This window comes from Rutidosis leptorrhynchoides, chromosome 2 (assembly GCF_046630445.1).
Source record: "Rutidosis leptorrhynchoides isolate AG116_Rl617_1_P2 chromosome 2, CSIRO_AGI_Rlap_v1, whole genome shotgun sequence".
NCBI classification, from domain to species: domain Eukaryota; kingdom Viridiplantae; phylum Streptophyta; class Magnoliopsida; order Asterales; family Asteraceae; genus Rutidosis; species Rutidosis leptorrhynchoides.
This window is the reverse complement of record NC_092334.1, coordinates 331,217,981-331,362,159: the sequence shown is the minus strand read 5'-3', so window position 1 is coordinate 331,362,159 and position 144,179 is coordinate 331,217,981.

Below are 144,179 nucleotides of genomic sequence, written 5' to 3'. Positions count from 1 at the left end.
TATTGTGTGCTATATTTCATGCTATATGTATAATAGCGGTATTGTAAGTTTGTAAAATATTGTATAATAGTTTGAACGCGAAATATTATTATAATTAGTTTTTCATATAGAATTGTAATAGTTGAATTGTATATTAGCTACTAAGTATGAACTTAACGGGTAGGTACTACCCGAATTAAAACTATAAAACGCTAATATGAAGAAAAAGCTTTTATAAATGAGTTCATACTATGCTACGAAATACTATTGACTACTCTTAATATTCTATATGATTAACTTAATTCTTTTGGGCTATTTTTGAAGAAAATGGCACCGACGACTCGTCAGAATTTGAACATGAGCGAGGAAGACTTCCGTGTTTTCTTTGAAGCAAACATAGTGGCAGTACATGCTGCAATGCAAAACAACAACAATAACTCTGAATCTAGCAATGCAAATAACGCCACAAGAAATCGTGTAGGATGTTCCTACAAAGAATTCATTGCTTGTAAACCTCTGGAATTCGATGGAATCGAGGGTCCAATTGGATTGAAATGGTGGACCGAAAAGGTTGAATCGGTGTTTGCCATAAGTAAGTGTACTGAAAAAGACAAAGTAAAGTACGCTACGCATACCTTCACAGGTACTGCGTTAACATGGTGGAATACCTATCTAGAATAAGTGGGACAAAATGCTACGTACGCACTACTGTGATCAGCATTCAAACATCTGATGACTTAGCAGTATCGTCCCAGAAACGAGGTCAATATGCTCAGAGTAAAGCTTAAGGGATTACGAACACAAGGATTTGATATTACCACATACGAACGACGATTCACGGAGTTATATTTAATGTGCCTAACAGCGTTCGAAGATGAAGAGGAGAAAATTGACGCATTTGTAAAAGGGTTACCAGAAAGGATCCAAGAAGATATAAGTTCACACGAGCCCGCCTCCATACAAAAGGCGTGTCGAATGGCTCATAAACTCATAAATCAAATTGAGGAAAGAATTAAATAGCTAGAGGCCGAAGAAGCCAACACGAATCAAATCAAGAGAAATTGGGAAGAAACCAGTGACAAGGGTCACAATTTTAACAATCAACACAACAATCACAACTTCAATCGCACCAAATTTTGCAACAACAACTGCAACAATAACCATCTCAACAACAATAACCATTACAACCACCGTCCCAACAATAATAACAATCGCAACAACAACCATTTCAATAACAACAAACAACAGAAACAACCATGCTTCAGGGGTGCAGAGTACCATCCGAATGTGTTCTGCACACAACATTTTGCACCAATTGTAAGAGAAGTGGTCATGGTGCGGCAAAATGTGAGGTTTACGGACCAAAGAACGACAAAAATAAAGAAACAAATAATATCGGAACAAATAATCCCGACGTAGTTTGTTATAAATGTGGAAAACCGGGCCACATTATTAGAAATTTCCCAAACCAAGGGAATACTAAAGGCAAGGCTGCGGAAGAGTTTTCAATATTAATGCAGCAGAAGCGCAGGAACACCCGGAGCTTGTTACGGGTACGTTTCTTATTGACAATACATCTGCTTATGTTTTATTTGATTCGGGTGCAGATAGAAGCTATATGAGTAGAGATTTTTGTGCTAAATTAAGTTGTCCACTGACGCCTTTGGGTAATAAATTTTTACTCGAGTTAGCAAACGGTAAATTAATTACAGCAGATAATATATGTCGGAATCGAGAAATTAAGTTGGTTAGTGAAACATTTAAGATTGATTTGATACCAGTAGAGTTAGGAATTTTTGATGTGATAATTGGCTTGGACTGGTTGAAAAGGGAGAGAGCAGAGATCGTATGTTACAAAAATGGAATTCGCATTGTACGGGAAAAAGGAAAACCCTTAACGGTGTACAGAGAAAACAGCAACGCGAAGCTAAATCTTATTAGTAATCTGAAGGCGCAAAAGCTAATAAGAAAAGGTTGCTATGCTGTTTTAGCACATGTCAAGAAAGTACAAACCGAAGAAAAGAACATCAATGATGTTCCCGTCGCAAAAGAATTTCCCATGTATTTTCGAAATAATTACCGGGACTACCACCTCACCGATCCGTTGAATTTCAAATAGATCTTGTACCAGGAGCTGCACCAATAGCTCGTGCTCCATACAGACTCGCACCCAGTGAAATGAAGGAACTCCAAAGCCAATTACAAGAACTTTTAGAGCGTGGTTTCATTCGGCTAAGCACATCACCATGGGAAGCTCCTGTTTTGTTTGTCAAAAAGAAGGATGGTACATTCAGGTTGTGTATCAACTACCGAGAGTTGAACAAACTTACCATCAAGAACCGTTATCCACTACCGAGAATCGAAGACTTATTTGATCAACTACAAGGCTCGTCGGTTTATTCAAAGATCGATTTACGTTCTGGATATCATCAAATGCGGGTGAAGGAGGATGATATTCCAAAAACAGCTTTTAGGACGCGTTACGGTCATTACGAGTTTATGGTTGTACCATTTGGTTTGACTAACGCACCAGCTGTGTTCATGGACCTTATGAACTGAGTGTATGGACCATATCTTGACAAGTTTGTCATTGTTTTCATCGATGACATACTTATCTACTCAAAGAATGATCAAGAGCACGAAGAACATTTGAGAAAAGTGCTAGAGTTGTTGAGGAAAGAAAAACTGTACGCTAAATTTTCAGAGTGTGCATTTTGGTTGGAAGAAGTTCAATTCCTCGTTCACATAGTGAACAAAAAAGGTATTCAGGTGGATCCGGCAAAGATTGAAACCGTTAAAAAATGAGAAACCCCAAAAACTTCGAAACACATACGCCAATTTTTAGGACTAGCTGGTTACTACAGAAGATTCATCCAAGATTTTTCCAAAATAGCACAACCCTTAACTGCATTAACGTAGAAAGGGAAGAAATTTGAATGGAAGGATGAACAAGAAAAAGCATTTCAATTGTTGAAGGAAAAGTTAACTACGGCACCTGTATTGTCATTGCCTGAAGGGAATGATGATTTTGTGATATATTGTGATGCCTCAAAGCAAGGTCTCGATTGTGTATTAATGCAACGAACGAAGGTAATTGCCTATGCGTCTAGACAATTGAAGATTCACGAGCAAAATTATACAACACACGATTTGGAACTAGGCGCTGTTGTTTTTGCATTAAAGACTTGGAGGCACTACTTATATGGGGTCAAAAGTATTATATATACCGACCACAAAAGTCTCCAACACATATTTAATCAGAAAAAACTGAACATGAGGCAGCGTAGGTGGATTGAGTTATTGAATGATTATGATTTCGAGATTCGTTACCACTCGAGGAAGGCGAATGTGGTAGCCGATGCCTTGAGTAGAAAGGACAGAGAACCTATACCGGTAAAAGCTATGAATATAATTATTCATACTAACCTTACTACTCACATAAAGGAGGCGCAACAGGGAGTTGTAAAAGAAGGGAATTTGAAGAATGAAATACCCAAAGGATCGGAGAAACACCTTAATATTCAAGAAGATGAAACCCGGTATAGAGTTGAAAGAATTTGGGTGCCAAAGTTTGGAGATTGGAGATAAATGGTACTTGGGGAAGCACATAAAACCAGATACTCGATACATCCTGGAGCGGGAAAGATGTACAAAGACCTCAAGAAATATTTTTGGTGGCCGGGTATGAAAGCCGATATTGCGAGATATGTAGGAGAATGTTTGACATATTCTAAGGCAAAGCTGAACATCAGAAACCATCAGGTCTACTTTAACAACTTGAAATCCCGGAATGGAAATGGGAAAACATTACCATGGATTTCATTACTAATTTGCTAAGGACTGCAAGTGATTATGATACTATTTGGTTAATAGTCGATCGTCTCACCAAATCAGCACATTTTCTGCCAATGAGAGAAGAAGTTGTCTCCAGACATGGAATACCAATCTCTATTACAGCAAGCATCAGGAACTCGTCTAGACATGAGTACTGCCTATCATCTACAGACTGATGGGCAGAGCGAAAGGACGATATAAATGCTTGAAGACATGCTACGAGAATATGTTATTGATTTTGGAAATAGTTGGGATCAACATCTACCATTAGCAGAATTTTCCTACAACAACAGTTACCACTCGATTATCGAAATGGCACCGTTCGAAGCACTTTATGGTAGAAAGTGCAGATTTCTGATTTGTTGGAATGAATTAGGGGATAGACAGATTACGGGTCCAGAGATAATCCAAGAAACTACCGAGAAAATCATCCAAATTCAACAACGGTTGAAAACCGCTCAGAGTCAACAAAAGAGCTACGCGGACCTTAAAAGGAAAGATATAGAATTTGAATTTGGAGAGATGGTCATGCTTAAGGTTTCGCCTTGGAAAGGCGTTGTTCGATTTGGTAAACTGGGAAAACTAAATCCAAGATACATTGGACCATTCAAGATTTTAGATAGTGTCGGACCAGTAGCATACCGACTTAAATTACCTCAATAACTCGCCAATGTACATAATACCTTTCACGTCCCGAATATGAAGAAATGCTTAGCTAAAGAAGATCTCACTATTCCTTTAGACGAAATTAAAATCAACAAAAAATTACAATTCGTTGAAGAAACCGTCGAGATAATGGATTGTGAGGTTAAAAGGCTCAAGAAAAATAAGATACCGATCGTCAAAGTTCGATGGAATGCTCGTAGGGGACCCGAGTTCACCTGGGAGCGTGAAGATCAAATGAAGCTGAAATACCCGTACCTATTTCCAGAAGATTCGTCAACACCTTCAATAGCTTAAAATTTCGAAACGAAATTTATTTAACAGGTAGGTATTGTAGTAACCCAAACTTTTCCATGATTATATATTAAATGAAAACTATATTCGCATGATTAAATGTTTCCAACATGTTAAGCAATCAAACTTGTTAAGACTTAATTTATTGAAATGAGTTTCATGTAGACAATTGACCACCCAAGTTGACCGGCGATTCACGAACGTTAAAACTTGTAAAAACAACATGATATATATATATATATATATATATATATATATATATATATATATATATATATATATATATATATATATATATATATATATATATATATATATATATATAACATGATATTATGATGAGTTAGTATCTCACCAAGTACATTAACAATGAGTTATATACATAAAATGAAAGTAGTGAATTAAGAAACGTGAAACGATATATATAACGGCTATCGTTACAACAACGTCTTACTAAATACATATGTATCATGTTAAGATATTAATACACTATGTTTAACATCATGAAATGATAATTACATATATCATTAATCGTATTAAAAATGAACTACACGAGTAAGATGAGACTACTAACTTAAGGATTTCGAAACAATACATATATGTAACGATTATCGTTGTAATAGTATTTTACACATACTTATATGATATTAAGATATATTAATACACCATGTTAACATGTTAACATAACAATTTAACATCTCATTTAAGTGTAATAACAATGGATCAATTACATTAAACAGATCGTTAACTTAAAGGTTCCGAAACAACACTTACAAATAACGACTAACGATGACCTAACGACTCAGTTAAATGTATAGACTTGTAGTGTATTAAGATGTATTAATACACTTTTGGAAGACTTCATGATATATATCAAAGTACTTCTACCTAACAAAAATGCTTACAATTACATCCTCATTCATTTTCATCAACAATTCTACTCGTATGCACCCGTATTCGTACTCGTACAATACACAGCTTCTAAGAAGTATATACTATTGGTATATACACTCAATCATCAGCTCCTTAGTAGCCCATGTAAGTCATTAAACATGTGGGAACCATGATTTGGCAATTAGCATGAAATATCTCACAAAATTATAAAAAATATTATAAATCATTCATGAATTATTTACATGAAAACAAACTTACACATCCTTTATATCTAATCCATATACTAATGACCAAAAACACCTACAAACACTTTCATTCTTAAATTTTATTCATCTAATTGATCCCTCTCAAGTTCTATCTTCATGTTCTAAGTGTTCTTCATAAATTCTATAAGTTCTAGTTTCATAAAATCAAGAATACTATCAAGTTTGCAAGATTACTTCCAAACTTTCTAATCCAATCCAAGTAATCATCTAAGCTCAAGAAAACTTTCTTATTTACAGTAAGATATCTTTTTAATAAAAGGTAATACTCATATTTAAACTTTGATTCAATTTCTATAACTATAACTATCTTATTTCGAGTGGAAATCTTACTTGAACTTGTTTTCGTGTCATGATTCTACTTCAAGAACTTTCAAGCCATCCAAGAATCCTTTGAAGCTAGATCAATTTTTGTCACTTCCAGTAGGTTTACCTACTAAACTTGAGGTAGTAATTGAAAGGACCCGTTCATATACATTATAAACGATTCACAATAGTTGATTACATTGCGAGGTATTTGACCTCTATATGATACATTTTACAAACATTGCATTCGTTTTTAAAAGACAATCTTTCTTTACATAAAAAATTGACAGGCATGCATACCATTTCATAATATCCACTATCCAACTATAAATTGATTTAATAATAATCTTTGATGAACTCAATGACTCGAATGCAACGTTCTTCGAAATATGCTATGAAAGACTCCAAGTAATATCTTTAAAATGAGCAAATGTACAGCGGAAGATTTCTTTAACACCTGAGAATAAACATGCTTTAAAGTGTCAACCAAAAGGTTGGTGAGTTCATTAGTTTATCATAATCATTTATTTCCATCATTTTAATAGACCACAAGAATTTCATTTCCAGTACTCATAAATATACGTCCCATGCATAGAGACAAAAAAATAATCATTCATATGGTGAACACCTGGTAACCGACAATAACTAGATACATATAAGAATATCCTCTATCATTCCGGGATCCTCCTTCGGACATGATATAATTTCGAAGTACTAAAGCATCCGGTACTTTGGATGGGGTTTGTTAGGCCCAATAGATCTATCTTTAGGATTCGCGTCAATTAGGGTGTCTGTTCCCTAATTCTTAGATTACCAGACTTTAATAAAAAGGGGCATATTCTATTTCGATAATTCAACCATAGAATGTAGTTTCAATTACTTGTGTCTATTTCGTCAAACATTTATAAAGGCGCATGTATTCTCAGTCCCAAAAATATAAAGGGTAAAAAGGTAAATGAAACTCACCATACTGTATTTCATAGTAAAAATACATATAACGTCATTGAACAAGTGCAAGGTTGGCCTCGGATTCACGAACCTAAATAAATTATATATATTTATGTGTTGGTCAATATTTGTCTAACAAATTAGGTCAAGTCATAGTGTACCACAATCCTAATGCTCGAGACTAATATGCAAAAGTCAACAAAAGTAAATTTGACTCAAAATAATTTCCAAAAATCTATACATGATTAATATATAGTTTAAATATCGTCGTTTTATATTTTTAAATATTTTTAAAAGATTTATTAGAGTAAATAATATTATTTATTTATTAATAAATAAAATTTTATATTATATTTATATAATAAAATATACTTTTATATATATTAAGTAATAAAATTTATAGGGTTCATTTAATATTATAAAGATAATATGATACGTATTATTAAAGTAAGTTATTACACGTAGTAAAATATGTTTGTATCAAATATTTATTTGATAAAATAATATCTATAATGATAGTAAGTAAAAGTTGTATTATTTTGTAATAATAATTATTATTATAAAAATATCAATATTTATAATTACTAAGATGACATTATGATAAAACGATAATTCTAATTATGATAACTTTAATATTTACGATAATTTTTAATATTATCTTTAAAATAATAATTCTATTTAAAATAATAATAATAATAATAATAATATTTTATAGTAACAATGACATTTCTATTAAAATGATAATTTTTGTTAAAATGATAGTTTTAATACTAACGATAATTTTAATAATAATAGTAATGATAAAAATAATAAGAACGATAATTTTATCTAAATCAATATCTTATAATATTTTAATTTCATCATGATACTCTTACCCATTATTTCCTAATCGTTTCGTTTAATAGCTTTTAATCGTCTTTTATATCGTGTTCGTAATAATGATAATAATAGTAATCAAAATAATTAGGTGTTACAAATATTTGTTTTAATTACACTAATATTAATAATGATAGTTACTATAACATTATTAACGATAATACTAATAATTATCTTAATGATAATATAGTAATAATAATAATAACAATAACAATAACCATTTTTAAATAATGATATATATATTAATAATGATAATAATAATAATAATACCAATAATAATAATAATAATAATAATAATAATTGGATAATAATAATAATACTAATTATAACTTTAACGATAATAAAGATAGTAATAATAAAAAAAATAACAATTTTTAATGATAAATCCTTTTATTGATAAAGATAATAATAATAATAATAAGATAAAACTAGAACGACGATAATAACGACGATAATAATAATCATTTTTAATAATAATACAAAAATTCGATGGACTATAACTTCAAATCCGTTCATCGAAATCATTCGGTATCTAAATGAAAAGTTCTTAATTTTTCGCTAGCTTTCCAACGACATGCATATCTTATACCTTATCTCAGTTGCATATATAACTAATTCAAGATTCAACATAACCTAACTAAAGGCAATATCAAAAGTACAAACATGCATAATCCTATATACCCGAGCACTAGTCAGGGATACACTATTAGTATGTAAAAGTTAAATTATGAGTACTCACGTATCAATATTGAGATTCAATATTGCAGGAAAGGTACGTAGACGCAACGGAGATGATAAACACTATATTGATCTCACGAGCATACCTATGAACCATACCCAATCACCTCCATAGCTATAACCCATAATTTCCTTAATCCAATCCCACTCGAAAAACAATTTCGAAATCGCTAGGACAGCACTCTGACGTAATATTTTATGTATACTAATAATATCTTGAAATAATACGGAGTAAATATATATATGTAAATCGATTGAGAGAGTTTAGAGAAAAATATTTTCAAGTTTCTAATGAAATAATAAAACCTATTGAATTCTATTTATAATAGATTTTTAAATTATTAAAGTAAATTATTAAAGTATTAATTATTAAAGTGAATTATTAAAGTATGAATTATTAAAGTATGAATTATTAAAGTATGAATTATTAAAGTGAATTATTAAAGTATGAATTATTAAAGTGAATTATTAAAGTATGAATTATTAAAGTGAATTATTAAAGTAAAAGTAAAAATAAAGTAAAGGTAAAGTTTAAGTATAGTAAAAGTATAAAACTATATACGTATAATACGCGTATAAATATATATAATATTAATTTAAATCGTTATATATATTTAATAAAATAAAATATAAATATCGTTATCTTTATCATACTGGTTAAGTAATGAGTTGTCAAAAGTGGTTCTAGATATTTATAAAAGTTATATACGTTTTAATAATAAAGTTCTTTTTAAACTGAAAACGTTTTTGTACGTTTGAAACTAAATCAAATAAATATAATAATTTTGTTTTCCAAAACCAAATATATTTTTAAGAATCATTTTGTTTAAAGGTTAAAATAATGGAAATCGTTATATCATAAAATGTTTTAGAAAAGTAGAATCATAAATATTCATAATAGGTTACAAGTTTTTAAATTACAGTTTGTTGGTTAAGCATGGGATAAAGTTCAAAGGTTAAATAAACGTATGAAATCATCTTAATGAAAAATGTCGAGTTACATAACTTGTCGATATCCAACATCTAAGTTATTTACACTTCACGTTCTTACTTATAAATCACTTTACCATTTTCCGAATGTTGTCAAAAAGAATAGATTTCTTAAATCACAGTGGACCTCATAACATACACCCGTAATCATATCATAATGTATCTGATAAATCAATCATTTGATATTATCTTCTAATTCCATCGATAAACAAATTGAAACAAATACGTTCATGTAAAGTATTATACGTTTAATACTTTATTAATATTCTCAAGTTATAATATATATACATATATATACATATTTATTTATATATAACGGTTCGTGAATCGTCGGAATTTGGTCGAGGTTATAATGAATATATGAACATAATTTAAAATTCTTGAGATTTAACTTAACAAACTTTGTTTATCGTGTCGGAATAATATAAAGATAAAGTTTAAATTTGGTTGGAAATTTCCGGGTTGTCACAGTACCTACCCGTTAAAAAAATTTCGTCCCGAAATTTGAGTGGAAAGGTCGCGAATGATAATAAGTATGTTTTCATGATGCATACAGGCTGAAAATTAGAGTTATATCATCAGCGAATAATTTGGATAAACAATCCATTTATATGAAGAGTACGAATGAAGCTAACATAGAAGAGTGAAATGAGTAAGTGTAGATTCATCTTATCAGTTGACGTAGATATGATTGATTTCCAGATTTCAAGGGATTTGAAGAAAATCTTTGTAATAAGATTTGATTCTCCGGTAACAAAAGGAATTAGGATCCGCTTTAAATGCGATCGTCCATTTTAATTCTTCTGTCGGAGATTTTCTTATAAATTCACCTCCTTCATTTTCTTACAACTCACACCTTCTGTTGATGCATTTTACGCAAGTCCCTAGACATCTACCCACGTCCATTACAGGTACAACAGTTTATAGGCTACCATGATCGTTCGTTATTATCCTATCCGTGTTTGTATGTGGTTACAGCAACTGCAGGAACGAGATTTGGATGTTTGACTATGTTAGACTTAGTCAGACGTCCGAGTGAAGCCTCACTCGTACGGCTGACAGGCTCATACGCACGGTTGATGCTGAGCTAAGTCACAATTACAACCTAAATGAGAAGACACGAGTGAGTGATCACCCATATGGCTGATGAAGCCAACTCGTATGTGTGATGGATGAATCGTACGGGTGAGTCAATAGCAGGGGTATATAAAGTCTTATGTTCTTCATTTTAGGTTAAGCCTCTCATTTATTACACACACTCAGATCTGGTGAGCTCCTCCGATTCTCTCTCAACCCAAATCACCCAGGTGGTGAATAATAGCTCGAGGTGTTGATCTAATCACACTTGATTTAGTTGTGGTATGACTAAATTAATCCCAAAAAGCTTAACCTATTCACTAGAGGGTTTGATTTACTTATTCTGTCATTGTGTGTGTTAAATCTGTTGATTTCTAAGTTCCTAGTCATGTTTCATCACCTTCTATTCTTTTCCCCTCAACTCATATTTTAAAGTATTCATCAATATGCTCCATCCAGTTCTGATTCTCAATATACTTATAACTTTCATATCGTTCATTCTTCTTTTTCATCTACCGCCGGAAGAATCTATTTACTTCTACTATACTCTTGGGTTTATAGTGTTTCTAGTTCTCCCGTGTCTTTATATTGCTATATGCATCGATATATATGGTTTATAATTTTTGGTTTGTCGTTGGGCTTTATATCTTCCCTTATATTTCAAAGTCTCTGTTTCTATCTTCTATAATCATTGTCATCCACAGTTAATGCTCTCTTTTATTTGCTGCAATTTATACCCCAATTTCTATTTCAGAGTTTTGTCCTTTCGTTTCTTCTTCTTGCGATTAAGCACCGCTTGTAATGGTCCAGAATTCACAGATATGAATTTCGGAATGAACATTGTTAATGTTCTAGGAAGGAAATTGTGATGGCACGATCTTGACTTGTCAAATTACTAGAATACCTTGTAAAAGGCCGAATCATCAAGAAATATTTTCTTGATATTTTAGAGGTTAAATAGAATACAAGAGTCGTATAACATGGCACATGATGATGTTATGATCTGTGAATCATCACGTTCCATTTAGAAACTCAGCATGAATTACTGTAATATAATCACGTTGATCAAATGTCATTATATTATACTAACTCATGCTTCAGTTTCCAACACTACTTCAAAAACATTCATATTTTAAACTCAAAGGTTTACAGAGTATAGGAACTAAACAGTTTCCTCTTTGATGTAATACAGATAGCGCAAAGAGATAAATGATTCCAGATAAGAATAGTTATGGAAATATCTTCAGAAATATGGAGGATATTTATAATGAAAGATACGATGATATCTTAGAATTTCTAATATCAGAGGATGATGAAGAATATTGTCTGTAAGGGTTTAGTGTCAGGAGCAAGGTATTCGTTAATGACTTCAGCAGACACTGAATCATTTGGATTCTTTGAAGGCAGGTTTAGTCTTTGTGATTTGTCCACAACCTCCTTCATACTTTGCTCAATCCGTTTTCCAGTTCCAAAACTTCTCTATTTCTGAGCTTTGTTAATACACTAATCTTTATCATCAAACTTTTTACTGCTAAGGTCGTTTACAGTTTTTGTTGCTTCATCGGCATTTCGAGAACTAGTTCGCGGTTCAGAGTGTTTTTCAGAAACTTCACATTCGAAGTATGTAAGCCTTGGAAATAGACGTTATGTATAATTGTTGGCGTCAACATGCTGTGAGATTTCAAAATACTGATTGCTAATTCCCAATGATTCGTATGGCAATTCTCGTTACAAGAGGCAGATGAGTAAATGATGAGGTTTCGATAAATTTAAAGATTCTTCGGAATGCCCAAGATCAGTGAAGTTGTTGGTAACTTTATTGCTAATGTGGTGGAATATGAAAGGTTCTCCGGTAACAAAAGGGTAATCACATATATCAAAATTATGATAAGGCTACTCCGAATGAAAAAATCGAAGTTGTCTTGCTGGAGCTATGATATAATTTGCTACTTTGCAAAGGAATTGCAAGGTTATTTTGGCTAATAAATGCCAAAAGATCTGACACAGATATGTGTTGAATTATGACTTTGGTTTCGAGAGCTTTTTAAGTACATAACTGTGGGTAATATGTGGTTGGATCATCATCTCGATTGCTCATTATTTGAAGTGTCTTCAGAGATTTTCGAAGGGTTTGAACACAGATTGTAATCGTTTGTATACATTTGATGTTCTAACACACTTTTGAAGTCAAAGTATAGCTTTGAAAGATGTAGGAATCTAAAAGTGATGGTACCGGTTATATCTCGAATTGAATTCTGAGATTTTAAAATCAGAATATGTAATTGGGTTTGAATGAGTATGGTTGTTTTGATTTCTATGAAAGAATGTATATTATTGTGAAAGTAGGAAGTATAATTGATAATTTGCTTAATCTGATTCGAAGAATGTAACATATTAATTGTGAATTTATATATCTCTCTCGGGTATTACCTACCCATTAAAAAATTTTCACAATTAATATTTTGTACATAAGAATTTTATTACAGTCTTTATGAAAATATATATGTATATATTCTCCTCAGATGTAACATAGATTTTAATGAGTTAATACTAAATTAAACTCATTCGATTTACGGTTGGAACTAGAATTGAATAATTCCTTGAAGGCTTTAGAGGTTAAATAAGTATTTCTTCAATAATATTGAAATTATGAATCAATACTTCGTTATTTGTTGAGATGTGATGTTGGTTTTCGTTAAATTCTTGTAAACTTCGTAAAGTACGAATGATGTTATCTGAAAAGTTTTTACATCAATGATGAAGTGTAAAATCAAATATATACTTCATTTATTAGGAATTGGAACTTGTTGAATTGAGACAGAGATTGTAGTTAACGATGGTTAAGTTGCGGTCGAGGGACGTACATTATTGCATATTTGTAATATGAATTAACCGAGTAGTTAAGATTCACACACAATAGCTTAGCACGGAAAGATTTATTTTTTATTTCAAAAGATATATATATATATATATATATATATATATATATATATATATATATATATATATATATATATATATATATATATATATATATATATATATATATATATATAATATATATATATAATTTCTTCAGAGGGAATGAGTTAATTCTTCATAACTTGTTGATACAATATACGCGTTATTGATTCGTAATGATGTCCACATTGATTCTTGAACTGACGGAGTTTGTGATGTTATAGGTGTTGTTGATTCTGATGTTGACTGTACTGATGATGCTGGTGACGTTGTCGGTACTGTTGATGCTGTTGGTAAAACAATTTTAACTTGTTAATCACACACCATTTTTGTCAGGGTTTCTACTCTTCCTTCTATCATTTTGGTTCACTTAACTAATTTATGGTTAGGGCTAGATTAGATAATCTCTAAGACTTTAGAGATTATATAATCACTGCGGAATGTTTCTCCAATGAAGTTATGAATTAATACTTCGTCAGTTATTGTTGTTGGTACTCCATGGTATCTATGGTACGTATGACGTTGATGCTCGTAGGACAGATTGTGAAGTTGAGGTTTACAACGCGGTTGTGGTTGGAGGTGGTAATGGTACTGTTGGCGTTGATGATGGTGGTACTGGTTATGCTGCTGGTGCTGCTGCTGGTGTTTGTAATCTCTGCACCATATTCTCCAAAGCCACTACCCGAGCGCGAAGTTCGTTGACTTCTTCTATTATTCCAGGATGATTGTCGGTCGGAACGAGCGGATAAATAAAATCTAGAATTTGATGTAGTATATAATCATGACGAGATACCCTGGAAATAAGAGAGAAAATGGTGTCTCGAACAGGTTCGCCGGTAAGTGCTTAAGGTTCTTCGCCAAGAGGGAAATGTGGTGGATGGAAAGGATCGCCTTCTTCTTGTTTCCAATGATTGAGGAGGCTACGAACCCATCCCCAATTCATCCAGAATAGGTGATGACGGATTGGTTGATCCATTTCGGTCACACTGCTTTCGGAGCTTGAGTGAGATTCCATTTCGGAATCCGAGTGACTTGAACTGATGACAAATTCCATTTCGTACGATTGGATAAAGGATTTTCGATATAAAATGATTTTTCGGCTATCGGGTGGTATTCTATTTACATAGGATATCTATATATAGAGATCAAAAGATTTCATAGATTACGGATGAATTTGCGGGATATGTCAGGCAAAGTTTAAGTAACAGATACGATAAGATATGATTTAGCAGATACGCTAAGATATGAATTTTGTCTATACACTACTCATGCAATTAATGTAGCAAGATGTGTCTAGACTAATAATGATAAGCAGGTAATTTCCTATGGATGATAAGCAGATGATTTCCGACTAGAAATGATAAGCAAAACTTTTGACATGCAGACACGGTCGAAGTCCAGACTCACTAATGCATCCTAACGACTTATCAGTTAGACACACTAATGCAGAACTGGTTCGCTAAGACCACCGCTCTGATACCAACTGAAAGGACCCGTTCATATACATTATAAACGATTCACAATAGTGGATTACATTGCGAGGTATTTGACCTCTATATGATACATTTTACAAACATTGCATTCGTTTTTAAAAGACAATCTTTCTTTACATCAAAAATTGACAGGCATGCATACCATTTCATAATATCCACTATCCAACTATAAATTGATTTAATAATAATCTTTGATGAACTCAATGACTCGAATGCAACGTTCTTCGAAATATGCTATGAAAGACTCTAAGTAATATCTTTAAAATGAGCAAATGCACAGCGGAAGATTTCTTTAACACCTGAGAATAAACATGCTTTAAAGTGTCAACCAAAAGGTTGGTGAGTTCATTAGTTTATCATAATCATTTATTTCCATCATTTTAATAGACCACAAGAATTTCATTTCCAGTTCTCATAAATATACGTCCCGTGCATAGAGACAAAAAAATAATCATCATATGGTGAACACCTGGTAACCGACATTAACTAGATACATATAAGAATATCCTCTATCATTCCGGGATCCTCCTTTGGACATGATATAATTTCGAAGTACTAAAGCATCCGGTACTTTGGATGGGGTTTGTTAGGCCCAATAGATCTATCTTTAGGATTCGCGTCAATTAGGGTGTCTGTTCCCTAATTCTTAGATTACCAGACTTTAATAAAAAGGAGCATATTCGATTTCGATAATTCAACCATAGAATGTAGTTTCAATTACTTGTGTCTATTTCGTCAAACATTTATAAAAGCGCATGTATTCTCAGTCCCAAAAATATAAAGGGTAAAAAGGTAAATGAAACTCACCATACTGTATTTCGTAGTAAAAATACATATAACGTCATTGAACAAGTGCAAGGTTGGCCTCGGATTCACGAACCTAAATTAATTATATATATTTATGTGTTGGTCAATATTTGTCTAACAAATTAGGTCAAGTCATAGTGTACCACAATCCTAATGCTCGAGACTAATATGCAAAAGTCAACAAAAGTAAATTTGACTCAAAATAATTTCCAAAAATCTATACATGATTAATATATAGTTTAAATATCGTCGTTTTATATTTTTAAATATTTTTAAAAGATTTATTAGAGTAAATAATATAATTTATTTATTAATAAATAAAATATTATATTATATTTATATAATAAAATATACTTTTATATATATTAAGTAATAAAATTTATAGGGTTTATTTAATATTATAAAGATAATATGATAGGTATTATTAAAGTAAGTTATTACACGTAGTAAAATATGTTTGTATCAAATATTTATTTGATAAAATAATATCTATAATGATAGTAAGTAAAAGTTGCATTATTTTGTAATAATAATTATTATTATAAAAATATCAATATTTATAATTACTAAGATGACATTATGATAAAACGATAATTCTAATTATGATAACTTTAATATTTACGATAATTTTTAATATTATCTTTAAAATAATAATTCTATTTAAAATAATAATAATAATAATGATATTTTATAGTAACAATAACATTTCTATTAAAATGATAATTTTTGTTAAAATGATAGTTTTAATACTAACGATAATTTTAATAATAATAGTAATGATAAAAATAATAAGAACGATAATTTTATCTAAATCAATATCTTATAATATTTTAATTTCATCATGATACTCTTACCCATTATTTCCTAATCATTTCATTTAATAGCTTTTAATCGTCTTTTATATCGTGTTCGTAATAATGATAATAATAGTAATCAAAATAATTAGGTGTTACAAATATTTGTTTTAATTACACTAATATTAATAATGATAGTTACTATAACATTATTAACGATAATACTAATAATTATCTTAATGATAATGTAGTAATAATAATAATAACAATAACAATAACCATTTTTAAATAATGATATATATATTAATAATGATAATAATAATAATAATAATACCAATAATAATAATAATAATAATAATTGGATAATAATAATAATACTAATTATAACTTTAACGATAATAACGATAGTAATAATAAAAAAAATAACAATTTTTAATGATAAATCCTTTTATTGATAAAGATAATAATAATAATAATAATAATAAGATAAAACTAGAATGACGATAATAACGACGATAATAATAATCATTTTTAATAATAATACAAAAATTTAATGGACTATAACTTCAAATCCGTTCATCGAAATCATTCGATATCTAAATGAAAAGTTCTTAATTTTTCGCTAGCTTTCCAACGACATGCATATCTTATACCTTATCTCAGTTGCATATATAACTAATTCAAGATTCAACATAACCTAACTAAAGGCAATATCAAAAGTACAAACATGCATAATCCTATATACTCGAGCACTAGTCAGGGATACACTATTAGTATGTAAAAGTTAAATTATGAGTACTCACGTATCAATATTGAGATTCAATATTGCAGGAAAGGTACGTAGACGCAACGGAGATGATAAACACTATATTGATCTCACGAGCATACCCATGAAACATACCCAATCACCTCCATAGCTATAACCCATAATTTCCTTAATCCAATCCCACTCGAAAAACAATTTCGAAATCACTAGGACAGCACTCTGACGTAATATTTTATGTATAATAATAATATCTTGAAATAATACGGAGTAAATATATATATGTAAATCAATTGAGAGAGTTTAGAGAAAAATATTTTCAAGTTTCTTATGAAATAATGAAACCTATTGAATTCTATTTATAATAGATTTTTAAATTATTAAAGTGAATTATTAAAGTATGAATTATTAAAGTGAATTATTAAAGTATGAATTATTAAAGTATATGAATTATTAAAGTGAATTATTAAAGTATGAATTATTAAAGTATGAATTATTAAAGTGAATTATTAAAGTAAAAGTAAAAATAAAGTAAAGGTAAAGTTTAAGTATAGTAAAAGTATAAAACTATGTATGTATAATACGCGTATAAATATATATAATATTAATTTAAATCATTATATATATTTAATAAAATAAAATATAAATATCGTTATCTTTATCATACTGGTTAAGTAATGAGTTGTCAAAAGTGGTTCTAGATATTTATAAAAGTTATATACGTTTTAATAATAAAGTTCTTTTTAAACTGAAAACGTTTTTGTACGTTTGAAACTAAATCAAATAAATATAATAATTTTGTTTTCCAAAACCAAATATATTTTTAAGAATCATTTTGTTTAAAGGTTAAAATAATGGAAATCGTTATATCATAAAATGTTTTAGAAAAGTAGAATCATATATATTCATAATAGGTTTCAAGTTTTTAAATTACAGTTTGTTGGTGAAGCATGGGATAAAGTTCAAAGGTTAAATAAACGTATGAAATCATCTTAATAAAAAATGTCGAGTTACATAACTTGTCGATATCCAACATCTAAGTTATTTACACTTCACGTTCTTACTTATAAATCACTTTACCATTTTCCGAATGTTGTCAAAAAGAATAGATTTCTTAAATCACAGTGGACCTCATAACATAGACCCGTAATCATATCATAATGTATTTGATAAATCAATCATTTGATATTATCTTCTAATTCCATCGATAAACATATTGAAACAAATACGTTCATGTAAAGTATTATACGTTTAATACTTTATTAATATTCTCAAGTTATAATATATATATACATATATATACATATTTATTTATATATAACGGTTCGTGAATCGTCGGAATTTGGTCGAGGTTATAATGAATGTATGAACACAATTTAAAATTCTTGAGATTTAACTTAACAAACTTTGCTTATCGTGTCGGAATAATATAAAGATAAAGTTTAAATTTGGTTGGAAATTTCCGGGTTGTCACAGTAATGATGTTCATAACATCATTCGATTCATATATATAAAACTATCTTATTCAAAGATTTGAACATGTAATCACTAGAACATAGTTTAGTTAATTCTAAACTTGTTCGCAAACAAAGTTAATCCTTCTAACTTGACTTTTAAAATCAACTAAACACATGTTCTATATCTATATGATATTCTAACTTAATGATTTAAAACCTGGAAACACGAAGAACACCGTAAAATCGGACATACGCCGTCGTAGTGAAATCGAGGGCTGTTTTGGGTTAAAAAAATAAAAAGTATCTTAATCTTTGAATTGGAAGTTTGTTTTCTGGAAATATGATATTACATATGAACATGATACTATATCTAAAAATCATGGTTAAGCACAAAGTGGAAGTATATTTTTCAAAATGGTCATCAAGATGTCGTTTTTTCGACGGAAATGACTACCTCTTTAAAAAATGACTTGTAACCTGTATTTCTGACTATAAACTTATAATTTTTCTATTTAGTTTCATAAATTTCAGTTCATTATGAAACCATAGCAACTTGAATCACTCAAAACGAATTTGAAACGAAGAAATGATGGGTAAAACAAAATTGGATAAACTTGCTAGTTTTAGCTACGAAAATTTTGTAACAAATCTAGACTAAACATATCCTAACTAATTTATATTGTATTATACATATTATGTAATCTTGGGATACCATAGACACGTATACAATGTTTTGACATATCATATCGACCCATCTATATATATTATTTGGAACAACCATAGACACTCTATATGCAGTAATGTTTGAGTTAGCTATACAGAGTTGAGGTTGATTCCAAAAATATATATACCTTGAGTTGTGATCTAGCATGAGACGTGTATAAACTGGGTCGTGGATTGATTCAAGATATATATATATATATATATATATATATATATATATATATATATATATATATATATATATATATATATATATATATATATATATATTAGCTGTGGACAACTAGTTGTAGGTTACTAACGAGGACTGCTAACTTAACAAACTTAAATCATAAAAACGTAATGAATACATGCAGTTTTATAAATGTTTTACAAAATAGACACAAGTACGTGAAACTATATTCTATGGTTGAATTATTAAACCGAATATGCCCTTTTTCGTCTGGTAATCTAAGAATTAGGGAACAGACACCCTAATTAACGCGAATCCTAAAGATAGATCTATTGAGCCCAACAAGCCCCATCCAAAGTACCAGATGCTTTAGTACTTCGAATTTATCATGTCCGAAGGGAGTTTCGGAATGATAGGGGATATTCTATATGTATCTTGTTAAGGTCGGTTACCAGGTGTTCACCATATGAATGATTTTTATCTCTATGCAGTTTGCGAAATGCCTGATACGAGATGTGTATTTATGAGAAATGAAATCTTGTGGTCTATTATTACAATTTGATAAATATATAGGTTAAACCTATAACTCACCAACAATTTTTGTTGACGTTTTATGCATGTTTATTCTCAGGTGATTGTTAAGAGCTTCTGCTGTTGCATACTAAATTAAGGACAAGATTTGGAGTCCATGCTTGTATAATATTGTTTAAAAACTGTATTCGAAGGCATATATTGATGTGTAATATTATTGTAAACCATTATGTAATGGTCGTGTGAAAACGCTATATTTTAGATTATCATTATTTGATAATCGTCGTAATATTTTAAAAGTTATGGTTTGTTTTAAAATCGAATGCATCCTTTGAAAAATGTCTCTTATAGAGGTCAAAACCTCGCAACAAAATCAATTAATATGGAACGTTTATAATCAATATGAACGAGACATTTCAGCTTATAAGAATCCTCTAGGAACTACGCCCTACCGCATAATCTATGGAAAAGCATGTCACCTTCCGCTGGAACTAGAGTATAAAGCTCTCTGGGTGTTGAAAACATGTAACCTTGATCCTTCAGTAACCGCTAGGAATCAGAAGATGCAGACGAATAAACTCACTGAATTAAGCGACCAAGCTACGAGACATCATATATCTACAAGGAACGGACAAATCTAACACACGATGCAAAACTGAAACCTACAAAGTTCGCTCCTGGAGATAAAGTTATACTCTTTAATTCTCGATTCAAGAAATTCACTGGCAAGTTTAGATCAAGATGGAGTGGGCCATACAAAGTAATACATACTTTTCCTCACGAAGCTATAGAATTAGAAGGACCTACTGGCAACTTTAAAGTCAACGACCACCGATTGAAAGCTTATCTAGAGACCACGACAAGGAGGAGCATCTTTTCTACTTTGATCCATTCTGAAGACATAACAGGAGAAGTTGAGATGTAAAGACTTGATAAACAAAGCGCTTTTGGGAGGCACCCCTTGCTTATCCTTTTTATTTTTTCTTATTTTTTATTTCTTATTATTTTCAATCTACAAAAATATTCTTTACTGTGTACTAACCCTAAGCACCGTACTTGCGCTTAGTACTTACCAGTTTGTTGAATAGATTCAGGAAAAATGCCAAGTTCAGGAGATTCCTATTGCATTCCAGTTCACGGGAGGAGGACTCCCAGAGTTTACCTATCGGAGAGCAGTACAGATCAGCACATGCCTTCAACGGGACAGTTAGGTCCGAGGCGTTTGATCCTTGTGAGTGTTGACGAGGATATCAGTATGGGATCGCCAGCTCCTCCAGTACGACGCTCTAGGCATATAGCTTCGAGACCCACTGAGCATCCAGAGCCACTAGAGACACGTGATCCACAGAATGTGATTCATTATGGAGCCACCTTGAATGACCCAAATGTTACGTGGGCATTACTTAGAGACCAGCAGAGACTCTATCGAGCTCTCAGAGCATAACTTCAGCGCGAAGGAATGCCCCAGAGTACTCTAGGCCCTTCGTCATTCAGACTAGCATGCCGTGTTCTAGACGCTACACTCCGGTCTCTATTTATTCAGTAGCCTCAGTCACCACTCAAGTTCATGCTACTCCTGTCACACCGCCTGTCTTAGATATTTCGCCTACTCCGGTCATTAAGACAGTCCGTGTTCGTGAGCTACCTGAGGGCTGCGACTTAGTCACAGTACCTATCTCAGTAGAGCCACCCACGGCCCAGGTTTTTGAGATTACCGGGAACATCCCTGATTAGGAGCCATTCCTGAGCCTATCACACCCGAAGTTGCCTTCAGACCTTTTTATAGACACACTTTTGGGCCCTGAGTTGGATGCAGGAGAGGCGCTTGAGTATTTGCCAAGACTTGAGGATGATGATGATATCTTCGGACCTGATGGATACTTCGCAAACACCGCTCTACAAACTGGCCAGGAGGCTATTCCGTAGACTACTTTATTTTAATTTTATCTTTTAAAAGCATTGTATAAAAAGTTATATAGTGGAAATGCTACTCTCTTTTTGTTCTTCATGCAGAAATTTTATCAAAGATACTCGTCCTTTCCAGCATTAGGTGACTGGCCGTAGGAAAGCCTATCACTAGGAGAGTAACCTGACCATAGGAAAGTAATCTTTCCTCAAACCTCTTTCAATTATTACACACTAAAATCTCTAAGTATGGGGTCATCCCTGCAACCAACTTAGAAATTCTAGAAGATATTGTCCTTAATTTATAAAGTATTAAAATATTTTATTTCAGAGAACATTAGGGACAATGTTCTTCTAAGTGTGGGGTATTGGGTAAAGGTTTAAGGACAAGTAACAGTAAAACGCTAAATTTTGAAAAATTCTTTGTCTAAAACGTGATTAGCAAAAAATATTTAGGTAATTTCAAAAAATTCTTACCTCGTTTTACCCAAAAGATTCTATAAAATTGCTAGAAATCAGTTTTCGGAATATTCACTAGAACGGAACGATTAAGCTAAAACTCATGATTTGTGTCAAAATATTACTTTCGAAAAAAATATGTAAAAGGCTAAGCATGACCAAGCATGAACCCTACTCCCAAAAAGTGAGGACTCTTGGACCCAAAGTTTTTGTATGACCCATCAAATCTACAGTACTTTGTCAAATTCAATTGATGAGCGTGCCGATGTACGGTTTAAGTTAGAACTTTCTTTTGATATACGTTTCAAGGCCAATGGTTAGTAAGCGCCATACGTGGTGCAGGTGCGATACCCCTTCCAAAATCATTCTGAATAGAGAAGACAAAAAACCATCCGTTTCCATTTCCACTTCAAGCATTTAAACCGACCAACTCACACAAAGAGTTGATGAATCAGAAAATACTTACCCCAAATTCACTGAAAAAAATACACTACCCATTCATATTCATTCCTTTTCCGCTTATCAAAAAGATCAAGAGATCAATAAAGAGACATATCGATTAAATTCCCTTCAAAAGCATTTGTTGAAAGATTCCGAACCCCCGATTGTTTTTGATAGGTTAAAGACCAATTTTCGGTGAATTATCACTTCCTCTCTGGGCACCAGGAACAAAGGACAAAAGTTATGAAGAAAGGTTATACTGAAAAAAAATAATAAAAAAAAAGCCTAGAAAGATTGATTATAAAAGAGCAAAGTCTCTAATAAAGGCAAGAGAAACCCGAGAAGTTTCCTAAAGAAGGATTGCCGGAAGAGCCAAGAAAAATTCTAGACAAAAGTCTTAGCAAAAATCCGCATCTTCTGAAGAAACTTTTGACGGAATTTAAGCCATTTTCTCTCCAAAATGGATACTCTGAAGAATCAAAATCTATCATGTAACATCTCGTTTTTCATCATACATGTCCGAGGTACGTGATTGATCTATAGAATGTTCATTTTTGATTTTATAATAGTATAAAGATGATTGTACGATGAGTGTATAAAGTGTACCAAGCGCGTACGTGTTGCTTGTTCGTATGTCGAAGAAAACTGGATGTCGTTTGAGTTACAAGGTGCGTACGTACCTTTTCGACCCCAAATAAAGTCTGAGTTGATGTTTCAAAACCTTACCATTAGAAAGGAAATCTTATTACATTTTCAATGATATTTGATTCATCGAAAACGGAGTTACGGTCAAAAAGTTATGGCCAAAACAAGTTGTTGAAGTGCGGATGAAATAGGCTATTGTCACGGCGCAACCAGAATGGCCATGGCGCGACAATTGCCTATTTTGAGGGCCAGAAAGCTTAAAAAAGTGATCTAAAATCACCGATTGGGCCACGGCGCGGAGGATTTGCTCCGCGGCGCTACAATAGGCACGATCTGATGCTTTTCAGTCTTTTAATGAGTTAAATGAAGGGCAAAGTTGGTAGTTTACATGTGGACAGGCTTTTGGCCATAAAATTGATCCCAATCTTATCCAAACCTCATTTCCTTCTCATTTCTTCCCTCCCACTCACACACCAAACCCTAGAGAGAGTGAGTAAAGGGTTTAGAGAGAGAAAGCTCGAATTGGGGAAGAAGAAAAGTGATTCGAGTCGGGTCTCAAGAGTTAAAGTTGTTCTCCTCGTTCACGGTTACGTTGTGGTAGTGATGGTAAGTTCTAACTCCGAAATTCATCTTTATGTTTTGATATTCAAGTTAGGGTTTTGAGCTTTTTAGTTGTAAAACCCATTTAGATGATGAAGTGGGTTTATGGAAACTAGTTATTTTGATACATGGAAGGTTTTGGGTTGATTGACGTTTTGGCCATGATTAGGCTTTGGTTTTGGGTGTAATCACTTAGTTTAGTGATTTTGGTAGTGTTGGAACCCTTTTGGGTGTATTTGGGTTGACTAATTTTGAAATGGGTTAAAATTAAGTTTATGTGTCAAATCGGGTGAGCTAAGTGTTTAACACTTGTGATTTGGTTTAATTGGTGTATTAGGGCCATTTTCACTTGTGTTAGCAATTATTGGTTAGTTTGGACATTTTTATGACTTTGGTCAAAATGGGTAAATTGAATTGGGTCAAACTTGATGATGACACTAGTTTTGGTCAAACGATTATTTAAACACTAGTGTTAAGTGTTAAAGGATGTGTTTGGATGTGAGTTAATCGTTGAAAATGAATTTGGGTTGAAATTTGGTGTTTTGGCAATCAAGTCAAACTTGGTCAACCATGGAATGGGTTTTTGTGTAAAATGCAAACTATTATACATTTAGAGGTTGAAGTTGATGTATTTGGGTATTTTGGGAACGCGGGAACTAGTCTCGTTAGTTTTAGACCTTCGGGTAACGTTAAAAGTGTAAAAGGGTGTAAGACCCAAATATTTATTGTACATAATGTATTTATGGTGTATGATGCGTGTATGAAGTGTACGTGTTGCTTGCTCGAACGCCGAAGGAAACTGGACGTTGTCTGAAGTGGCAAGGTGTGTACGTATCTTTTCAACCCCAAATAAAGTTTTTGTTGATGTTTCAAATCCTTACCATTGGAAATGAAATCTTATTACGTTTCCAACGATATTTGATTCATCGAAAACGGAGCTACGGTCAAAAAGTTATGGCCAAAACAAGTTTCTGAAAACTGACCTGTAGGTTGGAGCGGCGCACCACCTTTCGGCGCGGCGCGCCGAACCCGTCTGATGTAATTTTCAGCCTTTTTAAAAGGCTTAAGTGAGGGGTACTTTGGTCTTTTCATTTAGGGTCGGTTTAGGGTCACCAAAACTGATCTAGAACTCCTTTGGAGCTCATTTCTCACCCACACAAACACTCTCTTCAAACCCTAGTGAGAGAAACCCACTTTTAGTGAGAGAGAGCTTGATTTGGAGAAGAAGGAGTTGGATTCTCACCAAAGCTCGGGTTTTAAAGTTGTTCTACTCGTCAACGGCATCGTTTTGGTGGTATTGAAAAGTTCAAACTCCGAATTACATTTGTTAGATTTGATATTCAAGTTAGGGTTTGAGTTTGATTTGTAGTGAAACCCTCTTAGATGATGAAATGGGTTTATGGTGACTAGTTATTCTTGTCACTTGGCGGGTTTTGGGTTGGTTGACGATTTGGCCTTGATTAGGCTTTAATTTTAAGTTTAATCACTAGGTTTAGTGATTATGAAAGTGTTGGAATCACTTTAGGTGAATTTGGGTTGACTAATTTTGACTTGAGTCAAAATTAGGGTTTGTTGATGATTATGACTCAATTGCCGATTTAATAAGGTTTATAACTTAAAATGGATTAAGTTGAAGTATAAAACCAAGTTAAATATGTTTTGTTGTCAAAACTCGCTAATGGCGCGATGTTGACTTCTTATGGGTCAAATTAGGGTTTAAGTGCCATTTTGGGCAAGATAGGTGTTTAACACCTATGATTGGGTCTAATTGGCGTATTAGGACCATTCTCACTTGTGTTAGTGATTATTGGTTAGTTTGGGCACGGTTTGTGCTTGGAAGTGCATTTGGGTCGAAATTGCACTAGTTGTCAATTTGGGTTGATTTGTAAATCCACCCTAATTGTGTTGTTGTGTTTGTGATAATGGAATAGGTACATTCCATCGATGTGTTGCGGATTATTCGGTGGCATTTCTTCAAGGCGACAAGGTGAGTGGAATATTTATACATGTATGTATGTGGTTTATTTACTCGTACGCGATGTGGGCCTTTGGTGCCACATCGTGAGTATTGGGCGATATGTCACAAGATGGTGACTTATTGAGGTTAAGGGTGAAGAGAACTATGGGTTGGTAGTGTCTCGTTAGGTGCCTCACGAGTCGGTGACACCTCATGGTGGTTCACAAGGCGGTGACCCCTTTGGTAATTGGTTGATGGTTCACAAGTCGGTGATACCATAAGTTGGGGAAGTGATTCACAAGTCGGTGACACTTTGTAGTGTTCACGAGTCGGTGACACTAGATGGTGATTCACAAGTCGGTGACACTTTATGATGAGTCACAAGTCGGTGACATTTCTTAGTGTTCACAAGTCGGTGACACTAGGTGGGGCTTCACAAGTCGGTGATGCCACATGGTGATTCACAAGTCGGTGACACCTTATGATGAGTCACAATTCGGTGACATCATACGAGTGAGACTCCACGTTAATGGTCGTCTACAAGTCGGTAGTGCCATAGCGGGGAACGGTTTGTTATATTTATGCATTATTGTGATTTAGTATATTATTGTGGCGATTTATATACTAACGTTGATGCTAGTCGTATGTTTGGTGTTGCTAGCTCGTTTATGCATTTTGTTTGCATGGTATTGTAAGTGGATGCGTGTAGGTAAATTACATATGTATATGTATAAGTATTGCATTCACTAAGCGTTAGCTTACCCTCTCGTTGTTGACTTTTTTCTAGATTGCATGGATGCGGAGGCTCGGGTAAGCGGGGACTAGTGGACTTGCGTAGTTGCTTTAGAAGGCTTGCTTTTGGATTGATTAGGATTGGGTAGCGTATCCCCAATCGTCATGCTCGGCCTTTATTTTGTATTACAAATCATGTGGTTAAAAACTTGTATTTTCGTACGAAAGACGTAAAACGGCCGATGTGGGCCCGGTCTCGTAAAATGGCCGATGTGGGCCCGGTCTCGTAAAACTTATTTTATGAATGGAACATGTTAGTTTTTCATATATGAATATGTTGTGAATAGCGTCTTGTCTAAATACGTCGGGAAGTGGTCAAACATTTTAGCATTTCAAGACTTTTTAGACAGGCCACTTTGGTGCGCCGCGCAAGGTTATGGCGCGCCGCGCCACCTGCTGAACAAAGAAATTTTTTTTTATTTCGGTAAATTTCACGTGGTCGATTGTATATCGGGTTGGGTTGTTACAAGTGGTATCAGAGCATGGTCTAAGGGATTTAGGTGACTTGAGATAGGTGCCTAGACTTACACTTTTGTGTGTGCTAAATTTGTTGCGGGACTTGTAGGATTACGGGTCGGAATGGGTTTAGTTAGTGCCTTGTTTATAGGTTGACTAACATTTATATTAGTAATGCGGATATTATTAATATGCTATTGTGTCGTGATAATGATTCTTGTGTTATGTTTTGTTTGTGTTTGCGGTTGCATATATCATCAAGAGAGGCGGTCGTTGTACTAACGAGTCGATACGATGTGTATGCGTAATAAGGACTTGCAAACCTTATTACGGGTGCAAATCGTGTCTAGCAAGTGATGTACGACGAGTGTTTAGCAAGATGGGGTGGTATTGTGTGTGTGCTTTATACGTTCGTGATCTAATCGCTTTGCATTCCTTAGAATGGAGACGGGAAATGGGATCGAGACGAACGACGCTGAGTTTAATGCTAGAGTTACACGTATGTTAGGCGATTGTAGTAGTGTTCGGATGTTAGAGCGTGTTCGCTTTCGTGTTGAAGTTGATGATCCATGAGGTTCGTCGGGTAGATGAAACCCCTGAGATCAAGTGTTTGATCTAGATGAATGTTGGTAATGGAGTCTACGGGACGCAACGTTAGGTTCCTCTTTCATACCTACTAGCGTGGTATTCGACTTCGATGGTGTTACGGTTACATTGAGCATAGGGTACCGGCAAGAAAACCCTTAGGTGTTTGAGTGGCGGTGTGGAAGTTACAAGCGATAGCAACTCGATGATTGCTAGAGTAATACCCGTACAGTTCGGTAAGTGCTTCGGTTGAAGTAGCAAAGGATAATCTGAAATCCTTCGTATGCTCAAGGTTGGAGCAAGGTTTGTTGACGTGCATATTAAGAGATGCAAGATGGGTGAACCTTGTCTTTCTTTTAGGAGTTATGATAATGCGATTGGGGCATTAGTTGTCGGATTAGTGGTCACTCTTTCCGTGAGAGTGAGCATGTGTTTATCTTCGGGAGCTATTGTTGGAGACGAATTCGTGAGAATTCGAGGATTATGACCAATGAGGATATTGGTTGTGTATGTTGGTGAGTGGCCATTCCATGGGATGCTATTATTTCGACGATGTGTTTACGGAACGGAGTTCTAGGTGGGTTAACCAAGTGAGTTTGACTAACCGGGCCGGGTTAATCAATTAGATGATAGGCATTGACCGAGTCGGGTTGACCTAGGGTATTTGACTAACTGAGTCGGGTTAATCAATTTGATGTTAGGTATTGACCGAATACATTTGACTAACCAAGTTTGGTTAATCATTTGTCGTTAGAGGTTTGACCGAGGCGGGTTAACCAAGTGAGTTTGACTAACTAAGTCTGGTTAATCAATTAGATGTTAGGTGTTGACCGAGGCGGGTTAACCAAGTGAGTTTGACTAACCGAGTCGGGTTAATCAATTTGATGTTAGGTGTTGACCGAGGTGGGTTAACCAAGTGAGTTTGACTAACCGGGTCGGGTTAATCAATTAGATGTTAGGTGTTGACCGAGGCGGGTTAACCAAGCGAGTTTGACTAACCAAGTCGGGTTAATCAATTAGATGATAGGCATTGACCGAGTTGGGTTGACCTAGGGTGACTAACCGAGTCGGGTTAACCAATTTGATTTTAGGTATTGACCGAATGCGTTTGACTAACCAAGTTGGGTTAATCATTTGTCATTAGAGGTTTGACCAAGTCGGGTTGACCAAGTAAGTTTGACTTAACCAAGTCGGGTTAATCAATTAGGTGATAGGTGTTGATCGAGGCGGGTTGACCAAGCGTGTTTGACTAACCAGTTCGGGTGAATTGTTTTGGTGTGGAGGCTTAACCAAGTCGAGTGTAACCATGAGGTGATTAGAGGGTTACTTGTATTGTTCTCCATAATGGTTAGCGTAGAAATGGTATGCCGTTCGAGAGGCGTTTACGTTGACCAAGTATGTGTGCAAGAAGAGTCACGGATGTTGATTATCTTTAAAGTGTGTAGTTTTCGGCCAGTCTTCATGATTGTTGGATGTGTGATCTATTGGTGGTTTTATACGCCGAGAGTGGGGTCGTGAGGACCACGTCGTGGGATTAGTGAGGCGATAGCCGTGTTTCGCTCACATGTTGTTACGGGTGTGATAATAGTCGGTTTTGTACACCTTAGGTTTAGCGTAGCCATAGTCATTTTGGGCGCTTTTGGTTTTAGCCGTTGCTTATGATGTTAGGATAGTGGCGTATTGGTTGTATTGCGCACTACAAAGGATGTTTAGTGGTAAGTGTAATCCGTAAGGATTCATGTGGTTCGATCTTCAACGTTCGGATCGTTGACTTTAGGTTGAGACTTGGTCGCTTTTAGCGTTGTCCTTGGTAAAGGTACGCTAAGGAATTGATATCTCGGTACGAGATTGGTTGAGTTTTTTTCCGATATGGGGAGAAGAGCAGGTTTTAGTGCTCGGATGGTGGTTTTGATAAATCGCGGGTGACGATTTTAGTTGTTAAAGGTGATTCATTGGGAAGAATTGTCTAGGAAAGTTCGGATTGGAACTTAGGATTGAGGGCCGTTGAGTAGTTCCAGATTGGTTAAGTGGAGAAGATCACGAGGACGTGATCGAGTTTAAGTGCGGGAGAGTTGTAAGACCCAAATATTTATTGTACATAATGTATTTATGGTGTATGATGCGTGTATGAAGTGTACGTGTTGCTTGCTCGAACGCCGAAGGAAACTGGACGTTGTCTGAAGTGGCAAGGTGTGTACGTATCTTTTCAACCCCAAATAAAGTTTGTGTTGATGTTTCAAAGCCTTACCATTGGAAAGGAAATCTTATTACGTTTCCAACGATATTTGATTCATCGAAAACAGAGCTACGGTCAAAAAGTTATGGCCAAAACAAGTTTCTGAAAACTGACATGTAGGTTGGAGCGGCGCTCCACCTTTCGGCGCAGTGCGCCGAACCCTTCTGATGCAATTTTCATCCTTTTTAAAAGGCTTAAGTGAGGGGTACTTTGGTCTTTTCATTTAGGGTCGGTTTAGGGTCAGCAAAACTGATCTAGAACTCCTTTGGAGCTCATTTCTCACCCACACAAACACTCTCTTCAAACCCTAGTGAGAGAAACCCACTTTTAGTAAGAGAGAGCTTGATTTGGAGAAGAAGGAGTTGGATTCTCACCAAAGCTCGGGTTTTAAAGTTGTTCTACTCGTCAACGGCATCGTTTTGGTGGTATTGGTAAGTTCAAACTCCGAATTACATTTGTTAGATTTGATATTCAAGTTAGGGTTTGAGTTTGATTTGTAGTGAAACCCTCTTAGATGATAAAATGGGTTTATGGTGACTAGTTATTCTTGTCACTTGGCGGGTTTTGGGTTGGTTGACGATTTGGCCTTGATTAGGCTTTAATTTTGAGTTTAATCACTAGGTTTAGTGATTATGGAAGTGTTGGAATCACTTTAGGTGAATTTGGGTTGACTAATTTTGACTTGAGTCAAAATTAGGGTTTGTTGATGATTATGACTCAATTGTCGATTTAATAAGGTTTATAAACTTAAAATGGATTAAGTTGAAGTATAAAACCAAGTTAAATATGTTTTGGTGTCAAAACTCGCTAATGGCGCGATGTTGACTTCTTATGGGTCAAATTAGGGTTTAAGTGCCATTTTGGGCAAGATAGGTGTTTAACACCTATGATTGGGTCTAATTGGCGTATTAGGACCATTCTCACTTGTGTTAGTGATTATTGGTTAGTTTGGGCACGGTTTGTGCTTGGAAGTGCATTTGGGTCGAAATTGCACTAGTTATCAATTTGGGTTGATTTGTAAATCCACCCTAATTGTATTGTTGTGTTTGTGATAATGGAATAGGTACATTCCATCGGTGTGTTACGGATTATTCGGTGGCATTTCTTCAAGGCGACAAGGTGAGTGGAATATTTATACATGTATGTATGTGGTTTATTTACTCGTACGCGATGTGGGCCTTTGGTGCCACATCGTGAGTATTGGGCGTTATGTCACAAGATGGTGACTTATTGAGGTTATGGATGAAGAGAACTACGGGTTGGTAGTGTCTCGTTAGGTGCCTCACAAGTCGGTGACACCTCATGGTGGTTTACGAGGCGGTGACCCCTTTGGTAATTGGTTGATGGTTCACAAGTCGGTGATACCATAAGTTGGGGAAGTGATTCACAAGTCGGTGACACTTCGTAGTGTTCACGAGTCGGTGACACTAGATGGTGATTCACAAGTTGGTGACACCTTATGATGAGTCACAAGTCGGTGACATTTCTTAGTGTTCACAAGTCGGTGACACTAGGTGGGGCTTCACAAGTCGGTGATGCCACATGGTGATTCACAAGTCGGTGACACCTTATGATGAGTCACAAGTCGGTGACATCATACGAGTGAGACTCGACGTTAATGGTCGTCTACAAGTCGGTAGTGCCATAGCGGGGAACGGTTTGTTATATTTATGCATTATTGTGATTTAGTATATTATTGTGGCGATTTATATACTAACGTTGTTGCTAGTCGTATGTTTGGTGTTGCTAGCTCGTTTATGCATTTTGTTTGCATGGTATTGTAAGTGGATGCGTGTAGGTAAATTACATATGTATATGTATAAGTATTGCATTCACTAAGCGTTAGCTTACCCTCTCGTTGTTGACTTTTTTCTAGATTGCATGGATGCGGAGGCTCGGGTAAGCGGGGACTAGTGGACTTGCGTAGTTGCTTTAGAAGGCTTGCTTTTGGATTGATTTAGATTGGGTAGCGTATCCCCAATCGTCATGCTCGGCCTTTATTTTGTATTACAAATCATGTGGTTAAAAACTTGTATTTTCGTACGAAAGTTGTAAAACGGCCGATGTGGGCCCGGTCTCGTAAAACGGCCGATGTGGGCCCGGTCTCGTAAAACTTATTTTATGAATGGAACATGTTAGTTTTTCATATATGAATATGTTGTGAATAGCGTCTTGTCTAAATACGTCGGGAAGTGGTCAAACATTTTAGCATTTCAAGACTTTTTGGACAGGCCACTTTGGCGCGCCGCGCAAGGTTATGGCGCGCCGCGCCACCTGCTGAAAAAAGAAATTTTTTTTTTATTTCGGTAAATTTCACGTGGTCGATTGTATATCGGGTTGGGTTGTTACAAAGGGTGTATTTTGCACTTATGGTTCATTTGGGTGGGTCAAGAGTCCAACTGAGGTTGTATGTTGATTATGTGTATACCTATATGCGTATTATAGGTAAAGTCTTGCTCGGTTGCGTGTGGTGGATATTTCGCGCATGGTTTGTAATGATCGAGTTCATAAGGTGAGTGAAATAATTATATATGTATGTATATGACTTATTTACTTGTGGGGTATGGTTTAAAGTTCGATGTTGACGATACCATATCCTCGTGCGAGTTGCTATTTAATGTATGGATTTAAAGTTCGATGTTGACAATGCCATACCATTATTGTTTGTTTGATGAGGGTTTGAAGTTCGGTGTTGACGATACCTCATGTATGGAGTTAAAGTTTGATGTTGACGATGTCATACCACTATTGTAGTGATTTTGATGAGGGCTTAAAGTTCGATGTTGACGATACCTCATATGTGGGTTTTAAGTTCGATGTTGACGATAACACATTAAATGGGGCGAATGGGGTTTAAGTTCGATGTTGACGATACCATTCGCGGGGCTAGCCTAAAATACTAATGGATGTTGTGAACATCAATGTTATTTGTGTTGTAATGTAGCATATTATATTGTTTGAGTTATATGCTATTGTTTGTGCTAGCTTGCGTATTGGAGATTTAGCGTTATACTTTGCGATGGTATGCTAATTATATTGCTAGTGTGTATGCGGTAATTGTGTAAGGGATTGCAAGTAAGTAGGTTATATATGTATGTGTATAATTATTGCATTCACTAAGCTTCAAGCTTACTCCTCTCGTTGTTTACCTTTTTACAGTTATTATGATTGTGAAGCTAGCTAGTTGATAGACTAGATGCGTAGGAGTGCTTGGGCTCGATGGGGTAGCTTTTGGATAAACGGACGCGGATCAAGGATGTGGTAGTCCCCGGGATTATGCTCTTGGTATCGGGTTGGGTTATTGAGTATTAACCCGTATTTCGTGTGATTGAGTCATTATTACAAATGCTTTTGTAATGTGTTAATTGTGTACCAAGGGTCGTTATAATTTGTTAAACGTATCGATATGATATCATGTTTTTGGTTAAAACAGAGTTGGAAATGTGCTTCGTTTTTGGTTAAAACAGAGTTGGGACCTAACAAAAAAAATGTGCTTCGTTTTTGGTAAACGGATTTGGGGTTGTTTCAAGTGGTATCAGAGCATAGTCTAAGGGAATTAGGTGACCTTGGAATAGGTGCCTAGTCTTAGACTTATTGACGGTTGTGCGTTATTTGCGGGGCTTGTAGGAATACGGGTCGGTTTGATATTTGTTAGTGCCTTAGAGTAGGTGACTAACTAGGACTTGTGATTGTCCAAAGCGTGATTATGTGGGACCTTATTTCGTGTGTAAATTAGTGCCTTAGATTTCTAGTGCCTAATGTAAGTAGGCAAACTTTGACGTTGTTTTAGTGATAGTCACCTAGGTTGTAGGTTGACTTGTTGTTGCAGTGTACTTGTGTATATTTATTATTATATTGTATATATGTGTATATATACAGGTATCTATTGGTGCGATGTCCTAGAGACGAATCTATTGGAAAGATTCAAATATTTGGCGGTTTTGAGTAATCAAGTTCGCGGTAAGGACTTTAGTCATTCGGGTACTAGGAGTTATCGCGCGTTATCTTGTGTGAATGTTGCGTCAGTCCGGGTAAAGTACTTTGCGTGACCATGTGAAAATGGTAAGGTACGCATTTGTAATAGTGATTGATCATCATTATTACGAAAGTGTTTCTTGACACCAAGCATGACATGACAATTACCGAACGAAGGAAACGTGGTATGGCTGGGGTAGAACGGGACGAATTAGGAATCTTTTATTGGTTCCTAGGATATAGTGGTCTCGAGTGATGTGCTTGTTGTCCCATCGAGTTCTTTGCGAGTTGGGAAGTTTTATGGTGGATTCGTTTAGTTAAGTAAGTGAGCCAACTCACGAGTTTGGTGCATGCTTAGTCACACTAAGTAGTGGGTGCATTTTGAGATTGTCATTCATTGTAGTTACTCATCGTAACTAGGATGACCGATTTGTGAGTGTGTGTGTGATGAAGACTTAAATTCCGAAATGGAATACGACAAGTCTAAAGATTGTAGTTTGGGGTTACACTCGGTAGAGTGTGTGATTAGAGAATCGTGTCATGATTCTATTTGTGAGGCGCCTTTGAATTGGCGAATCGGGGAGTCTTGGGGTCATTAAACTCATGGGAGTGGGACCCGTATGACGATGATTGCGTTCGTGTGTTAGCGTGTTATGGATTATAGGGTAACATTGCTAACAGAATATCCCTTGTTGTGGTGGTCGTGCCGATGTGCGGAAGGGTGTAAGACTTGGTATTTCCAAGCATCTCTTTAGTGTTAGATGAAAGTGTTCATGAGGCTACATCATTTTTGTAACGACCCAACCCGTTAACCAACCAAAAATGCGGGAAAAAAAATTAAAACTGATCTGGAGGGTGCGCGGCGCGCACCACTGCCTATGCGCGGCGCGCACAAGGCCTGAGACAGTTCTGATCAAAATGTCCATTTTTCGGGAAAAGATCTTCGACTTCCCGACACTTTTAGACCATACGCTTTTCACAACAAACTTATATATGTAAAACTAACACGAATCAAACATAAAAATGACGGTTTACAAGCGGGGCCCACACGACCCAAAATACAAGTTTAATACAAGTTTAGAGTTTCGACCACCAAAAAGGTTAAGTTCCAAACTACACAATGAGCATAGCGTTTGGGATTAAACTACCCAACTACCGGTCAAACTCCAAGAGCTACTAAAGCCAAAAGCGTCCCCTAGTATCAAGCGGGATCTCTAGTCCAATACGATGCCCTTACCCTTGTCCAAAACCGAACCTATAAAATGGTAAACAACGAGAGGGTAAGCAAAGCTTAGTGAATGCAATAATTATATAAATACATATATAATTATACCTACTTGCATACACTTACACCAACCGCAAACATGCTAGCAACACAATTAGCTTATTGTCACATTAACTAGCTATAAACTCCAATACCACAAGCTAGCAACAACCGCATAATAATATAACTCGAAATGATATAATATGCTTACAACACAAGTAACCATGGTCGACCAATAGTACAAGGGAACGGCGCTCGCGAAAACGCCATCGGTGTTCATAACATCCATTAGGGCACTTAACACCTCGCACCACTAACCCCTAGGGTGGCACCTTAACACCTCGGCACATCACCCCGAGTGGCATCTTAACACCTCGATGCAACACTCATTATTTTACGGAGTGGTGTCTTAACACCTCGACACTACACTCCTAGGTGGCATCTTAACACCTCGATGCTACACCCGAGTGGCATCTTAACACCTCGATGCTACACCCTTCACGTGAAACGTGGTGTCTTAACACCTCGACACTACACATTTCATGCTACAACAAATAGATACATTATATACCTACACATATAATTATTCCACTCACCTTAACAATTAGATGACGATTTCAACCTCCACAAGCTTCAAAGCAAAGTACCTAATATAGTAAGTACTTGATCAACACACAAGCTAAGTGGACTCAATACTAACATTTACACATGAGCATTTAATGACTTAATGTATTAAATCGCTCATTTATACCAAAACCGCCCAATTAAAGTCAAGACCACCACTAATCACTTTAAAGCTAGTGATTAAGGTCCAACAACACCAACTAATACATAATTAGGGTAATTCATACCCATCTTTCCAAACTAGGTCAATTTATTACCCAAATAACCATTTTAAGATGACACACCCATTTCGGGTCATCCACTAACTAACCAACACCCATTTACTAAATAACTAGGTGTGTTAGCAATTAACTCACCAATTAGGGTTCATAAACATCATTTAATACTTTGAAACCCTAGACTAGTCACCAATTAGTATTCAAGACTCAATTTTACCCAAGAACACCCAAAATCACCAATAATGGGTTTTGTGTTCATCATTTACTCAAACCCTAACCCTTACACTAAATCAAAGTAAGGAAAATAAAATTAGAACATACCACAACTACCACAACGAAGCTAGAGATAAGATGAACGACTTTAATGCTTGAACTTTAACCCAAAACAAGCTCCTTCCTCTTGGATTTAAGCTTTCTCACACTTGAATCACACTCTCTCACTAGGATTTAAGTGGATGAAGTTTGGTGGTTAGAAATGGAGTAATGAGGCTCAACCAAACTGATCTAGGGCCTTTAATTCATCCATAAGTGAATTTACCAAAATGCCCATCAAAATATCTGATTTAAAAAGCTGGAACCCGGCTACAGTAAGGGGTGCGCGGCGCGCTCCCTTTAGTGTGCGCGGCGCGCACTAGGCTCAGCTCACTCAGTGACTTCTGTTTAACAGCACAACATCACCCACACTCTATGTAACATATTTACACTGCTGTACAAATTGATTAGGGTCTTACAACTCTCCCCCACTTATTCGGATTGCGTCCTCGCAATCCAAGCCGCATGACAAGAGGGAAGATAAACCAACACGAATTCTTCGAGCTCCCAAGTAAACTCTTAACCCTTACTATGACGCCATTGAACTTTAAAAGTCCTAACCTCTTTATGCCTCAACCTTTTGACCTTCTCATCGAGTATGGCAATCGGCTCCTCAATATACTCTAACTTATTGTTTAGCTCAATTTCGTCTAACGGCACCCATGATGAATCATCCGCAAGACACTTACGGAGATAGGAAACATGAAATGTATTATGAATCCCCGCAAGCTCTTCGGGTAATTTCAAACGATACGCGACTTCACCAACACGAGCTAAAACTTTAAAGGGACCAATAAACCGAGGAGCTAACTTTCCCCGTTTTCGAAATCGAATAATACCCTTCCATGGCGAAACCTTAAGCATCACCATATCGCCTTCTTGAAATTCGATCGTTCGTCTACGTTTGTCAGCATACGACTTTTGTCTATCTTGAGCCTTTCTCAAATGTTCCCGAATAATATCAATCTTGTTATTCGTCTCTAAAACCAAATCGGTACTCCCGATTTCTCTTTGACCCACTTCTCCCCAACAAATGGGAGTTCGACACCTCCGCCCATATAGCATCTCATAATGTGGCATCCCGATACTAGTGTGATAACTATTATTGTACGAGAATTCCACCAAAGGCAAATGCTCGTCCCAACTACCACCGAAATCAATAATGCACGCCCGTAACATATCTTCCAAAGTTTGATTCGTACGTTCGGTTTGACCGTCCGTTTGAGGATGATACGCCGTGCTCAAATTCAATTGTGTACCCATATCCTCATGAAACTTTTCCCAAAATCGAGATGTAAAACGGGTATCTCGATCTGAAATAATAGATATAGGAACCCCATGTCGAGCGACCACTTCCTTGATAAACAACTTAGCCAAAGTCTCCGATGATATCGCTTCTTTAATGGGAAGAAACAAAGCACTTTTCGTCAACCGGTCAACTATCACCCAAATCGTATCAAATTGGGTTCTCGCCGTCTTAGGTAACTTTGTTATGAAATCCATGGTAATGTGCTCCCATTTCCATTTCGGAATTTCTAACGGTTGCAATTTACCATACGGCTTTTGGTGTTCGGCTTTTACTTGCAAACACGTGACGCATTGCTCAACATACTTCACAACATCATGCTTCATGCCCGGTCACCAATAATCTTTCTTCAAGTCAAGATACATTTTCGTCGCGCCCGGATGAATGGAATTTTTTGACTTATGTGCTTCATCAAGTAGCACTCGTCGGTAATCACCCATCTTAGGCACCCACACCCTTCCTTGGAAAGACAACAAACCACGCGGGCCCATAGTAATAAACTCCGATTGGCCCACGATTCGCTCCGTATGCTTGTTGTGAACATAAACCTCTATTTGAATCTCACCAATCTTTTCAAGAAAATCGTTGGTAATAATCAAACGTAACGATCCAACTCGTATCACCGGATGTTGACTCTTTCGACTTAACGCATCCGCGACCACATTCGCCTTACCCGGATGATAAAGTATTTCACAATCATAGTCTTTCACCACATCCATCCACCTACGTTGGCGATAATTCAAATCTCGTTGATTAAAGAGATGTTTCAAACTCTTATGATCCGAATAAATCGTACACTTGACACCATACAAGTAATGGCGCCAAATTTTCAACGCATGCACAATCGCCGCCAACTCAAGATCATGAGTCGGATACCTCGTTTCATGTTCCTTTAATTGTCGAGAGGCATAAGCGATGACTTTACCTCTTTGCATTAGAACACACCCGAGACCATTTAAGGAAGCATCACAATAAACCACCATGTCTTCAACACCTTCCGGTAACACTAACACCGGAGCTTGACACAACTTCTCTTTTAACAATTGAAAAGCAATTTCTTGCTCGTTCTCCCAAACAAACCTCGCATTCTTCCTTGTCAATTTCGTCAACGAAGAAGCGATCTTAGAAAAATCTTGGATAAACCGACGATAATAACCGGCCAATCCGAGAAAACTTCGGATTTCCGTAGGCATAGTCGGTCGTCCCCAACTCTTCACCGTTTCGATCTTCCCCGGATCTACTTGAATACCGTTTTCGTTCACAATATGACCAAGGAATTGAACTTCCCTTAGCCAAAATTCACATTTGGAGAACTTTGCATACAACTTCTCCTTTCGTAGCGTCTTCAATACTTCACGCAAATGATGTTCATGTTCGTTCATACTTTTCGAGTAGACTAGTATGTCGTCAATGAACACTATTACCGACTTGTCCAACATAGGTTGGCACACTCGGTTCATAAGATCCATGAATGCCTCCGGTGCATTCGTAAGACCAAAGGGCATTGAAATGTCCCGTTCTTATTGATTAAAAACGTTCCATATTAATTGATTTCGTTGCGAGGTTTTGACCTCTATATGAGACGTTTTTCAAAGACTGCATTCATTTTTAAACAAACCATAACCTTTATTTCATCAATAAAGGTTTAAAAAGCTTTATGTAGATTATCAAATAATGATAATCTAAAATATCCTGTTTACACACGACCATTACATAATGGTTTACAATACAAATATGTTACAACAAAATAAGTTTCTTGAATGCAGTTTTTACATATTATCATACAAGCATGGACTCCAAATATTGTCCTTATTTAAGTATGCGACAGCGGAAGCTCTTAATAATCACCTGAGAATAAACATGCTTAAAACGTCAACAAAAATGTTGGTGAGTTATAGGTTTAACCTATATATATCAAATCGTAACAATAGACCACAAGATTTCATATTTCAATACACATCCCATACATAGAGATAAAAAATCATTCATATGGTGAACACCTGGTAACCGACAATAACAAGATGCATATATAAGAATATCCCCATCATTCCGGGACACCCTTCGGATATGATATAAATTTCGAAGTACTAAAGCATCCGGTACTTTGGATGGGGTTTGTTAGGCCCAATAGATCTATCTTTAGGATTCGCGTCAATTAGGGTGTCTGTTCCCTAATTCTTAGATTACCAGACTTAATAAAAAGGGGCATATTCGATTTCGATAATTCAACCATAGAATGTAGTTTCACGTACTTGTGTCTATTTTGTAAATCATTTATAAAACCTGCATGTATTCTCATCCCAAAAATATTAGATTTTAAAAGTGGGACTATAACTCACTTTCACAGATTTTTACTTCGTCGGGAAGTAAGACTTGGCCACTGGTTGATTCACGAACCTATAACAATATATACATATATATCAAAGTATGTTCAAAATATATTTACAACACTTTTAATATATTTTGATGTTTTAAGTTTATTAAGTCAGCTGTCCTCGTTAGTAACCTACAACTAGTTGTCCACAGTTAGATGTACAGAAATAAATCGATAAATATTATCTTGAATCAATCCACGACCCAGTGTATACGTATCTCAGTATTGATCACAACTCAAACTATATATATTTTGGAATCAACCTCAACCCTGTATAGCTAACTCCAACATTCACATATAGAGTGTCTATGGTTGTTCCGAAATATATATAGATGTGTCGACATGATAGGTCGAAATATTGTATACGTGTCTATGGTATCTCAAGATTACATAATATATAATACAAGTTGATTAAGTTATGGTTGGAATAGATTTGTTACCAATTTTCACGTAGCTAAAATGAGAAAAATTATCCAATCTTGTTTTACCCATAACTTCTTCATTTTAAATCCGTTTTGAGTGAATCAAATTGCTATGGTTTCATATTGAACTCTATTTTATGAATCTAAACAAAAAAATTATAGGTTTCTAGTCGGAAAAATAAGTTACAAGTCGTTTTTGTAAAGGTAGTCATTTCAGTCGAAAGAACGACGTCTAGATGACCATTTTAGAAAACATACTTCCACTTTGAGTTTAACCATAATTTTTGGATATAGTTTCATGTTCATAATAAAAATCATTTTCTCAGAATAACAACTTTTAAATCAAAGTTTATCATAGTTTTTAATTAACTAACCCAAAACAGCCCGCGGTGTTACTACGACGGCGTAAATCCGGTTTTACGGTGTTTTTCGTGTTTCCAGGTTTTAAATCATTAAGTTAGCATATCATATAGATATAGAACATGTGTTTAGTTGATTTTAAAAGTCAAGTTAGAAGGATTAACTTTTGTTTGCGAACAAGTTTAGAATTAACTAAACTATGTTCTAGTGATTACAAGTTTAAACCTTCGAATAAGATAGCTTTATATGTATGAATCGAATGATGTTATGAACATCATTACTACCTTAAGTTCCTTGGATGAACCTACTGGAAAAGAGAAAAATGGATCTAGCTTCAATGGATCCTTGGATGGCTCAAAGTTCTTGAAGCAAAATCATGACACGAAAACAAGTTCAAGTAAGATCATCACTTGAAATAAGATTGTTATAGTTATAGAAATTGAACCAAAGTTTGAATATGATTATTACCTTGTATTAGAATGATAACCTACTGTAAGAAACAAAGATTTCTTGAGGTTGGATGATCACCTTACAAGATTGGAAGTGAGCTAGCAAACTTGAAAGTATTCTTGATTTTATGAAACTAGAACTTTTGGAATTTATGAAGAACACTTAGAACTTGAAGATAGAACTTGAGAGAGTTCAATTAGATGAAGAAAATTGAAGAATGAAAGTGTTTGTAGGTGTTTTTGGTCGTTGGTGTATGGATTAGATATAAAGGATATGTAATTTTGTTTTCATGTAAATAAGTCATGAATGATTACTCATATTTTTGTAATCTTATGAGATATTTCATGCTAGTTGCCAAATGATGGTTCCCACATGTGTTAGGTGACTCACATGGGCTGCTAAGAGCTGATCATTGGAGTGTATATACCAATAGTACATACATCTAAAAGCTGTGTATTGTACGAGTACGAATACGGGTGCATACGAGTAGAATTGTTGATGAAACTGAACGAGAATGTAATTGTAAGCATTTTTGTTAAGTAGAAGTATTTTGATAAGTGTATTGAAGTCTTTCAAAAGTGTATAAATACATATTAAAACACTACATGTATATACATTTTAACTGAGTCGTTAAGTCATCGTTAGTCGTTACATGTAAGTGTTGTTTTGAAACCTTTAGGTTAATGATCTTGTTAAATGTTGTTAACCCAATGTTTATAATATCAAAAGAGATTTTAAATTATTATATTATCATGATATTATGATGTACGAATATCTCTTAATATGATATATATACATTAAATGTCGTTACAACGATAAACGTTACATATATGTCTCGTTTCAAAATCATTAAGTTAGTAGTCTTGTTTTTACATATGTAGTTCATTGTTAATATAATTAATGATATGTTTAATTATCATAATATCATGTTAACTATATATATAACCATATATATGTCATCATATAGTTTTTTTTTTTTACAAGTTTTAACGTTCGTGAATCACCGGTCAACTTGGGTGGTCAATTGTCTATATGAAACCTATTTCAATTAATCAAGTCTTAACAAGTTTGATTGCTTAACATGTTGGAAACATTTAATCATGTAAACATCAATCTCAATTAATATATATAAACATGGAAAAGTTCGGGTCACTACAGTACCTACCCGTTAAATAAATTTCGTCCCGAAATTTTAAGCTGTTGAAGGTGTTGACGAATCTTCTGGAAATAGATGCGGGTATTTCTTCTTCATCTGATCTTCACGCTCCCAGGTGAACTCGGGTCCTCTACGAGCATTCCATCGAACCTTAACAATTGGTATCTTGTTTTGCTTAAGTCTTTTAACCTCACGATCCATTATTTCGACGGGTTCTTCGATGAATTGGAGTTTTTCGTTGATTTGGATTTCATCTAACGGAATAGTGAGATCTTCCTTAGCAAAACATTTCTTCAAATTCGAGACGTGGAAAGTGTTATGTACAGCCGCGAGTTGTTGAGGTAACTCAAGTCGGTAAGCTACTGGTCCGACACGATCAATAATCTTGAATGGTCCAATATACCTTGGATTTAATTTCCCTCGTTTACCAAATCGAACAACGCCTTTCCAAGGTGAAACTTTAAGCATGACCATCTCTCCAATTTCAAATTCTATATCTTTTCTTTTAATGTCAGCGTAGCTCTTTTGTCGACTTTGGGCGGTTTTCAACCGTTGTTGAATTTGGATGATCTTCTCGGTAGTTTCTTGTATAATCTCCGGACCCGTAATCTGTCTATCCCCCACCTCACTCCAACAAATCGGAGACCTGCACTTTCTACCATAAAGTGCTTCAAACGGCGCCATCTCAATGCTTGAATGGTAGCTATTGTTGTAGGAAAATTCTGCTAACGGTAGATGTCGACCCCAACTGTTTCCGAAATCAATAACACATGCTCGTAGCATGTCTTCAAGCGTTTGTATCGTCCTTTCGCTCTGCCCATCAGTTTGTGGATGATAGGCAGTACTCATGTCTAGACGAGTTCCTAATGCTTGCTGTAATGTCTGCCAGAATCTTGAAATAAATCTGCCATCCCTATCAGAGATAATAGAGATTGGTATTCCATGTCTGGAGACGACTTCCTTCAAATACAGTCGTGCTAACTTCTCCATCTTGTCATCTTCTCTTATTGGTAGGAAGTGTGCTGATTTGGTGAGACGATCAACTATTACCCAAATAGTATCAAAACCACTTGCAGTCCTTGGCAATTTAGTGATGAAATCCATGGTAATGTTTTCCCATTTCCATTCTGGGATTTCGGGTTGTTGAAGTAGACCTGATGGTTTCTGATGCTCAGCTTTGACCTTAGAACACGTCAAACATTCTCCTACGTATTTAGCAACATCGGCTTTCATACCCGGCCACCAAAAATGTTTCTTGAGATCCTTGTACATCTTCCCCGTTCCAGGATGTATTGAGTATCTGGTTTTATGAGCTTCTCTAAGTACCATTTCTCTCATATCTCCAAATTTTGGTACCTAAATCCTTTCAGCCCTATACCGGGTTCCGTCTTCCCGAATATTAAGATGCTTCTCCGATCCTTTGGGTATTTCATCCTTTAAATTTCCCTCTTTTAAAACTCCTTGTTGCGCCTCCTTTATTTGAGTAGTAATGTTATTATGAATCATTATATTCATAGATTTTACTCGAATGGGTTCTCTATCCTTCCTGCTCAAGGCATCGGCTACCACATTTGCCTTCCCCGGGTGGTAACGAATCTCAAAATCGTAATCATTCAATAATTCAATCCACCTACGCTGCCTCATATTCAGTTGTTTCTGATTAAATATGTGTTGAAGACTTTTGTGGTCGGTATATATAATACTTTTGACCCCATATAAGTAGTGCCTCCAAGTCTTTAATGCAAAAACAACCGCGCCTAATTCCAAATCATGCGTCGTATAATTTTGTTCGTGAATCTTCAATTGTCTAGACGCATAAGCAATCACCTTCGTTCGTTGCATTAATACACAACCGAGACCTTGCTTTGATGCATCACAATAAATTACAAAATCATCATTCCCTTCAGGCAATGACAATATAGGTGCCGTAGTTAGCTTTTTCTTCAATAACTGAAACGCTTTCTCTTGTTCATCATTCCATTCAAATTTCTTCCCTTTATGCGTTAATGCAGTCAAGGATTTTGCTATTCTGGAAAAGTCTTGGATGAACCTTCTGTAGTAACCAGCTAGTCCTAAAAACTGGCGTATGTGTTTCGGAGTTTTCGGGGTTTCCCACTTTTCAACAGTTTCTATCTTTGCCGGATCCACCTTAATACCTTCTTTGTTCACTATGTGACCGAGGAATTGAACTTCTTCCAACCAAAATGCACACTTTGAAAACTTAGCGTACAATTCTTCCTTCCTCAATACTTCTAACACCTTTCTCAAATGTTCACCGTGTTCTTGGTCATTCTTTGAGTAAATAAGTATGTCATCAATGAAAACAATGACAAACTTGTCAAGGTATGGTCCACACACTCGGTTCATAAGGTCCATGAACACAGCTGGTGCATTAGTTTAACCAAACGGCATGACCATAAACTCGTAATGACCGTAACGTGTTCTGAAAGCAGTCTTTGGAATATCATCTTCTTTCACCCGCATTTGATGATACCCGGAACGTAAGTCAATCTTTGAATAAACAGATGAGCCTTGTAGTTGATCAAATAAGTCATCGATTCTCGGTAGTGGGTAGCGGTTCTTGATGGTAAGTTTGTTCAACTCTCGGTAGTCGATACACAACCTGAATGTACCATCTTTCTTCTTGACAAACAAAACAGGAGCTCCCCATGGTGATGTGCTTGGTCGAATGAAACCACGCTCTAAAAGTTCTTGTAATTGGCTTTGCAGTTCTTTCATCTCGCTGGGTGCGAGTCTGTAAGGAGCACGAGCTATTGGTGCAGCTCCTGGTACAAGATCTATTTGAAATTCAACGGATCGATGTGGGGGTAATCCCGGTAATTCTTTCGGAAATACATCGGGAAATTCTTTTGCAATGGGAACATCATTGATGCTCTTTTCTTCAGTTTGTACTTTCTCGACGTGTGCTAGAACAGCATAGCAACCTTTTCTTATTAGTTTTTGTGCCTTCAAATTACTAATAAGATGTAGCTTCGTGTTGCCCTTTTCTCCGTACACCATTAAGGGTTTTCCTTTTTCTCGTATAATGCGAATTGCATTTTTGTAACAAACGATCTCCGCTTTCACTTCTTTCAACCAGTTCATACCGATTATCACATCAAAACTCCCTAACTCTACTGGTATCAAATCAATCTTAAATGTTTCGCTAACCAGTTTAATTTCTCGATTCCGACATATATTATCTGCTGAAATTAATTTACCATTTGCTAATTCGAGTAAAAATTTACTATCCAAAGGCGTCAATGGACAACTTAATTTAGCACAAAAATCTCTACTCATATAGCTTCTATCCGCACCCGAATCAAATAAAACGTAAGCAGGTTTATTGTCAATAAGAAACGTACCCGTAACAAGCTCCGGGTCTTCCTGTGCCTCTACCGCATTAATATTGAAAACTCTTCCACGGCCTTGTCCATTCGTGTTCTCCTGGTTCGGGCAATTTCTAATAATGTGGCCTGGTTTTCCACATTTATAACAAACTACATTGGTATAACTTGCTCCGACACTACTTGCTCCGCCATTACTCGTTCCGACACCATTTTTTCCTTTCGTTCTATTAACCCCTGGTCCGTAGACCTCACACTTCGCCGCGCTATGACCATTTCTTTTACACTTGTTGCAAAATTTGGTGCAGAACCCCGAGTGATTCTTTTCACACCTTTGGCATAGTTGCTTCTGATTGTTGTTGTTGTTGCGGTTATTATTGTTGTTGGGATGATTGTTGTAGTTGCTGTTGTTGTTGTTGTTGTTGTTGGGCCGTTTGTTGTAGTTGCGATTGATGTTGCGATTGTTGGGATAATTGTTGCGATTATTGTTGTAATTGCTGTTGTTGTTGTATTGGTGATTCTTATCACCGTTTTCCTCCCACTTTCTTTTGACTTGCTTCACATTGGCCTCTTCAGCAGTCTGTTCTTTAATTCTTTCTTCAATCTGGTTCACTAGTTTGTGAGCCATTCTACATGCCTGTTGTATGGAGGCGGGCTCGTGTGAACTTATATCTTCTTGGATTCTTTCCGGTAATCCTTTCACAAACGCGTCGATCTTCTCTTCCTCATCTTCGAATGCTCCCGGACACAATAGGCACAATTCTGTGAATCGTCTTTCGTACGTGGTAATATCAAATCCTTGGGTTCGTAACCCTCTAAGTTCTGTCTTGAGCTTATTGACCTCGGTTCTGGGACGGTACTTCTCGTTCATCAAGTGCTTGAATGCTGACCACGGTAGTGCGTACGCATCATCTTGTCCCACTTGCTCTAGATAGGTATTCCACCATGTTAACGCAGAACCTGTGAAGGTATGCGTAGCGTACTTCACTTTGTCCTCTTCAGTACACTTACTTATGGCAAACACCGATTCAACCTTCTCGGTCCACCGTTTCAATCCGATCGGTCCTTCGGTTCCATCAAATTCCAAAGGTTTGCAGGCAGTGAATTCTTTGTAGGTGCATCCTATACGATTTCCTGTACTGCTAGATCCAAGGTTATTGTTGGTATGTAGCGCAGCCTGTACTGCGGCTATGTTTGAAGCTAGAAAAGTACGGAATTCCTCTTCATTCATATTCACGGTGTGTCGAGTAGTCGGTGCCATTTCCTTCAAAATAGTTAAATGGAACAAGTTAATCATACAGAATATTAAGAGTAGTTAATAGTATTTCGTAGCATAATATGAACTCATTTATAAAAGCTTTTTCTTCATATTAGCGTTTTATAAGTTTAAATTCGGGTAGTACCTACCCGTTAAGTTCATACTTAGTAGCTAATATACAATTCAACTACTACAATTCTATATGAAAAACTGATTATAATAATATTTCGCGTTCAAACTTTTATACAATATTTTACAAACTTACAATACCGCTTATTTTACATAAAGCATGAAATATAGCACACAATAACTTTGATACAAGATAGTTGTGAAGACAATTCTAGCTAGTACACAAGTCGTTCAGTAAAGGCAATAAAGACACGTAATTCATACGTCCAGAAACAAGTCATGCATTCTGGTTTTACTAGGACTACTTCCCATCCTTGGTCTTGTGCAACATAACCGTTATGGCCGTTGATAAGACAGCGTGTTGTAACGTCATCAAAGGGACGAGGGTTACGTAATGTCCAACAGTCCCGTAATAATCTAAAAACCTCATTTCTTACCCCAATTACCGACTCCGTCACTTGTGGAAACGTTTTGTTTAATAGTTGTAGCCCGATGTTCTTGTTCTCACTTTGGTGAGAAGCGAACATTACTAATCCGTAAGCATAACATGCTTCTTTATGTTGCATGTTAGCCGCTTTTTCTAAATCACGAAGTCCAATATTCGGATATATTGAGTCAAAATAATTTCTTAACCCGTTGCGTAAAATAGCATTTGGGTTCCCCGCAATATATGCGTCAAAGTAAACACATCGTAACTTATGGGTTTCCCAATGTGATATCCCCCATCTTTCAAACGAAAGTCTCTTATAAACCAAGACATTCTTGGAACGTTCTTCGAATGTCTTACAAACTGATCTCGCCTTAAATAGTTGTGCCGAAGAATTCTGGCCGACTCTAGACAAGATTTCATCAATCATGTCTCCGGGTAGGTCTCTTAAAATATTGGGTTGTCTATCCATTTTGTGTTTTTAAACTGTAAAATAGACAAGAGTTAGATTCATAAAAAAAATACTTATTAATACAAGCAATTTTTACATATATCATAAAGCATAAGAACACTATATTCCATATATTACACCACACGAATACAACTATCTTATTCCGACTCGCTCGTTTCTTCTTCTTCGGTTTTGGTTCGTTTTGCCAAGTTTCTAGGGATATATGATGTTCCCCTAATACGAGCCGTCGTTGTCCACATTGGTTTAGAAAAGCCTGGTGGTTTAGAGGTTCCCGGGTCATTGTTACAACTTAAGGACTTCGGGGGTTGACGATACATATAAAGTTCATCGGGGTTGGAATTAGATTTCTCTATTTTTATGCCCTTTCCCTTATTATTTTCTTTTGCCTTTTTAAATTCAGTTGGGGTAATTTCTATAACATCATCGGAATTCTCGTCGGAATCCGATTCATCGGAGAATTGGTAATCCTCCCAATATTTTGCTTCCTTGGCGGAAACACCATTGACCATAATTAACTTTGGTCGGTTGGTTGAGGATTTTCTTTTACTTAACCGTTTTATTATTTCCCCCACCGGTTCTATTTCTTCATCCGGTTCCGATTCTTCTTCCGGTTCCGATTCTTCTTCCGGTTCCGACTCTTCTTCCGGTTCCTCTTCGGGAACTTGTGAATCAGTCCACAAATCATTCCAATTTACATTTGACTCTTCATTATTATTAGGTGAGTCAATGGGACTTGTTCTAGAGGTAGACATTTATCACATAATATCAAACACGTTAAGAGATTAATATATCACATAATATTCATATGTTAAAAATATATAGTTTCCAACAAAAATGTTAAGCAATCATTTTTAAAGAAAACACGGTCGAAGTCCAGACTCACTAATGCATCCTAACAAACTCAATAAGACACACTAATGCAAATTTTCTGGTTCTCTAAGACCAACGCTCGGATACCAACTGAAATGTCCCGTTCTTATTGATTAAAAACGTTCCATATTAATTGATTTCGTTGCGAGGTTTTGACCTCTATATGAGACGTTTTTCAAAGACTGCATTCATTTTTAAACAAACCATAACCTTTATTTCATCAATAAAGGTTTAAAAAGCTTTATGTAGATTATCAAATAATGATAATCTAAAATATCCTGTTTACACACGACCATTACATAATGGTTTACAATATAAATATGTTACAACAAAATAAGTTTCTTGAATGCAGTTTTTACATATTATCATACAAGCATGGACTCCAAATCTTGTCCTTATTTAAGTATGCGACAGCGGAAGCTCTTAATAATCACCTGAGAATAAACATGCTTAAAACGTCAACAAAAATGTTGGTGAGTTATAGGTTTAACCTATATATATCAAATCGTAACAATAGACCACAAGATTTCATATTTCAATACACATCCCATACATAGAGATAAAAAATCATTCATATGGTGAACACCTGGTAACCGACAATAACAAGATGCATATATAAGAATATCCCCATCATTCCGGGACACCCTTCGGATATGATATAAATTTCGAAGTACTAAAGCATCCGGTACTTTGGATGGGGTTTGTTAGGCCCAATAGATCTATCTTTAGGATTCGCGTCAATTAGGGTGTCTGTTCCCTAATTCTTAGATTACCAGACTTAATAAAAAGGGGCATATTCGATTTCGATAATTCAACCATAGAATGTAGTTTCACGTACTTGTGTCTATTTTGTAAATCATTTATAAAACCTGCATGTATTCTCATCCCAAAAATATTAGATTTTAAAAGTGGGACTATAACTCACTTTCACAGATTTTTACTTCGTCGGGAAGTAAGACTTGGCCACTGGTTGATTCACGAACCTATAACAATATATACATATATATCAAAGTATGTTCAAAATATATTTACAACACTTTTAATATATTTTGATGTTTTAAGTTTATTAAGTCAGCTGTCCTCGTTAGTAACCTACAACTAGTTGTCCACAGTTAGATGTACAGAAATAAATCGATAAATATTATCTTGAATCAATCCACGACCCAGTGTATACGTATCTCAGTATTGATCACAACTCAAACTATATATATTTTGGAATCAACCTCAACCCTGTATAGCTAACTCCAACATTCACATATAGAGTGTCTATGGTTGTTCCGAAATATATATAGATGTGTCGACATGATAGGTCGAAATATTGTATACGTGTCTATGGTATCTCAAGATTACATAATATATAATACAAGTTGATTAAGTTATGGTTGGAATAGATTTGTTACCAATTTTCACGTAGCTAAAATGAGAAAAATTATCCAATCTTGTTTTACCCATAACTTCTTCATTTTAAATCCGTTTTGAGTGAATCAAATTGCTATGGTTTCATATTGAACTCTATTTTATGAATCTAAACCAAAAAATTATAGGTTTCTAGTCGGAAAAATAAGTTACAAGTCGTTTTTGTAAAGGTAGTCATTTCAGTCGAAAGAACGACGTCTAGATGACCATTTTAGAAAACATACTTCCACTTTGAGTTTAACCATAATTTTTGGATATAGTTTCATGTTCATAATAAAAATCATTTTCTCAGAATAACAACTTTTAAATCAAAGTTTATCATAGTTTTTAATTAACTAACCCAAAACAGCCCGCGGTGTTACTACGACGGCGTAAATCCGGTTTTACGGTGTTTTTCGTGTTTCCAGGTTTTAAATCATTAAGTTAGCATATCATATAGATATAGAACATGTGTTTAGTTGATTTTAAAAGTCAAGTTAGAAGGATTAACTTTTGTTTGCGAACAAGTTTAGAATTAACTAAACTATGTTCTAGTGATTACAAGTTTAAACCTTCGAATAAGATAGCTTTATATGTATGAATCGAATGATGTTATGAACATAATTACTATTTTAAGTTCCTTGGATGAACCTACTGGAAAAGAGAAAAATGGATCTAGCTTCAATGGATCCTTGGATGGCTCAAAGTTCTTGAAGCAAAATCATGACACGAAAACAAGTTCAAGTAAGATCATCACTTGAAATGAGATTGTTATAGTTATAGAAATTGAACCAAAGTTTGAATATGATTATTACCTTGTATTAGAATGATAACCTACTGTAAGAAACAAAGATTTCTTGAGGTTGGATGATCACCTTACAAGATTGGAAGTGAGCTAGCAAACTTGAAAGTATTCTTGATTTTATGAAACTAGAACTTTTGGAATTTATGAAGAACACTTAGAACTTGAAGATAGAACTTGAGAGAGTTCAATTAGATGAAGAAAATTGAAGAATGAAAGTGTTTGTAGGTGTTTTTGGTCGTTGGTGTATGGATTAGATATAAAGGATATGTAATTTTGTTTTCATGTAAATAAGTCATGAATGATTACTCATATTTTTGTAATCTTATGAGATATTTCATGCTAGTTGCCAAATGATGGTTCCCACATGTGTTAGGTGACTCACATGGGCTGCTAAGAGCTGATCATTGGAGTGTATATACCAATAGTACATACTTCTAAAAGCTGTGTATTGTACGAGTACGAATACGGGTGCATACGAGTAGAATTGTTGATGAAACTGAACGAGAATGTAATTGTAAGCATTTTTGTTAAGTAGAAGTATTTTGATAAGTGTATTGAAGTCTTTCAAAAGTGTATAAATACATATTAAAACACTACATGTATATACATTTTAACTGAGTCGTTAAGTCATCGTTAGTCGTTACATGTAAGTGTTGTTTTGAAACCTTTAGGTTAATGATCTTGTTAAATGTTGTTAACCCAATGTTTATAATATCAAAAGAGATTTTAAATTATTATATTATCATGATATTATGATGTACGAATATCTCTTAATATGATATATATACATTAAATGTCGTTACAACGATAAACGTTACATATATGTCTCGTTTCAAAATCATTAAGTTAGTAGTCTTGTTTTTACATATGTAGTTCATTGTTAATATAATTAATGATATGTTTACTTATCATAATATCATGTTAACTATATATATAACCATATATATGTCATCATATAGTTTTTTTTTTTTTACAAGTTTTAACGTTCGTGAATCACCGGTCAACTTGGGTGGTCAATTGTCTATATGAAACCTATTTCAATTAATCAAGTCTTAACAAGTTTGATTGCTTAACATGTTGGAAACATTTAATCATGTAAACATCAATCTCAATTAATATATATAAACATGGAAAAGTTCGGGTCACTACAGGCATAACTACAAACTCATAATGCCCGGAACGCGTTCGAAAAGCCGTTTTCTCTATGTCTTCCTCACGGACCCGCATTTGGTGATAGCCGGACCGTAGGTCGATCTTAGAGAAATACGTTGCACCTTGAAGTTGATCAAATAAATCGTCAATCCTAGGTAATGGATAACGATTCTTGATCGTCACTTTATTCAACTCACGGTAATCAATCCACATACGCATACTACCATCTTTCTTCTTCACAAATAACACCGGAGCGCCCCATGGCGAAGCACTCGGTCGAATAAAACCCTTCTCGAGCAACTCTTGGGTTTGATTTAACAACTCTTGCATTTCCGTTGGTGCTAAACGATAAGGAGTTTTAGCAATGGGAGTAGCTCCCGAAACCAACTCAATACGAAACTCAACTTGTCTTTCCGCCGGAACACCCGGTAATTCGTCCGGAAAAACGTCTTCGAATTCACTAACAACTGGAATTTCACGAATAGGTGGTGGCTCATTGCGAGTACAACAACATGAGCAAGGAAAGCCATGCCACCGGTAACAACAAAACGACGTGCCCGTGCAAAAGTGCATATCGGCACCGGTCTCCTTCACTTATCACCATGAATAATTAACTCTCCCCCACTTAGGGTCTTCACACTGATAAACTTATCATGGCATGCAATATTGGCTCTATAACAATTGAGCCAATCCATACCAACGACAATATCAAAGTCGCCCAAGGTCATTGGAATAAGATCAATTTTAAAGGTTTCGGCACCAAAAACAACATCACAATTTTCACACACATCAACCACTAGCACCGTCTTGCCGTCCGCTATTTCGACTTCTATCGGACGACTTAACTTAGCTAACGGTCTATTAAGTTTAGGCACAAATTTAGGAGACACAAACGACAAATTTGCACCGCTATCGAAAAGAATCCTTGCCGGATTAGAATTAACCATGTATGTACCTGAGACCACTTCGTGCGATTGTTTGGCTTCATCATTGGTCATCAAATAGTTGCGACCCCTAGCTGTACCCGCCGCCTTCTCTAACCGCTTCACATTGTCGTTTCGCAAGTCGGGACACTCCGACTTCTTATGCCCTTCTTTGCCGCAATTAAAACAAGTGACTTTGTTTCCGGAAGATGGTTTCGGACACTCACGAGCCATATGACCCGGTTGCCCACAATTGTAGCACGTATAAGAAAACCCACCGGTAGTGCCCTTCTTTGCACTATTGACACTTTCGGCCCCCCTCTTGCTCTTGCTCTTCTTGCTTGAGGCGTTAGAGTAACTAAAACCTTCAAACTTTCTTTTGGAAAACATGAAATCACTCTTTCTTGGAACCTCCGGCTCAAAACCTCGAGCCAACTCAAACAATTCATCAAAAGTCTTAGCCATACCCCGACTAATCTTCCCCTTGTACTCATCATTCAAAGTACGGTAGAAATCCTTCATGAGTTTATGATCATCACCAACATATTCCGGGCAAAAACGAGTCTTTGCCAAGAATGTAGACTTGAGGGTAACCAAATCCATGGAACCTTGTTGCAAATGGTGCAACTCGTCCCGGATTCTATCGAGGTCGGAAGAAGTTCGGTATTCTTTGAAAAACTCTTTCTTGAAGTCTTCCTAAGTCAAACCCATACATTGTTCTTCACCATACAAGTTGATTTTATCGTTCCACCACAACTTAGCTTCTTCGCGCAACATGCTAGAACCATACCTCGTCTTCTTTTCGGGAGGACATTCCGCGGTACGGAAAGCTCCCTCAATATCGGAGATCCAACATGTACTTTTCAAGGGATCTCGCACCCCATTAAACATCGGGGGTTGAGCATCCTTGAAGTTCTTGTAGTGGAAGTCCCGCCTTCCTTCGCCTCCTTCACCGCGAGGATAGATATTCCTAGCGTCAAGGGCCTCTTCGATAGTGGCCTTCATTCGTTCATTTATCAAATCGGTCACCTGTCCATCGACCGAATCTTGAAAGAGCTTTCGGACGTCCGTAAGAAAATCCGCTTTTAACTTTTTAAAGACGGCCTCAACCTTGGCCGAAAACTCGGCGTCCTCGCTTGTACTTCCGTTATCATGATCGGGACCGTTTCTCGTCTTCATTCTATAAAACGAAATAGGTTAAACCACAAAAATGAAAGGACAATTACATGTGTATATACATATATTCCACACTACTCCATCTCGCTCAACAATCGTCGTACATTGCTTGTTTAAACGATTTGCGCCCGTAACAATGGTAGCTAATCATTGTTACGCGAGCACGTTGCATTAACTTGCTAGTACAACGTCCATCTCGCTCGATGCCCGCTAAACATACATAATAAATAGCGCATGATTAGTTTACATAAACCTATGCACAAAGTAATCCCGATCCGACCCAAAGTCCTACAAGTCCTGCATAACGCACACACAAAAAGTCTAAGTCTAGGCGCCTATCTCAAGTCACATAAATCCCTTAGACCATGCTCTGATACCACTTGTAACGACCCAACCCGTTAACCAATCAAAAACGCGGAAAAAAAAATTTAAAACTGATCTGGAGGGTGCGCGGCGCGCACCACTGCCTATGCGCGGCGCGCACAAAGCCTGAGACAGTTCTGATCAAAATGTCCATTTTTCGCGAAAAGATCTTCGACTTCCCGACACTTTTAGACCATACGCTTTTCACAACAAACTTATATATGTAAAACTAACACGAATCAAACATAAAAATGACGGTTTACAAGCGGGGCCCACACGACCCAAAATACAAGTTTAATACAAGTTTAGAGTTTCGACCACCAAAAAGTTTAAGTTCCAAACTACACATTGAGCATGGCGTTTGGGATTAAACTACCCAACTACCGGTCAAACTCCAAGAGCTACTAAAGCCAAAAGCGTCCCCTAGTATCAAGCGGGATCTCTAGTCCAATACGATGCCCTTACCCTTGTCCAAAACTGAACCTATAAAATGGTAAACAATGAGAGGGTAAGCAAAGCTTAGTGAATGCAATAATTATACAAATACATATATAATTATACCTACTTGCATACACTTACACCAACCGCAAACATGCTAGCAACACAATTAGCTTATCGTCACATTAACAAGCTATAAACTCCAATACCACAAGCTAGCAACAACCGCATAATAATATAACTCAAAATGATATAATATGCTTACAACACAAGTAACCATGGTCGACCAATAGTACAAGGGAACGGCGCTCGCGAAAACGCCATCGGTGTTCATAACATCCATTAGGGCACTTAACACCTCGCACCACTAACCCCTAGGGTGGCACCTTAACACCTCGGCTCATCACCCCGAGTGGCATCTTAACACCTCGATGCAACCCTCATTATTTTACGGAGTGGTGTCTTAACACCTCGACACTACACTCCTAGGTGGCATCTTAACACCTCGATGCTACACCCGAGTGGCATCTTAACACCTCGATGCTACACCCTTCACGTGAAACGTGATGTCTTAACACCTCGACACTACACAGTTCATGCTACAACAAATAGATAAATTATATACCTACGCATATAATTATTCCACTCACCTTAACAATTAGATGACGATTTCAACCTCCACAAGCTTCAAAGCAAAGTACCTAATATAATAAGTACTTGATCAACACACAAGCTAAGTGGACTCAATACTAACACTTACACATGAGCATTTAATGACTTAATGTATTAAATCGCTCATTTATACCAAAACCGCCCAATTAAAGTCAAGACCACCACTAATCACTTTAAAGCTTGTGATTAAGGTCCAACAACACCAACTAATACATAATTAGGGTAATTCATACCCATCTTTCCAAACTAGGTCAATTTATTACCCAAATAACCATTTTAAGACGACACACCTATTTCGGGTCATCCACTAACTAACCAACACCCATTTACTAAATAACTAGGTGTGTTAGCAATTAACTCACCAATTAGGGTTCATAAACATCATTTAATACTTTGAAACCCTAGACTAGTCACCAATTAGTATTCAAGACTCAATTTTACCCAAGAACACCCAAAATCACCAATAATGGGTTTTGTGTTCATCATTTACTCAAACCCTAACCCTTACACTAAATCAAAGTAAGGAAAATAAAATTAGAACATACCACAACTACCACAACGAAGCTAGAGATAAGATGAACAACTTTAATGCTTGAACTTTAACCCAAAACAAGCTCCTTCCTCTTGGATTTATGCTTTCTCACACTTTAATCACACTCTCTCACTAGGATTTAAGTGGATGAAGTTGGGTGGTTAGAAATGGAGTAATGAGGCTCAACCAAACTGATCTAGGGCCTTTAATTCGTCCATAAGTGAATTTACCAAAATGCCCATCAAAATATCTGATTTAAAAAGCTGGAACCCGGCTACAGTAAGGGGTGCGCGACGCGCTCCCTTTAGTGTGCGCGGCGCGCACTAGGCTCAGCTCACTCAGTGACTTCTGTTTAACAGCACAACATCACCCACACTCTATGTAACATATTTACACTGCTGTACAAACTGATTAGGGTCTTACAATTTTGGCCTTGTGGAAATTGTGGCTAGCGTGTGATCGCTAGGAACTTTTGAGAAGACAATAAACCGTAAGGTTTGTCTGGTAGGTATGACTTCGGGTCATTATTGTGGAGAAGTTGGTGACATCAGGTGTATGAAACCCAAAGATCGAGTTTTTAAATTTCGATAGATTGTGGTGGGAGTCTGCATGACACTGCGTCAGGTGCCTCTTTATACCTACTAGTGTAATGCCATACTCCGGTAGTGGTGTGATCAGTTTGTGCTTAGGGTTCCCGTGAGATACCCTTGGAAGCAGCGGAGATTAAAATAGTGATCGATGGGTGATAGTAATTCGGTGGTTACGAAAGTCGAAGTTAGAGAGCATTGCGGTAAACACTTCTAATGAAGTGATGGATGAGCGAATCTGGTTGCTCTTGTGATAGACGGGTGAAGATGACCGACGAGCTGGTGACAGACTTAATGTTCGGTTGAGACCGAAGGTTATGATGAAGTGTTGATATTACGGCTGATGCAATTATTGTGTCGGATTGGTCACTCTTCTCCATGAGAGTGAGAAATTGTTGGTAAAGGTTCGTTGAGTGGAAGGTCGGGTGATCTCGACAGAGATGCACGACTGATTTATTGGAGTGACGTATGCTTAGGCATAGAGACGTATGTGGGACTTTGGCGGAGTTCGCTTTGCGAACGATTATGGCAGATGATTGTGATTTGTGGTATGAAGGTGCGAAGTCGTCACGTGTACGGCATCTGTGGTAATTTTTGTATGACGGCTCTGAGAGACTAAAGTGAAATTTGCAGTGATTCGTTGTTTGCGATCAATGATGAGAATGATCACGTGTGTTGCAAAATGGTAATTCCGCGGGGTGTTATCATCTTGGCGGTGAGAATGTTAAGATGAATCCTAAATGGGGGAGTTTCTACTGCCACCCGAGGAAGATCCGGTGGTGTATTGTATACTGAAGTCTCCAAGTGTACCGTGCTAGACCTCAATAGGGATTCATAGACCCTAACGAGGAAGAGTGATGGGTTGTTGATGTTGACTCGAGATCGTGCATTACGATTGTGAGTTACAATTTCGGAATGTTATGTGTAGAGTTATGATGATGGGATCGAATGAAGTGTAATTCTTTTTAAGCAAGGTGGTCGTGTAGTACTAGAGTGCGGCCTGAGACTAAATGTAAAGCTTGAGATCTCGGAGTGAGAGAATGAAGTTGTCGTTGCGGGTGCTCTCATAATGAAAATCTGGGTTGCTATGAAACTCGGATGGTACTAGTGAGAAGGTACATGTTAGTATTGTGGTGTTTGCTGTATTTTCCCTGTCGGGAAACGTGATTGTGAGGATCTTCAGTGGATTATTTAACTTTGTGGATGATTCTGAGGTGGGGAGGGTTCTGATTGTCTCACGTCGAGACACGTGGATGTTGTTGTTTGCAAGGGTGTGTACCTTAGTGATGTGACCCGTTAGTTTTATTTAAATGTCGAGGCCATCCTTAACGGACGGTTCAAGAAGGAGGATTCACCCTGCATAGGTGAATATAATTGTGGGTAGTGTGGCAAATCGCTAATTGTTATGATGATAATTCGTTGTTGATGGGATTCTAGTACACGAATAGTTTCCATGCTATTACTAAGAAGCCGTAATGTATGATGTGTTGTAGGGTTTAAGGGAGAAACCCTGTGTCGAGTGTTGATGTTTTTCCTAGTTCGTGGTGTATTATTGTCATCCTAGATTAATCCAGAGACTGGTGGTCGTGAGCGAATCTATCGATGGGAAAGTTTGTGTTCCCTAGAGTGATTATTTTGGTGATACCGAAATTTCTTCGTTGAAGGAATAATCCGGTTGCGGAAATGAGGGAGGTTGGTTCTTGAAATAGAGAACATACTCAATTGACCGGTTGAGTGGTGCATTATGGACTGTTAAAGTACAGAGTTTTAATGGGGCAGTTTGAACGTTGAGCGCGTGAAATATCGCCTGTTGCGGTAATGCACGCTAGTGATTATTAGCGTGTGGTGAAAACTTCGGATTAATGGAAATTGTTATTGGAATTGTTGCGGACAAAGAGTTTGGATGTGTGTCGGAGGACTATAGAGTGTAGGTTCGGATTGGTTAAGTGACTAGGATCACGAGGACGTGATCGAAATAAGTGGGGGAGAGTTGTAACATCCCTTTTTTCATCATACATGTCCGAGGTACGTGATTGATCTTTAGAATGTTCATTTTTGGTTGTAGAATAGTATAAAGATGATTGTATGATGAGTGTATGAAGTGTACCAAGCGTGTACGTGTTGCTTGTTTGTATGTTGAAGAAAACTGGACGTCGTTTGAGTTACAAGGTGTGTACGTACCTTTTCGACCCCAAATAAAGTTTTAGTTGATGTTTCAAAACCTTACCATTAGAAAGTAAATCTTATTACGTTTCCAATGATATTTGATTCATCGAGAACGAAGTTACGGATAAAAAGTTATGGCCAAACCAAGTTGTTGAAGTGCGGATGAAATAGGCTATTGTCACGGCGCGAACAGAATGGCCACGGCGTGACAATTGCCTATTTTGAGGGCCAGAAAGCTTAAAAAAGTGATCTAAAATCACCCTTTGGGCCACGGCGCGCAGGATTTTCTCCGCACCGCGACAATAGGCACGATCTGATGCTTTTCAGCCTTTTAATGAGTTAAATAAAGGGCAAAGTTGGTATTTCACAAGTGGACGGGTTTTTGGCCATAAAACTGATCCCAATCTTATCTAAACCTCATTTCCTTCTCATTTCTTCCCTCCCACTCACACACCAAACCCTAGAGAGAGAGAGTAAAGGGTTTAGAGAGAGAAAGCTCGAATTGAGGAAGAAGAAGAGTGATTAGGGTCGGGTCTCAAGAGTTAAAGTTGTTCTCCTCGTTCACGGGTACGTTGTGGTAGTGATGGTAAGTTCTAACTCCGAAATTCGTCTTTATGTTTTGATATTCAAGTTAGGGTTTTGAGCTTTTTAGTTGTAAACCCATTTAGATGATGAAGTGGGTTTACGGAAACTAGTTATTTTTGATACATGGCGGGTTTTGGGTTGATTGATGTTTTGGCCATGATTAGGCTTTGGTTTTGGGTGTAATCACTTAGTTTAGTGATTTTGGTAGTGTTGGAACCCTTTTGGGTGTATTTGGGTTGACTAATTTTGAAATGGGTCAAAATTAGGTTTTATGTGTCAAATCGGGTGAGCTAAGTGTTTAACACTTGTGATTTGGTTTAATTGGTGTATTAGGGCCATTTTCACTTGTGTTAGTGATTATTGGTTAGTTTGGGCATTTTTATGACTTTGGTCAAAATGGGTAAATTGAATTGGGTCAAACTTGATGATGTCACTAGTTTTGGTCAAACGATTATTTAAACACTAGTGTTAAGTGTAAAAGGACGTGTTTGGATGTGAGTTAATCGTTGAAAATGATGTATTTGGGTATTTTGGGAACGCGGGAACTAGTCTCTTTAGTTTTAGACCTTCGGGTAGCGTTAAAAGTTCAAAAGGGTGTGTTTTGCACTTATGGTTCATTTGGGTGGGTCAAGAGTTATAATGCCCCGTCTTAATCTATTTGTACGAATACATTACATTTGGTTACATCGCGAGGTACTTGACCTCTATATGATACATTTTACAATCATTGCATTCGTTTTTAAAAGACAAACTTTCATTACATCGAAAGTTTACGGCATGCATACCATTTCATAATATATCCAACTATAATTGACTAAATAATAATCTTGATGAACTCAATGACTCGAATGCAACGTCTTTTGAAATATGTCATGAATGACTCCAAGTAACATCTCTAAAATGAGCAAATGCACAGCGGAAGATTTCTTTCATACATGAGAATAAACATGCTTTAAAGTGTCAACCAAAAGGTTGGTGAGTTCATTAGTTTAACATAAATAATCATTTCCATCATTTTAATAGACCACAAGATTTTCATTTTCATTTCTCATAAATATACGTCCCATACATAGAGACAAAAATCATTCATATGGATTGAACACCTGGTAATCGACCTTAACAAATTGCATATAGAATATCCTCATCATTCCGGGACAACTTCGGACATGATAAATTTTCCATCATTTCGGGAAAACTTCGGACATGATAAATTCGCCATCATTTCGGGAAAACTACTTCTGACATGATAAATTCGCCATCATTCCAGGAAAATATCGGACATGATAAATTCGCCATCATTCCGGGAAAACATCGGACATGATAAAAAGGGCACATTCGATTTCGATAATTCAACCATAGAATGTAGTTTCGATTACTTGTGTCTGTTTCGTAAAACAGTTATAAAAGTATTTCATGTATTCGCAGTTCAAAATATATTTCAAAAGCATTTAACAAAACAGTTGTAAGACAGCGCATGTATTCTCATTCCCAAAAATGTAAAGAGTAACAGGGAATCAAATGAACTCACCATACTGTATTTTGTAGTAAAAATACATATGACGACATTGAACAAGTATAGGGTTGGCATCGGATTCACGAACCTATATCATTTATATATATATTAACACATATAATGGTAATCGATCAAATTTACATATTATTATTGATATAGTTGTTATTTTAATAAATTATATGTTCCATTAATAACTTAATTAGATATATTTATTTTTATATACATTAAATAGATAACTAGTGTTTATTACAAAAATCTCAATATAGTTATGTTTTATGTTAATAATATATTTTAATATAGAAAAATCTTTATTTGATATATTAGTAATACTAATAGTAATAATGATAAAAATAATACTAATTATGATAATAATCATGATAAATTAAGATAATTTTGATAAGAATGTTAGTTTTAATAATAGTACTAATTTTAATAAAAATACTTTTGTTAATACTAATAATTTTAAAAATGATAATTTTAATGATAATACTAATAATAATATTAATAATAATAATAATAATAGTAATCATAATCCTAATACTCATTTTAGTGATAATAGTAATAATAATAATAATAATAATAATAATAATAATAATAATAATAATAATAATAATAATAATACTAATTATAATATTTATATTAGTATAGTAATAATAATAATAATAATAATAATAATAATAATAATAATAATATTAAATAGAAATAAAAATACTACCTTATAGGATAAGCTCCCAAAAAAATAATGGCACTGATTGGGCTCGAACCCGCAAACTCTCGTTCCCAGAACAAACACCTAACCGTCCTTCTAATTCTGTATTTCTGTTTTAAATTCCTATATTATTTTTATATAATTCTTTTTCTATTTTCTCATTATATGTGTATCATCATTCTAACTCTTACGATCATCATCATAATCATAACGACAATCATCATTATAATTCTTCTTTCCATCATCACGGTCATCATCAAATATACGTCTTACTTAATTACAATCATAATCATCACGATCCTAATTATCATTCTAATGAATCATTATGCTCATCATCTAATATTATTTTGTTATCTTTTATGATTATAATCATCATCTATATCTTTCTCTCTTTAACATCAAATCCATATTCATCTTATCTTCATCATTATTATGTGTGTGTTTTGTTTTCCAATGAACAAGGATCAAAACAGAATCGTTGGTTTTTTTTTAGTGAGGAGTGGCCCAATAACTAAAAGGAAGTTCACGGCCCAATCATGTTAACATAGTCCAATTAATTTCACCAGCTCATAAAGACTCACTAAAATTCGTTCCTATATCCTGACCCACAATCAACTTTACATCCTACTACTTCTAATCTAAGTTAATATCATCCATCTACATCAACTTTAAATGATTAGAAGCCCACGACTTTGTAACCCCAGCTGTAAACATGAAGATAGTCACACAGTTGTAGGATTTAAGAGAAAATATACGTACGTAGCAGTATGTTGATGATGGTGGTTCTTGAACACTTCGACAGTAATAAATGAGATGGTCATGGTAGTGTTTTGGTGTTAGAATAACTGAGGCAGGAAACAGGAATAGGAAGGTGTTGTGTTGATGTTGTTTATTAAATGAAGGCAGAAACAATTCGGGCAATAATATAGTAATAGTCGAGTGGTGGTGTCGAGATGATGAAGATGATGTTTGTACGTTCGAATAACATAAAACCCAAGTGGGTTTCGATTTAGTTTGCACAAAAGAAGCCGATTAGAATAATTCAAGTAGCAGCCTAGTAGAGTCACTTGTGGGTAGATAACGTTTGAACTAGTCTGTCATCACAGAAAGTCGAGCAGGAAGTAGAAGGCAGTCGTAGAATTGATGTTAGTGATGTGGAGTTCTAGTTAACAGTAGAAACAAAAGAAAATTTATATAGAGGGGATGGAAGTTTGTTGTATAATATAAAAGCAGAAAGAAAATATAGAAAGTGGTGATTGTACTTGCAAGTGGGTGGTGATTGTACTTGCAAGTGGGTGGTGATTGTGGTGTTACGGTGGTGGTTAGCATAGATGAGTAGGTGACGGTTTTGGACAGAAAAGAACAGCGACAGCAGCAACAATAGCAGTAGTAAAATTATTTAGGTGTCGAATTCAAACAGGACGAAAAATGGAAACGGGATAATAGCAGCTGAAATAATATTTTGCAAAGGGTTCAAGGATGGTTTGGGTCTTGGCCCATCAAGTATAAAGAACTATACAGCCCAATATTCACAAGTCTACTAGATTAGATTTATAGAATTTGGTGTTTTTTAAAAAAATGTAACAAGAAAGGGAAAAGCAAGTTGTAGTCCCCATACAGCTGGTTACCAATTACATATCTCTTTTTCAAATCTTCCTAAGATCCCTAACTAATAAAGTAATAAAACTCAACAGCCATCATGTCAGCCACCTTTTGCCTTTTCTAATATTTCATCAAATATAAACACTTGTAGTAGTAGCTTAAAAACACGACATGATGATGATGTGGTGGTCGTCAACAGTGGAGTTAGGGTAGTCATGGTGGTACCAGTTATTATGATGGTCGTGGAAAGTGAAAATAAATAGAAAAGTTAACTTACAGTAGTAATAGTTTCGATGGTGTGGATGCATTTTTGGTAGTGATGAGTGGAAACAGAAACATGTTGCTCAAACAAGAAGTGATGTAGCAATAGTCCTTATATGTGTCGTTGGGGTTGTGGTGGTGATGAATGGTTTGTTTACTATGATGGTTGAAGGTTGACGATGATGTGGGTGAAGACCGAAGGTTATGAAGGTGGTGGTTTGTGTGATTCACGAAAAGAATTGAGAGGGAGAAGGGAGAAGAGTGGCGTTTGATACTTGTAAAAGAAATATAAGACAAGTAGTATGTGGTGATTGAATGCATAATTGTTATGTGTATATAATAAATATATATCTTATATAAATATAATATTAATAATTTATAATAATATAATTATAATATCTATAGAGATATTATCGTGCGTGTAGGTGAATGAATGAAACTTTAAGAATAGTAAACTACAGTAAAGAAGCCTATTACTTGTCATTTAACTACCGACGCTTTCACCCGGATATTAAATCGTAGTTCATTGCTAAACGGTAAAAATATAAAGGTGTTCCTAAAAATCCCAAATTTTTAAATTAAATGTATTTATTTATTTTGGTCATTATGGTATAAAATTCAGTCATTAATTTAATAAATAACAATTACATCAACTGTCATTTATGGGTAAAATATAAAAGGTGTTAAAATTAAATAGTTAGATCTAAATATACTTTTAATATACCTATAACTTATATAACTCATTTTCGGATCACCTTTTATTTTAAAATCATATAAGTTCGTTTTTAACTTGATTAATAATCATCAAGATGATAAACGAGTGCTACGAGCGTTTATTAAATAAATTCTAAATTATATATATTCAATGTACTTTTCATATATAGATATATTTATAGTAATGTCATGTATTATTTTATTTACACAAATAAACTAACTCATATAAGTTTTTATTTCAAATTAATATATAAATATATATATATATATGTATATATATATATATATATATATATATATATATATATATATATATATATATATATATATTTACATATAGTGGTTCGTGAATCGTCGAAAATAGTCGAAGGTCAAATGAGTCCATATAAACAGTTCAAAAATTCTTGAGACTCAACTTTACAAACTTCGCTTATCGTATCGAATTCGTATAAAGATTAAGTTTAAATTTAGTCAAAATTTTCCGGGTCATCACAAGAGTCCAAATGAGGTTGTATGTTGATTATGTGTATACCTATATGTGTATTATAGGTAAAGTCTTGCTCAGTTGCGTGTGGTGGAGATTTCACGCATGGTTTGTAATGCTCGAGTTCACAAGGTGAGTGGAATAATTATATATGTATGTATATGATTTATTTACTTGTGGGGTATGGGTTTAAAGTTCAATGTTGACAATACCATATCCTCGTGCGAGTTGCTATTTAATGTATGGATTTAAAGTTCGATGTTGACGATGCCATATCATTATTGTTTGTTTGATGAGGGTTTGAAGTTCGGTGTTGACGATACCTCATGTATGGAGTTAAAGTTCGATGTTGACGATGCCATACCACTATTGTAGTGATTTTGATGAGGGATTAAAGTTCGATGTTGACGATACCTCATATGTGGGTTTTAAGTTCAATGTTGACGATACCACATTAAATGGGGTGAATGGGGTTTAAGTTCGATGTTGACGATACCATTCGCAGGGCTAGCCTTGAATACTAATGGATGTTGTGAACATCAATGTTATTTGTGTTGTAATGTAGCATATTATATTGTTCGAGTTATATGCTATTGTTTGTGCTAGCTTGCGTATTGGAGATTTAGCATTATACTTTACGATGATATGCTAATTATATTGCTAGCGTGTATGCGGTAATTGTGTAAGTGATTGCAACTAAGTAGGTTATATATGTATATGTATAATTATTGCATTCGCTAATCTTCAAGCTTACCCCTCTCGTTGTTTACCTTTTTACAGGTATTGTGATTGTGAAGCTAGCTAGTTGATAGACTAGATGCGTAGGAGCGCTTGGGCTCGATGGAGTAGCTTTTGGATAAACGGACGCGGATCGGGGATGTGGTAGTCCTCGGGATTATGCTCTTGGTATAGGGTTGGGTTATTGAGTATTAACCCGTATTTCGTGTTATTGAGTCATTATTACAAATGCTTTTGTAATGCGTTAATTGTATACCAAGGGTCGTTATAATTTGTTAATCGTATCGATATGATATTATGTTTTTGGTTAAAACAGAGTTGGAAATTTAATGTATTAATGGGACCTAACAAAAAAAAATTTGTGCTTCATTTTTGGTAAACGAATTTGGGGTTGTTTCATATCAATTCTCCTTAAAAATCAAAAGATCTGGATACCTTTCACCCTCTCAAAAATTTCTCAACCAATCCTACAACCCATCTTCCTTATGAAAGAATGCCTAAGAAGAAGATCAGTGCCGTCCTTACTTAACCGGTGGAGATATCGATGCTTTACCAAGCCTATGATGAGAACTGTTACACGACTAGCTTCTGAGCGATAATACAACTAGATTAGGGCACCCTAAACACTTGAGTGATATGATTGATTCACTAGTGAGAAGTCTGGTCATGTATACTCTACATCTGAGAGTTGGAAAGTACTTCCTTTTTCACTATGGACATGATTGAAATCTAGCGACTAAAATCATCGAAGTTCGAAACTTTTTCTACTACTTTAAAAAGATGTGACGACTTCTGATGAAGGCATAATAAATGGATCCAAGGGTGGGTGAGAAAGGATCTATTAGAAAGAACCTTATATTCCCGGTTTTTACTTGAGGACATGCAAAGCTAAGTGTGGGATATTTGATATCGGTCAAAAAGTCACGTTTTTACCCCCGATATAGAGCACTAAATCCATAAAGTTCCAAAATTTGTCAGAAAAATTATCACTTTGTCGGTTGATTTTGTAGATTAAGTAATTATAAAGGCGATGCAAAAAAGAATCAAGTAAAACGGAGCTAAAACGAAGAATCTAGAGCGAAAATAGTGAAAGACAAGTTACGACCAAGGAAATCAAGTTATGATCCAGGAAACAAGCTGAACAGGGCAGGACATACGGCTTGCCATACAGCCTGCCATAAGGGAAAATGGCCTGCTATCCGGCCTGGGCAAACAGCCTTGGAAAACGGCTGACCAGAGCAAACGGCTTGCCAGCCGTATGGCGGCTGAAACTTTGCCTATTTAAGGGGCCTCTTCCACTCATTTTTATGCACACTCAAATTGTACTTAACTTTATATTTTCAAGCTTTTCAGTTAGTTTTTAGTGGTAGATAGCTTAGCTTTTATTTTCCGGAGGATATCCCGGTGAGTCCCTGCGATCTCGGGCAAATTTCTTCAGCCTTTTCAGATTTTTATCCGAAACTCTTGTCTTTTGTATTAAACATATTTTGTTACCATTTATGTTTAATAATGCATTCCGACCATGTTAGCTTAATTAATCTGTATGCTGTCATGATAGAAGTTTGGGTTAGCGTAGTTATGTTAAATTAGTACGTTTACTGTTGTTATGCTGACTTGTGAGTCTAATAGATTTGTATGCTAGCATCTTAAGGATTGACCAACCTAGGTTGTGGTCAGGACTTGTCCACCTATATGAACTTAGCTACTCAATAGGATTAAGACCCCTGGTTATACTATATCTAAAGATTCTATGAACTCGATATGGCCGGAGTTCCCGAGAGACATGAATGACCTAGTATGCTTATTGACTATTCCAAAGAGAACTCTTAGGAGCTGTTAAGATCTAGCTAGTGCCTTGGCTATATGACCCAAACCTATTGCATGTTCTTGTTTGATTGTTGCCTTGGGATTAAGTGATATCAACTGTTTAGGTATCTGTTAGGTTTCTATCTGCTTTACTTTCAGTATATCAACTGTACTGCTGTATAATGTTTGGATTGGTATGATCTCATTAGTATGATGAATGGTCAACTTAATCCGACAGACTCCTTCCGTTTGTGATCAGTGTTAAATCAATACGACACGTTCTTATTCAGTTAACTAAACTGATATCTGATAACGAGGGTTAGGATTAGAGCTCAACTCACTAATAAACCTAGTGCTTTACTGAGGATAACCTTCGTGGTATAGTTACCTTTCAATTATACAACCAAGTGACATACTTTTTACTACTCAACGAGAACTCCGAGAGTCTAGAGATAAGTAGGCATGTGTAATTGGCTCATCGAACCAGATCTACACCATTCCAATATTAGCTTTAACATAAACATAATTACCTTTCCCTAGCCGAAACCCATATCTTGGTCAACATTTCCATGATCTGCATACTCCGGATATCCTTCCACTTTCGTTACTTTTCCGCAATTAGGACTATTAGCCCAAAACCAACTACTATCCTTTACCCAGGTAATTAAAACAAAGACAATTATCCACTTGATCTTTAATTCGTTAAATTATTCAAAAGTACGACCCTTGGTTAACTTACACCTTTTACCATTAGAAAGTTAAAGTAAATTTAGGCCCCATAAAATATAAATAATAAACCATTATTCGCTACCCTGATCAGCTGATTTTGACACCTTGCGACCTAATGACTCCGCACGAATAAAATCGTCCGTTTCGGCCATATCAATCATCATGAATGGAATAGTGGTGAAACAACTTCATGATCTGCTCCACTCTCCGCACTTAATAATCAAACGGAGGCCATCAAATCCATCACGGACAAGATGGAGTCTCTTGCCAAACAACTCGGAGAATTGAAGACGCAACCGCAGTAGGTTAACCAGGTTCAGTCCTGTATCAATTGTACCAACCCGCAGCATACTTTAGAATATCAAGTTGAGTACGAGAATCCTGACGGTTCAGTCTGTTACGTTCAATACCCAGCTCGTCAATCAAATCCCGAATTCAATCAACAACCTAGGGTTAACCAATTTCAAAGAAACAACCAGCCTTTCCGCTATCGTTATCCACCTTATCCACCCCAACAATCTCAATTGACCTACGATAAAAAACTTCCACTCACTGGACCACCAGCTGAGGAAAATTCTCCAAACACCCAAATTATGAAAGTAACCAACCCTGCTCTCGAGACTGATGATCAGTTGACTCAGTTCATTCAAGGACAATAACAGTTAAATCAGAGAACCGCATCTAGACATGACTAGACAGAGATACTCATGCGAAACCAATTGGCTCTGCTCAAAAGTTTAGAAATGCAGCTCGAACAGTTATCACAACGCCTTGAAACCCGACCACAAGGAAGATTACCTAGTAATACTATCCAAAATCCCTACATGGACGAAGTTAAGCAAATGGATTCTATAATCCCAAAAGAAGAACCACAGAGGAGGTCAGCTAGGCTCAAGAACAAATCGGCAAATACTCAGAAGTTGCCCGTTCGAACTCCAGTTCGTGAACCTTATTCCGGAAGGCTATTGGAAGAACCATCCAAGCTTGATACATAGAAACTTGACAGAAGATTCCTGGACACCATGTCCAAAGTTCCCAACCAGAAGAGATACATACGAAGGCTTCTCTCTACAAAGGAAAGGATACCAGATTCCAACAAAATTCCACTGAGTGAAGAATATTCGGCATTGCTCAGAAACTCTCTACCGAAGAAACTAGGAGATACGAGCCGAATCATTTTTCCATGTTCAATCTACCAATCTAGAATCATTCATGTGCTAGCAGATTTAGGAGCAAGTATCAACTTATTTCTCTATTCTCTCTACAAGAGATTAGAGCTAGGAGACTTGTCGCAAAAAAATGACAATCTAGCTTGTCGATCACACAATTCGATATCCTAAGGGCATAGTTAAGAACGTCTTAGTGAAAGTCAAAAAATTATTGTATCCTACAGATTTCATAGTAATGAATATTAAGGAAGACCTATATACGCCAATAGGATTAGGAAAAACTTTGATGAACAAGGCTGGGACTGTCATTGATGTGTACAATCAAACCTTGAGCTTGCGATCACATGGGGATAGCGTTACCTTCAAAATTGACCGACTTATCGATCTTTCTGGACAGGCAGAGATGTTTGCTATTTCCACCAGACGTATCACTTCCAATGATGAGTCCCCACCACCAGCTGATGATATCGAAATGGGTGTCGAATCACAGTCTGCTGACGAACCATAAATAGAAGTAGAGGTTCCCAGCGAAGAAATAGAAGAAGAGGAAGAATCTGAGGATGAAGAAGAAATGGGAGACATAGAGAGCGATAATACCCTCTCTAAGCTCCGAAGCAAATCGCATCGTCACGAAGAATTAATGAGGCTAGTAACGGAGGATCACAGTTTGATTATTCGATTCAAAAAGAAAATTGCTAAGGCTGAAGTCAAAGATATAGAGATTGACCCTGCAAGTATCGAAGTGAAGCACCAGAAAACAGAAGAAGCCCATTCATCAGAAGAATCTACAAATGAAAGCTATACCGATGATGATGAGGAAGAAGAGCAAAATGAGGAGATTCTGGATGATTCATATTATCCCCCGCACAGATCAAGAGGAGCCGGACTCTCCTTCATATCACACAGAGATACAGGTCATATCTAACCACAATGACATGATAACCTTCATCAATGATACAGATGAATTTGAAGATATTCTCGAAGCCATCCGTAAATCAACAATTATTTTCACACCTCGTTTAAAGGAGCGGATCAAGGTTATCGAAGATGAATACAACCTCTATCTACTAAGAGAAGATGATAATGTTGAAATCTTAGAAGAGTGATTTCAAGACTTTATCATTACTCTTCACGATCATATCTATCATGAAGAAAGGCAACGAGAGCACAATTCAGTGGTTTGCACTATTCTCGAGATAAGATTATGTCGAGATCAGAAGATCATTTACTCTAAGGTTTAGAACACCTTAGCCGGATCTGCATTTCTGTTCTCAGCAAACCAACGAGCACTACTGACTCTCATCCAAAAGCATATAGATCTTTCCACCAGACGCTCAACTTATCACTCTGACTCACAAATGATCGAAGATATTCACAGTCTCTTCGTCCTTTTGGAGAAAGAAAATTTTAAAAGCACACCAGACAGACTAGTGATTTACATAACAATTGATCACCACACTGATCTGATTATCAAGGAATTACGAGAGGTAGTAGCAGAAGAAGGAAGACGCCACAATCTGTTCTCACATCTGGAACCAGATCGAGTCAACATTGCCACCTTTGTTACGAAGCAATTAGCACGTATCGTCCACGAATCCACGGATCCTAGATTCATATTCAAAGCTGGATCTCGAGAGATATATTCCAAGACGGTGACATTAATGCTTGGTTTAGGATTGCTTTTCACTACTTTTCAGCTTCGCCTCTTAACAAATTTGTGTAAAGCTACAGACTCCTACGGTGGAGATCATGAGATACTGAAGATAAAATTTTTGACACTATTTGAAGACCTCCGAAATGAACATCCCTTCAGAGAAACAATCACCAAAAGTATAGCCTCGATGATTGACATACATGGATCAATCAGCAGAACCATAGACCATGTTCTCATCGGAATTCAAGATTTGTCACGAGCTGAAACCGCACATTGTCTCTCCTTCAGAAGATCTTCAAGAGAAATACCGGATCTTTTACCACTCTTGGTCCGGCATTTTTTCCGAATCTATCCACCAAGACTCACATTCCCTCAATAAAACCACGATTACAACCACCATAGGGGAATGTCTATTTTTTAGGCATCATTATGGTCGAGCCAATGACCTTAAACAAAAACGCTTCTCGGGAGGCAACCCGTGCAATAAAGTAGAGTAGAACAATAAAGGATGACAAATGAGCCTATCGATAAAGGGCGTAACTTCCAAGATTGATGAAACAACCTTCCTTCACAAGCCATCCAGTTTCTTCACAAGCAATCACGACAATCCGTTGGGGAGTACTTGTTCCTTTCAACTCGTTACTAGCTCAAATTTAAATTATGCCAAATCCTAGCTTATCACTAAGTGTGGGATTCCAACCCAAATAAACACTAGACAAATATTTCCAAAAAGCTTTTACTAAAACTCCTAAGTGTGGGATACACTAGGAACATTAGGGATAATGTTCGTCTAAGTGTGGGATATTGGTATAATCCTTTTTATGATATATATTAAAATAACCCAATTACAAAGATTCCTAGTTCTTAAGCCAAATTTCAAAAATTTTAACAAAAGAAAGCCTTTCCGAAAAAGTACATTCGAAAATCAAAATCGGTCGTAAATAAAAAAAGGCTTAAGGTAGAAATCTTGTTGGTACAAACTGAATCTCTAATAGAGCATTGCATTACTAGGCATTATCGACCTAAAATTGATTATGGTGAGGCACACAAATAAAACCATATAAGCATTCATCTTTAATGCTTCATTATTTTCCGTTGAGAGTGCCGATGTCTGTACTCAGAATCAGAACTTGCTCTAGATCTGCATTTCCGAGTAATGAAATTTGATACATGTATAATTAGAAGAGCTAGTCATTTGTCAAAAGAAACCCCTTCACACCTTCCACCACATCAAACATCATCCACATCATCTTTACTATCACCCGAAAAACCCAGAAAATGAGATTCCTTTCAAAAATCCCATGTTATAAAATTCTCAAGTATCACGGCAAAGGTCTTGTAAAAGTTTACTCTCAGAAAGTTTCTCGAGATAAAATCTCTAAAACTTTTTTTCAAAGTTATGAGAAAAGGAACAGAACTTACAAAGAGAAATGCCGAAAACTAACTTGACCGAAGAACGCCTATCCAGGAGAGAAGTTCAAAAGTGCTTCTCAAAAATATCAGCACTCATATCTATCTTTCACTTTCGAAATTCTGAATAAAAATCTTTAAAAAGACTATTTTATCCTTTCACACCCCTTTAAAACAACTTCACGACCACTCCAAAATTCCTTCTCATCCTTCCAAACTGACAAATGACCTAGAAGCTATGGTTATTGAGACAACCCGTACTAATCCATAAGGACGAATACAAAAACATATGATTTCATTGCGAGGTATTTAACCTCTATATGATGCATTTTACGAATATTGCATTCATTTTTAAAAGACAACCTTTCATAACATCAAAAGTTGATATGCATGTATACCATTTCATAATATCCAACCTATACATGACCGAATCTGTCATTTACTTAATAATAATCTCTATTGAACTCAACGACTTGAATGCAACGTCTTTTGAAATATACCATGAATGATTCCAAGTAATATCTTTAAAATGAGCAAATGCACAGCGGAAGATTTCCTTAATACCTGAGAATAACCATGCTTTAAAGTGTCCAAAAGGTTGGTGAATTCATTAGTTTATCGAAATCAATCATTTCCATAATTTTAATAGACCACAAGATTTCCTTTATTCAATAATCATACACTTGCAAGTGTTTAAAAATCATTCATATGGATTGAACACCTGGTAACCAACATTAACATAATGCATATAGAATATCCACAAACAGAAACTCGTCTGTATAATATAAACTCGAAGTACTAAAGCATACCATTTTCCAGTATGGGGGAGTTAGTGCCCGTAGATCTACTTTTAGGATTCGCGTCAATTAGGGTGTCTGTTCCCTAATTCTTAGGCTACCAAGCTAAAAGGGTGATATTCGATTCGATAATCCAACCATAGAATGTAATTTTCGAGTAATTGTGTCTATTTCGTCAAACATTTATAAAAGCAACGCATGTATTCTCAGTCCCAAAAATATATATTGCAAAAACATTTAAAAAGGGAGTAATTAAACTCACTATACTGTATTTTGTAGTAAAAATACATATGACGGCATTGAACAAATGCAAGGTTGGCCTCAGATTCACGAACCTATATCATTTATATATATATTAACACATGTACTGGTAATCGAACAAATTTATATATTATTAGTGATTTAATTGTTATTTAAATTATGTATTTTATTGATAACCTAATAAATTACATTTATTAATAAAAATATTAATATAGTTATGTTATATGTATTAAATATGGTTTTATATAACTAATAGTGATTTGATAAAATAATATTAATAATAATAAATACAAAGTTGTTTCATCCTATAATAATAATAATAATAGTTATAATAATAAAAATGATAACTTTTATAAAAATGTTACTTTTAATAATAATAATGAATACTAATAATAATAACTATAAAAATAATGATTTTACTCATAATAATAATACTAATTTATATTAATAACTATAATGATAATAATACTACTAATAATAATACTAATGCTTATGATAATCATAATCATAATACTAATACTTCATATTAATAATAATAATATATATTTTAGTAATAATAATAATAATGATAATAATATTAATTATACTAATAATCTAATTTTTAATATTATTAAAAATAATTACTTAATAACAATCAATAATAAATAATAATAACAATAACAATAATAATAATAATGAAATAATAATAATAAAAGTATTAGTAATAACTACCTCAAAGAAGTAGCCCTTAAAAAAATGCCAAAGTCCGGGTTTGAACCCGCGAAGTCCCGCTAACCCGATAACATCCTTAACCATTACGCTATGTGTTTTAATTCTGAAATAATTCACCACTTAAATCTATATAAACCGTTTTCGCCTGTTTCCCTTTCTTCTACACTTAAAACCCACGTATCATCATTCGTTAACATTTCTATTTGCAAATTTCAAATTTACAACAGAATCATGAATTGTGTTGCCATTTAAATCGTACAGCAAACTTTTCATTTTCATTATTTATTTCATCATCATCAAAATCATATAATCATCATCAACTTTGTCCTAACCATCATCATAATCCATAATCTATCATCAAACAAGCCCATGACCAATTAATCTAAGCAATCATGGCCCAACAGAATTATCATCCCAAATTCGAATTGAATCATTGCCCAACAAACAAGTTTTCGGCCTATGCTTGCTTCTCTTGATGATTAAAAAAAAAATTTATAGTGGCCTGGGTTCGAACCCACGACCTTTTGCTTAAACCAACACACGTTAAACCATTTATCTGCCTGTCCATTTTTGAAATAACCCCTAGCTTAAATATTTTAACATCTTGATAGTTCAAAGCAAAAACCCATTTAAATTATTTCGGTTCACCATCAAAATTCTGTGTCAACTTCTATAATATAAACACATCATCAACATCATTCGAATAATCAACTTTATGATAACCATCTCATTATCCTCGCAATCATTGATCATCATACTAACATCATCGTTAGAAATCATCATCATTTACAGCTTATTACCACCTTCATCGTCTTTACTGTTCATCATCACTTTCAATATCATCACCGTCATCGTAACAGTAATAAGAAGTGGGTTTATGTTAGTAAGTTAAATAGGAATAGAATACATCGAGCAGAAATAGTGGTTGTATTTGGTGATGGTAGTTAACTGTTCAAATAGAAATAAAAAAAATAGCTGTAGCAGTAGAAACAAATCACAGCAGCAGTAGGGCAGCAGTGGTAATGATTTGATGGTGGTTTAAAGATGATAGCTTGGTGAAGGTTTTGGGCTGAACAAAACAGAAAGATGCAGTAGTGTTCATGGTTGTTTTGGGTTCACGACTCCAACGGAAGAAAGAAGAAAGAAAGTGAAGAGAGAGAGAAGTGAGGTTGTGATGGCTATACGTTTTAGAAAGACATGAAACAGTCGAGTAGTTTTAAAGGAAAATAAAGGGTTGTTCATGGTGGTCCGATGGTTATAGTTTGAGAGTGAAGGTGTTGTTTTAACGAATAAGGAAGAGAGAGAGAGATAGAGAAAGAGTGAGGGAAAAGTGGCCGATTGATGGTGGTCGATGTTGAGTTGATCATCGAAACAGGTTACCGAAATAGTTATCATCATATGTGGGTTTCGTGGGTTGTGATCAACGGTTAGTGGCAAGAAACTATGATGATTCGGTTTGTGGTTCTCGAATGAGAGTATTAGCAGCAAACAACATCCGGTGGTGTTGATTGGGTTTAAAGTGATGATCAAATGGGGTTGTGGTGACCAAGTGAGAAGAACCAAAATATATATATATATATATATATATATATATATATATATATATATATATATATATATATATATATATATATATATAAAGGTATGTTTGTAATGGTTCTTCATGGGTGTAGTGTTTGGGTTGGTAAATGAGAAAAAGAAACAGAAATTAAGATGAGTTGGTGATGTATATGCATATGATATTTTAATGCATATATATTACACCGTAACAATTAGATTGTTTTAAAACAAAAACAAAAACAGTAATATAGCATAATATATATAATAATAAAACGTGAGAATTAAATTAAACAATTTAGCAGCCTCGATTAAATCTGCCGACAGTTTATAAAATGTATATTTCGTACCCCGTTATTAAACAGTGACGGATAAAAGTCTTTAGAAAAATCCCATATTTTTGAATTAACTATATTTATTTATTTTGGTCATTATGGTATAAAATTTGATCCTTAATTTGTTAATTAAAAATTACATCAATTGTCCCTCTCATTTCTGGGTAAAATATAAAAAGTGTTAAAACTTAACAAATAGTTCCTAAATACATTTTTAATAAGCCTAAAATTTATAGAACTCATTTTCGTATCACCGTTTGTTTTAAAATTACATAAGTTTGAGTTTAACCTGCTTAATATCAATCAAAACATCAAACGAGTATTGCAATCATTTAATATTTATACTTTATTTATATATAGAGATATATTTTAAATAATAATTATTATAATATCCTATTTTTATTTTATTTATTTTTTACTAACAACAACATATAATACATCAAATTATATTTTGAATTATTATTTATATATACATACACACATATCTATTTACAATTAATTGTTCGTGAATCGTTGAGCATAGTCAAAAGGTAATTGATTATATGAACATAGTTCCACAATTTTCGAGACTCAACATTACAGGCTTTGCTTATCGTGTCGAAATCAATTAAAGATCAAGTTTAAATTTGGTTGAAACTTCTGGGTCGTCACAGTACGTACCCGTTAAAGAAATTTCATCTCGAAATTTGAATGTGGTCGTCATGGTTAACAACAGGAATGTTTTCATGACCAATATGAGTTGATAAATAGAATTTTATCATTATTGATTAATATAGACAAAATGAATCGATTATGTGAAGCGTACAAGTGAAGCTGTCACAAAAGATTGAGATAGAGATTTAACTTTTGACGTAGTCACAGTTGAATTCTGGAATTCAAGGAATCTAAAAAAAATCTTTGTAATCTAAAAGATTTGATTCTTCGGCGAATAAGGAAATTTAGATCTCTATAATTAAATACGGTGATCCGCCTCGATTACTCTGTCTGATATTTTCATTATAAATTAAACTTTTTCCGTTCCATTATTTTCACCATTCCTATATTTTCTTTCTTAGTTCATGCATCCAAAAGATTGTGAAAGTGCTTAATCCAGTTCTAATCCTTGATATTTTCCTAATTATCATTTCATTTATCCTTCTTTTCAATCTTCCACCAAAAAATTCTGTTTACATCTACTATTACCTTGGGGTGATACTATTCTTAATTCTATCATGTCTTTATATTTCTATTCGTATTAATATCCACGGTTTGTAACCTCCGTGTTGTTATTGGGCTTTATATTTTCTCTTATATTTTGGAGCTCTTTACCTTTTTATTCTCTTCTCAAACTCTAGTAAAGTGAGTAATGGTCCAGAATTCGTAGGTATGAAGTTTCGAATGAACCTGACTAATGTTCTAAGAGAGAGATTGTAATAGCACGATTTTGATTAGTTAACTTACCAGAATTCAAGAGAAAAGATAGAACTATTAGAAAGATATATTCTTGATATGTTGGGAGATTAGGTAGAATGTAAGAGTCGTGTAACATGGCACATGATGATGTTATGATCTGTGAATCATCACGTTCCATTAGAAACTTAGCATGACTTACTGTAATATAATCACGTTGATCAAGTGCATTATATTATACTAACTCATGCATCAATTTCCAACACTACTTCAAAATCATTCATAATTCAAACTCTAATTTTTCAGAGATTTAGAAACTAAAGAAAAAAAAATTTATGATATAATACAGATAACGCGGAGAGATAATTAATATCGGACAAGAATATTTATAAAGATATCTTCAAAAATATTGAGGATATTAATAATGAAAGATACGAAGATATCTTAGAATTTCTAATATCGATGGATGATGATGAAGATTGTTCGTAAAAGTGTAGAGTCAGGAGTAAGGTATTCGATAATAACTTCAGCAAGTACCGAATCATTTGGATTCTTTGAAGGCAGATTTAGCGTTTGTGATTTGTCCACGGCCTCTTTCATGATTTGCTCAATCCGTTTTCCAGTACAAATTTTCCATTGAGAGTTTTCAACACTCCATTCTTTATCATCAAACTTTTGACTGTTAAGGCAGTCTTCAGTTTTTACTGCTTCATCAGTTTTTTTTTTTTTTTCAAAACTCTGAAAACTGATTCATAGGCTAAAGCACTTTTCAGAAATTCAGAATTGAAGTTCGTAAATCCAGGAGATAGAAGTTTTATATATATATATATATATATATATATATATATATATATATATATATATATATATATATATATATATATATATATATATATATATATATATATATATATATATATAATTGTTGTCGTAGAATCTCTGAGAAATTCGAGATTATCGATGTAACGACCCGCACTTTTCCGATCGTTCTATACTTATGAGATTAATATTTACATAAATTAAACCTTACCAACATGATAAGCAATCCAAATTGTTGAGACTTATGTTTTTGAAAAGAGTTTTACACAACGTTTGACCGTCTAGTTTGACCGATGATATCACGAACTATACAATATATGATAATTATACATACATATTTAACATGATCTAAGGATGTTTTAATATCTCATTTTGTATTAATAACAAAAATTCATAAGTATATTTTGAAACTACTAACTTAAGTTTTCAAAACAATAACCTACGTAACGTTATTTGACATAAATACTGATGATTTATAATGTTTATACATATATCGTATAAGTAATGTATTTAATCATTTTTAAAGGGCTTTTATACATAAAACAATATAAGTATATTTACAAAAGATAGTTATATTTGAATTCTCGTTCCGTTTCCTCAATAATCCTATACGTATATCTAGGGTACTATACACAGCTTCTAGAAGTATTTACTATTGGTATATACCAATAGAAATCTTCAATTATTGGAATAATATGTCATTCATGACATAATAAATTTTAACTTATCTTAGATATTTTCACTAAAAACCAAATTTTCAAGCCTATAAATAAGCACCATTTCTAACTCATTTTTACACATTCATTTTCCAAATTTTACTTCCAATTTTCACACACACTTGCAAGAACTCTCTCAACTTTTATTTTACTACTTCTTTCTAGCAACTTTACATTTTAAACTTGAGGTAAAAACTCTACTTCAACTCTTTTTCAATTCATATATTTAAAGCTATATATATAAGAGTTTATAAACTAGAACATAGTTTGAATGATTTCAAACTTGTTCGCAAACTAAATAGATCCTTCTAACTTAACTTTTAAAATACTTCAAGACCTGTAACATATCTTAATTATATGCTAACTTAACAAGGTATAACTTGGTTTTTCAAAGAACACCTTAAAAACTGAATTTACGACGTCGGAGTGCAACCGGGGGCTGTTTTGGGTTGGATAATTAAAAACCATCTTAAACTTTGAATTGGAGGTTTATTTTCTGGAAAAATGATTTTTACTATGAATATGATAACACATAAAAATTTCATGATTTAACTCAAAGTATAAGTATTTTTAGAAAAATAATCATTTGAGGTTGTTTACATGATGGAAAATGATTAACTTCATAAGTTTCACTAAAGTTTGACCTATGCCGTGTGATTTTGAATATAAACTAAGGTATTTACAGTTCATAGTCTTAAAGAGGGACTCGATCCAAGGAGATGGCAAGTTGAATCAATGAAAACGGAGTTGTAACGAAGAAACTATGACCGAAACAAAATCGGATATCCAAGACTAGTTTAGCCACGAAAATAATTGGGAAAAAATTTAAATAAATCACATCTTTTTAAGTTAACATGATATTTTATATATATGTACTTATAATTCAATTTTATATGGTTCAGGATCACCCGTAAACAACACGAGAAGATTAATCATAAGATCCCATGATTGTACGCAACACGTCATTTGACAACACCGGTACTTTATGTACGCAACACGTCATTTGACAACACCAGTACCATGGGTCAAGATTAATCTCGACCAATACATATACGATGGGGTTTTATTTATTTCGTTGGGGGTTTTATTTATTTCATTGCGGGTATATTAAACATCTAAAAATGAACCATTAAAATTGAATTACTAACAACGAACTGCTAACTACGGACTAAGGAATTATTCAAAGTATTAAAAGTATAACAAGTATATATATGTGACGTTTGTTTAAAAAGAAAAGGTATTGATATATTATATATGGATAGGTTCGTGATATCAACCGGAGACCAAGTCAAATTATATATATATCTTCAAGACGAAAGTGAGTATATAGTCCCACTTTTAAACTCTAAATATTTCGGGATGAGAATACATGTATTTTATGTTTTACGTTATGGACACAAGTAACTGAAAAATATATTCTACGTTGAGTTGTACCACTGGCATACTTCCCTGTAGCTTGGTAACTGTTATTTACAGCGGTATTGTAAACGCGAATCCTGTTGATAGATCTATCGGGCCTGACAACCCCAACCGGACTGGACGACCAGTATTCAACGGTTGCACAGTACTTCGTTTCGTGACTACACTTGGTACGGTGTAGTAAGATTTCATAATAAAGGGAATATGCGACGTGATTAAATGTTAAGTATGGTTACCAAGTGCTCAACCACTTAGAATATTTTTATTAAACTGTTTATATACGAAATCTTGTGGTCTATATATATATATATTGCTGCCGGCATTAAACCTATATCTCACCAACTTTATGTTGACCTTTTAAAACATGTCTATTCTCAGGTGATTACTAAAGCTTCCGCTGCATTATGTTGAATTTGAGCAGGATCTTGCGTACGCATATTTGTGTCAAAAATAAAACTGCATACCCAAGGATTTGTGTTGTAAAATATGCTCGAAATCGTGTTGTTATCATTATATGTAAAGTTTGTAAGTCGAAGATTATCGCTAAACGATAATCATCTTTTTATTGTCTAAAGCTTGTAACAAAAATAATGGTTATGGTTTGTAATGTATAATATATGCAGTTTCTCTTTTAAAAATGTCGCATATAGAGGTCAATACCTCGCAATGAAATCATACGTTATCTAACACGTTCTTATGGTTAAGGACGGGTTATGACATGTGGTATCAGAGCGGTGGTCTTAGCGAACCAGGTTTGCATTAGTGTGTCTAACCGATAAGTCGTTAGGATACATTAGTAAGTCTGGACTTTGACCAGGTCTGATTTAAAAACCATTGCTTATCATTGTTGGTTAAAATTTATATGTAAATATTATGTAGTACTAATGGGTTAGTTGTTGTATGATAGATGTCGGGCTCAAAACTTGTTATCACATTCAGCGACTCTGAACCAGAATCTTCAGATGGTGTTCCAGTCATTAACCTATCCGATGACGAAAATAATATCTTTGGGGAAGACTCACAAATTCCGGATGAACCGACTATAGAGAACCCGGAAAGTGAACCCGAGGAGGAAAGTGAACCCGAGGAGGAAAGTGAACCCGAGGAGGAAAGTGAACCCGAGGAGGAAAGTGAACCCGAGGAAGAAATACAGGAAATTACAAAAGACGAGTTCGAACTAGGAAAGAAACGAAAGGCTAATGAATTAGAAAATTCAAATCCCGAGTTTAGTAAGGATGATGTGGCACCAACTCCACTAGACACTACCACCCCTATTCCCGCTATTCCTATTCGTGCTGTCCCGGCATCCAGTTCTTCAACCCCACAGCCAAAATATAGGCAGACAGCTAGGATAAGCGTTAGGCCATTCCTTGAACCTAAACGTCCTAGAAAATAGACCAAACGATGCGCTGCCGTATTAAACCATGGGATCATATAATGTTTTGTATAATATTATTAGTGTGGTTTGCTTAATGTTCGATATAAGATAAGCATATGTAAAATACTGAAGTGTGAAATGCAATAATTTTCCATGGTTAAGTATTATTTAGATGGTAGTAATTGATTCTGTACTAAGCTATTAAGTATGGACATTAACGGGTAGGTACTACCCTAGATATAATTATAAAACGCTAATAAGAAGAAAAGGCTTTTATAATAATACCTGGTTCATATTATTAATAAGCTATAATGTACTGTAAATATACACTACATCTATAATATTCCATGTGAATAATTATTTTCTTTTCATTCTTATAGAAGAATATGGCGAGACTGAACCGAATGACGGAACAAGAAATCCAGGAACTCATCAATCAACGAGTGAACGACAGAATGTTATGGGTCGAGGCTGCAAGAGGTGCTGCAGTTAACCCAAATCCTCGTGTGGGGTGCACTTACAAAACTTTTCAAGCTTGCAAGCCCTCATCATTCAGTGGAACAGAAGGACCAATCGGTTTAACCCGGTGGATAGAAAAGATGGAGACTGTGTTTAAAATCAGTGGTTGTGTTGAAAAGGACATGACCAAGTATGCATCGTGCACTTTACAAGATAGTGCACTCACGTGGTGGAAAAATTATGTGAAGGCTGTAGGAGGAGATGTAGCTTATGATACTCCGTGGGAAGAATTCAAAACAATGTTAATCAACGAATATTGTCCAAGGAACGAGGTTAGGAAGTTGGAAGATGAGTTACGAAGTCTGAAGGTTATTGGTACTGAAATCACCAACTACAATCAGCGATTCATGGAATTAGTTTTGCTATGTCCTGAATTGGTTCCAACCGAAGAACGGAAGATTGAAATGTACAAAGATGGTTTGCCCAAAAAGGTCAAGGCAAACGTTACAGTATCGAAACCTAAGACAATTCATGAAGCTATAACCATGGCAAACGAGCTAATGGATCAGGTCATCATGGATAAGAAAGCATCCAATACTGATGTGAAGGTATCAGGTAACAAAAGAAAGTGGAATGGAAATTATGATCGAGGTAACCAACAACAATCTTTTAAGAAACAAGAAACCATACAAGGTGCAGGTGGTGGTTCAAGCTTTGGTTACAAAGGACAAAATCCTTTATGCAACCGATGCCACAAACATCACTCTGGCTACTGTAATGTGGTATGCAACAAATGTAATCGAAAGGGTCATCTTGCTGAAGATTGTAGGGCTCTCGTTACAAATACAAATGGTACCAAGACTCCTGCCACCAATGCAAATAGAACTGCTTTGGCTACCATTACTTGTTATGGGTGTGGAAAACAAGGTCACTATAAGAGCCAGTGTCCGAATCCAGAGAAGAATAATGGATCTGCACGTGGAAGAGCATTTATTATTAATGCTAGAGAGGCGTGTGAAGACCCAGAGCTTGTTACGGGTACGTTTACCATTAATAACTTATCCGCATCTATTATATTTGATACTGGTGCCGATAGAAGTTACGTGAGTAGAGGCTTTTACGCTAAATTGAATTGTTCATCATTACCTCTAGATGCTAAGTACATGATTGAGTTAGCTAATGGTAAACTAATTAAAGCCGATAAAATTTGCCGTGATTGTAAAATAAATTTAGCCGGAGAAACATTTAAAATTGACTTAATACCCGTAGAATTAGGAAGTTTTGATGTAATAGTCGGCATGGACTGGATGTCCAAAGTAGGAGCTGAAGTTGTGTGTGCCAAGAAGGCAATTCGCATTCCTTGTAAGGATAGAATGCCGGTGATGATTTATGGAGAGAAGGGTAACTCAAAGCTAAAACTCATTAGTTATTTGAAAGCTCAAAAGTGCTTGAAGAAAGGGTGCTATGCTATCTTAGCACATGTTAATAAAGTCGAAAAGAAAGAAAAAGAGAAGTGCATCAACGACGTGCCTGTGGCAAGAGATTTTCCTGAAGTTTTTCCGGAAGAGTTGCCGGGATTACCTCCATTTAGATCTGTAGAATTTCAAATAGATTTAGTACCAGGAGCCGCACCAGTGGCTCGTGCTCCATATAGACTTGCACCGTCCGAGTTAAAAGAACTTCAGAGTCAGTTAAAAGAATTACTGGATCATGGATTCATACGACCAAGTACTTCACCGTGGGGAGCTCCGATTCTATTTGTTAAAAAGAAAGATGGATCTTTTAGGATGTGTATAGATTATCGTGAATTAAATAAGTTAACTATCAAAAATCGGTATCCACTACCAAGAATTGACGACTTATTTGATCAACTCCAGGGATCATGTGTTTATTCGAAAATCGACCTAAGATCGGGCTATCATCAACTACGTGTCAAAGAAGAGGACATTCCGAAAACTGCTTTTCGGACACGTTATGGTCATTACGAATTTTTGGTCATGCCGTTTGGATTGACGAATGCGCCAGCTGTATTCATGGACCTCATGAATCGAGTTTGTAGTCCGTATTTAGATAAGTTTGTTATCGTTTTCATTGATGACATTCTTATCTATTCCAAGAGTGAGCAAGAGCATGAGCAGCATTTAAGGTTGATATTAGAGTTGTTGAGAAAAGAACAGCTATACGCTAAATTTTCTAAGTGTGCTTTCTGGTTGAAAGAAGTGCAATTTCTTGGCCACGTTGTTAGTAGCAAAGGAATTCAGGTTGATCCAGCAAAAATTGAAGCTATTGAAAAATGGGAGACTCCTAAAACACCAATGCAGATACGCCAATTTTTGGGTTTAGCCGGTTATTATAGAAGGTTTATTCAAGATTTTTACCGAATAGCTAAGCCGTTGACAGCATCAACGCAAAAAGGGAAGAAATACGAATGGACCTCGGAGCAGGAGAACGCATTTCAATTACTGAAGAAGAAGTTAACTACGGCGCCTATTTTATCGTTACCTGAAGGGAACGATGATTTTGAAATATATTGTGACGCTTCGCGACAAGGTTTTGGTTGTGTTCTTATGCAACGAAAGAAAGTTATTGCATACGCATCTCGACAATTGAAGATTCACGAGCGGAATTATACGACGCATGATCTAGAACTGGGAGCAGTCGTGTTTGCGTTAAAGATATGGAGACACTACTTATATGGGGTTAGATGCACTGTGTTTACTGATCATAAAAGTCTTCAACATATTTTTGATCAGAAACAGCTGAACATGAGGCAACGTAGGTGGGTCGAGTTAATAAACGACTATGATTTTGAAATTCGTTATCATCCCGGGAAAGCGAATGTGGTGGCTGACGCACTAAGCAGAAAGGAACGAGAACCAATTCGAGTACGAGCGATGAACATAAAAATTCGCATGAATCTCAACTCACAAATCAAAGAAGTTCAACGAGAAGCACTTACTAAAGAAAATATAGGAAATGAAATAATGAAGAAGTATGAGAAGCAACTCGTTATACGGGAAGATGGAATTCGATATTTTGCAAACCGTATTTGGGTACCGAAGTTGGGTGGATTAAGGAAGTTGATATTGAACGAGGCACATAAGACAAGATACTCGATACATCCTGGAGTTGGAAAGATGTATCAAGATCTTAAGACACATTATTGGTGGCCTAACTTAAAGACAGACGTTGCAACATATGTTGGGGAGTGTTTAACTTGTTCCAAGGTCAAGGCAGAACACCAGAAACCATCAGGGTTACTTCAACAACCAGAAATCCCAGAATGGAAATGGGATGGTATTACCATGGATTTCATCACGAAGTTACCAAAGACTGCCTGGGGATACGACACCATTTGGGTGATTGTTGATCGTCTTACCAAATCTGCCCATTTCTTGCCTATAAAGGAAACGGATAGAATGGAGAAACTATTACGATTGTATATAAAGGAAATTATTTCAAGGCATGGAATACCTATTTCCATTATATCCGATCGTGATAGTAGATTTACCTCAAAGTTCTGGCAATCACTGCAGGAGGCACTAGGAACTCGTTTAGATATGAGTACCGCATATCATCCGCAAACCGACGGGCAGAGTGAAAGAACGATTCAGACTCTTGAAGACATGCTCAGGGCATGTGTGATCGATTTTGGAAACGGATGGGATAAGTATCTACCGTTAGCAGAATTTTCGTATAATAATAGTTATCATGCAAGCATTAAAGCTGCACCATTCGAAGCATTGTATGGAAGGAAGTGTAGATCTCCTATCTGTTGGAATGAAGTAGGAGATCGACAATTAACTGGTCCCGAGATCATACACGAAACGACTGAGAAGATAGTACAAATCAAGGAGAGATTGAAAACAGCCCGAAGTCGCCAAAAGAGCTACGCCGATGTCCGAAGGAAACCATTAGAGTTTCAGATTGGGGACATGGTTATGCTAAAGGTGTCACCTTGGAAAGGTGTAATACGTTTCGGTAAAAGAGGTAAACTGAACCCAAGATATGTAGGCCCGTTCAAGATCATCGAACGCATTGGACCGGTAGCTTATCGACTCGAGTTACCGCAACAACTCGCCGGAGTACACAATACCTTTCACGTCTCAAACCTTAAGAAGTGTCTTGCAAAGGAAGACCTCACCATTCCTCTTGAAGAAATCCATGTCGATGAGAAACTACAATTCATCGAAGAACCAATCGAAATCATGGATCGTGAAGTTAAACAGCTCAAGCAGAGCAACATACCAATCGTTAAGGTTCGTTGGAATGCTCGAAGAGGTCCTGAGTTTACTTGGGAACGAGAGGATCAGATGAAACAAAAGTATCCACACTTGTTTCTCGATGACGCAAAATAGGTACAATTTTAAAATTTCGGGACGAAATTTATTTAACGGGTAGGTACTGTAACGACCCGCACTTTTCCGATCGTTCTATACTTATGAGATTAATATTTACATAAATTAAACCTTACCAACATGATAAGCAATCCAAATTGTTGAGACTTATGTTTTTGAAAAGAGTTTTACACAACGTTTGACCGTCTAGTTTGACCGATGATATCACGAACTATACAATATATGATAATTATACATACATATTTAACATGATCTAAGGATGTTTTAATATCTCATTTTGTATTAATAACAAAAAGTCATAAGTATATTTTGAAACTACTAACTTAAGTTTTCAAAACAATAACCTACGTAACGTTATTTGACATAAATACTGATGATTTATAATGTTTATACATATATCGTATAAGTAATGTATTTAATCATTTTTAAAGGGCTTTTATACATAAAACAATATAAGTATATTTACAAAAGATAGTTATATTTGAATTCTCGTTCCGTTTCCTCAATAATCCTATACGTATATCTAGGGTACTATACACAGCTTCTAGAAGTATTTACTATTGGTATATACCAATAGAAATCTTCAATTATTGGAATAATATGTCATTCATGACATAATAAATTTTAACTTATCTTAGATATTTTCACTAAAAACCAAATTTTCAAGCCTATAAATAAGCACCATTTCTAACTCATTTTTACACATTCATTTTCCAAATTTTACTTCCAATTTTCACACACACTTGCAAGAACTCTCTCAACTTTTATTTTACTACTTCTTTCCAGCAACTTTATATTTTAAACTTGAGGTAAAAACTCTACTTCAACTCTTTTTCAATTCATATATTTAAAGCTATATATATAAGAGTTTATAAACTAGAACATAGTTTGAATGATTTCAAACTTGTTCGCAAACTAAATAGATCCTTCTAACTTAACTTTTAAAATACTTCAAGACCTGTAACATATCTTAATTATATGCTAACTTAACAAGGTATAACTTGGTTTTTCAAAGAACACCTTAAAAACTGAATTTACGACGTCGGAGTGCAACCGGGGGCTGTTTTGGGTTGGATAATTAAAAACCATCTTAAACTTTGAATTGGAGGTTTATTTTCTGGAAAAATGATTTTTACTATGAATATTATAACACATAAAAATTTCATGATTTAACTCAAAGTATAAGTATTTTTAGAAAAATAATCATTTGAGGTTGTTTACATGATGGAAAATGATTAACTTCATAAGTTTCACTAAAGTTTGACCTATGCCGTGTGATTTTGAATATAAACTAAGGTATTTACAGTTCATAGTCTTAAAGAGGGACTCGATCCAAGGAGATGGCAAGTTGAATCAACGAAAACGGAGTTGTAACGAAGAAACTATGACCGAAACAAAATCGGATATCCAAGACTAGTTTAGCCACGAAAATAATTGGGAAAAAATTTAAATAAATCACATCTTTTTAAGTTAACATGATATTTTATATATATGCACTTATAATTCAATTTTATATGGTTCAGGATCACCCGTAAACAACACGAGAAGATTAATCATAAGATCCCATGATTGTACGCAACACGTCATTTGACAACACCGGTACTTTATGTACGCAACACGTCATTTGACAACACCGGTACCATGGGTCAAGATTAATCTCGACCAATACATATACGATGGGGTTTTATTTATTTCGTTGGGGGTTTTATTTATTTCATTGCGGGTATATTAAACATCTAAAAATGAACCATTAAAATTGAATTACTAACAACGAACTGCTAACTACGGACTAAGGAATTATTCAAAGTATTAAAAGTATAACAAGTATATATATGTGACATTTGTTTAAAAAGAAAAGGTATTGATATATTATATATGGATAGGTTCGTGATATCAACCGGAGACCAAGTCAAATTATATATATATCTTCAAGACGAAAGTGAGTATATAGTCCCACTTTTAAACTCTAAATATTTCGGGATGAGAATACATGTATTTTATGTTTTACGTTATGGACACAAGTAACTGAAAAATATATTCTACGTTGAGTTGTACCACTGGCATACTTCCCTGTAGCTTGGTAACTGTTATTTACAGCGGTATTGTAAACGCGAATCCTGTTGATAGATCTATCGGGCCTGACAACCCCAACCGGACTGGACGACCAGTATTCAACGGTTGCACAGTACTTCGTTTCGTGACTACACTTGGTACGGTGTAGTAAGATTTCATAATAAAGGGAATATGCGACGTGATTAAATGTTAAGTATGGTTACCAAGTGCTCAACCACTTAGAATATTTTTATTAAACTGTTTATATACGAAATCTTGTGGTCTATATATATATATATATTGCTGCCGGCATTAAACCTATATCTCACCAACTTTATGTTGACCTTTTAAAACATGTCTATTCTCAGGTGATTACTAAAGCTTCCGCTGCATTATGTTGAATTTGAGCAGGATCTTGCGTACGCATATTTGTGTCAAAAATAAAACTGCATACCCAAGGATTTGTGTTGTAAAATATGCTCGAAATCGTGTTGTTATCATTATATGTAAAGTTTGTAAGTCGAAGATTATCGCTCAACGATAATCATCTTTTTATTGTCTAAAGCTTGTAACAAAAATAATGGTTATGGTTTGTAATGTATAATATATGCAGTTTCTCTTTTAAAAATGTCGCATATAGAGGTCAATACCTCGCAATGAAATCATACGTTATCTAACACGTTCTTATGGTTAAGGACGGGTTATGAAAATCGATTGATGCCTCCCGGTATTTGGTATGGTAATTATCGTTACAAGATACCGACGAGTTCATGATAAGACTTCAATCGATAAATATAGTGATTTGTTTGAGAGATTTAAACTGAAGAGCAACGAGGTTGCTGGTACGTCTGCTGGTAATATGGTGGAATATAAAAAGGTTCTCCGGTAACAATAAAAGAGAAAACACAGATATCAAGGTTATAATAAGGTTAATTCGAAATGAACAATCGAAGTTGATTTGCTGGAGCTGTGACAAAATTAGCTAATTTGAAAAAGAATTGCAATATTATTTACGGTAATAATAATGCCGAATGAGCTAGCACAGATAGGTGTTAAAAGTTTACTCAGGTTCCGAGTGTTTTCAGGTGCATAACTATATTCATCAATCTTTTCTTCCGTAGATGAAGTGCGGTTGGTTCATCTTCTCGATTGAGGTGTTTTCAAGAATTATGAAAGGTTTGAACGCAGATTGTAATCGTCAAGATACAAATGAGGTTTAAGATGAAATCAAGTAGCAAACTTGAAAAAATGTTTAGTTTCATATGTTATAATCAATATTTTAATTCATTTTAATTGTCCAATGTTGGTAGTCCACAGTTAATAGTCCACAGTTAGTAGTTCCATAATTCATATGTAGTTTAATATATAATATTCAAATTAATTAATACGTATCGTGACCCATTGTATACATGTCTCAGACTCGATCACAACTCAAAGTATATATATTATTTTAGAATCAACCTCAACCCTGTATATCTAACTCTATCATTACCGCATATAGAGTGTCTATGTTTATTCCAAATAATATATATAGATGCGTCGATATGATATGTCAAAACCTTGTATACGTGTCCCGATATTTAAAATGCGTAAATAATAGTTTTAAATGACGATAAATAAAGTGCGTAAAATAAATAACAGAAATTAAATGACGATAAATAAAATGGCGAGAATTAAAATTGCGATAAATAAATTGCGATAATTAAATGTAATAAGGAATTAACAGTTAGCTAGGAACAATTAGCTAGGATTTTGTTAGCGTGGTTTCTTAACAAAATTTCTCATAGTTAATTTGTTTGTTTCTAACAAATTTTATTTTGTCCAATGTTTTCTTCATTATGCCACTTGTTGGATTCTGATAAGTCAAAATCCAAATATTAAATTGAATAAAAATGGTTATTCTGTGGTGAACGGATTCGTATATCTGTGGATGTAAGTAAAATAGTAAATGACTGTTGAATCAGATTCGAAGAATGCACAATGTAACTTATTAATGTAAAATTTAAATATTCCTCGGGTATTACCTACCCGTTAAAATATTTTCACCATTAACAGTTTGTACAAAAAAAAATTTAATTACCATCTTTAAGAAAACATATATTCATATATATTTTCTTCAGATGTAACCATGGATTTAATAAGTTAATATAATATTAAGCTCATTTGATTTATCGTTAGAACTAGAATACATAATCTCTAAAACATTTGAGATTACATAATCGTCATGTCGAACGAAGATAAATGATGTAGAACGTCATGTAGAACGATGATTATACTCGAGGTACAGAATGAGATGTTGAGGCATGGATTGTTGATGGTACTGGTGTTGTTTATTGATGGTACTGTTGGTGCCGGTGATGTTGTTGAAGCTAGTAAATTTTGCACCATATTCTCCAAATTAATTACTCGAGCGCGAAATTCGTCGACTTCTTCCTTTATTCCGGGATGATTTTCGGTCGGAACGAGCGAATGAATAAGGTTTAGAATTTTAGATAGAATATAATCGTGGCGAGATACTCTGGAAATGAGTGTGAAAATGGTGTTTTGAATGGGTTCGCCGGTAAGTGCTTTAGGTTCTTTGCCAAAAGGTGAATTCGATTGGTAGAAGGAATCTCCTTTTTCTTGTCTCCATTGATTAAGTCGACTACGAACCCATTCCCAATTTCTCTAGATTTTGTGATGACTGATTGGTTGATCCATTCCGGTCACACTGCTTTCGGAGCTCGAGTGAGACTCCATATCGGAATTCGAGGGACTTGAACTTGTGGCGAGTTCCATTTCGTAAGATTGAATAAAGGATTTTTCAATATGAACTGATTTTCGGCTATCGGATGGTATTCTAATTACATAGAATATCTATATATATATAGAACAAAAGATTTCGTAGATTACGGAAGAATTTACGAAATATGCCAGGAAAAGTTTACAGTAACAGATACGCTAAGATATGAATTAGCAGATACGCTAAGTTATGAATTTTGTCTATACACTATTCATGCAGTCAATGCAGTAAGATGTGTCTAGACTAAGAATGATAAGCAAGTAATTCCCTAAGAATGATAAGCAGGTAAATTTTCGACACGAAATGATAAGCAAAACTTTTGACATGCAGACACATTCGAAGTCCAGACTCACTAATGCATCTAAACAACTATCAGTTAGACACACTAATGCAAGACCTGGTTCGCTAAGACCACCGCTCTGATACCACATGAGACGACCCGTCATAATCCATAAGGACGAATACAAAAACATATGATTTCATCGCGAGGTATTTGACCTCTATATGATACATTTTACAAATATTGCATTCATTTTTTAAAGACAACCTTTCATAACATCGAAAGTTGACATGCACGTATACCATTTCATAATATCCAACCTATAAATGACCTAATCTATCATTTACTTAACAATAATCTCTATTGAACTCAACGACTTGAATGCAACGTCTTTTGAAATATACCATGAATGATTCCAAGTAATATCTTTAAAATGAGCAAATGCACAGCGGAAGATTTCCTTAATACCTGAGAATAAACATGCTTTAAAGTGTCAACCAAAAGGTTGGTGAGTTCATTAGTTTATCGAAATCAATCATTTCTATAATTTTAATAGACCACAAGATTTCCTTTATTCAATAATCATACACTCGCAAGTGTTTAAAAATCATTCATATGGATTGAACAACTGGTAACCGACATTAACATAATGCATATAGAATATCCCCAAACAGAAACTCGTCTGTATAATATAAACTCGAAGTACTAAAGTAAACCATTTTCCAGTATGGAGGGAGTTAGTGCCCGTAGATCTACCTTTAGGATTCGCGTCAATTACGGTGTCTGTTGCCTAATTCTTAGGCTACCAAGCTAAAAGGGTGATATTCGATTCGATAATCCAACCATAGAATGTAATTTTCGAGTACTTGTGTATATTTTGTCAAACATTTATAAAAAGCAGCGCATGTATTCCCAGTTCCAAAAATATATATTGCAAAAGCATTTAATAAGGGAGTAATGAAACTCACTATACTGTATTTCGTAGTAAAATACATATGACGGCATTGAACAAATGGAAGGTTGGCCTTGGATTCACGAACATATATCATTTATATATATATATATATATATATATATATATATATATATATATATACACATGTATATATATATGTGTGTGTGTGTGTATATATATATATATATATATATATATATATATATGTATATATATATATATATATGTGTGTGTGTATATATATATATATGTATATATATATATATATATATATATATATATATATATATATATATATATATTAACACATATAATGGTAATCGAACAAATTTATATATTATTAGTGATTTAATTGTTATTTTAATTATGTATTTTATTAATAACCTAATAAATTACATTTATTAATAAAAATATTAATATAGTTATGTTATATGTATTAAATATGGTTTTATATAACTAATAGTGATTTGATAAAATAATATTAATAAAAATAAATAAAAAGTTTTTTCATCCTATAATAATAATAATAATAATAATAATAATAATAATAATAATAATAATAATAATAATAATAATAATAATAATAATAATAATAATAATAATAATAATAATAATAATAATAATAATAATAATAGTTATAATAATAAAAATGATAACTTTTATAAAAATGTTACTTTTAATAATAATAATGAATACTAATAATAATAACTATAAAAATAATGATTTTACTAATAATAATAATACTAATTTATATTAATAACTATAATGATAATAATACTACTAATAATAATACTAATGCTTATGATAATCATAATACTAATACTTCATATTAATAATAATAATAATAATAATATATATTTTAGTAATAATAATAATAATAATGATAATAATATTAATTATACTAATAATCTAATTTTTAATATTATTAAAAATAATTACTTAATAACAATCAATAATAAATAATGATAATAATAACAATGATAATAATAATGAAATAATAATAATAAAAGTATTAGTAATAACTACATCAAAGAAGTAGCCCTCAAAAAAATGCACAAGTCCGGGTTTGAACCTGCGACGTCCCGCTAACCCGATAACATCCTTAACCATCACGCTATGTGTTTCAATTATGAAATAATTCACCACTTAAATCTATATAAACCGTTTTCACCTGTTTCCCTTTCTTCTACACTTAAAACCCACTTATCATCATTCGTTAACATTTCTATTTGCAAATTTCAAATTTACAACTGAATCATGAATTGTGTTGCCATTTAAATCATACAGCAAAATTTTCATTTTCATTTTTATTTCATCATCATCAAGATCATATAATCATCATCATCTTTGTCCTAACCATCATCATAATCCATAATCTATAATCAAACAAGCCCATGAATAATTAATCTAAGGAATCATGGCCCAACAGAATTATCGACCCAAATTCGAATTGAATCATGGCCCAACAAACAAGTTTTCGGCCCATGCTTGCTTCTCTTAATAATTAAAAAAAATTTGTAGTGGCCTGGGTTCAAACCCACGACCCTTTTCTTAAACCAACACACGTCAAGCCATTTATCTACCCGTCCATTTTTGAAATAACCCCTAGCTTAAATATTTTAACATCTTGATAGTTCAAAGCAAAAACCCATTTAAATTATTTCGGTTTACCATCAAAATTCTGTGTCATCTTCTTCAATATAAACACAGCATCATCATCATTCGAATAATCATCTTTATGATAACCATCTCATTATCCTCGCCATCATTGATCATCATACTAACATCATCGTTAGAAATCATCATCATTTACACCTTATTACCACCTTCATCGTCTTTACTGTTCATCATCACTTTCATTATCATCACCTTCTTCGTAACAGTAATAAGAAGTGGGTTTATGTTAGTAAGTTAAACAGGAATAGAATACATCAAGCAGCAATAGTGGTTGTATTTGGTGATGGTGGTTGACTGTTCAAATAGAAGAAAAAAATAGCTGTAGCAGTAGAAAAAAATCACAGCGGCAGTAGGGATTGCAGCAGTGGTAATGATTTGATGGTGGTTTAAAGATGATAGCTTGGTGAAGGTTTTGGGCTGAACGAAATAGAAAGATGCAGCAGTGTTCATGGTTGTTTTCGGTTCACGACTCCAATGGAAGAAAGAAGAAAGAAAGTGAAGAGAGAGAGAGAAGTGAGGTTGTGATGGCTGTACATTTTAGAAAGACATGAAACAGTCGAGTAGTTTTAAAGGAAAATAAAGGGTTGTTCATGGTGGTCCGATGGTTATAGTTTGAGAGTGAAGGTGTTGTTTTAACGAAGAAGGAAGAGAGAGAGAGAGAGATGGAGAAAGAGTAAGGGAAAAGTGGCCGGTTGATGGTGGTCGATGTTGATTTGATCATCAAAACAGGTTACCGAAATAGTTATCATCATATGTGGGTTTCGTGGGTTGTGATCAACGGTTAGTGGCAAGAAACTATGATGATTCGGTTTGTGGTTCTCGGATGGGAGTATTAGCAGCAAACAACATCCGGTGGTGTTGATTGGGTTTAAAGTGATGATCAAATGGGGTTGTGGTGACCAAGTGAGAAGAACCAAAAAAAAAAAATATAAAGGTATGTTTGTAATGGTTCTTCATGGGTGTGGTGTTTGGGTTGGTAAATGAGAAAAAGAAACAGAAATTAAGATGATTTGGTGATGTATATGCATATGATATGTATGTGAATATATATTACTCCGTAACAATTAGATTGTTTTAAAACAAAAACAAAAACAGTAATATAGCATAATATATATAATAATAAAATGTAAGAATTAAATTAAACAGTTTAGCAGTCTCGATTAAATCTACCTACAGTTTATAAGGGGTATATTTCGTACCCCGTTGTTAAACAGTGACGGATAAAAGTCTTCAGAAAAATCCCATATTTTTGAATTAACTATATTTATTTATTTTGGTCATTATGGTATAAAATTTGATCCTTAATTTGTTAATTAAAAATTACATCAATTGTCCCTCTCATTTCCGGGTAAAATATAAAAAGTGTTAAAACTTAACAAATAGTTCCTAAATACATTTATAATAAGCCTAAAATTTATAGAACTCATTTTCGTATCACCGTTTGTTTTAACTTGCTTAATATCAATCGAAACATCAAACGAGTATTACAATCATTTAATATTTATACTTTATTTATATATAGAGATATATTTTATATAATAATTATTATAATATCCTATTTTTATTTTATTTATTTTTTACTAACAACAACATATAATACATCAAATTATATTTTGAATTATTATTTATATATACATACACACATATCTATTTACAATTAATTGTTCATGAATCATCGAGCACAGTCAAAAGGTAATTGATTATATGAACATAGTTCCACAATTTTCGAGACTCAACATTACAGGCTTTGCTTATCGTGTCGAAATCAATTAAAGATCAAGTTTAAATTTGTTCAAAACTTCCGGGTCATCACAGTACCTACCCGTTAAAGAAGTTTCGTCCCGAAATTTGAATGTGGTCGTCATGGTTAACAATAGGAATGTTTTCATGACGAATATGAGTTGATAAATAGAATTTTATCATTATTGATTAATATAGACAAAACGATTCGATTATGTGAAGCGTACAAGTGAAGCTGTCACAAAAGATTGAGATAGTGATTTAACTTCCGTTGCAGAGATAGTTTCAACCCTAACATAGATAACTTACCTTATTTTTCGCTCTTATAATAAAAAGCAAACCGCTTAGGCTAATAGAAAGGAAACTCCGAAAAAGATTTATTGAAGTTAAAAAATGAAGTTTGCTTGATGACAAGCAAAGTCTAAGTGTGGGATATTTGCTATCGGCTAAAAAGTCATATTTTCACCCTAGTATCGAGGCCCCAAAATAATAAATTTCAATGCTTTTCGCCAAAATACTTGCTTTTTTGGTTAAAAATGAAGATCAAGTGATTACAAAGCAGGTGCAACAATAATCAAGACAATCGGAGCTAAAACGAAGATTCTAGAGCGAAAATAGTGAAAGACAAGTTACGATCCCGGAAACAAGCAAAACAGCAAGCCATACGGCCTGCCATACTGCTTGCCAACATCAGAAACGGCTTTCCATGCATATGGGCCAAGCAAACAACTTGCCTGGTCAAACGGCCACGCCATACGGCTTGCCATACGGCCTGCTAGCCATATGCCAGCAAAACCCATTTCTATTTAAAGCGAATTCGCCATCCATTTTTACACATACTTCAATTCACCCCTCTCTCTCTCTCTCTCTCTCTCTCTCTCTCTCTCTTTCTACAATATTAGTCATACTCTCAAGGTCTTCGAGTATGTGCGAAACCTAGTACCTAGAGAAGAACGCCGAAGATTGTATTAGAAGCATTCTAGAGTTTGAAGTTGTCACTTTTGTATGCTATGATGTAGTTAGTTATAATGCCAAAATATTATTATGGTTTGTGTATGTTATTGAGATGCTTTCCGATTATGCTTTAAACTTAATCGCTTTTCCAACTAATAGAATGTAGTTATTGGCTCTGTTATTGGGAAGTCGCGAACCCCGATTCAGAGTACACTATCTGTGTCACCCCTTGGTAAGAGAAGTCTATCGGATACAACGTAAGTTTAACTGAGGCACACCGGTTATAGTAAGTCCACCTACCCTTGGATTTCGACTAAGGACTCTTTCGTAGTGAAACATCTAACTAGGCCCACAGTACATTGTCGGTCCTAGACCATGCTAGTGTAGTCACTAAGCATATAAACTTCGTACGTTCACGCTGAAGCATAAAGGTTGTTGTAAGCTGTACCTTTGCTAAGTAAGGCCATGGAACCCGACCAATGCTGATTAGTACAGTTCACCATAACGCGGTCTTAAGCATTGCACCCCGCTTGAGGGATTCTTAGTTAATTACAGAACTGTTTGTTTAAACACATAAAGGATTGGACCATTAGGATAACCGAATGTGTTCATGGAATTTAAACCGACTTGGCCATGGTGTTCTTTATGGTTGAACTCTTTTTAAGGGCCTAACTATCTTTTTAAACCAATCATTAAGGAAAGCATCAAAACACATCACATCTCTCAGATATGGCATACCTTGTACTGCATTGTGCTTAAGAAAGCTTAGAACTTTGTGGAATGTTAATACGTCACCCAACCGAGTCACTCAATTGGATGAGCCGTTTGAACGTGTATGCCTGTAGTCAGACTGCACGGGCGTCGAGGGTAAGGGACGTTGAGGTATATTCAGAATCTTCAAGCCTAATGCATTACCCAGTGACATGTCTTATGACAGGGGCGATAGGACCAGTATAGTGAATACAAGGTCACTACCTATTCATGAACTAGCATTCCATAATCTTGGCAAAGTAACTAACGAAATCATAGTATGCACTTGCTTTAACCTTATCTAAATTAAAAAATTTATCGCATTTACTTTACTTTATCTTATAAGCCAGAAAATTCCAAAATTAGGTAATAAATAACTACTCCTTCACTTTAGGATTATCTTAAGCTCTAGTTATAGGTTCGATTCTACTGATATCTTAAAAATTTGACCCTATATCATACTTCCCTTACTCACCATAATAAGGAGTAGTACGATTTAGGCCCCCTAAATATAAATTCAAAACTACTGCTTCCTCTCCTGATAACTATTTCTGACATCCTGCGACCTAACGATACCAGAGAAATAAAACCTTCCCTTTCGGTCATATCACTTATGTAATCAATGTTAAGAAGGAAAAGAAAGCTGTAATTGACATTTATGTGGTATCTGAATTTCCTGATGTATTCCCGATGAATTTCCTAGTTTTCCTCCAGTTTGGGAAGTTGAGTACAAAATCGACATAACCGGGTGCGACTCTAGTCGCTAAAGCTTCGTATCGTTTAGCTCCCTTAGAAATCTTAGAAATGATTACTCAGATTTAGCAATTGCTTGACCGGGGGTTTATAAGACCACATGATTCACCATGGGGCACACCGGTTTTGTTTGTTAAAAAGAAAGATGGTACACTACGAATGGGTATCGATTATTAGGAATCGAATAAGAGAACAGTTAAGAATAGATATCCATTACCGAGAATTGATGATCTGTTTGATCAGTTACAAGGAGCTTCTTTCTTTTCAAAAATAGATTTGAGATCTGGGTACCATCAGGTTCGGGTTACAGAATCAGACATACCTAAGATGGCTTTCCGTACACTTTATGGTCATTATGAATTCCTGGTTATGCCTTTTGGGTTGACAAACACTCCAGCTGTCTTCATGGATATAATGAATAGGGTTTGTAAACCATACCTAGCTCAGTTTGTAATCGTGTTCATAGAAGACATTTTGGTGTATTCGAAGAATGAGTCCTATCATGCGACTCATCTACACTTGGTATTAGAATTGTTGAGAATAGAACGATTGTATGCCAAAATCTCCAAGTGTGAAGTTTGGCTTCGACAAGTACTGTTCTTAGGTCACGTTATTTGTGAAGCCGGTATTAAAGTTGATCCAACTAAGATTGAGGCGGTAATGAATTGAAATTCGCTTAAACCTTCGACTGAGATCAAGAGTTTTCCATGTTTGGTGGGTTATTATTGCCGCTTTATTAAAGATTTTTCAAAGATCACGAGTACATTAACCAAGATAACCCAAAAATATGTATCATTTCGGTGGGTTACTAAACAAGAACATGCTTTTCAGACATTGGAACGGCTGTTGTGTCAGAATCTAATACTTGCATTTCCAGAAGGTTATGATGATTTTGTGGTATATTGTGATGCCTCGATTGCTGGGTTAGGGTGTGAATTAGTGCAGAGAGACTGGGATATCGCATATGAAAGAAATTATCCGGTTCATGATTTGGAGTTAGCCATGGTAGTCTTTGCTTTAAAACTTTGGATACATTATCTGTATGGTACGAAGTGTCTTATTTGTACCGATCATAAGAGTCTTCAATATATTTTCTCTCAGAAAGAATTAAATATGAGTGATAATGCTAAAAACGAACATATATTTCATAGCATTATCCCTCAAGAAAGACAAGCTTTTAGTTACAATTGTTCTATTTACAAGTGATATTCGTTTAAATAATAAAAGGTGAAGACAAAAGACAGATTCGACGAATTGAAGACGCAAACGACCAAAAAGCTCAAAAGTACAAAGTACAATCAAAGAGGTTCCAATTATTGATGAGAAACGTCTCAAAATTACAAGAGTACAAGACGCGAAACGCAAAGTACAAGATATTAAATTATACGCAAGGACGTTCGAAAATCCGGAACCGGGACCAGAGTCAACTCTCAACGCTCGATGCAACGGACTAAAAATTACAAGTCAACTATGCACATAAATATACTATAATATTTAAATAATTCTTATAATTATTTATATATTATATTTATTTAATTAAAACGTCGACAAACAAGAAAACAAGGAACTTTGAGCTGTCACCGACGGCCATGCGATCGCATGGCCTGGAGGAAGAAATCCCATGCGATCGCATGGCTAACTTTTCCAGCCCACATGCCTATAAAAATCGCGTTTTTGGTGAACATCAAACACATCTTTTTCTTCTTCATTCATACGTAGTATATATATATATTTATATTAAAATTTTAATTTTAATTTTAATTTCCAATATTAAGGGTATCTTAGCAAATGTTGTAAGGGTATAAGTCAAAATTCTGTCCGTGTAACGTTACGCTATTTTTAATCATTGTAAGTTATGTTCAAACTTTTTACATTAATGTCTCGTAGCTAAGTTATTATTATGCTTATTTAATGCCGAAGTAATCATGATGTTGGGCTAAATATTTAAATTTGGGTAATTGGGATTTGTACCATAATTGGGGTTTGGACAAAAGAACGACACTTGTGGAAATTAGACTATGGGCTATTAATGAGCTTTATATTTGTTTAACTAAATGATAGTTTGTTAATTTTAATATAAAGATTTACAATTGGACGTCCCTATAAATAACCATATACACTCGATCGGACACGATGGGCGGGATATTTATATGTACGAATAATCGTTCATTTAACCGGACACGGGAATGGATTAATAGTCACTAGAATTATTAAAACAGGGGTAAAATTATATACAAGGACACTTGGTGTAATTGTTAACAAAGTATTAAAACCTTGGGTTACACGCAGTTGATATCCTGGTGTAATTATTAAACAAAGTATTAAAACCTTGTTACAGTTTAAGTCCCCAATTAGTTGGAATATTTGACTTCGGATATAAGGATAGTTTGACGAGGATACTCACACTTTATATTTATGACTGATGGACTGTTATGGACAAAAACCAGACGGACATATTAAATAATCCAGGACAAAGAACAATTAACCCATGGGAATAAACTAAAATCAACACGTCAAACACCATGGTTATGGAAGTTTAAATAAGCATAATTCCTTTATTTTCATATTTAATTGCACTTCTAATTATCACATTTTTATTTATTGTCATTGTATTTAATTGCACTTTTAATTATCGCACTTTTTAATTATCGCAATTTTATTTCATCGCACTTTTATTTATTGCAATTTCATTATCGTTATTTACTTTACGCTTTAAATTAAGTCTTTTATTTATTTAATATTTTACATTAGGTTTTAACTGCAACTAAAGTTTTAAAATTGACAAACCGGTCATTAAACGGTAAAAACCCCCTTTTATAATAATAATATTACTTATATATATATTTGTATTTTTATAAAATTAAAACTAATATAGCGTTAAGCTTTGTTTAAAAGATTTCCCTGTGGAACGAACCGGACTTACTAAAAACTACACTACTTTACGATTAGGTACACTGCCTATAAGTGTTGTAGCAAGGTTTAGGTATATCCATTCTATAAATAAATAAATATCTTGTGTAAAATTGTATCGTATTTAATAGTATTTCCTAGTAAAAATAAAGCTATTTCATATACACCTCGCATAACATCAAGTATTTTTGGCGCCGCTGCCGGGGATCAGCTAAAACGCCGGAAGCGCAACGCTATAAAAAAAAGATTTTTATTAATTTTTAAGTTTACTTTTATAAAAATACGTTTTAAATAATATATTCAAAAATATAAAAAGAAAAACAAAATTTATATATTTTTAAGAGTTTGTTAAATATATAACTTCTATAAAAGTTTCTTTATCTTTATTTTATAAAAATATAAGTTTTATTTAATTTATATAAATATATAAAACAGAAAAATTAAAACAAAAAAAAAATCACTCTAGGCCCGTACTGTTACAGCCAGTAACCTGGCCCAAAACCTTAGCTCATGCTATCGCATGAGCCCGAAGGCAAAATCTCATGCGATCGCATGAGAGTGTCTGACACGCCACAGGAAACCCTAGTTCAGCATTAATTACGATAATTATTATTATTATTATTTATTATAACCCTAATTAGGGTTTAGTATTTAATTAGTTAATTTAGTTTTATTATTTATTTTGTATTTTTAGTTTATTTAGTTTTAATTAAATTATAAAATTAATAGTTTTATAAAATAAATAATATAAAAATAATATTTTTATAAAAATTGTACTTTTTACAACTTTAAGTATATTTTTATATTTTGTATCTTTTTAATTATTTTAGCATAATATTTGTATTTTTCGCTCGTATTTAGTTTTAAGTCATAGTTTTTGCCGTAGTATTTTTATTTCTAGATTTTTAAGATTTGCCGTAAAATCCCTTAAGTGCTTTTTCTTTAGACTAAGATTTAGGTGCTTTAGAATTTTAAGACGCTGTATTTTATATTTTAGTACCTTTTTAAGTTATTGTCGTTTTGAGATATAGAATTCCTTTTAAGCTTTAATATTTTAAGACGCAACTTTTAATTCTTAGTTTTTAGTTCCTTTTTAAGTTTCGACGCGCTACTTTCTTATTTTTATTTTTCAAAGCCTATTATTTTTTGCCTTTTTATTTTTCGACGTTTTTCGACGCGCTCTTTTTCTTTCTTATTTCTCGACATTCTAGTTTTAGGACTTAGATTTTATTTTCTGCTTCTTATCTAAATTTCTTTAATTTACGAAAATTTATTTTAAGCTGTTAAATTGATAGACATCAAAATTTTCGGGTTCGTAGTAATAGTTGAATTTGTACGTGGACCGGGTTATTGGACCCGAACAGTACTCAATTATATTGAGAACAAACGAATCCTGCCCCTCTGCTGCATCTTTTGGCTATTCGAAACGTGGGCAAAATCAGAAAAGTCTATTAATTTGATAACTTATATAATTTTTCTTCCTTTTTAAAAACTAATAGGATATTCAGTGAATGCACCGAGCAAAACGTTCACCACCTGTAACTCGATCAAGACATCTAGCAAATATTGTCGCCGTTGATTTTTCTTTAGAATCGTCATCTAGTAGACCAAGTACTCCAATTCAAATTTACGATAATCCATTTTTTGAACCCGACCTCACAATTGAGAATCCGGAGAATATTCAGGGACAATTCATAGATCCTGAACCATTAATCTTTCCTCCGGAACCACCAATCATTCAAACAGAGATTGTTGAGGAACCAACCATTAAATCAGAATCCTATAGTGGTTCAGATTCAACAAATTCAATTATGGAGAATCTAGAACCTCTAAGTATGGAAGACCGAATGAGAGCTAAATGCACTGGCCAAGGTCACGCAATTACTCAACCTGACATAAATGCGCCAGATTATGAAATCAAAGGACAAATTCTACACATGGTGACTAATCAATGCCAATTTAGTGGTGCACCGAAGGAAGATCCAAATGAACATCTTCGTACCTTTAATAGGATCTGCACACTATTTAAAATTCGAGAAGTTGAGGATGAACATATATATCTCATGTTATTTCCCTGGACTTTAAAAGGAGAAGCCAAAGATTGGTTGGAATCGTTACCTGAAGGGGCGATTGATACATGGGACGTTTTAGTTGAAAAATTTCTTAAACAATTCTTTCCGGCATCTAAAGCCGTAAGACTTCAAGGAGAAATTGTTACGTTCACACAGAAGCCAAATGAAACTCTATATGAGGCATGGACAAGATTTGGTAAGTTATTAAGAGGATGTCCGCAACATGGTTTAGACACCTGTCAAATAGTACAAATATTCTACCAAGGATGCGACATCACTACAAGGAAAGACATCGATATAGCAGCTGGTGGTTCCATTATGAAGAAAACAGAAACTGATGCTTACAAAATTATTGATAACACTACTTCCCACTCACATGAGTGGCACCAATAAAAAGATATCGTTAGATCATCTAAAGCAGCTAGAGCCGATTCTAGCCATGACTTAGATTCTATTTCCACAAAGATAGATGCTATCGAGAGACGAATAGAAAAGATGACCAAAGATATCCACTCAATACGAATTAGTTGTGAGTAGTGTGGAGGACCACATTTAAAAAAAGATTGTCTCAGTATTGAACTAACAATGGAACAAAGAGAGAATGTTTCATACATAAACCAAAGGCCTGGAAATAATTATCAGAATAATTATCAACCGCCAAGACCAATTTACAATCAAAACCAGAATTATAACCGAAATGTTCCATACAACAACCAACAAGGTCCTAGTAATTAACAAGTATACAATAATACTTACAACCAGCAAAGACCTAATTTTCAAAACAAACCACCACAAACCGATGATAAAAAGCCGAATTTATAAGATATGATGACAAAGCTAGTTGAATCTCAGACACAGTTTTTCACATCTCAGAAACAAACCAATGAACAAAATGCTCAAGCATTTAGAAATCAACAAGCTTCTATTCAAAATTTGGAACAAGAAGTAAGTAACCTAGCAAGGTTAATAGGTGAAAGAAAACCGGGAAGTTTACCAAGTGATACAAGTACTAACCCCCGGAATGAAACAGCTAAAGCCATTACCACAAGAAGTGATATTACACTTAAACCACCTGAAATACCTGTAATTTCTGATGAAGCTATTCCTACTCCACAAGAACCACAACCTGATCAAGATAAGGAAAAAGAACCGGTAGTTAAAAAGGTTAATGAAGATAACAAAGTTAAGGCTAAACCTTATGTTAAACCATACCAACCACCACTTCCTTACCCGAGTAAAATGAGAAAAGAGAGACTTGAAGCCGAGCAATCCAAATTCTTGGATATGTTTAAACAGATAAATGTAAATCTTCCTTTTATTGATATGATTTCAGGAATGCCTAGATATGCTAAATTTCTGAAAGATCTAATCACAAATAGAAAGAAAATGAAAGAACTCTCGGCTGTTACTATGAATGCTAATTGTTCAGCAGTGCTGTTGAATAAGATACCAGAAAAACTATCTGATCCAGGAAGTTTCACAATTCCATGTTTTCTGGGTAGTCTTAGTTCAATAGAAGCATTGGCAGACTTAGGTGCTAGTATAAATTTAATGCCGTATTCACTATACGCTAAACTAGACCTTGGAGAATTGAAACCAACAAGAATAAGTATACAACTAGCTGATAGATCACTAAATATCCTAGAGAGATAATGGAAAACATGCTAGTTAAAGTTGGTACTTTAGTATTTTCAGTAGATTTTGTTGTTCTGGACATGGAAGAAGATTCTCAAGTTCCTCTCATATTAGGAAAACCATTTTTAAACACGGCTAAAGCAATGATAGACGTGTTTGGTAAGAAACTAACCCTAAGTATAGAGGACGGGAGTGTTACCTTTTCAGTTGATAGAGCAATGCAACAACCGCAATCTGCAGATGATACATGTTATTATATTCAAACTATAGAATCACATGCAAAATTGTTAGAAGAATTTCCAGAATTACAAGGAACAGGAGAATGTTCTTTAGGAGAAGGTACTGAACCAATTGATGAAACTGAAATGTTAGCTACACTTATGGCTAATGGATATGAACCAACAACAGAAGAAATTCAAATGCTAAAAGAAGAAGACAGGTATCGATATAAATCATCGATAGAAGAACCACCGACATTAGAGTTAAAGACACTTCCAAACCATTTGGAATACGCTTATTTACATGGTGAATCTGAATTACCTGTAATAATATCGTCTTCTCTTACTGAAAATGAAAAATCTCAACTCATTTCTGTGTTAAAAGCTCATAAACCAGCTATTGCATGGAAAATTCATGATATTAAAGGAATAAGTCCTTCGTATTGCACACATAAAATCCTTATGGAAGAAGGTCATAAAATGTATGTGCAACGCCAACGAAGACTAAATCCTAATATGCAAGATGTTGTTAAGAAAGAAATTATTAAACTGCTTGATGCAGGTTTAATTTATCCAATTTCTGATAGTCCATGGGTAAGCCCAGTTCAATGCGTACCTAAGAAGGGTGGCATGACTGTCATCACAAATGAGAAAAATGAGCTTATTCCTACTAGGACTGTAATAGGATGGCGTGTTTGTATTGATTATAGAAAATTAAATGACGCCACAAGAAAAGATCATTTTCCCTTACCTTTTATTGATCAAATGTTGGAAAGATTAGCTGGAAATAGTTACTATTGTTTTCTTGATGATTTTTCCGGATATTTTTAAATTCCAATAGCACCCGAGGATCAAGAGAAAACCACATTCACGTGCCCTTATGGTACTTTTGCTTACAAACGCATGCCATTTGGACTTTGCAACGCCCCTGCAACCTTTCAAAGGTGCATGATGGCAATTTTTCACGACATGATAGAAGAATGCATGGAAGTTTTCATGGATGACTTTTCAGTCTTCGGTGATACATTTGAATCATGTCTAGTTAATCTTGAATGAATGCTTATTAGATGTGAACAATCAAATCTAGTTCTTAATTGGGAGAAATGTCATTTCATGGTTAAAGAAAGCATCGTTCTTGGTCATAAAATTTTAAAGGAAGGAATTGAAGTGGATAGAGCTAAAGTAGATGTAATTACTAAACTTCCACATCCCACCAATGTTAGAGAAGTTAGGAGTTTTCTAGGGCATACCGGTTTTTACCGACGTTTCATAAAAGATTTTTCTAAAATTGCCACTCCTATGAATAAACTCCTAGAAAAGGATGCTCCATTCATCTTTTCAGATGAATGTATCAAATCTTTTAATATTCTTAAAGAAAAACTCACTAATGCACCGATCATGATAACACCAAATTGGAATTTACCGTTTGAACTTATGTGCGACGCAAGTGATTTTGCAGTGGGAGCCGTTTTAGGACAAAGGATTGAAAAACGATTTCAACCTATATATTATGCAAGTAAGACGTTACAAGGAGCACAAAAAAATTACACAACTACTGAAAAAGAACTCCTTGCTATTGTCTTTGCTTTTGACAAATTTCGATCATATCTCGTTCTAGCTAAAACGGTGGTCTATACCGACCATTCTGCTCTTAGATACCTATTTTCGAAACAAGCAAGATTAATCCGTTGGATCTTACTCTTACAAGAGTTTGATATTGAAATCCGAGATAAAAGAGGAGCAGAAAATCTCACCGCTGATCATCTTTCTCGTCTTGAAAATCCCGAATTAGAAGTTCTAAATGAATCGGCCATACAAGACAACTTTCCTGATGAATATCTATTGAAGATAGATTATAATGAAATTCCATGGTTTGCAGACTATGCAAACTACTTAGTATGTGGATTCCTTGAAAAAGGATTACCGTACCAAAAACGAAAGAAATTCTTTAGTGATATAAAATACTATTTTTGGGAAGATCCACATTTTTTTAAAAGTTGTCCCGATGGAATAATACGCCGATGTGTATTCGGAGATGAAGCTAGTAAAATCTTAAACCATTGTCACACAGGACCAACTAGAGGGCATTATGGGCCTCAACTAACAGCAAGAAAAGTTTATGATGCTGGATTCTATTGGCCTACAATTTTCAAAGACGCACACCTTCTTTGCAAATCCTGTGATGCATGTCAAAGGGCAGGAAAAATAAGTCAACATGATGAAATGCCACAAAATGTCCTTCAAGTATGTGAAGTATTTGACATTTGGGGTATTGACTTTATGGGTCCATTTCCAAAATCTCACAATAATCTCTACATTCTCTTTGCCATTGATTATGTATCTAAATGGGTGGAAGCACAAGCTCTCCCAACTAACGATGCACGAGTTGTAGTCAATTTTTTAAAACTTGCAAGGTTTGGAACACCGAAAGCTTTAATAAGTGATCGGGGAACTCATTTTTGTAATAATCAACTTGAGAAAGTTCTTAAAAGATATGGAGTAACTCATAAAATCTCCACTGCATATCATCCACAAACAAGTGGACAAGTTGAAAATATCAACCGAGCTTTGAAACGTATTCTAGAGAAAACCGTAGGATCAAATCCGAAGGAATGGTCTATTAAATTGGAGAATGCACTCTGGGCTTTTAGAACAGACTACAAAACTCCAATTGGAACCACACCTTTTAAACTCGTTTACGAAAAAGCATGTCATCTTCCAGTAGAAATTGAACACAAAGCATTCTGGGCTTTGAAGACATGTAATCTTGATTTACATGAAGCTGGACGTCTACGGTTAAGTCAATTAAACGAATTAGAAGAATTGAGACATGAAGCATACGAAAATTCGTTGATCTATAAAGAAAGAACGAAGAAATGGCATGATAAAAGAATCAGAAGTTCAAAAGAATTTAAGGAAGGGGACAAAGTTCTTCTTTTCAATTCACGATTCAAGCTATTTCCTGGAAAATTGAAATCAAGATGGTCTGGACCATTCATAGTCAAAAGAGTTTTCCCGTACGGAATAGTAGAATTAATAAATTCAAATGGGATTGAATTTAAGGTTAATGGTCACAGAGTTAAACATTACATGGATAGTCCGATGGAAGTTGACAACGAAGTTAATCACAATTTCAACACCACAGCTAACTAAGTGTGGGGAGAATCAAGTCTTTAAAGGATAATATGTATTTCTGTTAAAGTTAGATTTTCTGTTTTCGTGTAGTTCTCGAAAATGGAACCCGAATGGTCTTTCCCTAGCAGACCCTAAAGAACTAGTCTTCTCCCCCCATTCTGAATTTTTATTTTTTTTTAGGTTTTACGAGATGAAGACTTCCTGTGAATTAAACCATGGTCTAATGCTACAAGCTTTGATCACTAAATGTAATAATGACACACTTCCAAGTGAAATAGTATCATTAATCAGAGGTAAATTGGACGGAGTAAGAAAAGAATCTAGATGCGAAAATAATAAGTTACAATTTGATAAAGGAAAATCAAAATCCGCAGCAAAAAGAAGAGCACGACACCTTGAAAGATGTCATAAATGCGGAAAATGGTGACACAAAGGAAAATGCTCGACGAATCGGACATATTCCAATACCAAATTTGTTATTCTATGCAGAGACGGACCGTTCATATGTTTAGAAGAAAAAACACTGAATGCTCGAGGTTATGTTGGGATTTAACAAGTTTCATAATACTTAAAACCTTTTAAGAATCATTCAAAGCGGAAGCATGTAAAATTACCAATTGAAACTTGTATATCTTTAACTATATAAAAGTTAAATCCCAAGAAAAGGATCAAGTTGAGAAATAAGCTTACAAACTACAAGCAAGAATAAGATGTTATACCTATTCCAAGCTAGTTGAAAGTGATGAAGATGATGATGTTGAATGGAGCTTCAAATGGATGAAACCTCAAGAGATTATACCCCAAACTTGTAACCAACACCTTGTACTTTGGTTAGGATTTAATAACACTTGAATATGGCTTACAAAAATCAAATTATGAAGCCTCTAAAACCCTTAAAACCCCACGGCCTGCAGCTGTATTTTGTGAGAGTTTATGCAGTTTTTTTGAAGTGTTTTGATGTGTATTCAAAGTGTGTTGAGTCTCCAAGAAGTCCTAGATACTTATGCTTCTTGAAAATGCAAGTATCCATTCAAATGGCTAGTCAAAGTGGATGTATTTTAGACTCCAATGCCACTTACTCAACACATATTATAGAATATGTTTTATAAAAGAATTAGTTTATTTTATAAAATTCTTTTATAAACTTCCATTTTATTTATGTACATCTTAATATATATAATCCATTTATATAAAATGTAACATAAACTTATTAATTATTTACCTATAAATAATTAAATCCATATTATATAAATTATTCCATAATTTATATAAATACACATCAAGTAATATTTAAGAAAACCATTTTTCTTAAAGTTCAAGTGTCGCGTATTTAATCAACGATTCAATCGTTAAGATCAAAGACGAATAAGGTGTCGGTAAGTTTGTTATTGGGTATGACCCGACTTGGATCATAACACGTCAGCCACGTTAATTTAATATGTCTCTCGGGCATACGAAATACCTTCAATCTCCCACTTGCACGAGAAACATAAGAAATTAATGCAAGTGATGGATACAGCCTAACACACCGTCCATCACCCCTAATATGTTATGACTTTGTGCCATTCAATAACATCATCCCTTTCGAGTTCCATCTCGAATATGATTAGGTGAATCTTTCATTGTTTCCTTTCGTCCTAGATGTCATGTTAAATCCAAGAGATACAGAGTGATCACTCTCTTATAGATTTAACTTTTCAGGCCTTAGACATCTGACTCTCAACGAATAAGAGGGACAAATTCCATCTCGACTACATACGTCCTAGATATACACTTTGTAATATACCTGAGTTCTTCCTTATGTACTACCATATTTCAGAATAGCGAAGGAAAGAATCAAGGCATAATACTCGGTGAATATTAGAACCCAATATGTATCTCAGGTCAGAGGATACAATATATTCGCCTTTACTCAAGATTACATGTGATCAACCACAAAGGCTCTATACAGTAATTCTTGAGAGCGGGTCTTCCAATATTTGTTTCCCACAAATATATATGAACTTTGATTGCAACCTTGCCCCACATTCAACCTGAATGTATACCAATCCGAGTTCATAATAGTCTAAACCTCACACTTGTTCCCACAAATGTGATCGACTACGGAAATTTAGAATAATTGCTTATTCATGGATGAAATATGCAAAATAGGAACATAACTCAAATAAATTAACACCATAGTTATATTAATGAGTTTGAATAATTTCGTTCCGGTACAATACATAAAATAGATCATATCCAATCACTAGAATATCGAAGCCCTAATGCACAAACATGTCCCTCATGTTTTGGCCCATGTAAAAGCTTCGTGAGTGGATCCGCAACATTATGATCTGTATGAACTTTGCGAATACATATCTTTCCTTTTTCAACTTCATCCCTTATGTAGTTGAATCTCCGCTCAATGTGACGAGTCTTTTGATGGGCACGAGGTTCCTTGATTTGAGCAATCGCACCCTCGTTGTCACAAAAGATCTCAAGAGGATCCTGAATGGAAGGGACCACTCCTAAGTCGTCGATGAATTTCTTCATCCATGCAGCTTCCTGAGCTGCCAGTGAGGCGGCAATGTACTCCGACTCTGTAGTGGATAACGCAACAACCTCCTGCTTTGAACTCTTCCAAGAGACCGCACCTCCATTTAACGTGAAGACATAACCGGATTGTGATCGAGAATCATCTCGATCAGTTTGGAAACTCGCATCCACGTAACCTTTTACAGCGAGTTCCTCCTCACCAGACCCATATATTAGAAACATATCCTTAGTTCTCCTAAGGTATTTCAATATACTTTTAACAGCAATCCAATGACTGTTTCCTGGGTTGTTCTGGTATCTACTTGTCAAGCTTAGAGCACATGACACATCCGGTCTAGTACATATCATTGCATACATGATAGACCCAATAGCAGATACGTATGGGACTTTCTTCATTCTCTCTTGTTCATCTTTCGTGGCAGGACACTGAGATGAACTGAGAACGGTTCCTTTTTGAATAGGTACCAAACCTCTCTTAGAGTTTTCCATCTTGAACCTTTTCAAGATTTTATCAATGTATGTACTTTGACTTAAACCTATCAATCTCTTGGATCTATTCCTATAGATCCCTATCCCCAATATGTATTGTGCATCTCCAAGATCCTTAATGGAGAAGCAACTCTTCAGCCAAGTTTTGACTCCTTGCATTGTAGTAATATCATTCCTAAATAGTAATATATCATCCACATATAGTACAAGGAATATGATAGTGCTCCCACTAGCTTTCTTATATACACAAGCTTCATCACCATTTTTAATGAAGCCAAATTTCTCGGCTTCCTCATTAAAACGATGATTCCACATTCTAGATGCTTGTTTCAATCCGTAGATTGACTTCTTTAACTTGCATACACTTTTAGGATATTTTGGATCAACAAAACCTTCAGGCTGGACCATATAGACATCTTCCATAAGATATCCATTTAGGAAAGCGGTTTTGACATCCATTTGCCATATTTCATAGTCGTAGTGAGCAGCAATGGCAAATAATATCCTAATAGACTTTAGCATTGCCACAGGCGAGAAAGTTTCATCATAATCAACCCCTTGAGTTTGAGTGAAACCTTTTGCAACAAGTCTAGCTTTATATGTATCCAAGTTTCCATGTATGTCGGTTTTCATTTTGAAAAGCCATTTGCAATCAACTAGCTTAGAGCTAGGAGGTTTCTCAACAAGTTCCCACACTTGGTTTTCATACATGGATTGCATCTCGGCGTTCATGGCTTCCTGCCATTTATCTTTATCAATCCTTGATAAAGCATCTTCGTAGTTTGTCGGTTCATCCAAATCAACCGTATAGCATCCATCCACGAGAAAACCATATCTCTCAGGAGGATTACTAGTCCTACTAGATCTTCGAACGTCTTGTGTACTTTGATCATCCACTTGATCATTTTCAACATCCTCATGTTGAGTGCTAGTGTCAACCAATTGTGTATCATCTACTTGATCTTGAACCTCTTCAAGATCTATCTTCCTTTCACTATTTCCTTCCATTAGGAACTTAGTTTCAAGGAATTCCGCCTTCCGAGCAACAAATACATTCTGCTCGGATGGATCATAGAAATAGTATCCCATATCATCCTTGGGATATCCTATGAAGATACACTTCGTGGATCGAGCATTCAACTTATTAGGGACGTAACGCTTAGGATAAGCTTCACATCCCCATACCTTTAAGTATGATAGAGATGGAGGTTTACCAAACCACATCTCGTGAGGAGTTCGTTCTACTTTCTTGGTTGGGGCCATATTTAAAATACGAGCCGCGGAGCTTAGACAATAACCCCAAAATGATAGAGGCAACGAGCTTCTTGCCATCATAGATCGAACCATATCCATTAGGGTTCGGTTCCTCCTTTCGGAAACTCCATTAAGTTGGGGTGTTCCGGGTGGAGTAAGTTGTGAGATAATCCCACAACTCCTAAGATGATCTTGGAAGGCATCGCTTAGGTATTCACCTCCTCTATCGGTACGAAGTACCTTAATTGTCCTATTGAGTTGATTTTGTACTTCGTTTTGATATTCTTTGAATGCTTCAAACGTTTCGTCCTTGTGTCTTAATAAGTAGACATATCCGAAACGACTAAAGTCATCAATGAAAGTAACAAAGTATCTTTCACCATTTCTAGTCATGGGTTTAAAGGGTCCACATACATCCGAATGTATTAATCCCAATAAATCTTTAGCCCTTTCATAGGTCCCTTTGAAAGGTGCTTTAGTCATCTTGCCTTGTAAACAAGATTCACATACTTCAAACGAATCCATTTCATTTGATTTCAAAAGTCCATTCTTTTGAAGTGTATGTATTCGGTTCTTGTTTATGTGACCAAGGCGACAATGCCATAAGTAGGAATCACTCAAATCCCTTTTGAGTTTCTTGGTGCTTGTATGGTACATTGAGCTACTAGATGATGTGTCATCATGAACCAATTCATAAATTCCATTTGAAGGTGAAGCCTTGAAATAGAATACATTATCTAAATAAATATGGATATCATCATTAACAAAATTAAGGTTAAAACCACATTGTTTCAAACGGGAAATGGAAATAATGTTTCGACATAAATCGGGTGCATACAAAACATCTTTCAAAATAAGTTCCAAACCACTTGGAAGCTTTAACACAAAGTCTCCTTGAGCCTTCACTTGCACTTTGGCTCCATTACCCATGTAGAGACTTGATGTTCCCGTTTGCTTGCTACTTCTTTTGAACCCCTGCAATGAATTGCAAATATGAGTTCCACATCCAGTGTCTAATACCCATGTATTAGAAGAAGTAATACTAAGCTCTATATATACCATATATATATTACCTGAGGTTTGCCCTGCATCCCTCTTGTCCTTCAACTCCTTAAGATAAACCGGACAGTTTCGTTTCCAATGACCCATCTCACCGCAACCGAAACATGGGTCTTCCTTGGGGTTTGCCTTCTCGGCTACCTTTTGCTTCTTAGCCTTGTTGATGGTTGGGGTAACCATCTTCCCTTTCCTTTTGCCTTGATAGGCGGGTCCTTTTCTCTTAGCCACCTTTGGCTTAGAGGTCTTACTTTTGGACCCACCTTGATCGATTGCTAACACGGGTAAAGCCCTTTTACCCATGCTAGTTTCCGCCGTTCTAAGCATACCGTGAAGCTCACCTATGCTCTTATCCATCCCATTCATATTGTAATTAATTACAAATTGATCAAACCTTTTTGATAGGGAGTTAAGGATAAGATCGGTGGCTAACTCATTGGATATGTTTAGGTTAAGTCGGTTAGCACGATCGATAAGGCTTTTCATCTTGAGTACATAAGATGAAACCGATTGGGTATCGTCCATACGACAAGCATGTAGCGCCCGAACCGTTTCGAAGCGCTCGACACGCGCTTGTTGGAGGAACATCTCCTTCAATTGCGTTATCATGTCGTATGCACTATGGTGCTCGAAATCCTTTTGGAGTTCGGGTATCATAGTCCCAAGCATTAAGCATGAGACTTGAAGGGAGTCGTGGCAATACTTATCGTAAGAGGCCATTGCCTCCACATCATTCTCATCCGGTTGATCGGGAATGGGGTCCTCAAGAACATACATTTTATCCTCTTGTTTGAGGACAATCCGAAGATTGCGGAACCAATCCATAAAGTTTGTATGGTTGAGTTTGTCTTTCTCTAAGAGAGACCTTAATGATAGGTGGTTCAGGTTAAGTGGTGCGTTTGGAATGTTGTTGTTGTTATTGGCGGCCATCTACAAAATTAACAAAGTTCGTTTAAGTATCGATTTTAATTTAACATTCAATACCCTTTTAAATTTTAATTGACTTATTAAATATTAGAATCCAACGGTAAATCAAATTTCAGTTAGGTGACCTTTATCCCGTTATTTGATTTAGCTAGGTAGTCATTATATGACAATTGCAATCCTTTTGCAACTTCTAAGTTATGGGATCATGCAATCCTTTTGCATGGCATATTTATCCCATCAACGCCTATTTGTTCATCATGCTTCGGTGACCCTAAGTTCATGATTCCCAAATCAAGTCGTCCTACTTGTGTAAACATGTAGACTTAACATACAAGTGGTTAGGTGACCTTTATCCCACATGTATGCGAAGTGTACCTTATTCATATTAGTTCGCTCATGACGGTTAGGTGACCTTTATCCCATCAAGAGTTTCCTAATACGTCTAAGTGTTTCCACAAAAGGATGGCGTTTAACTTGTTTGCCTTGTTAATAAGGGATTTTAAGTTTTCATTAATTCTAGTTTGAGAAAACTTTTGCACCATACACCAACATGCATTTAGTGTATGGTTTATTTGAAAATCCATTTTCATGTTATGTAATAAAGCCAATTTTATTACTTTGATATAAACCATTTTATATGTATGATCCTTATCATGTTCTTAATAACCGATTATTAGTGTCCTTTTAGCCGTTTTTAATTTAACCATTTAAATTGACGTTTTGCATGTCATTAATAATGTCAATTTTAACCAATTTAAATTGCCATTTTAGTTTGTTGTTAACTTGTGTGATTAACTTGTAGCATACAAACATACAATCCACATAATCATACAAAACAACCACGCATGCAAAATCATATGTTCACAATCAAGCCATTTTTGGTAGACATTTGTTTAGCCGAAAACAAATGCCACCGGTTAAGGGGTTATAACACAAAGTAGGAGGTTTTAACCTCCCACTTAATCTTGCATCCAAATGCTTCTTCATGTGTTCTTCAAGTCTTCATCATCTTCATCATTTTACAAAATATATCCTAATACATTTTGTCTAGAAAATGAAAATACAACCTAATCTATTTTACATACCAAATATAAAATAAATTACATAACCAAATGAATAATATTACAAACCAAATTGCATGAATATTACAACCACATGAATGAATTAATATTACATACCAAATGAATGAATTAATTCAACCAAACATGCAATCATTCAAACAAAAGGCCAAGGCTTGATTGTGAACTTCAACATACAACAAAATGACCAAAAAATAGACCAAATAAAAGAGCCCAAAACCCATTTTTGGGACTCAATAATTCGGCCATAATATGAACCCCACCCAAACCCGAAAATTTTTGCATTCTACTATCATGCATGTTCATAAAATGCAAAAATATAGTGGGTTTAATAGATCATCTCGAAGCATATTTCAACAACTTCGGCTCTAGATACCATTGTTGGGATTTAACAAGTTTCATAATACTTAAAACCTTTTAAGAATCATTCAAAGCGGAAGCATGTAAAATTACCAATTGAAACTTATATATCTTTAACCATATAAAAGTTAAATCCCAAGAAAAGGATCAAGTTGAGAAATAAGCTTACAAACTACAAGCAAGAATAAGATGTTATACCTATTCCAAGCTAGTTGAAAGTGATGAAGATGATGATGTTGAATGGAGCTTCAAATGGATGAAACCTCAAGAGATTATACCCCAAACTTGTAACCAACACCTTGTACTTTGGTTAGGATTTAATAACACTTGAATATGGCTTACAAAAATCAAATTATGAAGCCTCTAAAACCCTTAAAACCCCACGGCCTGCAGCTGTATTTTGTGAGAGTTTATGCAGTTTTTTTGAAGTGTTTTGATGTGTATTCAAAGTGTGTTGAGTCTCCAAGAAGTCCTAGATACTTATGCTTCTTGAAAATGCAAGTATCCATTCAAATGGCTAGTCAAAGTGGATGTATTTTAGACTCCAATGCCACTTACTCAACACATATTATAGAATATGTTTTATAAAAGAATTAGTTTATTTTATAAAATTCTTTTATAAACTTCCATTTTATTTATGTACATCTTAATATATATAATCCATTTATATAAAATGTAACATAAACTTATTAATTATTTACCTATAAATAATTAAATCCATATTATATAAATTATTCCATAATTTATATAAATACACATCAAGTAATATTTAAGAAAACCATTTTTCTTAAAGTTCAAGTGTCGCGTATTTAATCAACGATTCAATCGTTAAGATCAAAGACGAATAAGGTGTCGGTAAGTTTGTTATTGGGTATGACCCGACTTGGATCATAACACGTCAGCCACGTTAATTTAATATGTCTCTCGGGCATACGAAATACCTTCAGGTTACGCCTATGTAGCCATGGAAAATCAATTAGTCCGACTATCTTATGAGTGGGCTAGAGCATATCACTAAGAAATCTATTTCACAGGTAAGTATGTACAGTTTTTATTTTTATTTTTATTTTTAATCTTTTGATAATAAACGCTAAATTGTTCGCTATAAAGTATTAAATTGGTATTCAATAAAATTAGGTCTTGCGACCGAAATTATTGATATCATACAAAAATTTATTACATCACTGCGAAATTTACCGTTTATTATTAAGGTATAAATATCTTTAATCAATCAACCAAAATATTTCAAAAAATTCGTCATGAGTTAAATTAGGTCATGGAACCGAAATTACTTTACCGAAAAGAGGGGCGCATATTTTTGATAATATTTGATTGATTAAAGTGGGATAAAAGCCAAAAAGATTTTTAATTTTATTTTTACTTTGTTTTTAAAATTAATATTAAAATAATATTGTAAACTTTTTAAATCAATATATTTAAAATTGTAAATATTTGAAAAATTAATATTTTTAATATAAGTTTGTATGTATAAAAACAAAAATATAATTTAAGTTTGGTGTAAATTTTTAATATGAATTTTTAATTTTATGCATTTTAAATTTAAGTTTGGTGTGAATTTAAAAACAAAAATTTACTTTATTTCGCTAAGTTAAAAATATGATTTTTAAAATTCGTCGTGAGTTGAAAACTAGGTCGTTGAACTAAAATTGCTCTACCCAAGGGAGGGACGAGAACTTTTATTATCATTATTTTTAAGCTTATTGAATTAAAGTATGCCAAAAACATTTAAAAAACCTAAAAATCTTTACTTTTAAAACCGCGCTTAAAATTGACAAATTTTAAAATTTTGTCGAGGGACGGACTAGGACAACGATCCGAAATGCCCTCATCCTAAAAAGAAACAAAATTTTAATTTTTAATTAAATATATGTTTTATTAAGTAAGGGTTTTTAATAAAAAAAAAAATACAGGCCCCATGCGATCGCATGGGGTTCCTTCACAAACCTCATGCAGTCGCATGAGGCTGGAATTCTGGACAGAAAGAAAAGGCCAGCGAGTTCTGCTCTCTGCCTCACTTCAAACACCAACACACACACGAACATATACATATACACTCCTAAAATCGCCATTTTTTCACCAAAATTCACCAAATTTCGTCCTACAATCCGCTATAATCATGCCTAGGTTCGGATTTTTCAACAAAAAGGTAAAAATTACTCCCCTAAACTCTTAAATTCCTAATTTTGGTCATATTTACCAATATTATACCTAATTTGATTTTGTTAATTTCTAGTGTAATTAGAGTTAAATTGTTAGTATTTTATACATGTATAACCTAGATTGATGCTATTTAACATGATTTGAAGACAAAAACTTCAAAAATTTTAGGAATCTAGGGTTTGTGTTCTTGAGCAATTTGGGGCTTTTTGATAAAAACAGGTTATGGCCGATTTTTGTCATGAATTATTGCTAAATTAAGTAGTGTAACATATTTAGGTAGCTAAATGATCCAAACATTGATCCTAAACATGATTTTTGAGATTAAAGTAGACTTTTTAGATACAAAATTCATGAACTTGATTAATTTGGTATAATTTCCATTTGAGACTTGTTTAATTGTTAGTAATGATTATTTTGACATGTTATTTGAGTTAAATGCTTATGAACTTTGTATACATTTTCTTATAGGCTTATTTGAAAAGGTGTAGAATTGATAAAATTGTGAAAATGTGTATAAGTTTGATTTTGATTTAACATGTTATTGTAATTGTTTCAAGTTGTTATTTTGCTAACACTAATGCATATTTGGATGCACAAATTTTGTGTTTAATGTGTTTTGCAGAAAACCGATACTGCTGGTGCTTCATCATCATCTAGACAACCACAACAGGAACCTGAACCAGAATATGAGCCGCAATACGAGCCTGAACCGGAACAACAACAGGAACCACAACAACAGCCTGATCAAAACGTACCTTATTATGATCCGCTACAATTTGTTGATGCCTTCACAGTATTTCCGATGCATCCACCAGTAGAATAACCAACAATTCCTGAACACACGTTGCATCCTAATCTGAGATTCGATAGAAGCTGGAGGGATTACCCGGCATATCAAAGTAACAAATTCAAACTGCTACCGAAAAATGTAGAAGTGCCAAGGGTAATAGATTGGGATCCTTTGGAAAGGGTCCAACTAGCTAACTCAGTTAGGGAGCATCTGATCCAAAGGTATGGCAGTTCTTCTTTTACCAATTGGGAACGTCTATTCACCATTCGTAGACCTATATATAAGGAATGGTGTGTTGAGCTGATGAGTACTATAGCATTAAATGTAGATGTATATAGATTATATGATAGAAGTTTTCTTACATTTATACTTGGCCGTAGGATGTACAGGATGTCCATGCTGGACATCGCCAGGGCTTTACAGATATATACTCCTGGTGAATTACTACTACCCGATTGTATGAATTTGATTTATCGGGGTGAAAGGGTAGATAGGAATTTTGACGCGAACGCCGTCTGGAGGCGTATGTCAAACTATAATGTTTTTACGCTGGGAGGAAAACACTCCTACTTACATACTAACAAAGACAAACTTCGTATAATTCATAGATTTCAGGCTAACTCGATTACACAGAGAGGTCACAACAAGGAGAAAATGACCTTACATGATTTATTTTACCTAAAGTGAATTCGAGACCCAAGAAGCTTTGTTAATATCCCCTACTGTGTTGGTTTTTATTTGTCTAAGATGGTGGAAGGAATACAGGATATGGGAATAATAGGAGGAGGTATTTTTGTTACTCTCATTGGAGAGTATTTGGGTGTAGATAGGGATCAAGGGGGTCCACTTTTGGAATGTAGGGAACAGGTTGAGCCTTTAGGATTGAAGGTCTATCAGGGTACTAAGGTATTAAAGAGCAGACGCAACCAGCCAGTACCCTATGAAGGTAGTCATCCTCAGGTAGAGAGAGTTTCAGATGAGGAAATGGAGGAAGCGGATGACATTAGGGATGTCATTAGGGAGGCTATGACTGACGTCTACCAGCGTGTAGATGAGGTAGATATGACAAACGGGGAGAGATTTAGTCGGATGGAGCAGTGGCAAGCCCGGAATGATTACGAGCATTCCAGGCAATGACAGCATGATAGATGGGACTATCATCAGCGTCAGATTATGAGCTGGCCGTCATCTCAGGATCACTACGTAATGACCTGACCCGCTTACTATCCTCCACACCAGCCCGAGATGAGACCACCATATACTCTCTACGACCCTAACCAGGCCTACCAGTACACCTATCACCAACCATGGAACCCGGACGACAACATAAACTGGAACCCCTATCCAGATTGATATAGTCCCAGTTGGTGATTTCTATGATTTTTATCTTTTTATTATTTTTATTTATTTATGTTTAAACATATGATATTGTGATACATTAATGTATTGTTTAATATTTTTATTATTTTGTACTAATATTTCATATTTGATTTGAAAGTGGGATTTTAAGTCCCATTTCAAATTACCATGCATGTTTATATTTGTATTGTATGTATATTGTCAATTGTACACAACAGGGTAAAACAGCGCATTTTCAAAGACTGGCATTAAGTTCAGCAAAAGCTACTAATTTTGACGACAAAACGAAAAACAAATGTGATGTAATAACAAGACGGAATGAACAAATGATGTGCACCATTTATCATTATTTTTAAGCTTATTGAATTAAAGTATGCCAAAAACATTTAAAAAACCTAAAAATCTTTACTTTTAAAACCGCAATTTAAAAAGTGACAAATTTTAAAATTTTGTCGAGGGACGGACTAGGACATCGATCCGAAACGCCCTTATCCTAAAAAGAAACAAATTTTTAAAATTTTATTAATTTTATGTTTTATAAAATGTAAGGTTTTATATATAAAAAAAAGCCAAAACACTGTTTCCGGACACCCATGCGATCGCATGGGAATTGAACTCCAACTCCATATGATCGCATGGAGCTGGAAAACAGGCCAGATAGAAAAGGCAGTCTGTTCTGCTCTTCACCACAATATACACACACATACACGAAAATCTCTCAAAACCTCACCAAATTTCATCATTTTTCCACCGTAATTCATCAAATTTTTCGCTCTAATCATGAAATTGTTCAGAAGCTTTTCAAAGAAGGTAAAAATTACACCCCTAAACTCATAAATTTGCTAGTTTTTGTGATAATTACCAATATTTTACCTAATGCAATTTTGTTAATTTCTAGTGTAATTAGTGTTAAATTGTTAGTATTTTATGCATGTATAACCTAGATTGATGCTATTTAACATGATTTGAAGCCAAAAACTTCAAAATTTTTAGAAATCTAGGGTTTGTGTTCTTGAGTAATTTGGGGCTTTTTGATATAAGCAGGTTATGGCCAATTTTTGTCATGAATTATTACTAAATTAAGTAGTGTAACATGTTTAGGTAGCTAAATGATCCAAACATTGATCCTAAACATGATTTTTGAAGATTAAAGTGGACTTTATAGGTGCAAAATTCATGAACATGATTAATTTGATATATTTGCCATTTGAGACTTGTTTAATTGCTAGTAATGACTATTTTGACATGTTATTTGAGTTAAATGCTTATGAACTTTATCTACATTTTCATATGTGCTTATTTAAAAAAGTGTAGAATTGTAAAAATTGTGAAAATGCGTATAAGTTTAAGTTTGATTTAACATGTTATTGTGGTTAATTTAAGTTGTTATTTTGCTAACACTAATGCATATTTGGATGCACAAACTTTGTGTTTAATGTGTTTTGCAGAGAGCCGATACTGAAGGTTCAGGATCATCATCATCTAGACGACCTGCTCCAGCTCCAGAACCAGAACCAGAAATGCAATACGAGCCAGAACTTGAACAAGTACCACAACAGGAACCACAACAACAGCCTGATCAGCATGTACCTTATTATGACCCGCTACAGTTACCTAATGAATTCATAGTATTTCCGCCACATCCACCTGTAGAATACCCAACGATTCCTGAACACACATTGCATCCTAATTTGATATTCGATAGACGATGGAGAGATTACCCATCATATCAAAGTAATAAATTCAAATTAGTAACAAAAGAGGTAGAGGTGTCGAGGGTAATTGATTGGAATCCTTTAGAAACGGTCCATTTAGCTGACCGTGTTAGACAGCATTTGATTCAAAGGTATGGCAGTTCTTCTTTTACAGATTGGGAACATCTTTTCACCATTCGTAGACCTGTATATAAGGAATGGTGTGTTGAGCAGATGAGTACTATAGCGTTAAACATAGATGTAGATAGGTTAGATGATAGAAGTTTTCTTAGATTTATCCTTGGCGGTAGGATGTACAGAATGTCCATGATGGACATGGCCAGGGCATTACAGATTTACACTCCTAGTGAATTGCTACTACCCGATTGTATGAGTTTAATCTATCGTGGTGAAAGGGTAGATAGGAACTTTGACGCGAACGCCGTTTGGAGGCGTATATCAAACTATAATGTTTTTACACTGGGAGGAAAACACTCCTACTTACATATTAACAAAGCTGAGCTTCCTGTAATTCATAGATTTTTGGCTAACTCGATTACACAGCGAGGTCACAATAAGGAGAAAATGACCTTACATGATTTATTTTACCTAAAGTGTATTCGAGACCCGAGAAGCTTTGTTAATATCCCTTACTGTGTTGGTTTTTATTTATCTAAAATGGTAGAAGGAATGCAGGATGGGAGTATAATAGGAGAAGGTATTTTTGTTACTCTCATTGGAGAGTATTTAGGTGTTGATAGGAACCAAGGGGGTCCATTACAGGTTTGTAGAGAACAGGATGAGACCATAGGATTGCGGGTTTATGTGGGTTCTAAGGTATTGAAGAGTAGACGCAACCAGGCATTGCCCTATGAAGGTAATCATCCTCAGGTAGAGAGAGGGTCAGACGAGGAAATGGAGGAAGCGGAAGACATTAGGGATGTCTTTCGAGATGCTATTCTTGACGTCCACGTTCGTATCGATGAGGAAGAAATGACGAGCGCGGTCAGACATAGTATGTACGAGCAGTGGAACTCCGAGCGAGTATACGAGGATTATAGGCGACGCCAACACGATAGCTGGTTAGTTCATCAGCACCAAATCATGAGCCAGCTATCATATTAGGTACCAAATAATTACGTGCCTACTCGACCTGCTCATTTTTCGCCACACAACCCCGACATCCGACCACTCTTTAACCGGTATGACTATAACCAAGCCTATCAGAACACCTATAACCAACAATGGAACCCACCTAACGAGATGAACTGGAACCCCTATCCAGACTGATTTAGTTCCATTGGTTATTTTTATGATTTTTATGTTTTATCTTTTTACTTATTCATGTTTAAACTTATGTTATTGGATATATTTATGTAATTTTTATCATTTTTATTATTATTGTGTACTAATATTTCACATTTAGGATTTGAAAGTGGGATTTTAAGTCCCATTTCAAATTGCCATGCATGTTTATATTTGTATGTATGTATATTGTCAATTGTACAAAACAGGGTAAAATAGCGAATTTTCAAAGACTGGCATTAAGTTCAGCAAAAGCTAGTTTTGACGACAAAACGAAAAACAAACATGATGAAACAACAAGATGGAATGAACAAATGATGTGCACCATTTATCATTCAGCAAACAAACGCCAATATGTTTGGAAACTTTGGTAAAATTTAATCATTTTTCTACGCTAATCACCCTCAATAATTTAAATAGTTACTGATTTCTTGCAAATGAGGGCATTGCAAGATCTTAAGTGTGGGAAGGAGTTAAATTCTTTTGGATTTTTAAAAAAAAAAAAAAAATAATTTTGATTTAAACACTTGGTTACCATTAAAAATACTAGTAACGCAGTAGTTGTATTAGAATCTAGTGCTCTCTGATAATAAAGAATAGCCCTAGTCTTATATACTGACTACCAAATTCTAGTAAAATTTTTCAAAATTTTCAATTAAATGAATTCAAAATCATGTTTATACATATTTATGAACGATAAAACTAGGTGTTAACACTGAAATTATTGTTACCTCGGAAAGGACATAAATTGAGAAACAAACCAAAATGTTAGAATTCATTTAAAATGGAATAGAGGACAATAAAAAGGCAAATAAAAGAAAATAAAAGCCAAGTGTGGAAAAATTTACCAAGTTATTTAAAACATAAGTCACATATTTTTGTAACAAATAATTGAAGATACTTTTGTTTTGGACGATTTTAATCAGTTTTACCCGATTTACTGTAATATATTTGAAAGAAAGATGGATCTACACGATGAATCAATTCCATCATTAAAAGGAAGTAAAGTCTTCCGAAAAAGAAACGCGCCTCTTGATTTAGGTCATGAAGTTGTCATCCAGACCAGCTGTAGGTTGACGAAAAATCTAGAAAACTCATCTCTAAAATCAACAGGAAATCCACGGACCTCAGCATCAAACAGGGTCGCCAAGTGGTCAGACTTATCCTAACCATGAGAGGATCTGTCTTGTAAAATCGGGAGGACGCCGTGCAAATTAGCTGGATAAGACTAATGAATCAGATCCCCAGAAAGGATAATCTCCTTTAAAGATCAAAAATCAGCTTTTAAGACTGATATTACTCAATCCTTGAGATTGACCTTAAAGATTGAGAATTACAAACTCATGAAATTCAATGATATCTAAACTCGAGCTTGAGAGAGAAAATATTTTGATCAAATTAAAACCGATTTATTTTCTGAAAACCTATTTTTCAATGCGTTCATTACCATTGAACGTAAAATCCTAGGAATTCACCTGGAATTCATTAGGTCACCTGAACCAAATCGGGTGTCAACCGTAAGAACGGTGGTTGCATAGCATGGTCAATGACAGGACCTTGTGCCAGACCGGAAAATTATAAGGGTGAGCTTTACTATTGCTCCTACAAAGGATAGTAATTGCGTCCGACACGTTATATACTATAATTAAAAGCATGTCAGGGGACATTGCCTTAACAGTTGCTTGTTCAACGCTTTCCTTTACAACCGGACGGTAGTTTACCGAAAGGTAATATACGGAACAAGTATACTGGACGTGTTGCTTTCCTAATAAAAGGTTAGCAAGTGGGTGACACAAAACTGCAAGTTTTGAACTAAAATTTTCAAATCTGAGAACCACCAAACCCACAAAAACAATTTGCAAACACCAGAGAAGGGTTATCCTGGAAAAATTATCTAGGGTAAAAGCTAGATTTAATTTTCAAAAGATCAAATGTTTTCATAAAGATCCAATTTCCTTAAAGGATCTAAAATTTTTATAGTCATGTGGGACTGTAAACCACATCGTTACTACCATTGTTTATACCGCCGTATAGAAATCACTGATGTACAAAGTGTGAAGAATAAAGAAGTGATTCTAGTATTTCAAGACTATATTGCTTGAGAACAAGCAACGCTCAAGTGTGGGAATATTTGATAATGCTAAAAACGAACATATATTTCATAGCATTATCCCTCAAGAAAGACAAGCTTTTAGTTGCAGTTGTTCTATTTACAAGTGATATTCGTTTAAATAATAAAAGGTGAAGACAAAAGACAGATTCGACGAATTGAAGATGCAAACAACCAAAAAGCTCAAAAGTACAAAGTACAATCAAAGAGGTTCCAATTATTGATGAGAAACGTCTCAAAATTACAAGAGTACAAGACGCGAAATGCAAAGTACAAGATATTAAATTATACGCAAGGACGTTCGAAAATCCGGAACCGGGACCAGAGTCAACTCTCAACGCTCGACGCAACGGACTAAAAATTACAAGTCAACTATGCACATAAATATAATATAATATTTAAATAATTCTTATAATTATTTATATATTATATTTATTTAATTAAAACGTCGACAAACAAGAAAACAAGGAACTTTGAGCTATCACCGACGGCCATGCGATTGCATGGCCTGGAAGAAGAAATCCCATGCGATCGCATGGCTAACTTTTCCAGCCCACATGCCTATAAAAATCGAGTTTTTGGTGAACATCAAACACATCTTTTTCTTCTTCATTCATACGTAGTATATATATATATATATATATATATATATATATATATATATATATATACATATATATATATATATATTTATATTATAATTTTAATTTTAATTTTAATTTCCAATAATAAGGGTATGTTAGCGAATGTTGTAAGGGTATAATTCGAAATTATGTTCGTGTAACGCTACGCTATTTTTAATCATTGTAAGTTATGTTCAACCTTTTTACATTAATGTCTCGTAGCTAAGTTATTATTATGCTAATTTAATGCCGAAGTAATCATGATGTTGGGCTAAATATTTAAATTTGGGTAATTGAGATTTGTACCATAATTGGGGTTTGGACAAAAGAACGAAACTTGTGGAAATTAGACTATGGGCTATTAATGGGCTTTATATTTGTTTAACTAAATGATAGTTTGTTAATTTTAATATAAAGATTTACAATTGGACGTCCCTATAAATAACTATATACACTCGATCGGACACGATGGGCGGGATATTTATATGTACGAATAATCGTTCATTTAACTGGACACGGGAATGGATTAATAGTCACTAGAATTATTAAAACAGTGGTAAAATTATATACAAGGACACTTGGTGTAATTGTTAACAAAGTATTAAAACCTTCGATTACACGCAGTTGATATCCTGGTGTAATTATTAAACAAAGTATTAAAACCTTGTTACAGTTTAAGTCCCCAATTAGTTGGAATATTTGACTTCGGATATAAGGATAATTTGACGAGGATACTCGCACTTTATATTTATGACTGATGGACTGTTATGGACAAAAACCAGACGGACATATTAAATAATCCAGGACAAAGAACAATTAACCCATGGGAATAAACTAAAATCAACACGTCAAACATCATGATTATGGAAGTTTAAATAAGCATAATTCCTTTATTTTCATATTTAATTGCACTTCTAATTATCACATTTTTATTTATTGTCATTGTATTTAATTGCACTTTTAATTATCGCACTTTTTAATTATCGCAATTTTATTTCATCGCACTTTTATTTATTGCAATTTCATTATCGTTATTTACTTTACGCTTTAAATTAAGTCTTTTATTTATTTAATATTTTACATTAGGTTTTAACTGCGACAAAGTTTTAAAATTGACAAACCGGTCATTAAACGGTAAAAACCCCCTTTTATAATAATAATATTACTTATATATATATATTTGTATTTTTATAAAATTAAAACTAATATAGCGTTAAGCTTTGTTTAAAAGATTTCCCTGTGGAACGAACCGGACTTACTAAAAACTACACTACTTTACGATTAGGTACACTGCCTATAAGTGTTGTAGCAAGGTTTAGGTATATCCATTCCATAAATAAATAAATATCTTGTGTAAAATTGTATCGTATTTAATAGTATTTCCTAGTAAAAATAAAGCTATTTCATATACACCTCGCATAACATCAATGAGGCAGAGGCGATGGCAGGAATTGATTAAAGATTATGATTGTGAAATTAAGTATCATCCGAGTAAGGCGAAAGTTGTTGCCGATGCTTTAATTCAAAAGAAAATCGTTGAAAATGTGCAGTTTATGAGAACAGAGATCGTTTCCGATTTTATTGATATATTAAAAGTTGCCCAAACCGAAGCTTTGTTAGATGCAAACTTAAAAACATAACTCATGTATAAGGTTAAGGATGAATTGACCAATGATTCCCGAGGACTTAAGACTTTGAAGAATCGAATTTGGGAATTTAAGGCATTTAATTCTCAATTAAGCTCACAAATCAAGGTTGATTGTCCATTCGGGAAGTACGACGATGTATTGGATTGAATCCAATGTATTGGTAGCCAACTATGAAGAAAGATATTCCATATTTCGATGAAAGATGTCATATATATCTGGGAAAGTTAAGGTAGAACACCAGAAACCTTACGGTTAGTTATGATAGTTAGTAATTATGGAATGTAAATGAGATCATATTACAATGGATTTTGTGACCAAATTACCGAGAACATAATAAGGACATGATATGATTTGGGTGATAGTTGATCGGTTGACAAAGAGTGCACATTTTATGGCTACCAAAGAGACTGCTTCATTAAGCATGTTAGCTGATTTCTATCTAAAGGATATCGTTAGTCGTCATGGGGTCAATGTCTATTGTATCTAACACATATTCTAGATTTGTATCAAATTTATGGATTAGTCTTCATCAGAATCTGGGTATTAGGGTGAATTTGAGCACCTTATATGATCCACAGACTGACGGTCAGAGTGAACGTACGATTCATACTTGTGAAGACATGCTCCGAGCATGCGTTATGGAGTACGGTGGGTCATGGGATTCACATCTTCTGTTGATTGAAATTGCATACAATAATACGCACCACTCTAGTATTGGTATGCCACCTTATGAGATGATTTATGGACGTAAATGTAGAATGCCGACTTGTTGGTTGGAAGCCGGTGAGAAACAATTTGCAAGTCCTAAAATTGTGCAACTGATAGCTGAAAAAGTTGCAATCGCTCGTGAGAAATTAAAAGCAGCTCGAAATAGACAAAAGATGTATGCTAATCCTAGAAGGCTTCCGGTAACTTTTAATATGGGTGATCGAGAATATTTGAAAGTTTCGCCGTGGAAAGGAGTGATCCGTTTTGGTAAAAGGGGAAAGTTGGCTCCTAGATTTATCGGTCTGTTAATAATTCAGCAAGTGTTAAATGATCAGACTGTGATTTTAGATCTTCCGCCTGAATTAGTCGGGATTCATAACACATTCAATGTTTGTTATCTTCGCAAGTGTAAGGTGGAAGATGAAAGTCAAATCCTACCGTTAAAAGATTTGAAGCTTGATATGAATCAAATATTGTTAGAAGAACCGATTCGTATCGTTTACAGAAAAATTTCTACTCCTCGCCGAAAGCAGATTCCTATGGTTTTAATTAAATGGAGACACAGCTTAGGTGCAAATTTAACATGGGAAACGGAAGAGTTAATGAAGTCATGTTACCCTCATTTGTTTGATCTTGATCAGATTCCGAGGACATAATTTTGTTAAAGGGAGTAGATTTGTAACATCCTCTCACAGCGTCTAGAAGTAAGTTTAATATTTTTCCCTTGATTATACTCGTTATTTAATTTAAGTGGAATTTCAAGTTAATAATTTTATTATTTAAGTCGGTTGGTCGGTTAGTCGGATTCGGTTTGTGACCAGGGTCACAGAGCATATTTGGTTAACCTCTTTTGACTAGGTTAAGTTATGTAAATGGGTTTGTAGATGTTTAGATTTTAGTTAAATACCCGTGTGTTGTAAGGAGTGGGATTTTAACCCACTATATGGAAATAAATATTCATATATCTGGAAACTTCCTCATTTCTCTACTCAATTCACGATTGGACACACACACTTTTGCTCATTCTTTCTCTTCAAAGAACACCCATTTATCCTTAAGCAAAAATCGACCATAGCTTCTAAGTTAGAAGGACTCGAGACAATTAACTAGTAAATTTGGAATCCACACAGCAAGAGCTATCCATCAAGGTAAGATTTGATCCTTTTTATACTTGTTTTTGTATTTTGAAATTAGGGCTCATAGTTCTAAAAGGGTTTGATGAATTCTAACATAGATCTTGTTGTTGGGTGTTTATTAACACCAACAGATGTTACAAATAGAGTGTATATATGTTTAGATGTTTCCTTAGCTTTGCAATTAGGTAAAACACTTTAAAACAAAGATTTTGTGCGAAAATTACCCAAATCAGCGAAGCTGATGAACACAATGTTCGAAAACTTGGTGCCCGAAATCATGCTGCTCGAAAACTTTAGGTGCTCGAAAACCTAAAGTTCTCGATAATCTAGTGCTCGAGAACATTGTCTTAATTGAAAACCTACTATTCAAAAACTTGTCCTGCTCGAAAACCTAGTTTTGTCCGAGAATCCAAACTGCTCGAGAACTTTATTTGTTGTATAGCTTTAATGCCCGAAAACATTATATTTGAAATGTTTTGTATTGTAGAATGTTGATTGTATTATGATATATTCAGGAGGACAAAACAAGGAGACAACTCCATAGGAACAGAGTCTGACTTACTTTTTGATATTAATTCGGTGAGTGGGTTAGTTATAGTCCGGTAGTGTATTGTAACTACTTTATATGCCATGCTAGTTAAGGTAATATATTACAATTGTGTGATATTGTATATTGCTGCATGCTGATAGTGTGTGATGTTGTATACATGTTGCATACTGTTATTGGATGTTATTAAGTGATATACCCTAGTGTGTCCCTACCATGTGGTGGCATGAGGTAGGAAAGATTAACCGTGTGGGGTTGGGTTCCTCATGTGGTGGCCGATAGGTATAAGTCTGAATAATGCATCTCCTACGTGTGGATGACTTATACAGGATGAACTTTCGGTTAGACCTCTATCCAATCAACTATTGGTTGCAGGCTAGGCCAAGCTGCCGGAGTCTCTTTGACGGCACTATTGATTTTGCGTGCTTACTTTTACGACATGCTTAGTGTAACTGCTTATTATATGTTACTGATTGTAGTTATCTCATTCATTTAGCTTTATGCTAAATCCCCTCTGTCTTCTCCTTGCAGGTACTTAGCTTTTATGTTTCGAAAGATGATGGTTATTGTTTTATGCTGGGTCGTGACAGACTCTGATGTAGTAGCTTTTGTTTAGATAACTAATTATGTATTTGTTAAATGTATTCAAGTGACACCGAGTTTGTAATAACTTAATATGATAATGTTTTAATCCACTAATGCTATGTTTTCCTTCCGTTGTGTATAATAATAGTAATAATAATAGTAATAATAATAATAATAATAATAATAATAATAATAATAATAATAATAATAATAATAATAATTAATAATAATAATAATAATAATAATAATAATAATAATAATAATAATAATAATAATAATAATAATAACAATAATAATAATAATAATAATAATAATAATAATAATAATAATAATAATAATAATAATCATAATAACAATAATAATAATAATAATAATAATTACAATAATAATAATAATAATAATAATAATAATAATAATAATAATAATAATAATAATAATAATAATAATAACAAAAATAATAATAATAATAATAATAATAATAATAATAACAATAATAAGAATAACAATAATAGTAATAATAACAATAATAGTAATAATAATAATTATAATAATTATAATAATAATTATAATAATAACAATAATAATAATAATAATAATAATAATAATAATAATAATAATAATAATAATAATAATAATAATAATAATAATAATAATAATAATAATAATAATAATAATAATAATAATAATAATAATAATAGGGTGTCACATTAAATGATGCGTATGAATCAATTGCCTCTCAGATCAATCATATGGAACAACTTCCAAGCTTCTATGTTACCTGATCCAAGTTTGTATTGGACGAATCTCGTAAAGCCAAACAAGCAACACAATCGGCTTTTGATTCTGTCATGGCTTTAATTTCTACTACTACTTCCCAAAATAATTCATCACCCTCTGCTTCTTCTAATCATTCATCACCTACAAGTTCACAGTCTCAATCTACTACTTCTCCACCCCTACAAAATCAAATAGTGCACACCCGTGGTATGTCAGGTATTGTCAAACCCAAAATCCCACTTAATCTCTCGTCTACCACTATCTCTCCTCTTCCTTCCAACCCCAAAGATGCTCTAGCTGATCCAAACTATAGATGTGCTATGATCGACGACATAAGGATCTAATAGATAATAATACATGGGTTCTTTTACCTCGTTTACCTAACATGGAGGTTGTCAGATCTATGTGGATTTTAGGCACAAAATGAAGTTCGATGTCTCTTTGGAAAGATAAAAAGCACGGTTAGTTAATGATGGACGAACACAACAACCAGGTATCGATTGTCACCAAATATTTAGTCATGTTGTTATGCTGACAACAATTCGCATGGTACTTAGCATTACCATATCTAAATGTTGGAAAATTCACCAGCTTGATGTCAACAATGCTTCCTTGCACGGTAATCTTAATGAGACTATTTATATGTATCAGCGAATGGGATTTCGAGATCATAATTATCCGGATCATGTGTACTTCTTGAAGCGCTAAATGTATGGTTTAAAGCGGTAACTTCTTTCGTAAAGAAACACTTGACGTAGTTAGGACTATTTTGTTAACATATAAAAGAATTTGCTATGATAGACTTTGTGTAAGACCCTGAATTCTATACATCAGAAAGTGACACCAGAAAGTGTCACCAGAAAGTGTTCTCAGAAGTGCCACTAAAAGTGAACCTAACACTTATGCATTTTCAGAATTTACATTGGAATCAGGTGGAACGAGGTTCCAGAAAGTGGAACGCCATTCCAGAGAGTGGAACGACGTTCCAGGGAGTGGAACGACATTCCAAGGAGTGGAACATTCCAGAAATAAAATTTGATCATAAGCTGTTTAGAGAAAGAATTTGGAATGGAGTTCCAGATTTATGAACGAAGTTCCAGGGGTTAAGTGGAACGACGTTCCAAGTTGTGGAACGATGTTCCACATGCAGTTTTAGCGTGTTTCAGCTTTTAGAAAGGGGTTTAATGAGGGCCAAATGAGTCATTTCGCGTATGGACGGTTTTTGAGCCAAAAACTGATACAAACCCCATCTTATCTTCATTTCATCCCATCTTTTTCACAAAAACACTCTCTTAAATCCATAGTGATAGAAACAAGGTTTTAGAGTGAATAAGCTTCATTTGGGGAAAAAGAAGGTCGATTCGGGTGAAGGTGCAAGAGGAAAAGTTGTTCACCTCATTCACAGCTACGTAGTGGTTGTTGTGGTAAGTTCTAACTCTAAGTTTCAATTGTTTGATTTGATGTTCATATTAGGGTTTGAACTTAAATGTTCTTGAGAAAACCTACCTAGCTCTTTAATGGAAGTTTGGAGCTAGTAATCGGGTTTAATATTATTGTTGGTGGGTTTTGGGTTGGAAACTGACTTGGCCATGTTTAAGGCTTGTAAATTGGGTATAATCACTAGTGTTAGTGATTATGGAAGTGTTGGAACCCATTTGGGTGTATTTGGAAGACTAATTTTGAAACGGGTCAAAATTTGGGTTTGTAGGTGATTTTGAGAAAACCGAGTGTTTAACACTTATGATTTGGTTTAATTGGTGTATTAGAACCATTTTCACTAGTGTTAGTGATTATTGGTTAGTTTGGGCACGGTTTGTGCTTGGAAGTGTATTTGGGTCAAAATTGAACTAAGTGTCGATTTGGGTTGGTTTGTAATCCACCCTAATTGTGTTGCATGTTATTATGATAATGGAATAGGCACATTCCATTGGCAGATTGCGGGATTGGTTTTCATTTCATCAAGGCGATAAAAGGTGAGTGTAAATTTACTATATGCATATGTATGCGTAAGGTGGGTGCGTGTATGTAGAGTGACCCTTGATCGGGTTAACTCTACATGCGTATGGGAGAATGGACTTCGTGGGTTTGATCGGGTCCATGTTGTACGCTTATGCATTTTGGGTTACCACCCTCGGGGTAGGGAATCTTGTGAGTATATGGATTCACGTTGGCGTGTGATTTGGCCTACCCCGTTGATGTTGATGAGGTGAGTTAGGATGGTGAATCTTGTGTAGTTCAGATTCACGATGTCGTGTGTAGTTTCGAGATTCCCATTGAGATGGTGAATCTTGTGTAGTTTAGGTTCACGATTTCGTGTGTAGTTCTGAGATTCCCATTTGTGTTGTTAGGACTTGGGTGTGCATCTTGTGTAGTTTAGATCCACTCGGTATGTGTAGTTCCGCCAACCCTATAGTCATTTAGTTGAGGTATGAATCTTTTGTTGTTCAGATTCATAAGGCATGTGTAGTTCGGCCATCCTCAATTGTAGTCGGGAGGAAGGTAGTGAATCTCGTGTAGTTCAGATTCACTTAGGCATGTGCAGTTCGACCAACCTTCATGTGTTTAAGGTTAAGGGGTTAACCTTGTTGTATTGGCTATATTTTCGTATATGTGTATAGATACATAATGTTGTGTTGTAGCTAATCTTGTGGATATAGCTCGGTGGTATGTAGCGTGTAGCTACTTGTTATTATTATGTAAAAAGGAAAAATTTTATGGGCCGAAAATTGATGGGTTGGGTCGTTACACCTTAGTCCATTACATTCTTTCTTAGGAATCTCGGTTACACGATCTTCACATGGTTTGTTGTTGAGTCAACATGCTTACACGAAATACAAAACTGCGCGTGCTGGTCTAACAGAGTGTAATTTTGTGGTTACCCAGTCAACATAAATGGCTAGTTAATGTTGGACTATTCGGATCTTCGGATCGATGTTCTAGCGAATCGTTGACTTTCGGGTATCGAATTAGTCCAACCGGATCGTATAAATCGGATTAGATCGATGCCTCGTTGACTTTCGGGTATCGAATTAGTCCAACCGGATCATATAAATCGGATTAGATCGATGCCTAGAGTTGTTATTCAAATTGATGGGTTCTTGGGACTAATCTAGATGAGAGAAAACTCCACGGACACTAATGAGGTGATCAGCCTACAAATGAAGCCTTAAACTCTATTTATAGTCAATGGGCTTTTATCGTTCATATGGCCCGTATGTCATTCGCCAGGCCTGTCCAACTTTAATCTTGCTTCGGTTGATATAACTTAGGGCTAATATGCACTAAAATACTCCCACTAGGACTTAGTCCGATCAACATTCCTTCTTTACTCGATTTTAAACACCAACCAATTCCTTTGAGGATCATCATACTCCCCCTCGGATGTGGCATTACTATTAGCTTCACTTGATTTTCTCTTATGCACCAATAAACTCCCTTATATGGGACACACTTTCTCTCTTCATCTTTATCCTTGTTATATTCCAATGATAATTGCAACTCGATACAATTATCAAGAATTACCATCTGTTGAACCTTTGAGTAAAATCTCTTTAGATACTTGGAGAGTTATACTCAACAATCTTCAAAGCTCACCAGTCATTAGATTAACCCTAACTTATGACTGTTGTGACTTCAGGTTCATCAATCTATTCAAATCTTTTTAGAAGCAGCGGAATTTAGGATTTGACATTGTTTGACCCATAAATAATCAGAAGGTTCTGATTACCCCACATTAACTTCAATATCTTTCTAAAGCTTCATAACCTGCACATGTAAACATCACAAAGTACAATGACATATATAATCATGAGCATGTTAGGTATAATCAATCTCTCGTTTCTTTACAACATAGACATTGTAAACATCCAGACGATTGATTAAGCAGCTTTATTCCTTTCTTTCACGTACGCCATTCCTTCACTTCATCAGAACTCTAGAAGCTCTAACTTTAACTTCTTCTTACAATTAACATGGCTCGTACGTATATCAACTTTGACAAAATGTTGGTCATATCAAACATTTAGTTCAAACACACACTGGTTTAACCATTTTGACACAAAAATATTCACAAACATTCAAAACAAATTGTTTAAATATTTTCAAAACACTTTAACTTTTCAAATAAACCTTTAGCTACAGTCTCATATGTCAATTTGAATTCACATGAGTAATCGGAAAATAAATAAAATAGAAAATATTTTTGAATAATCTAGAGATTAAACTAAAACACACCAAAAATCTTTATGTATATTTCATAAAATGAAATGCACTCATGCAACAACTACAACTAGCATGCAAATGCATATATAATTATATACAAGACAAGCATCATGATGAAATCAAACACACAGAGCATCAAATATTTTTGCGAGTTGTTCGTCTTGACCTGAGCTTACACCTGAACTATAGCAGCAAGAAACTTAACGTTCATTCATTTAGATTAAGTACCTACAAGTTAACTCTCCGATTATTGGTATCAATCCTCATTAAGCTTTCACTGGCTTTCCTCTTAGACTTTGATGATCACGTTAAATTAATTACTTTAATATTTTTTAATGCTAGATTATAATCAAAGACTTAGTCCTTATTTGAGATCGCACAATTTATTAGGTAGTCAATTGAGCATAAATCCATTGACGATGTCCGTTATCACCTTGATGTACTTTCGATCTAATTAAACAAGAAGGTTCTCATGGCGTTTCGAATAACCCTGGAAGCCTTTGCCTTCTACCTTAAATCATACTTTTCAATCTAGTTGACTCGGCAGATCTCAGAGTATGTTGGATCATCTGAATGGGCGCATTAGTTGCCGTGGGTATATCAAAGTGCAATGATATACCTGTTGACCAATCACTATAGACCCCATGCTTGGTAATTACTCTTAAAGTTATTGGTGGAAATAGATGTTTGAAAGACTGTGCTTTTTTTAAGAGTGAAATGTCAAAATACCCTCAAGAAAATATATCTCCCTATCTAGGATTTAATGGGCACAGTCTCATACTACAGACAATAAAAGAGAAGTCCAGCTAAAAGGTAGCGTTTTGGACAGAATGATTCGAGTTCTACAAATTAAAGTATCTTCTTCCATCCATAGTGATGTGAATAGACAATCTTCTGTTCTTGAATCACTTCATGGTCGTAGACTTGTATAACTTTCAGATATTACATTCAATTCATGATCTTTGAATTTTTGATGCACCAACCCGAAATACAAATATTTTTAAATTTTCTCATTTTTTAATTTTTTTCATTTTTCTCATTTTCCATTTTGGCGATGATGCACCAATATCTTTAACATTAAGTAGATTCTCGAGTTTTTGACTGCCTTCAAACTTTGGTGTTGACCTCATCTCCTCAGTTGTGATATCGTGTACTCAAATCATTCATTGTCTGTGACGACCCGGAAATTTCCGACCAAATTTAAACTTTAATCTTTATATTATTCCGACACGATAAGCAAAGTTTGTTAAGTTAAATCTCAAGAATTTTAAACTGTGTTCATACATTCATTATAACCTCGACCAAATTCCGACGATTCACGAACCGTTATATATAAATAGATATGTATATGTATATATATATTATAACTTGAGAATATTAATAAAGTATTAAACGTATAATACTTTACACGAACGTATTTGTTTCAATATGATTTTTGACGAAATTAAAAAAATATATATTAAATGATTGAATTATCAGAAACATTGAATTATGATTACAAGTCTCTGTTGAGAGGTCCACTATGATTTGAGAAAATCTATTCCTCTTAACGATATTCAGAATAATTTGTAAAGCTATTTATAAATAAAAACAAAAAATGTCATTTACGAAAGTTAGACAAAAGTTAGTGGAGAATTGATTTCCATAATATTCTATTAATCTATTTTCAAACGTACAAAGACGTTTTCAGTTTAAAAAGAACTTTATTATTAAAACGTATATAACTTTTAAAAATATCTAGAATCACTTTTGACAACTCATTACTTAACCAGTATAATAAATATAACGATATTTATATTTTATTTCATTAAATATATATATAATGATTTAAATTAATATTATATATATTTATACGCGTATTATACATACATAGTTTTTATACTTTTACTATACTTAAACTTTACCTTTACTTTACTTTTACTTTACTTTAACTTTAATAATTCACTTTGATAATTCATACTTTAATAATTCACTTTAATAATTCATACTTTAATAATTTACTTTAATAATTCATACTTTAATAATTCACTTTAATAATTCAAAAATCTATTATAAATAGAATTCAATAGGTTTCATTGTTTCATAGAAACTTGAAAATATATTTCTCTAAACTCTCTCAATCGATTTATATATATATATATATATATATATATATATATATATATATATATATATATATATATTTGCTCTGTATTATTTCAAGATATTATTAGTATACATAAAATATTACGACGGAGTGCTGTTCGAGTGATTTCAAAATAGTTTTTTTGAATGAGTCGAAGCTAAGGAAATTATGGGTTATAGCTATGGAGGTGATGGGTATGGTTCATGGGTATGCTCGTGAGGTCAATCTAGTGTTTATCATCTCCGTTGCATCTACGTACTTTCCTGCAATATTGAATCTCAATATTGATACGTTCGTGAATCCGAGGCCAACCTTGCACTTGTTAAATGACGTTATATGTATTTTTACTACGAAATACAGTATTGTGAGTTTCATTTGCTCCCTTTTATATATATTTTTGGGACTGAGAATACATGCGCTGTTTTTATAAATGTTTTACGAAATAGGCACAAGTACTAAAATTAATTCTACGTGGGTTTAAACCAGAAATATACCCTTAGCTTGGTAACATTAAACTACTTGTCTATGTACGGTAGGCGCGAATCCTAAAGATAGATCTATTGGTCCTGACAAACCCCATCCTGACTATGGGATGCTTTAGTACTTCGAGGTTATTTTAAACACACCTGATCTGGTGTACTTCATAGGGTAAAACATGAACGTTAAGGCTTGTTACCGGGTCCCTACAACTTATAGAATACTTTTACACTTGCGAGTGTACATATATTTATAAACGGAAATCTTGTGGTCTATTAATATATTGAAATGATTGTTATGATAAACCTATGAACTCACCAACCTTTTGGTTGACACTTTAAAGCATGTTTATTCTCAGATATTAAAGAAATCTTTCGCTGTGCATTAGCTCATTTTAAGGATATTACTTGGAGTCATTCATGGCATATTTTGAAAGACATTGCATTCGAGTCATTGAGTTCATTAAGATTATTATTAAGCCAATTATAGTTGGATGTATTATGAAATGGTGTGTATGCCATCAACTTTCATTGTAAAGAAAGTTTGTCTTTTAAAAACTAATGCAATGTTTGTAAAATGTATCATATAGAGGTCAAATACCTCGCGATGTAATCAACTATTGTGAATCGTTTATAATGTATATGAACGGGTCCTTTCAGTTGGTATCAAAGCGGTGGTCTTAGCGAACCAGGTCTGCATTAGTGTGTCTAACTGATAGTCGTTAGGATGCATTAGTGAGTCTGGACTTCGACCGTGTCTGCATGTCAAAAGTTTTGCTTATCATTTTTGTCGAAAATTACCTGCTTATCATTCTTAGTCTAGACACATATTATTGAATTGATTGCATGAATAGTGTATAGACAAAATTCATATCTTAGCGTATCTGTTAATTCATATCTTAGCGTATCTGTTACTGTAAACTTTGCTTGACATATTCCGTAAATTCCTCCGTAATCTACGAAACCTTTTGCTCTATATAATTAGAATACCACCCGATAGCCGGAAAATTATTTCATATCGAAAAATTCTTTATTCAATCGTACGAAATGGAATTCGTCATTAGTTCAAGTCCCTCGGATTCCGAAATGGAATCCCACTCAAGTTCCGAAAGCAGTGTGACCGGAATGGATCAACCAATTAGTCACCATCTATTTTGGATGAATTGGGGATGGGTTCGTAGCCTCCTTAATCATTGGAGACAAGAAGAAGGTGATCCCTTCCATCCACCACATTGCCCTCTTGGCGAAGAACCTGAAGCACTTACCGGCGAACCTATCCGAAACACCATTTTCTCTCTTATTTCTAGAGTATCTCATCACGATTACATACTACACCAAATTCTAGATTTTATTTATCCGCTCGTCCGAACCGACAATCACCCCGGTGTAATAGAAGAAGTCAACGGTCTTCGCGCTCGGGTAGTGGCTTTGGAGAATATGGTGCAAAGGTTACAAACACCAGCAGCAGCACCAGCAGCATAAACAGTACCACCATCAGCAACACCAATAGTACCATCACCACCACCAACAACAACATCCACATCCCACACCACAACATCACAATCTGTATCTCAAACATCAACGTCATACGCCCTGTAAATATCCAGGAATATCAACAACAACAAACGATGAATTATTAATTCATAAACTTCATTGAAGAGATATCTCTGCGGCAGTTATGTAATCTCCAAAATCTTAGAGATTATTTAATTCTGACCGTAAATCGGATGAGTGAACGGAGATGGTAGAGTAGAAACTTTGATCGAAAATGGTGTACGATTTACAAGCTAGAATTGTTTTACCAACAGCATCAACAGGACCGTAGCATCATCAACACAGTCAGTGCCGTCAGTATCGTCAGAATCAACAGCACCTGTAACATCACAAACTCTGTCAGTTCAAGAATCATTGTGGACATCATTACGAATCAACAACAAATATATTGTATCAACGAGTTATGAAGTATTAACTCATTTCCAATCGAAAGATTTATATGTATATTTTATATGTATAAATTTTTAAACCATAATAAATCTTCCCGTACTAAGCTATTATGTGTGAATCTTAACTACTCAGTTAATTCATATTACAAATATGCAATGATGTACGTCCTTCGTCCGCAACTTAACCATCGTTAATTACAATCTCTGTCTCAATTTAATAAAAATCCAATTCATAATAAATCAAGTGTATTATTCGAATATATGTTTGATTTTACACTTTCATCATCGATGTACTCGAAACTTTTCAAATAACATCATTCGTACCTTGCGAAGTTCACAAGAATTTCACGAAAACCAACAAATAACAAAGTAATGATTCATAATTTCAATATTATTGAAGAAATACTTATGCAATTTATAAAGTTTTAGGGATTACTCAATTCTAGTTCCAACCATAAAACAAATGAGTTTAATTTAATATTAACTCATTAAATCTATATTACATCTAAAGGAAATATACACATATATTTTCATAAAGACTGTAATAAACTTCTTTTGTACAAAATATTAATTGTGAAAAATTTGTTAACGGGTAGGTAATACCTGAGAGATATATAAATTCACAATTAATATATTACATTTTTCGAAACTGATTCAGCAATCATCAACTATACTCCCTACTTTCACAACAATATCCATTCTTTCATATAAATCAAAACAATCATACTCATTCAAATTCAATTACATATTCTGATTTTGAAATCGCATAATTCAATTTGAAATATAACCAGTATCATCACTCTTAGATTCCTATATCTTTCAAAGCTATACTTTGACTTCAAAACTGTGTTAGAACATCATATGAATTAACGATTACAATATGTGCTCAAACCCTTCGAAATTCCTGAAGACAGTCTTATTATAACCTCGATAGATACGTTGCCCTTTCGCCAACGTTACCGGGGAATCGTTTATATTCACCACATTAGCAATAAACTTACCAACAACTTCATTGATCTTTGACTTTCCAAAAAAAAATCATTATAATTATCGAAACCCTATCATATACTCATTCGTACCTTATAACAAGAATTGCCATACCAATTATGGAGAATCAGCAATCAGTATTTTGAAACCTCGCAACATGTCTACATCAACAATTACATATACACACAACGTATACCTCCAAGACTTACATTCTTTGAATGAGAAATTTCTGAAAAACACCCTAAACTGCGAACCAGTTCTTGAAATTTTGAAAAATGCTGATGAAGCAGCAAAAACTGTAAACAACCTTAACAGTAAAAAGTTGGATGATAAAGGATAGTATATTGGCAAAGCTCAGAAAAAGAGAAGCTTTGGAACTGGAAAACGGATTGAGCAAAGTATGAAGGAGGCTGTGGACAAATCACAAAGGCTGAACCTGCCTTCAAAGAATCCAAATGATTCAGTACTTGCTAAAGTCATTAACGAATAACTTGCTCCAGACTCTAAACCCCTGTGGACAATATCCTTCATCATCCTCTGATATTAGACATTCTAAGATATCATCGTATCTTTCATTATAAATATCATACATACTTCTGAAGATATTTTTATAATTATTCTTATCTGAAATCATTTACCTCTTCGTGCTATCTGTATTATATCATAAAAGAAACTATTTTAGTTTCTAAATTCTGAAACATTCGAGTTTAAAATAGGAATATTCTTGAAGAAGTATTGGGAGCTGAAGCATGAGTTAGTATAATATAATGACACTTGATCAACGTGATTATATTACAGTAATTCATGCTGAGTTTCTAAATGGAACATGATGATTCACAGATCATAACGTCATCATGCTATGTTACACGACCCTTGTATTCTCTTTGATCTCTAAATATCAAGAAAATATTTCTTGATGATTTGGCCTTTTCCGAGGTATTCTGGTAATTTGACAAGTCAAGATCGTGCCATTACAATTTCCTTCCTAGAACATTAACAATGTTCATCCGAAATTTATATCTGCGAATTCTGGATCATTACAAGCGGTGCTTAATCGCAAGAAGAAGAAACGAAAGGACAAAACTCCGAACTAGAAATGGGAGTATAAATCATAGCAAATAGAAGAGAGCATTAACTGTGGATGACAATGATTATAGAAGAAGTAAGGACTTTGAAATATAAGGGAAGATATAAAACTCAACAACAACTCAGAAATCACAAACCGTATATATCAATGCATATAGCAATATAAAGACACGGGAGAACTAAAAACACTATAAAACCAAGAGTATAGTAGAAGTAAATAGATTCTTCCAGAGGCAGATGAAAAAGAAGAGCGACAGATATGAAAGTGAGGAGTATATCAAGAATCAGCATTGGATGAAGCATATTGACAAATACTTTAAAATATGAGTTGAGAAGGTGTGAGTTGTAAGAAAACAAATGAGGTGGAATTATAGTGAAATATCCGAGAGAGAAATCAAAATGGATTATTTCATTAATTCGAAGAGGATCATAATTTCCTTAATCGCCAAATAATCAAATCCAATATAGATTACAAAGATTTTCTTTTCGGAGATCAATCGTGATGACGTCAAAAGATACGATGAATCACTATTATCTTATTTCATTCATTTACGATAACTTCACTCACACGCTTCGAGTAATCGAATTATTTTATCCATTCTTCTTGAACATGATAAAACTCTATAATCGTTATAATAACATTCTCATTGTTAGTCATGACGACCTCTATCAAATTTCGGGGACGAAAATTCTTTAACGGGTAGGTACTGTGACGACCCGGAAATTTTCGACCAAATTTAAACTTTAATCATTATATTATTCCGACACGATAAGCAAAGTTTGTTAAGTTAAATCTCAAGAATTTTAAACTGTGTTCATACATTCATTATAACCTCGACCAAATTCCGACGATTCACGAACCGTTATATATAAATAGAT